Here is a 130,118-nt window from a genome sequence, read left to right as displayed (position 1 = left end):
TTCTGTGATCTACCATTACCGATAACTAACCAATGTATTGTCCCACTTTTTCCCCACGCGGGTTGCATTAAGTTTATGTAATGCTGTAACAAGTAAGATTTTTGCGATGGGATGTTTTTCATAAGCATCTATCCCTCCGACGTGCGAGAAGCAGGGAATAGGCTGGATAAGGTATCCAGACCCTCACCAAGACGAATTTTTCCACGGGCAACCAATTTCGGCGCCGGTATCAATTTTGTTACCCTAGATATATTATCTACATTTATAAAGGGGTGATACCCCTTTCATGGAAATGTCTTATCTCTCCGTCCGTCCGTCTGTATCCACGATAACTTTAGAACGAGTGGTACACTTCACACCATGCAACCATCTTGAGACAGTGTTATTTATAAATTATTAAATTGAGTGACACCAACTTCACAGAAGTTTTTCTTGCACTCTTGTATCTGGCATGACACGTTACTCAATGTCGTTATCAAAATTATTTATGATAAGGACACGCTCTTGTTTGTACACTCTTAGAAACCCGGTATTCAAAAAGTGAGCGGAATTTACATATACGTGTCTCTTCCATAGCTCGCAATGGACCATAATGGTCCATTATGGACCAAAATGGTCCATCTGGACCATGGACCATTTTTCCGATGGACCATCGATGGACCATGGACCATTTTTCCGATGGACCATCGATGGACCATGGACCATATGTTTGATGGACCATCGATGGACCATGGACCATGGACCAATTTATTGCGAGCTATGGTCTCTTCCGCGTTGGTATTAAACGGTTGTACTACCCTGTACTAGATCCCGTATTAAAATAATACCTTGTAGTAATAATTTACAAATGGGCCACGGCATCAAACCACTCTGGGCTTATCCACCACTCACCTCGGGCTACCAAAGATGTAAAGAAGATGAAGCGAATCATCTCTCAAGGTAAGAATGTGACGCGAAATTATATAATTTCTAACTTGGGGTTAACGATGTGAATAGTAATATTTATTTAAGAATAATCTTTATTACATCACGCGAACTGTATGCCGAATGAATTATACATATTTTATTTGTCAACTTTGATTATTTATCCAAAGTTTATCCACACGCTTTAATGACGGAGCATGGAACCTGTCGCGGAGCACGGAATTTCTGGGAGCGTCGGAAACGGGGACTGATCTTCTCGACCGCAACGGGGTCCTCTTCAGCCCCTGTAAAAAAACAAAATAAGTTTAATCTGATAAACTATAAGTTTCTCGGAATCATTTTTAGTTAACACCAGTGTTTCTTTTTGTGCGTACTAAATTATTTTTATGCATGCATACAACTGCACGAAAATGCATAAAAATGCATGAAACTCACATTATGCAGAGAATTTCAAGTTTTCGAGAAATTTGATATTTTCTTGCCATGTCAAACTTTGGGAAGATTCGGTCTTTTTAAATCTTTTTGATTTGCAACCTTATTTATAAAACCATTTTCTAAATATTACATTTTTCGGATATTTTGTTGAAATGGAAATTTATTTGATACTCAAATACATACGAAGATGAAGATGTAAATACCATAAAATAGCACAACGACTTGTTAATGAACCAATTATTCAGAAAAATTGCAATATTCCAATATTATTTACTCTTAAATAATTTTTGTGCATTTTCATGCACTTTTCCAGATTTTTAGTGGGTGTTATTAAACGTTTATAAACATTTTTGTGCACTAATTTCGTGCAAGTAATATTTCACAGTAGAAATACTGCTCCCGTCACTTACCCAATCCGAGTAGGATATCGTTATCCGGAACGGCGCTGATTTCACTAATTGTGATGAACATGACCAGCATCACCACCAAGAAGACTCCGACCGTCGACTTATTCATTTCTGCGTGGGGAAAAATTAAACTTTTGTAACTTTTACAACGAGTGTTTAAGGTGCCATTGTATGCGGGGTTTGAGTTTAAATTTGCGTGTCTCAATTTCCCCTTGTTCCATGTATTGCAATTGCGATATTAATACTTGCCCATCTCAGTTGGTACCCAAAAATCGATAATTTTTAGGCTCACAAAATTAGGACTTGATTTTCTCTCGCATGAGAAATTAGAAATGAAAAAGTCATTAACAAAAAAAAAATATTTTCTCATCTGAGAGAAAAATCAAAATGCTTACTTTGTGAGCCAAAACAATATCGATTTTTGGGCACAATAATCACATATTTGGGCACATTTTGGGCACATTTTAATATTTGGGCACATTTTGTTAAAAACGAACGGACATGAACAAGTCTTAAAATCGCTATTTGAATAAAGGGTGGGCTTAAAGTTTCTGAAAAGAGTGAAATCAGGTGAGCTCGCCTCATAAAAATCAATATTATTCGGAAACCAGCAGAGTCATGTAAACAAAGCTTTTTTCCCCGTGTAGTCCAACAATATGAGGAGTCGAGAAGAGAAAAGGGTGCAGATTCAAACTCTATTGAGCGAGGGATATGGTGCCTCCCAAATTTCGAGGAAACTAGGAGTTGCTTACAATACGGTCAAACTGTGGGAAGGTCGCCGTACCGTGGTGGACAAAAAAAGGTCAGGCCGACCCACAGCACTCTCCCCTACTTCAAAATCGCAAATAACAAGAAATTTGAAGGAGAAAATTGGTGGATCCGTGAGGAAAACACTAAAGAAGCTGAACGAGTCGGCGAGGTATCAAAAGAAGGGGAAGAAAATAAGTCGTGCTGCGGTTCGAAATTACGTAAAAAAGCAAAAATGGGGCAAAACGGCTTACAAAAGACCTAAGAAACAGATTCTGACTCAAAAAAATATTCAGGACCGATTAAAATTCGGCGAAACAGTCAAGAGAACGGGATATTTGGGTGACGACAGACGGGCGCAGCAGAAACGCTCTCACATTCTTTTTACGGATGAAACCTGGCTGGAGGTGTCACCAACTGGTAACAGACAAAATCAAAGATACTATACAGCTGATCCGAAAAAAATCCCGAAAATATTGACCCCAAAACATGGTCTAAAAGTTATGGTAGCTGGTGGCTTCTGTGCTCAAGGAGTTACAAAGCTGCATATGATAAGTGGAGGTACCGTAAACGCTGCATACTACAAAGACAAGATCCTCCCACTTTACATTAAATCCATGAAGGACCCAACTTTATTCCCCCAACAACAGAAGGTCACCTTTCAGCAAGATGGAGCACCAGCACACACTGCAAAAGTGACCACCAAAGTTTTGGAGGCGCTCCCTTTAACAGTGTGGGGGAAAGGGGTGTGGCCCGGAAATTCACCAGATTTGAATCCTCTGGAGAATTTATGGTCCATTGTTAAGGATTCTGCGTACAAACCGCCATATCCAACCACAACCGCTGAGCTATTCAGAAGATTTCAACATGAGTGGGAAAGCATTCCGGTTACCGTTTTGGAAAATTTGGCACAGTCATTCAATTCACGCATTGAACAAATGTTGGAAGCTGGTGGCGGACACTCTAAATATTAGTTAATAATCGTACAAAAAATTATAATATTCTATACACGCAATAAAAAGTTTTGACTACTTATGTTTTGAAGTTAATTTTTTTTCAGAAACTTTAAGCCCACCCTTTACCTGGAAGAAGGGAAAGTTGAGACAAATAAACTTAAACTCAAAACCCGCATACAATCTCGCCTTAACCGAGAAACTTATTTCCACTCACTGAGAAAACGGAGTCAAAGTTGCTAAGAATTTTTATCTGCTTTTTCAAAAAAATGGAATGTCTGCCTTCTAGACTGACTGGAGTATGTACGTTTTATACCTCAGATTATCCGGTGTATCTAGACCGGACGACGTTATGTCGGATTTCCAGTGTTTCGGGTGCAAGTAACCACCTACAAGAAATAACCGCAAGAAAGTGGTTTCTTGCAGTTATTTTGACCCGCAAGAAATGCAAGGTGCAAGAAACTGTTTCCCGTCACTATAGTTCATATGGCGTGTCGCTAAATGGGCGTGCGTTTCTTGAGCTTTTTCCGGTTTTTTTCACCTTGCATTTCTTGCAGTTTCTTGCTTTGCAGTGCAAGAAATGAGGCAAACCCGCAAGAAACGAAACACTGCAGATTTCCTTTTGGTGTGACAGGGTAGAAAACAATGTGGACAATAAACACAGGATCAATTAAATTAGGCGCTATTGCATTGTTTCAATTTTGACGTAATCGAACGACCAGGCACATCCGTAATCAAATTATTAATTTACAGGAAGAATAACCCGAACAGGCTCTCAATCCGTGTCGGTTCCAAATATGCAAGTTTTCAGAAAAACAATTTATTTAACGACACGTAATAGCATCGCTGCCTAGATCTATGAGCAAAGGCAGGCTCTCGCTCTGCGCTTCTCCTGTATGCTACAAAATGAATCCTATAATTATGACCTTGTCATCCTTATTTCGACTTGGAATTTGCACTCATAAATGTGAAATTTGTTGCATTACAACTAGTAGTAGTTGGACAACAACTTGCCACAGCCTTTTAAGGAATTCATATGCTAGTATTATTTTATATTAATCAATTTCCGTGTAGCTTCCATGTCGCACGAGATTCTCTGATTAATATAAATAATACTAGCATATGAATTCCTTAAAAGGCTGTGGCAAGTTGTTGTCCAACTACTACTAGTTGTAATGCAACAAATTTCACATTTATGAGTGCAAATTCCAAGGAGAAAAAAGGCTGACAAGGTCAAAATTTTGCTACTTTCTGAGATTTGTCTCACTTTGTCATAGAGTTTACATGTGGGTCGTTTAAAAATGTAAACAATTCCCTCTGAGATGAGATTGACTTGAAATTTTTTTCCCAACATCGTTCAGCTTTTACCTTTTTTAAAATGATGGGGTGTGGTTTCTAATAGTCGGTGGTGGAAGAGGAATGTGCTACAGTGAGCGTGTGTGAACAGGGAGTTATTTTCATTTGACTTGGGTATTTTTATTTTTGCATATGATATTCTTTTGCATATTTAATTTTCAAATTCCCGCTGACAACCAGTGAACTTTTTGCCCCAAGAAGTTCACCAGTTTCACACTACGAGAGTATGTGAAATTCTGCCCATACATATATACAGCCCCCATGCTGGCCGAGCTACACACTAAAAAATATCGAATAAAATTCACTCAATTTTGAGTGAAATTCCCACCAAGACAACTATTGAGTAAAAGTTACCCCATAAAAGTTAAAATTTATCTAACTTTTAAAGATTTTTGCTCAACCTTGAGGAAATTTTAACTTTGGCGGGGTAAATTGTAATCAATAGTTGTCTTGGTGGCAATTTTACTCAACTTTTTTTACAGTGTAAATAATAGAATACCACGGTTGCTAGGACAACTCTGCATGATAATTTGGTTATTTCACTTGCCTTACTAGTTTAATAATGCTTTAATATTTATATATTTTGATGGAAATGATGACATGGTTTAGAAATAAAATGAATTTTGCATCAATTTTCACTGATTTTTCGGCGGCACTGCGCGGCGTCCCAATGTTGAAGGAATAGTGAACAATTTTTTCGGCGGCGGCGCCTAAAATACTGCCTGCGTTTGGCGATGCGGCGACATGTGATCGACCTCTGACGCAATAGATAAATTGCTCTATAAAAAATATGAACAGCACAGTAATCCGACGATTAACTGATAAACAAGAATTCATTCACCTGAAGTGAAAGTAATAAAGTTCAATGAGCTTAATATTTATCAGGACAATTTCGAAATAAGGTTTTCGCTTAATTTATGTATAAACGTACAAGATATATATTTCAGCTCGTTTTATTTATATGCAATTATAATCTGCATAACACCCCGTATAAAAATCCTGTGGCGACTTATGCATAATACGGCACACTTAGTTGGCATAGTGATTTATGCATAAAAAATTGTGCATAATTCTGCATAAATTTCTGGAGAGTATATTCTGCATAAAAGTTTATAAACTGATATTTTTATGAAGAGACATTTCTTCCTACAAAGCTTGCGGCTAGCAATCTCTCTTTTTGATATAAAAAACCATAGCATAATTATGCATATTCCTGCACAGTTTATGCACAAATCACCCTGCATAAACTTGTTGTGCATAAAATTCAGCCAAATTGTTGCATAAAATCCAGCCAAATTGCTGCATAAAATCCGTTAAAATTTTTATACGGGACGTATAAAGTATTCATATTATCGGTCATCAGTTCTCTTTTACGGCACATTGTTCTCAAGCAACTCAACTCTTCTACACACATTACACGTTTTAATTACAACATATTTCAGAGCCGCTAATTATCATAAAAGTAATCCGTACCTCAAAATTTGGAGGAACAAATATGTAGATAAACTTTTATCCGGGCAAGGTTGAGGAGCTAAACGAAACTAGGCCACGTTCAGTCTCAAATCTCTCCTTCTGTCAACCTTGTACAAAATAATGACTAAGTGGTGGGGCACCACTTACTTGTTGTGCGTGGTAAAACCGCTTGCAAAGGGAAATTTTTTGACATCCTCAGGTCCATGCAAATAACATTCACGAGCAACCTTATTTGCTTTGCCTTTCTTGAAATGGTCTGCATCCAGAAGAAATCCTTTCGATTGATGAAACTCCAATGCCAACAAATTAGCATATGACAGGTCTTCATTGCTATAGAAAACATCATCCCACATTTCCTTCGCAATAATACCTGCAAACATATAAGTTTATTAACAGAGCATTTATAATGTATAGGTGGTGGGGCACCACTTACCTCTCTTGCCTCTCGAGCTCCACCAACTAACCACATCGTGGTTTCCCAAATCCTTGCGATTGAAGGGACTTTCTCAACATTTGTCGCTTCGTAAGGAGCGTCATCAGCCTCTGAAGTTTCGTGGGGTGCATAGTCCATCGCATTGACGCGTGATAAAATTCTCCACAACAAGATCCAGTTTGGATATTATCAGGGACTTTAATGCTAACCACTTTCGTTTAATATCCAGAGCTCGTGCGGTGTTGAGTTCGTCTTTCTGTAAAAACACAAGTGGTGGGGCACCACCAAATATTACACTGATATATAAAGGTAGGTGGTGGGGCACCACCTGTGACGTACCTTTATGGTGAAGCAAATATCGTTGCAACTGCTTATAATCCAGTGGATTATCTGTGTCCTCCTCTTCTTCTTCGTCGTCGTCTTCTTCTTCTCCGTCTTCATCATCGGATCCAACCGAAACATCAGATCCATGTTCAGATCGCGGAGGCATTCGTACAATCCAAGACGATTCAGGTGGTGGGGCACCACCTGCGTCAGATCGCGGAGGCATTCGTACAATCCAAGACGATTCAGGTGGTGGGGCACCACCTGCGTCCTCTTCGGTTGGAGCATGAGAGGTTGGAGCATGAGAGGTTGGAGCATGAGAGGTTGGAGCATGAGAGGTTGGAGCTTGCGAGTCTGTGCAGGTTTTCTTTGACGGTTTTCCGATACCTCGTGGTAGTTTGATTTTGGCAGGTTTCTTCAAAACAACCTTACTTTTCACAGATTTCGCCCCAAGAAAGGATGCATTCGCGGATTTGGTAGCTTTCTTGGCTTCTGCGAATTTTCTTGCAGCTGGAGTTGCCGAATTCTGCGTCTACAATTTCCTCTTCTTCCTCGATGGCCCACAAAAGTAAGTAATTATTAGTGTTAAGGTGGTGGGGCTCCACCTTCCTACTAACTAAACGGTATTCGCTGCATGTGGTGGGGCACCACCTACCCTAGCATATTTAATGTAAATAGTATTGAGTAGCTTATTTGTTATAACAATCATAACTAACTTAAAGTTAGACAGGGAAAGTATTGGAGAGACCTACCCTAACATCCCTAAAATACTAGTGTAAAGGTGGTGGGGCACCACCTACGTTTGATTATCAAATAACTTACCTCTGGTCTTTTGCCAACAAACTTTTCCTTCGCTTTAGGATGGCCTTTCCGAAGATCACCCAATGAGATGTAGCCATTATCCACGGAATATTTCTCCAGCTCTAAAAAGTAACATGAAGGTTAAAAAAACTAAGTGGTGGGGCACCACTTACAAGCATACTTAACTGGTAAAGGGGCACAGGGATAAAAGTTTACTTACTTGTTTGGCCGGGGAATTTAACTAAATAAGTTCCCTCTTTCCTATTTGCTTCCTTAACTTCACACTGATATGCGCCATCGTACGCAGAGGAAAAGCAGAAAACTTTTGTCCCTGTCCGGAACATCCGTGTCGCCATCGTTGGCACTTTTGGAGTTTGTATGGTAAGAACACACACCCACACACTTTTTTCGGAAGAAATTTATCAAATTTCGAGAAGAAAATTAAATGTTTCCAAAAATTAACCGACTTTTGAAATTTATTTTTTCAACAGCCAACCAACTTGTCATTAGCAATTAAAAGTTCCGCCATGGTTCACAACACCAGGTCTCAGCCTGCCCCAAAAGCACAGACAAGTGGTGCCCCACCACAGGCAAGTATTTCATAGCCAATTAAGTGGTGCCCCACCACTTAATCTTATTTGTTTTAATAATACCAATAATTTTACACCAGACACCGAGGCGAAACCCGTCAAGGTTGGCAACACAACCAGACACTGCGTGTGGTACTGCAGCTTATTTTGCCAGTGTAAGTGGTGCCCCACCACTTACCCCCAACAGGAGCACCCCGCAATCAAATACTTCAAATGTTAATAGAAGATTATTTCCCAACTCGGCAGAAACGGAAGTTATTGGTTCAACAAGTTCCTCATCAACCCAGAGTTTGTGGGATGAAGAAATTGATATGGTGTGCTCGCAGTCCACTAGTTCAAGACGTGGATCTTCTGCAAGTGCGGCGTATATGGACAGTGGTCCCCCACCACGTGCTGTATCTATCGATTTGGATGCACTTTCTGTATGTGAACTTGAGAAGTTGTGTAGAAATAGGGTAGAAATCGATCGAATTATAGAAAAGGACAAAATGCTCCCACCAGATGTACCTCGTGTAGGAATAGTGTTACTGGCTATATGTAATTCTTATGGGATGTACCATGAAGCACCAGGATACTTGGGAAATCGCCATGAATCAGAATGGCAATCAACAATCCAGCACGAGTAAGTGGTGCCCCACCACCTACTCATACAAACCTAAAATAAATGTAACGTTATTCATATTATTTATTAGGCCTTATGAAAGTCCTCCTGTTATTAATATTCCAAGCCCGGTGAAAGCAGACCGACCAGGTAAGTGGTGCCCCCCCACCTACCCAATCATTACTAAGTGGACTACTTGTCTCACAGCTTCCGTCAATGCTTCCCGGTTACCTATTAAACAAGCTTTGGAACCACTAAGAAACGAGGTATTCGTCCCATAACGACGTCAAGAAGTGGTCGCTAGACACGCATACAGACAAGGACTGCACACGATGTGGGACTTTGAGATGGAACTCACATCGCTCGCCAAAGTAGTAATCGCTTGGTTGATGTCCAAATCATTTTGGGATTACGTATCTAATAAGACTCTAGGGACACAAGTTAGAATTCTAAGAAATGTTCGGAATATAGACGTCTATTTAGCCAGAGGTAAGTGTTGCCCTACCACCTACTCCAACCATTACTACATGAACTAAGTGGTGTCCCACTACTTACAGGCTGCATTCCCAGGATATCTTGTTATATCCGGCAAAGAGGGTATAGGGAGGGTTAGGCCTGGTGTAGTCGGATTTATTTATGACGAATTCAAAGTGACAAACTGGAGTCCTGAAGAATTATTGTATTTAGTAGACAGGTCTACAACAAGGTAAGTGGTGACCTACCACTTGTAAAACACCTTTAAAGTAATTAATAAGTGGTGCCCTACCACTTACTTTATTTCGCATACTCTTTTCAGGTGTATTCACATCAGGTACGGACACGCAACAGTAGAGCCAGAAACTAATAGATGTGTGACATCCCAGTTATCCTTGGATGACTATTTGGTGCAGTATACAGGGATGACCGAAGCTGATAAAGAAGCAATTAGAAGAAGAGTGTATTTGGTTGAGATAACGGAACATATGTATCCTATCAAACGAAAAAGAGATTATTCTAAAGCTAAAGTGCATCACTTTGACTCCGACACAGATGACTCTGACTCCGAGTCTGACGATTCTGGGGATAAAAGTAAGAAAAGCAGACACAGCAGTGCTGCTTCTGGTGTTCCAGCCCCCGTCTTCAAAAGCCAGAGGTAGTACAGAAGGAAAGAAATAAACATCGGCAATAGCTCCTACATGGAGTGTCAATTAGAACACATGCAGAGAAACACATTTTAGAAAAGTTACTCGAAAAGCTAGGGTAGGTGGTGCCCTACCACATGCACTGAATTCCCTTTAGTAAGTAGGTGGTGCCCCACCACCTTTACACTAGTATTTTAGGGATGTTAGGGTAGGTCTCTCCAATACTTTCCCTGTCTAACTTTAAGTTAGTTATGATTGTTATAACAAATAAGCTACTCAATACTATTTACATTAAATATGCTAGGGTAGGTGGTGCCCCATCACATGCAGCGAATACCGTTTAGTTAGTAGGAAGGTGGAGCCCCACCACGTGTACTGGATTCCCTTTAGTAAGCAGGTGGTGCCCCACCACCTTTACACTATGATTGTTATAAAAAATAAGATACTGAATAAAAACAGATACAAGAATATTCACAGAACGGTTAATTTATTACGGAGCAATCAGATTTCTGGGATAAAAGTAAGAAAAGCAGACACAGCAGTGCTGCTTCTGGTGATAAAACATATTTTTTTGTAAACAATTCATAAAGCTTGGACTACAATTCATAAAGGTTGGACTTTGACGATGGGCGGAATGCGGTCTTGTTTTTCCGAGTATTGATTTCCTAAAGCAAAAATAACATGTTAGTGTTTATGGGTAAGTGGTGCCCCACCACTTGCAACATACCTGATCCGAAGAAGCTACCTTGCCCTTGCCCTTGCCGGTTTTCTTCTTAAGGGCTGCCTTCTTCCGTGTGCCCCACACTTTGGACTTGCGGTGGACGGTTTCATAATGTTGCGATTCTATAACATTTGTAAGATTAACAAGTAATAGGTGGTGGGGCACCACTTACACTATAATTCCCTGGGATGAGTTGTCGTTGCCAAGTGACTCTGGGATCCTCGCCTTCGGTGTACGGTAGTCGAGCCAGAGTTCGGATATCGTTGTCTTGTGCTTCTACTCCTGACGGTTCCAAATCATCGAGCTCCCTAACTTGCGGTGGATTGACAATTGTTGCAGGAGCCACATGTCGGAGTGCTACAGGAGATGATACACCGGCCTGACCAGCTAGACTTTCTGCGACGATGGCTGCACTCCTATTTTCGGATATCAGATTAACATAAAATTGGTTTTAAAACTTTTTTCCAAGTTGAAATAAAGTTATTTTGCTCGCCTTGGAAATGCATGTAAAACAACAATATTTAAATGCTGTTTAACAGGTCAGACGGTCACTTTTTCGAAAAATATGAAAGAACAAAAATGTCTAATTTTTGGATTTTCTATAAGATAAAAGTCACCAATAGGATAATTTCAAAAGTGGCTTTACCACTTTGTATTATCAAGTCCAAAACGCATTAAAGCCAGAAGCCAGCAAAATTCGTTATGGACTTGACTGCATTTCTTTTTGTTGCGTTTTGGACTTGAGTGCATTACTCACTGATCCCAAGCCGACGATATGTAGGCTGTCCAGAGACCCGGAGGAGCCCTGCCTTCACGTAAATACATAAGTGTCTCTTTGATAGTCGGAACGTGTGGAAACTTAAGGTTCTTGTTACCCCATCTACATCGCACATGGTAGCGTGTTGCCCCAAACTCCTCAAAAAATTGGACTGTCCCACCCAAAATTTGAGCGAAGCTCAAAGTACAACGATTGTTGTATATTAGTTTTACGTCATTTCGGACGAGCTGAGTTTTACGTCTTCCCAGGACCCGTCATCATAATAAAAATCGTGAGTTTTACTTCATCACAAGGAAGGGGCAGTTTATTGTGTTGCCCAGGACTCATTGTTGTTTATTTATTCATAGTTTGACGTCATGTCGGACGATGATTACCATAAACATATACGAGTCGGGTAGGGGGAGAGGACGACCACGCAGCCAGCGTCGCCGGCAACGCCAGCAACGTCCAACGAACGTTTCTTGTCCAGGAAGCTGTGAGGTGCTCTATTCCTCTGGGATGGGCACCCACTGTTTTCCAGGCAGAAATTATGGGTGTAAATTCTCATAACTATGGCACCGTTGACTTCTTCATTGATAGTCAGGGTGCCATTAAAGCACTCACTAGCCCATGGCCAGTTTCATCACTAACTGCTGAGGCTATTGACATGCTAAATTATATTGGGGAGACTAAGAAAGTAACACTTCATTGGATCCCCTCTCACCATGGATTTGAAGGGAATGAGGTGGCTGATTTGTTGGCCAAGGAAGGTACTCTTACTGGGTATCTTGGCCCGCAGCCCTCTATTCCTCTATCCAGAAGCACTGTAATCTCCAGCATTGTAAACTGGGCAAGATTGCAGCATACCAAATCGTGGAAAAGCAGCAAGGGTTGTTCAACTTCTAAAGCTTTTCTCTTTGCCCCTTCATCAGGGCTTAGCAGAAAGCTTTTAACCCTAAATCGGAATAATCTGCGATCAGTAATACAAACCTTAACTGGGCACTGCACTTTAAATGGGCACCTTAGGACAATGGGATTAGTTGATGAGGCCACGTGCCTATGCGGCCGTGGCCCTGAGACTGTATTTCATTTTCTTGGATCCTGTGACAAGTACTGTGCCCTTAGGTTACAACTCTTTGGGAGGCACGACGTGCCACCAGAGGAAATAGTTACTATGCCTCTGCCCGATCTGATTCAATTTATAATCAAATCAGGGCGGTTTGTTGATCAAATTAGATCGGTAAATCGTGAGAGTCATAACTCTGCACAGTAAGCGGTGTATACGGGGAGACTGCAATAAGCCCTTGTGCTTGCGCAGCTGACGGTCCAGTCTAACTATGGCAGGATCGTCACCCCACCAATACATACATACATACAACGCCAGCAACGTGGAGGTCAAATCCATGGTCGCGGAGGAGGCGACCACGTTCACCGTGGTCGCGGACGAGGCGACCACGTCCACCGTGGTCGCGGACAAGGGGACCACGTCCACCGAGGTCGCGTACAATGCGACCACGTCCACCGTGGTCGCGGACAAGGGGACCACGTCCACCGAGGTCGCGTACAAGGCGACCACGTCCACCAAATAATTAATTAATCCAAAGTTTTTCCTCCAATATATGATCACAGTGTCTTGGGAAGACGAACAACTCAGCCCGTCCGAAATGATGTAAAACTATGAATAAATAAACAACAATGAGTCCTGGGCAACACAATAAACTGCCCCTTCCTCGTGATGAAGTAAAACTCACGTATTATGACTGATCCGCCGTGGGCTTCGCAGGGTTCAACTTACCCCAATCTCGACAAAAATTAACAAAAATAGTTTCAATTGTCATCATCTCCGGTATTTCTGCATCAAAATTAGTGAGGTTTGTTGCAATATGAGCTTAGTTTATTGATAAACACACAAGTGTAGTTGAAATTTGGTAGAAATGAATTTGAGCTGAGATAAATTAGTTTCTTAGTTCATAAACTAAGAAAAGATTTATCTCAGCTCAAATTCATTTCTACCAAAATTTCAACTACACTTGTTTGTTTTTAAATAAATTAAGCTCATATTGCAACAAACCTCACTAATTTTGCTGCAGAAATAAGGGAGATGATGACAATTGAAACTATACATGCATGCTTATGGGGCAGGACGAGTCCAACTTGAGTAGGGGTGCTAGGAATGTCGTCATCCAATTTCACCTTAATGAAAGTAAAACCTCTCATGGATACGTCTCCGGCTGATTTGCATAATTTTGCTAAGCTGTCAGTATTTCTGAATATTTAAATAGTTTAAGGTCATTGTTTCCCAGCCGCGTTGTAAAGCAAAGCGTTTTAGGGTTTTACTTTTACGATGTCGGTGTCACGAGAATATGTATTCAATTATGTATACAATAGCCTATACGAATTACTTCACGTTTGTGATCATCACAAACGTTTGTCCTCATTGCGAATATTTTAGACACGTTTTTTAGATTGAATGACTACCGAGTTTGCATATATACATGCAAAATTTAGCCTAGATGTATGTGCAAATAAATGGCTAATGTTGACACGTATGATTGCGAAACTTTCATCATCCCAACTGATCCCGTGCCTGACACACGTATGTATAACTGATATTGATACGTGTGCAAAATACAAATAAGCGTTGTGCAGGCCACAACGTTTCAGTATTCATTTGTCTCCCGGTGCAATATTGTAATATTTTGTGTTATCGAAACCATATGTTTAGACGATTGTAGAAACTTGCATCCCAAATAAAATTAATTGTTCCCTGTTCGTTCATCATACGTAAAAAGTGAGGTGGCATTGTCCAATTAATTTGTAGTATCTTACCTCCTAAACTAAAAATACAGTTAAGTAAAATTACTCCTGAATGATGAATACACTCTTACAAATCCGGTGTAAATCGACACCGCGCAGTGTGCATATGTGACTACATACACCGAATAGTGATATTATTCGGTAGTAAATTGGCACCAATAAGTGAAAACTCTTCACCAAAGTTTATCACTAATTGGTGTCATTGTGACGATTTGCGCCGGATTTTTAAAGGTGTAAGATGACAAATTTTAGACAAGGCTGGATAAATTTTCCCAAACTGCTTACAACAATTTGTTGTCCCATCCTCTATTTCAGTAAATTTTACTTATTTTTATTTAGAGTGCAGAAATATGAGTAAGCAAAAGCCGATACGACATCAGACGGTGGGCGCATTGCAAATTGATCTTGTGAGCTTTAAAACTTTACACTTTTTAAACTTCCGTGATAAATCAATTTCATGTATTTATTTATTTAGGTACTGGAAAACATTTTTAAGTATTTGAAAATCAAGGATGTCGCCGTTTGTCGAATGATTAATCGCCACTGGGGCTCCGTCGCGACGCCCCTCTTTAAAGGAATGATTTCCAAAGTTGCAGTCTATTTTTGTAAATATAAAACTACAAATAAACTATAAATATTTTCCATACGTTGAGTACCCAAACAAATTTATGACAAAGTAACTTTCGAGGTGTCCAGCGATAATCCAGTATAGCCACCCATACCAAAATAACGACATTGCTTAATATCGCCTCAGTAGTTTTTCTTTGGGGTTTTTTGTGGGCATTAGGGGTTTTTGTGGGTGTTTGGGGTTTTTGTGGGTGTTTGGGGTTTTTGTAGGTGTTTGGGGTTTTTGTGGGTTATTGGAGTTTGTATAGGCTTTTGTAAAATTTTGGAGTGAATTGAAACAAACTACTTCAAAATACATATTAGACTAAAACTAGTTCAATATTCGGATTCAGAATGAAATTTTATGAATTTTCATATATGTGACATGACGTTTCAAAACAAAAATTTGTCTTTAACATGTAAACCAAATAGAAAACATAATTGATTGCTAATAACACTTGGAAACTCAAGTTGCACATGAAAATTCTCAAAATTTCATGCGAATATTAAATTAGTTTTAATCTAATATGTATTTTGAAGAAGTTTGTTTCAATCAGCCCCAAAATCTTCCTAAAACCCCGCAAAACCCCACAAAAACCCATTAAGCAGTTTTCCGGGTTTTAATACCCCAAAAACCCACAAAAACCCAAAAAAACCAGAAACCCCAACCCACAAAAATTCCAGCACTTTGCTGAATAAGTCATCTTGCGCTCCGTTTTGGGTTAGTGTTCCGCTTGAATCAGACACGCGAATCGAATCCCAACTCCGATCCCAATTTTGGAATTCGAATCCGACCCCAGCCAAAACCGGATTAATGCGGAGCACCATTTTAGGTGTACAATGTACACTGTACATCTTGTCTGGCACTCCTACGGTAGTTTAGCTTGTAGATACAAGAAAACTACTAAATTGCTTCTATTTTCTTAGCGTTATCCCGGGGGCAATCCGACATCGATAAGTATTGCGACTATGTCTCGACCATTGGGCCCGACTGTGTGAAATACTCTAATTTTACATTTTACGAACCAAAAAATGCGAGCCTATTTTTGGCCAAGTGTGGCCAGCACGTCGCAACTTTAACTTTTCAGTGGGTTCTTTCCGACTCTCTGGAATTATTGATGGAAATCTTGACAAGTGATGAAGCGCCAAATTTGAAAACGATTGAAATTGCTGACTTATCCCTGGACCAGAGATCCGAAACTTTTCTCAACAACTACGCCGTCACCAAGGTGGCCACGCAAATTAAAACGATCTCCATTAAGAAGTGTCACACGACTACGGAAATAGGACAAGAACTTTTCTCGCGGTTATTTCGAATGTGTCCAAATCTACGGGAAGCTATCACCTGGTCACAAAGTGAACAAGTTCTTCACGGACTTTTGGGCGCAGATCGGTAAAGTTTTTACAGTTTAAAAATCGACTACGGCGTTAAAATTAGGCACATTTTTAAAGACATTACTTGTGTTCAATTTCAATGCCTCGACTACACTGGAATTTTGGTAGTTCGCCCTAAATAGTCCGGTAAAACCGTCAGTATCGGGAGAGTAGTATACAGGGTTTCCCCGGGTCTCTGGACAACCTATGCTTCACAGTACATGCCAAAGCCACTTTTGAAATTAGCCTCGTGGTGATTTTTTGTCTTATAGAAAATCGAAAAATAGGACATTTTTGTTCTTCGTATTTTTTTGAATAAGTGACCGAGTGACCTGTAAAAAAACATTCGACTTTGCTATTTTACATACATACACAAAATAGCAAAATTTCAATCTTTTTTATCAGGTCACTCGATCACTTTTTCAAAAAAATACGAAGAACAAAAATGTCTTATTTTTCGATTTTCTATAAGACAAAAAATCACCACCAGGCTAATTTCAAAAGTGGCTTTAGCATGAATTGTGAAGCATAGGTTGTCCAGAGACCCGGGGAAACCCTGCTTACTAACACCAGGTCATGTAGCGTTCTATCCTTCTTGTCACTATTTACGTACGTGTTTACAAATCTTCTCTAAAATTGTTTTCGCAGTGCGAGAAACTTGAGTCATTTAAGTCTTGAACGAATGGACCGTGCCATTCTGGAAACTTTATATAGAAACAAGGACCAATTTCATTTGAAATGGCTAAAAATTGGGCATCTTCACTCAATCGGAGGGGAACAACAATTCCTCGGGTTTCTACACGTTCAAGCAAATACACTCGAAAGTTTTATAGTTTGTGCAATTTCGAACAATTTGGCCGGAACGGGTATCACGTTTCCCAAACAGATGCCAAATTTAAAACTACTTCGGCTCGGTCTTCCACGGTGGGAGAGTCGTTACGAAGCAGAGACTTTACTGGTAAAATAAAAAATATCGTCCAACAATGGTTGAATTTTTAGCCCGAACAAGGGCTTATGTACCCGGTCTGTCTGTCGTCTGTGACACGATAACTCAAGAACGGGCTATCCGATCGAGTTGAAATTTTCACCATATGTATATGGGATAAAGTTAGGAATCAAGTTCGAAGATGGGCATGATCGGTCAAGAGGTTGACTGGTGGGGGTCATATAGATGGTGGGGGTAATATGCACCAAAATTCCAAAATTGTCATAGAATGCTGAAATTTGGTAGAGTGGTTGCTGATAGTTTCTAGTGAGGTAATGTGCAGTCAATTAGTGAAAATTTTCCATATGAGGAACCCCATCGGGTGACCCATACCGATTTTCGAAAATGGTTGTATTGAGCTGAAATTTGACATAGTGGTAAATTACCACTTACACATAGTAATTTTGAAGTAAAATTGATAAAATTTTGCAACCATGTGGACCACCGAGATAACGCACACCAATTTATGAAAATGGTGGTAACTATCCAAATTTTTTCATAGTTTGTCCGTTTCAAACCCTTGTTCGGGCTATGCAAATTTGCACTGTAGGTTTTTAAAAGAAGCAACTAATTTTTGGAAAGGGGATTGGGGAAAGTCGTCAACCATCGTCCCTCCTCAGTGACTTTTTTCGGAGTCAGGTGACCGTAAAATTGCGTTCATTTTCTCACCTGATACGTCAGGCTCAATTAATCGTGAATTTTACGTCACACCATCGCCCCCCGAGGTCACTGTGGATCGTTGACAAGTTTTCAAAAATTAGTTTCTTCTTTTAAAAATTCAACCATAATGAGATAAGTGCGCTCGTACCTTAAGTTTGAGAAGGGCTAACTACTTCGTTAATGTTAATGTTAACACACGTTTGTGTGTTAACGTTAATGTGTTAAGTGCTGTCGTTAATTAGAAAAACAGCTAGAACCAGTGATTCTTTTTTCGAGTTTTTTTTATGCATGCAGGGTGCATTTAAATGCATAAAAATGCTTAATAATAAATGAAAATCGCTTCTTGCAGGGAATTTCAGATTTTCAAGAAATTTTACATTTTCTGTCATGTCAAATGGGGGTAAGATTTAGTTGTTTGACACTTTAGTGATTTACGACCTTATCACACCATATTTTAAGATTTTATTTTTAAAGATTTGATTTCTTTATTAGTGAAAGGGGAAATTTATTGGTGCTAAAATACTGAGATGATGATGGAAATATCTGTAGATAGCAGACCGACTCCATAATTAACCAATAATTTAGAAAATTGCATGATTACAATACCATCTGCCCTAAAATTATTTTTGTGCATTTTCAAGCAATTTTCAGGATTATTGGTCGGTGGTCGTATTAAACTTCTAAAAACCCTAATTTTTCCCCTTCTAAAATTAAGGTGGAGACATACTTAGCTCATAGAACTTAAATAGTACAAAGTCCGGAACCTCACAATTTACATAATTACCATCCTCGCCATAATATTTCCAGGATTTCTGGATGTGCGAAATACATCAATCTCTCAACATTCCTACTGGATAATTGGGACCAGCAGTCGCCCTCTGTGTGGGGATTGGAACTTCCCGCGGGGGGATTATGGCCAGAACATGTTCAAAAGTTAGGCCACCTTTTCCCCAATTTAAAAGAATTATCGCTCGGATATCAGTCGGGTCATGCGTTGCGTGAGATTTGGACAAGTTTTCCGGGCATGGAGTCCTGCACGTTGTGCGTCGGTCTGGACAAGACTTGTAACATTGACACCGCAGGATTTCTCAAGTTGGACGAAATCTTGACCGGATTTAGTAAAAAGGAGATGAAAAAAGCCAAAAAAATGTGTGGGGATATTGGAAAACCTCGGTTCGGATCCATCACTAATTTGAAACGTAAGCAACTTAGGAAGACAATTTGCCAACCTGATAATGACAGATCTTCATGCCCTTTGGATATGCGGTAGGAACTGGGTTTCTGGACAGCCTATGCTTCACAAGACATTCTGATGCCACTTTTGCAATTAGCCTCGTGGTGATTTTATTCTTTGAGAAAATAAAAAAATATGACGTTCTTGTTCTTTCATATTTTCCGAAAAAGTGACATGTTAAAAAGATTGAACTTTTGCTATTTTACGTATACATACATGCATGTAAAATAGCAATATGTCATTGCTTTTAACAGATCACACGGTCAGTTTTTCGAAAAATTAAAAAGAACAGAAACGTCTTATTTTTGGATTTTCTATAAGAAAAAAATCACCACGAGGAAAAAAATCACCACGAGGAAAAAAATCACCACGAGGCAAAAGTGGCTTTGGCATTTAGTGTGAAACATGGGCTGTCCAGAGACCCGAGGAAACCCTGGATATGACGTGTCAGAAGACAAAAAATGTGAAGCGGTTTGACATCATGGCTCTATTTCGCCCGAAACAACCCTTTGAAGGGGTGCCCAGATTTTGCTCAGATTTTTATAATCTTTACATAATATTGATCCCAGATAGTTTTTTTATCATATCCGATAACAAAATCAACGTTTGGGAAACTTTCAAAACTTTAAAATATTTTTTTAGCATGGAAATTGACTTGACAAAATCAAAATTTCGGTTGGATAATTTTCAAAAAAAGATGAGGTTGGTGTCGAGTATGATAAAGCAACTATCTACCTATGTAGGATCAGTAATATGAAAAAATTATGAAAATACGAGCAAAATTGGATTTTTGGCGAAAGTTTTAGTGTGTCTAGTTTACCGCATTGGAGTGGCGGGCGCAAATGAATGGTAACATGGCATCAAACCCTTTTGAGGGTCCTACCAACTATCCAAAGCGCATATCAAGATCTGTCATTATCAGGGTGGCGTCGGGTGCAAGTAACCACCTGCACGAAATAACCGCAAGAAAGTGGTTTCTTGCAGTTATTTTTACCCGCAAGAAACGCAAGAAACGCAAATCCGCAAGAAACTCCTTCCCGCCGCTATAGCTCATAGGGCACGTCGCTAGATGGCGTCGCGTTTCTTGCGTTTCTTGCACCTTGCGTTTCTTGCATTTCTTGCTTTGCAGTGCAAGAAATGCTGCAAACCCGCAAGAAACGAAACACTGGGTAGCGTACTCTCAAATCCTTAATTCATGCATGGAACAGTGCACTCTTAGAAATCTTTACTTTTCAGTATTAATTATGCTACCGCTTGTTATCAAAATTTTAATTCGGTCCGTCCATACAAATTTGCTACGGATATGGTAAATTATGCAGCTATAATGTATTACTACACGGTATTACTTACCACACTCGTAGATTCATATTTATTTATGTGAGTATTACTTACCACACTCGTAGATACATATTTATTTATATGAGTATTACTTTAATACCGGACTTCTAAGAGTGTATTGATAAATATAAGTTGGCATATTTTAGAAAATTATTTTTTTCTTAAACTTTGAATTTGCCAGTAATTTTTACACACAAATTTCTTTAAAATCAATTCTTGCAAATTTTAACACTCTTAATAAAATGTGCCAATTATTATTTAATCCCGATCTTCAGATTTGAGGGAACTGACCGTTCATAGCGGTCCGTTCCGGCGAAGGGATCAAGGAGTGAGACTTAACAACGATTGTGTAACAGACATCGGGCTTTCTTACGCCTTGCAAAAATTGGAAGCACTAAAATATCTCGTCATCAAGGGGCACTCGGTACTTTTTAACAACGAGCGTACTCACGTCAGCCTTCGCAAATTTCGCAACATAACCTTTGCCAAATTTGCGAGATTTCGCAAAACTTTTCCTGGAAAACCATGTAATTTTTTTTTCACAAATTTACCCATCAAATGGGCATGTTCCTATTTCGCAAAGCTATTTTGCAAACTTATGTTCAGCATTACTAGTCATAAATCCATGGAAACAACAGCAAAATAGGTGTTTTTAGAAAGATTTGCGAGATTTGCGAAGTCATTTTTTGCGATTCCCCTCACGACAAAGACCTTATTAGCTTCGCAGGTTTGCTGAATGAGTTGCGATGCGAAATAAGATGTTTTCGTGAGTATGCCCAATATAAAATTGATATTAAATTGAAAACAGACGTATTAAAATTACAGTGCAACATTTTTAGGTATCGCAAAAAACAGTTCGAGACTTCTGTCGTGTTCGAGACTTGTATGACGATTCTTCTCGTGGTGTTTTGAAATTGACGAGCCACCCGAGATCCAGATACGACTCGCCACACCCCATGTGCATGGAAGATGAGCTGAATTATGTTACAACCTGAATATTGTCTTTTTTACTCAAATGAAACAATTCCCAACAATCCTATTTGTCCAACTTTCTTGAATTTACACCAACTTTGTCCGTCACGTTTTTCAAATGTATCTAAATTTGGTGTTGCGGAACGCCCCAAGTTATGACATTCATGATGTGAATTGTGTGTGTGAGTTGAAACGAACTGATATGGAAATTTGTGTTGAGTGAGCGCCTGAAATCCTGCAGTTTCACCCAACTTAATTAAATTAATATTTGTTTATTTGTGATAATGATAATTCTTGTCTGTTCAATTCTATCTGATTGGTTATTGTAAAAGTTCTTGAACATTCGATATTTGTGTCTTATTGTGATTGGCTAAACCAAGGCTCAATCAAGGTTAAAATCAAGGTAAACCAGGTAGGCCTTTGAACTTAAATTGTGGGCCGAGTGGCCAAGATTTTGTGAAGAATAATTCTATACATTAAGATTCGATTTGTCCTTTCGTGTGGCAACACACATTTTTGTCTTCTCCTAGATTTGACTGTCAATTTGATATTCGGTGACTATTCTAAATAAAGATCTTTTCATTTGTTAAACCTGCAGCGTCGACACATTCATTGTTGGGAGCCTTTAGCAAACAGGGATCATTATTTGGCAGAGAACGAGTGCATATAAGTGTAGTCGATTGTACGGCTACATTTGGTACATATCGTCGGCTTAGTGAATAATGCAGTCAAGTCCAAAACGCGTCAAAAAGAAATGCAGTCAAGTCCATAACGAATTTTGCTGGCTTTGACGCGTTTTGGACTTGACTGCATTACTCACTAAGCCGACGATATGTAATTGTGAATATTTTTACCCTGGATAACGATGATCAACAAAATATGTTACATTGTTACACCACAAGTCTTACTTTGAAATTTATTAATTAACCAAATAAGGTTAGAACTACGCTTGCAAGATATTCGTATTTATGAAAATTATCAATAATTTTCTTGACATTCTATCTTCCCGGTTTGAAACACGCCGACTTTCAAATCGTCTCACGACTAATAAACCATACCTTAAATGGTTATTCCTGTGATTTTCTAAATTTAGAATAGTGAACTTAAAAAATTATCTGCATAGGTTCACTTTGCTATTTGCATGTATAATTTCCTCCTAAACTTAAACAGACTTTCCCTTTGCAACTTTTAGTTTTTCCTGGAAAGCTCCCACCCAAAATAAGTACTTACAGGCTTACTGTTTCAGCTTTGTTTTGCACAATTTGGGTCAACATCTAACCCAAGTTTACTGATAAATTTCTCAGGTTATGTATGCATTTGTCAGACAAAAAGTATTTATCCATTAGACTAAAACACAGAAAAATAACTTTCAAACTAAAGTAAAACTAATTACAAATAAGTTTTCTTTAAACTTGTTCAACGCAGGAGTGAAACACATAAATTATTCATGAATGGCATGGGACAATTTAATACATAATTTCTGACATTGTCTTCTCCTCGAATTTCTGCACACATTAGTATTTTTTGCTATTTTCCATGCAACAATTCATACCTTACTTTCATTCCGAAACGAAAAGATTTCTAAATTTGAGTAAATTACTACAAATTTATTTCTTAAGCCTAGTATCCACTCAGGAGGGATTTTTCAAGTAAAAAACTTATGCAAAAATACGAGAAAATGAATGAAGTAAAATATGTTATATTTATAAACACTTTAATTTATTTATCTAATTATATTTATACTGGAGTTTCCAGCGAAATCGGACTAATTTTAATGAAGGCGAAAATTTATGCAACGCGAACACCCCATTTCGAGTGAGAAAATGAAAATTCCCACCTGAGTAGTAGGCTTTACTGATGAATACATAACAATTCAATGACAAAATTCAATACTTTATCCAAGGATGTGAAAATCAGGCCTCTATCTACGAAAAAGAAGGGACTCGCCAATTCCAGTTTAATCGGTCGAAGGGATTTACAAATTTTACGGAATGCACCAGCGCTCTTCCCGCTCCTGGAACGGCTCAATTTCTTCGTAAACGATACAGAAACCTCGTACAAATTTCCTACAATTGTACACTCCACGACGAGCAGGATTACCACGGCGATGACGAGGGTTGGACAGACGAGAAAACTGGGGAATGCGATACTCCCGGAGTGCCTATTAAAGAAAAAAAGAGTTGAGTGTGAGACCTTCTTTTCTCAAATTGTTCCACATCTAACTTTAAACCAGGGTCTCTGGATAGCTTATGCTTCATAATACATGCTAAAGCCACTTTTGAAATTGCCCTCGTGATGATTTTTTCTTATAGAAAATCGAAAAATAAGACATTTTTATTCTTTCATATTTTTCTAAAAAGTGACCGATTGACCTGATAAAAAAGATTGAAATTTTGCTATTTTACGTATACAGGCATGTAAAATAGCAAAATCGAGTGTTTTTTTAAAGATCACGGTCACTTTTTCAAAAAAATACGAAAGAACAAAAATGTCCTATTTTTCAATTTTCCACAAGAAAAAAATCACTTCGAGGCCAATTTCAAAAGTGGCTTTTGCATGTATTGCGAAGCATAGGCCGTCAAGAGACCCGCAGAAACCCTGCTTCCAGCGTAAATGATCTTTCCAATACTCAAATTATTTCCTTACCTTATACTTAAATAAAGCGATGACGTCAATATCATAAGAATATAACCGAGGTGACTCCCCATCCAGACGTTTTGCACCATCCCGTTCACCATCGTGTTTAAGACTTGTTGACACCTGTAGTACGAGATCAGCCGTGACCACGGTACCTGGCCGAGCGGGGTGTTTAATTCAAACTCGGTCAAATTAATCCGTCCGTTTCTTATTTTTTGCAAAATTTGTAAATCCCCAAACGTTTCTTTTGCATCCACAATCGTACCGTTACCATTTTTTGCAATTAATTGTCGGTCGGTCGGTGTAATCATGACCAACCAGACGTACGAGGACAACAAATAGATGAAAAGTGTCAAGATTATTGTGCTCAGGGGAGTGAGGACGTTTAACAAAAATAACATAAAAGTTAGCCATAACGGGAGAAATTTTAGCTCTATTTTTGGCTTGATTCCGAACAATGCTTCTAAAAAGCGGTACGTGGGTTCGATCTCTTCAAAAAGGAGGAGCCCGAAACCAGGCAACATTCCGGTAAACATGGACCAATTCCAGGCCACAGGGACGACTATGTGCCAAATTTTGTTGGCTTTTATAAGTTTGTGAGAGGTTGGAATGCAGTGAGCTAGGCGTCCTGCAAAAAAAACAATAAATTATTTACTGACGAGCTTTTTAGCCCGCATATGCGAGCAGCACTTTTATAAGCCCGTCGTCTCAACCTGCCTCGAGGGGTAGAGCGAGAACGAGTCATAGAAATCTCAGTGAGGGAGTCAAAAAAGCAGACACACAGAGTTGAACTGCCTACTCTTTGTATGATATTTACATAATGCACTCTAAAAATTCAAGGATATTACCAGGAGGTGACGATACATATGTGACTCCACTACCATGGTAATTTTTAGGGTAGGTCTATCCTATCCGGGAATATCCGATCCGTCGGATCGGATCGTATAATCATCGGATCGGATCGGAAAATCGTCGGATCGTATCGGAAAATCATAGGATCGGATCAGATAATCATCGGATCGGATCGGATAATCATCGGATCGGATCGGATAATCATCGGATCGGATCGGATAATCATCGGATCGTATTGGATAATCATCGGATCGTCTTGGATAATCATCGGATCGTATCGGAAAATCATAGGATCGGATTGTCCTTGAACAAAAATATCCGAGAACTATCAGATTGTATCGGATAAGACTTTTGATCCGATCGGATCAATCCGACGGATAATTCGGATATCCCATATACAATCGGATATGATATATTTTTTGTAAATTTTTACATACTCTGCAATACTGCGTCCAAATCCAGCATCCCATTGAACCAAGCAATCATCGCGTCCCTCTTAAAGATGAGAAGAAACGAGATAATTGTGCTGATCTGATTAATCCCAGAATGCAATATGTCGACCAGTAGAAACAAAATGTTTCGATTTGATCCCTTTGACGTTCTCAATTTTGGCAGAAGGAGCGAAATCTCGAGCAGAGTGTAAATTGCGAGAACCACGGCCCAAAAGTAGGCCCCAAATAGGCGCAATTTATCTGACCTTTGGAGCCGATTTTTCTTAAAATTCCAACCAATCGGGCTCGAGAAGAAGATTTCAGCGAAACGGATTCGCAACGCGAATAGTTTGATGGCAATGTTTGTGATCATGTTTAAGCAAAATTACGTATCTGTACCAGATTGTGAAACAAGTAAGCAAGATATTTGCGATGTATTTCGCAAAACTAAAAAATATTTGGCGAAGCCCAAACCTTTTTCTAGGTTTTGTCGGGAGATATGGCAGATTAATAAATAAGTTGTTTATAAAAAATAGCTTGACATTTAGTCCCACAAATTCATACGTTTTATGCTTAATATTGATTCTTAATTCTTTGAAGTTTAGGATTAGTCAGTCCACCGAATTTATGACAAATGAAATTAGCAACCTTTCGAAACATGGTTTGACTTTAACCTAAATATTTAAACTTGGTCGTGAACATTTATCGGTGGGACATACACCAATATTTTTTTCTCCAACTAATAATTATTCATATAAATATAAGAATGAATACATAAGTCCTTAGCCACGGATAAGATTACCTTGAAATTTAGTAAGTCAAAGATATCACGATATATTTAGATACCTAATTATTGAGGGTATTTATCAAAATTTACCTGAGGGAGTATCCATCCATTATATCAGTAAAATAGTGGGCGAGTGATTGAGATCCTCGTATGTGACGATCAATATGTAGGATGTGTGGTTCAAAACTCGGCCTTTTTCATGAGATCATAAATACACGGCCCCCAACAAATATTTACCCTAACAGAGGTCGACGCCGCCGATCTAACGCCTCCGCGCCGCCGAACGCTGGTAGTATTAGGCGTAGTAGTATTAGGTAGTATTATTATTAGGTAGGCGCCGCCGCCGCCAAAAAATGTGATCTCCTAGTCCTTCAACATTGCCGCGCCGCCGAAAAATCCCCGAAAATTGGCGCCGCAGCCGCCGAAAATTTGTCGGCGTCGACCTCTGTACCCTAATACCCCGACGCAACCACCCGGACGAGCAAAGTTTGCAATTTTTTCTTGAATTAGTTTTACAAGGTTAGGGATTGTTTGCGAAAAAAATGGCTAATTGCTATTTAGGTTTGAGGAGTTGCCTAATATATCTCCAAATACTTGCCCAAGTCGCTGAAAACGTTATTTAAACCGAACCTGGATATACATACGATTTAGGATTAGTTAGCTTAGGTAATCAGCTCATTATTGGCACGTGGAGGACGTAATAAATTATTTATATATCATAACCTCGATTTTAAATTTTCTTCATACATCTTCATCCATTGGAATTGTCAGCTTATTTGCTGACAAATATTTATCTCCCACTGCTACATAAACTATCCTGATGTCTGCTATACATATTTATTTGTATACCATTTTTTCTATACAACCATTAAAACACTAAGGATAAAGCTAATTATGTCGTAACAAATTCTGAACAGTATGGATTCAGATTTAGCTACTTTACATATGCCATAATTTTCATAGACCAGAAATGGAGCACTCTATAACTTTACCCTGCGGCACTCACTATCACTCTTTTATGATACTTTTACGTCGTTCTAATTCTAAATAGAGCTAAGTGCAGTGAATGCTTAATTTAAAATAAAGCTAAGTGCAGTCAGTTCGTAATTTAAAAAAAAGCTAACTGCACAATAAACACTATAGTTAAAACAAGTGGAGTTATTTTTTTTACTTAAGAACTCACTGCACTTAGCTTTATTTTAAATTAAGCATTCACTGCACTTAGCTCTATTTAGAATTAGAAGGATGTTTAAGACTTTGTACTTCACCGAATACATCACCGTTCATACTTTAATGTTTTGGCTGAAACCGAAGGCATGCAAGGGAACCGCGTCAGTTTTGGGTGGGAAAGTAATAAAATAAGCCTAAAGTCAGGCACCTGTTTCTCAGTTTTAAGCCCTTCTTGACCTTTCCTTTTGTTTGACATGCCGCTAAAATTCGTGACTAGTCGGTTCTTTTTGGCTCGTCGTATAAATATTTTTGACAATTTCCTTCGTGAATTTTTTTTCTGGATGGAAAGTTTCGAGTAAAAGCATTAACTTATTTCTATTCATAAGGCCAAATGATAGTGTTATATTTTTGACCGTCTCACTCAACCAGTGTTGTGTAAAAGTCGGATCTCTTTGTGCTAACAATGCGATGGTGTGAAGTGCAGCTCTCCGATTTGGCTGAAATTTTTGAATTATATAGTCCAAGTCAATAAAACAAACGTTTCTTCAGCCATTTCTTACGATGGTTGGAATTTGTCGAAATATTTGAAGTCAAAGTTGAAAAACGGGCGATTCTTACCAAGCGGAAGAAGCAAATTTCCATTCCTTTCAATGGGAAAAATCGCCCGTTTTTTAACTTTGACCTCAAATATTTTGACAAATCCCAACCATCGTAAAAAATGGCTGAAGAAACGTTTGTTTCATTGACTTGGACTACATAATCCAAAAATTTGAACCAATTCGAAGAGTTGCACTTCACACCATCGCATTGTAAGATAAAACTCGAAGGGTCCATTCCGCAGGGACCTTTGCTCAGAAAGGTCCTTTCCTACTACGAGTTAAGGCATAGAGCACACTGGTTTGCTGCACTGTGCTTACAAGGGACACTATTGACATGGGTGGAGCGTCCAGGGTACCCACTATGTTTTTTAGAATCTACTATGACCCTAGATGAAGGATCCATTCATATTTCCGTGCAAAACTCATATTTGGCGCTGTGGCGTGGCGCCACATTCTCCAAATTTGAATGTTTTGAATTTTATGTTTTCAGCAATCATAACTATGTTATGATTCTAACCAATAAGAGAGGCCTGCCCGCCATTACAATTGAAATAGCCGCTCCTTTTAAAAGTCATTGTCCTTTAAATTTAATTTAAGAATTTACTTTGGAATTATTAAAATTTGTTGAACCCTACGTATGATAGAGGCTTGTAAATAATTTTGATTAAATTAATAAAGGAAAGTTAAAGTTATGATTTAAACAAACAAAGGTCTGGATTTATTTGAAGACTGATAATTACTAATTGATTTACAAGCATGATGCATCTCCTCATGGATTAAGGTGGTAGTTTGTACACTCTTAGCAACTTGGTAACAAAAACCAGAATTTCGTTGACACCAAGCGTCGGTGACAACTTCAATTCTAAAAGTGGTGTCAAATTGCACGATAATTTTTGCAAACTTATTGTTTTGGCTAACCCTTCCAAGTTGGAAGTTCCCAAGATCTAGCAGAATATACAGAAAAAAAGTAATGTTAAAATTACACATGACATTTCCATCAATTTTTTATGGAATTTTATCGTTTTAATCCTGTCAATTTGATACAAGAAAAATATTGATTGCTAAGATAATTTGATTTCGGGAGATACTTTACCTAGATAAATTTCGAAGCCTCAAATTGCATATATTTTTTTGTGGGGTGTAGTTATAAATATGTGCATGGAGTTTCGTATATTTTTTGTACAGAGGGTGGTAGTCAATAATGATGCACTCCCGTTGCACACTTTTTTTTTACCACAGACCAGACCAGATTGTATCAGTTGATTGCATGCAATTATCTTAAATACCGTTTATGTATCTATTTATCTACATATCGTCGCTCTTCATGCAAAATTTGTCGGATCAAAAACAAAACTTGTCGGATAAATTTTGAGGAGAAGTGAGACTTGATAAGTGTAACGTGGTATCACATTTTTCCGGGATTTTCATCCGACAACTTATATTTCCAACTGGTTTTGAAGGCGACAACTTTTGCACGAGCAGCCACAAAATGTAGACTTTGTCGACTATTGTGACCAGGATTAGATATAAGTTTGGTTTCAGTTTCTTTATACTCCTTAACAATCATAACTACTTAACAATCATCTAGTAGGGAATTTATTCCACAGTGGAATTATTTTTGTATGTATAAGCGACGACTTGTGTAAAGGACCTCGTATGTACATATATACATGTACGATGGTTACGGTAATACATGTATTATTACCGTAACTATCGTTAGCTGCAAACTACCGGGAGGTGCGGTAATTCGCTCTCATGAAAACTAAACGGGTAGACAAATGCTACTGCATTTTCTTAGATATATAATCACATATGTACATATCTAGCACAATAGGTACACATGTATAACCAAAACCTGTACATAGAACCCTACACGAACAGTATGAAATTATACATAGATACGCCCGGTAATTGAAAACAACCTACTTTGCTGTGACTTTACTATTCTCCGTAAATATGTATAATCTACATATTTAGATACTTACGTCCCAGTTTGATGTGCCATTTATGTATGTAACCATTCTATTTATTCTGCTATACGGGCCTGGATTTTATAAACTGATAAGAACCCAACCTCCAATTTGACTCACACAGTAGAATATAACAATTTGTCCACTTTTTTTCTCTTCCGCAGGAAGTAAAATTCAAGCTATTATGTTCTCTTATTTAATTCGAATGGGCCGCGCCTACACACAAATTTCAGTGCAGGCACGCATCCTGCAATTTTATTTGCGAAAAATCCTTCATTCTGTAGGGAAAGTAATGCAAAGTTGGCTCGCGGCTTAAACAAATAAAGGGCAAAATGTATTCGGAACATTTTTACAAAATATTTCACCTCGAATTCATCCTCGCTTCGGGGATAGGCGTTTGTAGTTTCCGGTTCAACCGGAAAACCCAACTGTTCTACACGACCCCCGTTTTGAAGAGGAGATGTCTCTTCAGTTTGGGATTTATCGGGTTCCACATTATTTTCCATTCGTGGGCAACGCTACGGATTGTGATGTCCGGAGGGGATTCCGACTCTCACTTTTACATCAGCTATATCTACGCGATCGTGTCATTGTTGGACCGCACATTTGATGATGACATTTTGCACGTGATTAATCAGCTTTTGCGGTATATCGTCGGCTTCTACGGTAATTAGAGAAAATGCTGCACGCTCCTAAAAATAATGTTACCCTTTTGAAAAGTAAAGGCAATCTGAATTCAATATCGGGTAAAGCATACCAAGTCCAGAGTATCCTTTAGTCTTTATTAACTTAAGATTATCCAGGATTTATGACATATGTCACGAAACACTTAAAAATAATCTTGCCATTTGGAGAAGTTAATCGGAACTAAATATGTAAACTACTTAAAATAAACTCAACGCTGGAAAATCTTCCAACATTTCCCAAGTGTTCCGCCCCCAGTTAGCCAAGTGTTCCGCCAATTTTTCTTAGTTTTTTTAATACATCAATTTAAAAAAATAGTTTTTGCCTTTATTAAGTTTCTGAATGTTTTGAATTATTTTGCTTGGTGTATAACAGATAAAACAATTCTAAGCTAAATATATTCAAGACATGGTTGCAATGACGTCCCTGAATATTTAGAGTTTTCTTGGTCAGGTCAATGATTTTTTGTATATTATTGTAAAAAAGTATTAAGTAATAATTGTTAAAGCTACTGCATTCTCCTTAATGGTGTGATGATTTTAGTTAAGCTGTGTACATATCGTGGCTGTTGTCTTCACTGTCACTATCGCTGTTATTTTTCTCTTCATCCTCATCATAAGGAGACAAAGTAGAAGCGTCATAATTGTATGAAAGGTTCTCTTCACTTTCAGAGGAATAGGAGTTTTCTTCGTTTTCTAATTCACTATCCGATTCTGAGAATTCTAACTCATCATTTGATGAAATTATCTCATCCACATGTTCAGCCATACAATTCGAGTCAATCAAATCACGTGCTCCTTCCGTCACACATAATGAGTCTTCCTCACATTCATTAATTTGGGGAGTTTCAGATGATTCCGGGGCAAATGGGTTTTCTTGAATTTGTTCGTTTTCAGTTTCAGCAGGATCTTCAAATGAAACTCGGGGCAGGAAAAATATCTTCGTAATTACGGTCCACCGCTTTTGAAACAAAATAATTTCCAATGTGGGGTATAGGAAATTATCAGTTAGTAACCGGCTAACTTTGGCCCCCAAATTCGGCCAACCATCCAACCAGCCGCTAACCTTCTAAACATGGTGAAGGATAATTTTTTTGGGGGAAAATTTAAATCATGAAACATATGAAATATCGCATAGACAAATTAGTTAATACAAAATTCTAGAAATTTTACCCCGTTTCAAATAAAACCCGTGTTCATAAAGAGGAAATTTTAAATTTTCCTACGTCGCTCTCACTAATTAATGCAGTCATATTCCAAAATGTAAGAAATACTTAAGTCAATAAACCTTTAATGTTTTTGAAATATTTGACAAATCATGTTCACAACTTGTTATGACCCATTCCATAAATTTGACTGTAATTGGAACGTTTATATGCATAATTTTTTGCTAGTCATCGATTAAGTATCCAGTTATGCTCGTTTATTAAGTAGCTTCAGCTACTTTATGTGAAGACTTTGTCTGTCTGTCTGTCTGTCTGTCTGTCTGTCTGTCCGTCTGTCTGTCAGCAGGATATCAGGAGAACGGATCGAGATAATCGAAATCGGTTTTCGCCATCATACATAGGACCCCAGGGGGAGGATCCTATCAACTTTTGGGGGCAACCGGACCACACCCCCTTTGGCGACAGGGGGTGTGGTCGGGGCAAAATGAGATTTTTAGTGCAATTTAATCTATGGGTAAAATTAGGTGAAATTGAGTGAAATTAAATGAAATTAAGTGCTGACAAACATAAAATTGAAAGATCTGATTTAAATATTTATTTAAAGTACACACTTAAAAATGGGGTTACGATTATAACCAAAAAGTAAACGTACGTGACTCTATCGCTGTGGTTATGAATTTGTCACCAACTGGTTATAAATTTATTAGCTCTAGTGACAATTTAATACCAAGTCGGTGAAACTTCATTATTAGTCGGGGACAATTGTAACCACTCGATGACAAATTTATAACCAGGGCGGTAGCGTCATATTCGTTTACTTTTTGGTTACAATCGTAACCCCATTTCTAAGAGTGTAAATGATTAAATTAAATTTTGATTAAATTTTGCCACGGGTGATTTTAGTTTTTCTCTCAGCAATTTCTATTATCGATCTCCACCCCGTCGTTCCCACCCGCGCAGCCGAACAACCCACTCAACTTGCAACGACAGTAACCTAGAGTGTGTCCTTTACATCTTTTCCAACAGCAAGAAGGAAATGGGTTTCGTCTTGCGCAATTTGTTCCCACTCTGACCACAGTGCCTTCACTGGTGGGTTCTGAGCAGTCCTTGTTTGTCGTGCACTGAAATTATTAATTGGGTACTTAATTGTTTACTTACAAGGGACACTCACGACCTGTCGTTTGAGTCCAGGGTACCCACTATGTTTTTTAGAATCTACTAGGATCCCAGATGAAGGATTCATTCATATTTCCGTGACAAATCCCTGGATTTTTTCCCGAAATTCAAATCTTACCATATAACTTGAAATTAGTCAATTTTGGTGGAAAAAAAGGTACATGGCTATAAAAAGTACCTGGCCTGAGCATATTTGAGTAAGAATTATAGGACTCGACAAAGACATATCCAACGAGTATTTCAAAAGTGAAATTAAACTATTTTATTATGTTCACCTTATAAAAAGAAAAAAAATTGCAAAATATTTTAGGCGCCAAAATTTTCCCTGGGGAGTTATGAGACTTTTGGGATTTTAAAGTGATGGCATAGGGAACAACTTATTTCAGGAACGGGTTGATGGAATTGCACAAAATTTTTCTCCTACACTCTTTGGATCAATACCTTGGTGCGTTCTTCGAATTGAGTCGAAATTCCAACTTTAAAGCCAAAAATTTTAATTTCGAAAAATTGGTTTTTAGTTGTGACGCAAAAAGTATGGCGAAATGTTCGTCGATTGGATTTACCCCAATTTTTGATATGTTGCAGATCTTTGGTAGTAGATTAATAGTTCTATTACCCTAAACGTCGAAATCGACATGCGTGACCTTTTTCCGGGGGTCGAAAGGTCGCGATGTCAAAGGTCGCCGACCTCAATAAATGGGATATCGTTGGAAAGGTCTTGACGAGAGGATTCTATATACTTTGTGGGGTCTGGGATGACCCTATGCAAGTCTAGAGGGCAAAGAACGAAAATATGCAGTTGTCCAGAATTTAACATAGCAGTGGATAGGGAGCTAACACGGAAGCCCGAATGGGAAAAACTCAAAAATATTCTCTTGGCTCTAGCTTTGCAGGGGGTGGTCCCAGACCCCACAAAGTATAAAGTTTCGGAATCCTCTCGTCAAACTTACGTTCGTCAGTATTATTTGGCCTAAATTGTGAACCATTATTCACAAACTACAATTGGACATGGGATTTGGCAATTTAAAAATTTCAAGCTCAAATATACGAACTACCTTCAAAAAGCCTTTCATTCAGCCTTAAATTCATCGACTAAAATTCGAAATCACTTCTAACGTGTTAGTATTTTTTGGCATAACTGATTTCAGATTCCATAATTATACCGAAAATAAAGTGTTCTTGTTGCCTCAAGTTAAAATCTGACATCGAAGTTAGAAAATTTTAAGTTCCATCTTGTATTAAAAATTTTGCTTACGAATTAAATACAAAATTTAGATCAATGTGCGAAAAATATGGCTATCAATATTGTTTCAAATTTAAATTTTCGAGTTCAGGATCAATTTCGACTGGTTATGCTCATCGAAACTTTTTCTTACCAATCATATAACCGAAAATTATATAAAACTACTATTAAAATTGTAAATTATAAGCAATTTCACTTCTGATTGACAAATTGAAAAATCCCGAAATCCCGGGATTTCAGTTCTTCAAATCCCGGGATTTCGGGATCCCGTTTCCCGGGAATTCCCGGGAATAAAATCCCGAAAAATCCCGGGACTGGAACCCCTACTAAAAATATTGTGTATTATGTATACATCCTTGTCAATAAGTTACCTGTACTCGTATAATTTTACGACTTACTGATCTTGGGCCTCCTATCTCCACCGAAACGTTTGCCAGAGAAGTGATGGGTGCACAGCTCCACAAGATTGAGCCAAAAGTAAACAAGGCGACATGGAACCAACGCCTACATATATATGTATGTAAATAGATAATTCAAAAATAAATGTATTAATATTAAAAAATCTGGGAAAATTTGTTTCTGATGGGCAACAGACTAATTATTGTTTAAATTAATGAAGAGAATAGGGAGGAATATTCATTTTTGGATACGACCGAAACCAGGAATGTGTCAGATCAGTCTGATTTAACCTTGTAAAACGAAGATGTTCTTGTAAATAAAAAGAATAAATAGTTGCACGGATGGGATAGTAGAATTTAGTGGCTGGTATATAAATTAATATAGCTCACTATGCTGTATCGAGCTACAATAATTTACGAGTTCAAAAATTAAGTTATGTATGCCTGTTTACATTATCAGAAACCGTAAATTTCTTGTTTTTCTTCTCATAATATTTCCCAATTTCTTTGATCTTGTGTATTATAATAAATAGTTCTTACATGATGTTAAGTCTCTAGATTAAATTTTTGCAGGGAAGACAGGACAAATTAGAATATTCGTTCGTTGCTATCTTGTCATCCACTGATTAAATTCAAATTTCGTCACGGAGTATTTATGGAGTGACCTTTTACCCTTCCAAAATAAGCAAAATTTGTCATCCGACCCAGGAATGTTTTGTAATTTTATTCTGAAGTTCAGATTCATGCATCACCTTACACAACTTGTTTACAAATATTTACCAGCAAGCAGCGACAGATGAGGAGTTGGACCCTGCCCTTGTCCACCCATGGTATGGATGGACAACTTGAAAAGTATGTATAGCATAAATATTATTCTGGCAGCTTCTCACGCCATTCATTACATCTGATCTATTTATTCCTTTACTGCAAGATGTTTAATTTGCAGAAGATAAATATGCAAATCAATACTATTTTAGAGCCAAGTATCCTCGGCTAGTAAAACCAGTTGAGTTGTGGGATTATTGCCAAATCGTGAACTTTGAGCACAATAAAGATTATGTTGTCTTAGGCAAACTACAAGATTTGGTAGCTTTTGAGATAACAAATTGCAGGCATGGGCAAAATAAAGTATTATGAAAACACATGTATTTGAAATACGAAATACGTATTTTGTATTTTGCATTTAATACAATCATTTCCAAAAGTATTTTAAAATACAAATGTATGTATTTTGAAGACTTTAATCTATTTTCATTTTGTATTTTGTATCTTCAAGTTCTCGGGAGGTATTTTCGAGTAAAAATACAAAATGCGTTGTTAAAATACTTTTCAATTTTTCTTCAGTGTTTCTTATAGAAAAGTGAATATATTTACTGGGTTAAAAAATATCTACATATGTATATTATAAATAATTCCGAAAAGTCCGTCCCCTTAAATTTTCCCTGACATCCCAGAATTAGCAACATAAATAATTTCCTTAGCAACGTCAACAAAATCCTTAGCAGCATAAAAAAATTCCTTTGCAATGTCAAAAAAATTCGAAGCATTGGCCAAATTGTGTCCTAAAATAATTTTTGAAATAAATTGATGACCTTTTTTTAAATATGTATGTAATTCTCGCCCTAACTTTTGAATTATTTCCAGTGATATTAAACCATACGTATTTAGACGATTTCTAGAAAACAATTTTAAATTTGCAAAAATGTGTACATTCTGGCTCAGATCTCATTGTATGTATATATCTATCTTAATAAATACTGACGTGAATGGTTAAGTATGTAGATACGTGTCTCACTTTTATTTCCATGCACGCTGTGTTGTGGGAACAAAGTAAAAAATACCGGCCACGTTCTATGCATAACTGCAATGCAAAACTTGATTTAAAGGAATATTCACGAATTACAAAAGCCCGTATCGCACATGAAAATTGTATGTCATGTAATTATTTTAACCCACAATTTGTTAACACTTAATAATTTACATACGTGCATGCTCCCCACGCCTCGATACTGGATAAATTAGCATGTTAGGTATTACGACGAGTTCGCACACATGTGTTGTTTTATGTTATTGGACTGTGCAAAAAGCATGTCATTAATTTAAGGTTTGGAAAAGCTTGAGGTATCCTATCTTTCCCACATTAATTACAAAATGGAGAATATACGTTAGAGGAGGGGTCCAAATTCTCGAAAAATCAATCACATCCTTTATGTTCTATACCTTTTATTATTTATCACACGCTATTTTTCCACGTATTTAATAAATTCAAGGTGAGCACACCACGAATACAATTGCTACGATCTCCTCCATTTTAAATTCAGTGCGAATTTGTTTTTTTTCTATTTTAATTTTGTACGGTTAAAGGTCACAATGTAGCTGACCTGGAGAAACGTAGCGTTTTCGCAAGTGCTTAAGGTACATGTAATATTGAGAAAACGAGATAATTCATTCCTTGTAAATTTAACAGTGTTAATTCTGTGTATTTGGTACAGATCTATGATTAGCAGAAGCGGCTCTTGGCAAAGTTGCATTATACATCAAACAAACCGTCTGCGTTTTCACGTGCTGCTTTTGGAGGGAGCGAACGGCGATGATGTGGATATTTTAAGAAAGGCGCCCCATTAAAATCAAATAAATATGTACATATGTACATATATATTGTAATATTAATTTAATCTTCCATATTAACTTATACAATGACGTCATAAAAATGTTAAATGTGTAATGTTTATTACATATCAATAATTTTAAACCAGAAATATTACAGTGTACATAGAATAAAAATTATTTGTACAATGTCTAGATATCCACGTTCTTATTTAGCATATCGCACAACCTTGCCGAACAAGGACGCTTTGTCACGTCCACATTTAACAATTTATCAATAATTTTTACCAAAGTCGTAAATCTCCCTCTGCAACACTTATTCAAATAGTTCCGTCGTTCCACCCCACTCAATCCCCTTAATTTCCCAAAAACCACGAATCTCTCAAAGCTCTTCCTCTCCTCGTGCACCACCTCCACGCCAATTAATCCCAAACTGTAGCAATCCGTGTTAACCTTGTACTCCAATTTGTTCCTCATTTCCGGACTCTGGTATAAATATGTTCCTGCCACCTCAGCATTTCCGGTCTCCTTGGACACCACAGCTAACCCAAAATCACCAATTTTCCACTTTAAACTACCCGTCGGTTCGATCTTGCAAAATATATTTCCCGGCTTAAGGTCCCGATGGATGAAGAATTTTTCATGCACGTAGCGCAACCCGGCCGCGACTTGGCGCAGGATGCTGACCTCATCTCCCGGTTGGGACCATTTTTCCAAATAAGTTTTTAAATTGGTGTGACACAACTCCATTTTTATGAAGATAAGCGGTGAATCCTGCGTCGATGAGGCGGAGGCAGTGGCGATAAGTCGGCGGATAAAGCGCTCTAATCGGGGCTTATTTAAGACTAATTGGGAACTATTTTCGGCCTCCGCCCAACACCCGTAGGACCGAACGACATGGTCACAAGTTAGTTGGTCCATGATTTCTATCTCGTTAAGAAGCGTGGTGACATATTTTTTCAGGTAAATGGACCTCTCACTGGGGAAAGGTGAGGATGATGTGGAGTTGGTATGGCTTTCTGATAATACGAGGGATAGTGTGAAGTGTAACACTCTGATTTGAAAGAAATTTTAGAATTATGTATGTGGTCCAGGTTAATAAAATCAACGTTTCTTGAGGCAGTTTGTTTGAATTTGTAGAAATATTCGAGGTCAAAGTTGAAAAATGGGTGATTTATGAAAAGCGGAGGAAGCACACCCTAACTCCAGTTCAGTTCATACCTGTTCACTTTCATTCATTTGAGTTGAGTATGATGGTGAGTGATAGTGAGTTAAGATGAACTTCCTATTATTTGAATGAAAGATTCCGTCATTACAGATGAATGACTGTGAACGAAAGTATTTTTCACTCCATTCATTTTTTACCCCATGCTTAAAACATGGGGCGGCGTAAGAAATGAAGTAAGATGACGTGAAGTGAAATGAATTTGAATGTGAATGAAAATCTTTCGTCAGGTATTGACTTTTGAATGAAAATTAAATTTTTGAACGGGTTTGGTTAAAATGTAAGTAGGAAAATCACTCGTTTTTCAACTTTGACCTCGAATGTTTGGCCAAATTCCAACCATCGCCCAAACTGCCTCAAGAAACGTTGACTGGACCACATAAGTTTAAAATTTCAACCAAATCGGAGCTTTACACTTCACACCATCGCATTCTGAGAGCGTTTTGATTATATCCACACATTTGATGGCGTATTCCGTATGGGAAATGGCGGCCAGATCTTCGGCTCGATATACGGCCCCGTACGATCCTTTTCCCAGGATGGAGTAACATACCAGTGAAGAATCAGATCTCCAAGGGGATGGCAATGGTAAAATATTTTGTAATGGGGGGAGAAGTACGCTTGCCAAGTCGCTAGGGATGAAGGGACTTAGCTGGATGTCTTCTGTATTTAAATAGAAATTTACTAAATTTGTTTACTATTTATGTACATCTTTTGTAGTTTTATAAAAGGAAAATAAATTTCGCTGAAAGGTTATGGGGTGCAGGGGTGTATGTAAGTTACTTTGTGTTCAATTTTATGGCACGGTTTTAACCGGCGGAAGTACTATGGAATTGTACTGCTTCGGTAATAGTTTATCACAGAAGGGTGACAGAGGCTAAACCCTGCTCCGCTTTAATTTCTCAATGCCCTATTTGTAATAACAAAAAATTTACTCTCGCCCGAGGAAATTTGTTACCGTAAGCCGAAGACTTGTTTCTATGGTGTGGCCACGCGGTAAAATTGAATACATAAAAAGATAGTACCTGCGCCGGTAGAAATGGCGTGCAAAAATAATTGCACACTATCGAAAAGGGACCTTTTGACTTTAAAAATATTTGCAAATCATCGTCTCCTTACCTAATAGTCGAATAGTAGTAGAACGCCGTATATTTTTCATCTTTTTAACCCCAATTGCTCCCAGAATTGTCAACATTATCATGCCAGCGATAAGAATTGGAATATATTTGGTCGGTAGTGACAAGGGCAACTCTTCAGATACGGTTTGATTCCTGACTACCCGGCTGGTGGCACGGGTCATCGCCAAATTCGCACTTTTTGACAAGGGATACTTCACCCTTCCGCAGTACGGGGTAAAATCGTCTTCAGGAGTGGACGTCATCATGACCCCGCTTAATCCCGCATTCATGGCGAAGTCGACGGTAGCCATGACACTTTTCGGGGTTGGCGTGAGTACCCCCACTGTCCCGTTGGTGAGTATGGCCATCCCAGCTTTGGAGTCCCATAATAACTCCATACCGTTATTCTCAACTATTTGGCAAAGCTGGTGAAAATTCGGGAATAAAGTTAGTTCCTAATTTTGCACAACGGATGAAAAGGGCGATGCATAAAAGATGTGACTAATAAATATGTGGAAGTGCACAGATTGTGGTTGGCGTACAATATTTTCAAAAATTTAAAAATGCAGGTCTCTTGGTTCAATAGTTATCGGACCAACGGGCAGACAGACAGACGGACGGGCCGATATAACGATCTTATAAAGGGCTTTCACCCCTTAATATGTAGTCCCTATGAGGTATAATCCTTGATGGTGTGGTGGGCTGAATTCCCTAAAAAAGTCCTTTATGCAAAGCCCTAAGTTTTGCACTAAATACAATGACCACCAACTTCGTTATAATCCCAAAAATCGTTTTCGAATTTCCTTGTCACTCCTCCGTCCAGGGTGGAGAACTCGCCCATAAATCCAAACATGTAAACCTGCAGGACAAAATTGCTCTTGCCACCGGCACGAATCCCCTTCCCGTCTAAGTAATTGGCCGGAGTGAAAAAGAAACTGGTCATGGTGTCATAATTTCGTCCGAAAGGATTGACCATGACGAGGTCGAACATTTCATGGATATCGGATATTTTCCCGTCCTGCATTACTAGATCGCTCGTCAAGATAAGATTCTCCTGAGCGAAGTCTGTTTTCAGAGCCTGTGGAATATTAGGGTTAAAATAAACACAAAAATATGTATCTGTAAATAGAGCAAAATACAGGGTGGTTTAAATGTTACGCTACAATTGCAAATTTTTCAATGGGGACGACCCCTAAATCTCCATTAGTTACACGATGTTTAATTGAGATTTTTTATAATTATTATTAAAACTGATAGAACACTGATGAGATGACAAAATTCTAAAAATGTTGAATTTCAGAGACACAATTTCGGTAGATAATGGAAACTTACAAATTTTTTCCATCGAAAAATTATCCATTGTAGCGTCACATTTTAACCACCCTGTGAATAATATTAAAATTCAATAACAGAATAAAACTGCATAAAAATTAAAATTGTACACTCTTAAAAGTAAGTTCACCCTTTTGAAGAGTAAATGCACTCTAACTTTTGTAGATGTAAAAAATTGAAAGGTAAAAACGTCTTAACCTTCACCAATGCTCGGTATTGAGCTTTGGAAGGGGTGTGATCCTCCCCACTAAAAGCTTGGTTGAGGTGCACCCCTTGAAAGCCGTTGTCTCTAAAAAATATTAGTTAAACGAGAATTAAAGATCTCATAAACATAGTTTGCAATAAATTGGTCCATGGTCCAACAATGGTCCATTTAGGAGGTATGCTCATAAATAAAATACCCTAAATCATAACTTTCTATTAAATTTCATAGCGACAAATATTTAAAATCACAAACTTTGCTAACAAACTAACAATCAGTCGCAAAACCCCGGGTTTTTTCTTACCCTGGACTTACCCTTACCTCAATATGTTTTTAACCCGGTCAACGAAAGACGTCTTGTTTTGGACGTATTGGGCCGGATCTGAGGGCCACACGGTCACGTCGAGGAGAAAGTTGGTGGAGGGATATTTTTCACGGAGGTGCTTCACCATGGGGAGCGCATCTGGGAAATTTATATGAAGATGGTTTAAAAAGCGCGCCCAAAAACGGAAGAGTTAAAATTTTTTAGACGAGAAGATTCAGAAGCAAATTTTTCAAAGTAGGTATTACGATTTTGGATGCTCTATAGTTGCATATTTAGGTAATATATAAATCCTACATATTTACCTAGCGACTGTGCAGAAAGAATGTGATAGATTAACGGTGGGGTAGGGTCGAGGCATCCTATCCTTGCCATGTTAATTATTACATGGGGCATATAGTAAAAATTCGACGGACCGACACATGCATACCATACCTGTTCAAAAAACTTTTTTCATTCAAAGTTCAGTCATCCCGATTTCTGACTGAAGATTTTCATTCACACTCATTCATTTTCTTTCAAGCTCATTTCATTTCACGTCATCTGACTTCATTCCTTACTTAGCCCAATGTATTAAGCGGAGGGTGAAAAATTAAAGAAGCGAGAAATCCGTTCATTCACAGATCACAGTCACTAATCTGAAATGACTGAATCTTTCACTCATTTTCATTCAAATCAGAGGACATTCATTTTCATTCACTATCATTCTCTGTCGTAATCACTAACATGAATGAAAGTGAACAGGTATGATGCATAGATGAAGGGTTCCCACTTTGCGAATAACATGCTGACTTGACTCATATATAAGAAAAATGCTTACGGAACTCGTTGCTTTCATAGATAAGGAGATCGTGAGAAATGTGGATTCTGGTACAGATCACGTGGGTGCACAGACTCCCATCAAAATTTTCGCTCGGAACGAAGGTACTGCCAGACACGCCAGGTCTTGGTGGGCTGTAGCGTGAAACGAGGTGGAATAAACAGACAACAATTCCCGAGTGGTTGGAAATTGCTGTTAAAATTATACAAATTATTGAAAAAACTGTTATAAATCAAATATGCAATTACACTCCAAATAATTTGGAGACAAATCGTCACCCGACAGAAGTACTATAGAGCGTGCTCTATGTTTGGGTAATGAATCATTACTAATGATTAACCAGACGTTTTGTCACCAAAGGGAAATAAGTCAAAAATTCATGCACCAAACACACACTTAAATTATTATCGATCGGAGTACATGTGTGAATCTACCGGCTCTGGTATTGACTTGGTAAGAATTTCCTACCGAAGTGGTGCTAAATTGTTCCTGAGTGGTAAATTTTTCATTACCACAACATTACTGAACGGTAATTCCCGTTAATACCGGTGCCGGTAGAGTCACATACATATGTACGTACTCCGGTCAGTAATGATTTATGTAATACCAGTTTTCTAAGAGTGTATAAACAGAAATATAATATGTACAGGCTCACAAATATTCTCCGCCTCGAGAGGAAGATCGAATATTTCCTTGTCCACCTTTTCAATCCATGCTGGAAGGTCGGCCATCCAACCTTTCGTGTCGCGAAAGGTATTAATTATTAACGCACAGATTAATATTATCTCGGGTTTGGAAATTTTGAAAATCATTTTTTCAACAGGAAATATTTACTTGAGCCAAGTTTACTCAGTACATACGTGAAAAGGCGATTATATTTAGGCTAGGCATGAGGTCATATATACTTTGTAAACCGGATGTATCGTGTGGTTTCCTCGGAGAGATAAATAAGTAAAGTTTCCACAATATTATTAATGTATTATTATAGCTATATCTCTGCTTGTACATACATACACACCTAGAAATATGGTATTGAAATAAGAGCAACCGGTATTCATATATGATTCTACCAAAGTGATAATAAGTAATGGATGGTAAGTAATGGTAATGGTAAAGTAATAAGTTCGATATTAAAGCTTTGCACTATCGGTAATAAATTTTTACATTCGCCAAAATTTCCGAACAGCTACATATGTATACATAGATATGTAGCTGTTCGGAAATTTTTATTTTCATTCATCTCGATTTCTGACTGAAGATTTTCAGTTAAGCATAGGATGAAAGACTAAAGGAGTGGGAGTGAAAAATCGTTTAATTCAGTCATTCGTCTGAAATTACGGAATCTTTCAGTCATTTTCATTGAAATGAAAAGAAATTCATTTTCATTGAAATGAGGGGAAATTCATTTTCATCCACTATCATAGTCAGTCAAATGAATGAGCAACCTTGACCCATATCGCCTCTGCTTTAATACCTACAAATTACTAAATACTGGAGTGAGTTTATCAGATTTCTAACAGTGTTGTCCAGTAAAATCGTACGGTCTATAAAAATTTACTACCGCTGAACAAGGCTTGGAAGTATTTTAATACTGGATTTCTAAGCGTGCATTTCAAAGAGTTACACAACTGTGACGTTTTCAGTTAGAAAGAATTTCGTCATTGCTGAGCCCACGAGGAAATAAATAGGGAACGGATGCAGTGCCAGAGATGACCAAACATCGATGATTTTGACAACAAATTGGTGACACAAGCGTATTTTAGAACCAATGTTGTTGATGACATAACTCTCTCAGTTAAACAATTGGTCATCATCACAAATATAATTGGTAGTTAGTTGTACTAATAAAATGTATGTATATTAATAAGAAAAACTACCTCAACAAATGGGACAACTGGATACAAACGTCAATTAAATCATTAACAAATTCACAAAACATATGCATATGTAAAGCAGATAAGGGGAATTCTGCAGTAATAATGGATAAAGCAGATTACCAACAAAAAATGGAAAATATAATTCAAGAGGGCCCGTATAATGAATTAATAGCTGATCCAACCCAAGATTTTGCAAAGGAAATTGAGACGAGATGCAAAAAATTACTAGAAGAGGAGAAAATCACAAAAATGGAATATGACGAACTAAACATAAAAAATACGAGAGCACCAATCTTATACGGAGCACCAAAGGTTCACAAAGAGAATGTACCTTTACGCCCAATAGTTGACTTCCGACAATTTCCAACATACCAAGTAGCTTCTTATCTATCAAATATTTTGAAGAAATTGAGCAATAATCACGTTTACACCATCAAGAATTCTGCAGAATTTATTTCCGAAATAAAAAACCTGAAAATTCGACCAGGGGACACAAAGGTCTCATTTGATGTGGTGTCACTATTTACAAAGGTACCCATAGAAGAAAGTTTGAATTACATCAAAAAACTTCTAAACGAAAAAAATGATGGATCTTGGACCAAATTGACAAATGAAGATATTATGGACCTACTAGAAATATGCCTCTCATCGACGTATTTCAAATATGACGGAAAATTCTACCACCAAACAGAGGGAACAGCCATGGGTTCACCCATCTCAGCAATTGTAGCAGAACTCTATCTGCAAAGCTTAGAACACAAACTAGTCACCAGGAACAAGTTCATCATCTTTTGGAGGAGATACGTTGACGACATTTTTGCAATTATTAGAAAAAGAAAATTGGAAGCTGTCCTCAATCAAATCAATGGATTTCACCATGCCATAAAATTCACAGTAGAAAAAGAAGAAAATGGCAAAATAGCATTTCTAGACGTGATGCTCTACGAAAAACCAGACCGAAGCTTAGGCCATCACATTTTCAGAAAAGCAACACATACCAATAAATACTTAAATTTCCATTCCTTCCACCCACCTGCACACAAAATTGGAGTAGTTGATACGCTGCTGACAAGAGCGTTCAAACTCTCAGACAAAGATCATCTCAACAACGAAATAGAATACACCATCAAAATACTCACAAGGAATGACTACCCAGAATCTATGATTCGATACCGCTTGAAGAAAGTCAAACGAAAAATTAACGCAGGACAAAACCAAGACACCAAACAACTAGAAAAACGGATTATTTTACCTTGCGCAGGAAACGTCACAACCAAAATTGCACGATATTTACAAAGAAAATTAGAAGTAGAAATTGGCTATTATCCTGGACCTAAGCTATTCACAATGATATGCAATACAAAAGAAAAAATCAAGAAAACTCAATGCGGCGTGTACTCCATCAAATGCAATGACTGTCCTGCCAAATACATAGGGGAAACCGAAAGAGACTTCAAAACAAGAATATCTGAACATGAAAATGCCATTAGAAATGAAGCAACAACAATTTCACCCGTTGCGAAACATATGATTGAACAAAATCATCAACTAGACCCCAATTCCCACAAACTCATACTTAAGGAACCCAGGAAATTTTACAGAAAATTCAAGGAAGGATTATTCATCAGAAACATAAAAAAAGAAGAAAGGATGAATATATCAAAAGGAATGCCCATAAACTCTATCTGGTCCACAACACTAATTAATTTTTTAATGTATCCATGAATATTATGTCATTGAAATTTCCAAAAATTCAAACAACGTTGTAGTATCTCTGTTTTCTTTTTTCAAACTAATTTATGCCTGATGATGATCCGCTGTAAGCGATCGAAAGCTCGCAATAATCAATAAAATCAAGTCAAAATGTCCTCAAATAGTACCGTCCAAACCAATCTAAATAAAATGTATAATTATTGTAGAATATGGTTCGTAGTATACACTCGAAATAAGGTAGTAATGAATCATTACCATGCGGAATCACTATGTGTCTCTGCCACGTCGGTTACGATTTGTCGTAGAAATGGTAATAATAAGTTTAGGGAAATTCAAATTTAACACATAATGGTATTCACTTCCTTAATATTTGGTAATGAATTTGAATTTCCCTGAACTTATTATTACCATTTCTACGACAAATCGTAACCGACGTGGCAGAGACACATAGTGATTCCGCATGGTAATGATTCATTACTACCTTATTTTGAGTGTATATATACATACATAAATACATAGGTACGCTATGTTTCGTGGAAATGATGGGGGAACTTGACAAGGTGGAGTTGAGGAGGTGGGATTGATAGGGTAGAGTCATACGCAAATTTAAAAAGTTTACTCCGAAAATTTTACCGTTTTTAAAATATTTAATTGGAATTTTATCCCCTTAACTATAATTTTGCATTAAGACTTTGTAAATTATAATACTCTAATAGTAATTATTATGTGTAAGTTTTAAGGATTCGAACAGTTACTAAATTATCAGTACATAACATTAGATATTTAATAAACCGGCTTGTATCCCATTTCCTATTTATGCCGGCAACTATGTAAGTATTTAAGACCCAGTAGCAATATTGGTGTAGACCTGGAAACGAAGTTATGAATATATTTACATATAATGAAAATATTTCATTTTAATTTGACAATTTAGGAATAGAACTACATATTTTTCAACAAAATAAATATGTTTTTCTCATACTTGATTTTCATCGGAATCGATAAGATACATAATTTTGGCCTCAATCACAGAAAGACTTGGCCTGTCTTCGGGGGCCAATTGCCAGCATTCCTCCAAAATTTTGAACCTATGAGTGTACAATTTGTATCTTATAAAGATACGCTTTTTCAAAAAAATTTTAAATAAGTGTATTCACGTCACTCAAACTTGTCATCGCGTCGCTACACATCTTCGAAACTTTCTGGTGTTTGCGGTACCAGTATCGTGAACGACTAATGTATTAGTGGTATTCATTACGAGTTCGAATTGTTGTCAAACGTTAGCAAGATACAAAGATCGTAAATTTAGAAAAAAATGGCCAGAAAATTAATTCGCGAACTTGTGAATCTGTATCCAAGGCTAGAATGTACTGTTATTTTGAGTTCGATTTTTTTTCAAAATTATTAATTACAAACATTCCAACTCGTAATGAATATCCTCATTTTAAATAAACCGTCGCAAACGCGCATACGGAAGTAGCTTCAGACTACTTCACTCCAAGCACTCCCACGACATCGCGGGAACACTTGATTTTACTGTATTTCATCTATACATTCAATTTTTTCAAAAATCTCATTTTGCCCCGACCACACCCCCTAGTGACGAGGGGGTGTGGCACAACTCGGGAGCACTTTATTCTACTGTATTTCATCTATGCATTCAATTTTTTCAAAAATCTCATTTTGCCCCGACCACACCCCCTGGCGCCCGGGGGGTGTGGCACAACGGGGGAACTCAAAATTTCACTCCATTTCATCCATAGATTCAATTGCACTAAAAATCTCATTTTGCCCCGACCACACCCCCTGGCGACCGGGGGTGTGGTCCGGTTGCACCCAAAAGTTGATAGGATCCTCCCCCTGGGGTATTATGTATGATGGCGAAAACCGATTTCGATTATCTTTATCCGTTCTCCCGTTATCCTGCTGACAGACAGACGGACAGACAGACAGACAGACAGACAGACAGACAGACAGACAAAGTCTTCACATAAAGTAGCTGAAGCTACTTAATAAAAATACGGAAACTGAAAATGAGCCAGGTGAAATTTACTTTGCGAGTTTACGAAACATTTACATACGTAAATTGAGAGTCCTACATAATCTACCTGTTTCCCCTAGGAGATGGGCAAGTTCGCAAATGATTTTTCAACCATAAATTTCTTTGCGAAATTTCGAACTTTATTTTTTTAAGAGTATAATAAATAAATGAGTTTTCTGTAGGTCCAATATTTCTATAAAAAAGAATCTGATTGGTTGTCGTGAATGTAGCAACTCTTCGCAAACGTCGCAAAGTTTGTACATATGTTCATATGCAGTTGACGTGAATACCCCCAATTTATCATGAATTAAACTTACATTGCGGACGTAATCAGGGCTGGTGGTTGTAGTCGCAAGCCTTTCACGATTCTCTGCGTGAATCCAATATCCCAACCGAGACCAGGATATGGGACTGATCCCATCGAGTAAACCTCCCACATCGTCACACCCAAGGCCCAGACGTCGCTGCGGATGGAAAATTTCAGCTCGGTGAGAACCTCGGGTGCCAGCCATTTCCAAGGAAGTTGAGTCTGCAATACGTACATATGTACTGGCAGGGCCGTAGGAGCACTGGTTTTAGGTGGAGAGCACTCTCCAGGCCGGACGGCCCGAAGGGCCGTACCGGCCGAGTGATGCAGACACTAGATATAATTGACCCTTCGAAGTATAAGTCATGTTATATATACATAACGTTCCCAACCAACTTTTACATACTTATAAACTTTATATTTTTAACTTGATTTAGTATTACTTTTGAAAAGCTTCAATTATCCCATTATGGAATGCAATATTCAAATTTTAGCCTTCTGGGACGATTTCTGCAAATCGGTTAGCAGAATAGGTCCTGTCAGAAAAAAAATTCAAGTTTGACTTAATAACCCGAGCAAACAATTTCTCAGATATATGATTGTAAAGGCCATACATGGCCCTGTCAATCGAGCATTTAGAAGTTCAACAGCCTACCTGTGTGGGTCCGATCATGCTACACAAATTTCAGTCTCCCATGACTGTTTCGAATATTGTGCATTAAACACTTAACCCGTACCACTAATTACATGATCCCTACTTCACCGAATATTGTTTTGTCTAACCAACCTTTTATAGCAATGCCTAGATACACGGTTTTCTCCAATTTCGTAGAAATCTATGAATCTTACATTTCCTCTCGAACAAACTGATGCACATGCGTTCCCAGGTTTCTAGGAGATGTAATGCTTATTCGCATCTATATCGATAAAAAATAGGCACATATGTAGAAATTGAATTCTGATTTCAACGATAACCAAAATGATTTTAATGATGCAACTTATTCGACAATTTCTGGTTCGTTGAATTTTCCAATCAAGTCTCATTTCTATATTTCTATCCAAAATCGGGAGACTTTGAAAAGCCGGTTTGAACTGAATCTGATTTCTGACACATTTTAATAATCCGGTTTTCGATTCTGTGCAGAATGGCTTTAAACCGTTTTTGAAAACTCCGGTATTAGTTTGATGAACTTAAAAAAGGTTTGCAAATATAGTAACACGCTATAATTTAATCAAAAATCAATATTAAATGTTAGGTAACCTAAGAATTTCAGAATTCTAAATTTGTGCATAGCAGAATCTTTGTGGTTAGATATATCTTCAGTTTTGAAAAAAATATGGTCCAAATCTAAGGTCACAAATTGTTGACCCCATCCCTTAAGAACACGTAAACCTGGAAAGCACTATCTCGAAATTTTGATCCATAAGCGAAATGTTATAACTTCTAAATATCTACAGATATTTATACAGATCTTACCTTTAGATCTACAGATACTTTAATCGGTAGATACTGTCTGTGTTCATCTGTATTTGGGTATATATTTGTAATTGCACCGAGATTTCCACAAATCAAAATGCTAATATTGAGTTTAGCCAACCGTACCAAAATAAAACGAACAAGAAATTGTGGGAGTGCTAAGTTTTGGGGTCGGAGGTAAAAAAGTGTCATCTTTGAGAATGACAATATTTTTTTCCAAAATTGGCTGCCTCTAACCTAACAATAAATATTTTTGGCTTTACCTATGTATTCAAAAATTTACGATTCATGTCATAAGTAGTTTCAGGCAGGATACATACGCCAGATCAAAACCTGTATGTGCAATGTGCATACACGAACTAAGCTTCGTGCGGTTATGACCTGTATAAAAGCATGTGGAATAATCAGGAGACTGGGAAATCCATGCCTAATTAATTTTTAGCACACAAATAAATATATGTTTGTAACGATAGCCGTAGATAAAATATAAACGAAAGCAATTTCCTATGTTAATTTTCTTAATTTTGCACATAAAAGGCCGGACAAGAGATTTACTCTCCAGGCCGGACCAAGGAGAGATACGGCACTGTGTACTGGATAAATATTTACAAGTTATTACGTACAGCAAATTTCCGAAAGTATGTACGTAAATTTAATAAATCTACATACCTACGTAGTTTGCAAAACTTGCAACATTTCGCTAAACATTTTTGCTAAAACATTGTGGAACTTCTACCCTCTCAGCAAATCCTAGCGTGAGTTAATTAAGGAATCAAAAACTGGTTAAAAATAGGTTTTAGATTCAGCAGGAGATCGGTTTTACACTTGAAAAAACAGTTATAAATATACAAAGGGGCAACCAAGTTATCCTAAATTTTTTTTTGCCAAGTTAATAAAATTAGAATAAAATTGCCAAGACCAGTTTTTCGAAATTTTCCAATTTTGAATGTCCTAGTACTCATATAAACATTTATGTACATACATATATCAAATTAACCTGCCACTTTTTTGCATGATCCGGCAAATTTTTCAAACATAATTTGTTATTTGAATTTGTATGGAATTTTGATTCACTAATTGGCATGTTTTGTGTTTATTTTGATTACTCATTTGGCACACTATTTGCCAAATTAACTATGACGCCAGTTAAACGGTATCCAAGGTCCTATGCGATTAACTAAAATTTTACAAAACTCTCACCGGTGTAGTTTTCTTATAGATTGCATAATTTTCTTGGAGGCGTTTTGATAATCCAAAATCCGAAATTTTCACATGATGAATGTTCACGAGGAGTACGTTTCTGGCGGAGAGGTCGCCATGAATGATTTTCTTGTGGGCGAGATAACGCAACCCGTGCGTGATTTGGTAGCACCACACGAGCAAAGTGAGGTCATCGAAACAACCCCCATTTTTCGAGGGGTGGAGCACATTACTGTAAATTTGGTCAGAGGGGGTCTCTTGTCGCTGCTGATTCTTAAAATTTGCTGACGCCACGCGAAGAAAATTGAGGAGATTTCCCATCGGGCAGAATTCAAGAAACATGTAAACTTTGCCTAAAAATGTGCGAAATTATTTATTATTTATGATTTTGACTAGCCTTCTTAAAACGTTGTTTTGACCAGAAACTTAATAAAGTGTATTTAGTCAAGTGTTTTTGTGATACATAAGTGTAAAAATTATGAAATCATGTGAAAATGTGGTAATCTGGGTATTTAATGAGGGTATTCATGACTCCATCGCATCCTTAGTATTCTTCGTATAATACGAATCGTACCAAATAGGAAATAGTTACCATGGTAACTCTTGCAAGAGTTGGCACCTTTCAGATTTCTTCACATAGATAAAAATTTTATGTACTTGGTAAAGCTACGAATTTTACCAAGCTTGACCCCTTCTCTGTTCTCCGTAAAGTATCTTACGATAAGATGGATACCAAGACAATCACCCCTCGTTGAAAAGTATATAAGCAAAAATTTATATACCTATGTAATGAAAAATATTCAAAAAATCTATATCGCAATTTAGCAAAAAAAATTAAAGTGCATTCAAATAACAACATGAACGCAGAAAAAAACAATAAAAAATATGCTACAGAACTATCCCGTTTTGCACGAATTAAGAATTAAGTACCTTTTTGCACTCCTTTCGTGTCACAACCCAGCAACTCGACGATGTTGGGATGACTGCCCAAATACATCATAAGCTTGATCTCATTCATCAACGCGAGAAGTGAGGTCCTCGACACTTCGCCCCCTTCGGGTAACGTCTTCACCGCAACTTGCCTCTCATGCAGCGTCCCACTAACGACCAACCCGAATTCGCCGGAGCCCAAGATTTTGGTAAAATCTGTCAACAAAAATTCACAACTATCAGGAAAAATCACAATACGCAGAAATATTTATTTACGTATTACATATATACCTACATTAGTTGCAAAACAAAGCATAATTACAAAATTTGAAATCTTTCACGAAGCCTTGGGTGAAAAAACTGGAAGGAAATTTTGTTTGTAATTTTCCATCCTCATCGCCATTTAAGTAAGAAAGCCCATGTAAATAAATTATTACGGGTGCCCCATAGATTTCCCCCATTGATATGCACTCGCCGCACATATGTATGTAGATATGTAATTCATCTGCTACCCTCTAAGTATTAGAGGAATCTTCTCTGAGGGTTGATGTAAATGAATGGGGGAGTTTACCCCTAAATTGTATAAATGTTTCGTCCGTCATTAATATTTGGGGGAGTATTTTCATCCCTCTTTAGGGGATAATAATTAATTTTAGGATTACATATCTGAAGAAAGTATCAATTGGGGCTCAGTTAACTGACTCCAACGGACAAATCCATCAGTTTAGATGGGTTTTTAATTCAACTCTTAATTTCACAAAGTCCTTTGCAAGGTTATAACTAGAACTTACGTACTTACACTTTACGCATACATAATTTCAACCAATTAACAGAAAAAAATGCACTAACCAATTTCGTAATCGTTCCTGGAAACCATGAGCTCTTCTCTGTACGGTATTCGTGTATAATTGTCTTCCTCTCCATTGTCTTGGGGTATTTTATTTTGCAATGTGGTTGTCCCATCCTCACTTAAAATGGGGCGATCTCCATTTTTGAACCGTTCCAAATCCTGCCTGGTCAGGTAGGGGTACTTATTCCGATGGTAAACAAGAAACAGTGATATTGCCACGGTGACGAGGAGGAGGACAAGAAGGGCAGCAATTGCAATGTATGTCCATGACATGTTTGATGTAGTTGGAAATCCAAACGGGTCAATTCGAGTTCTAAATAGAAAAAGGGTCAAATTTTACTAATAGATGCCTGTTTAAACAAAATTGTTATCATTCACAAGTCAGTCAACACGATTTCTGACTGAAGATTTTCATACACATTCAGTCACTTTTCAAATTAAATTAATTTCACTTCATCGGACTTCATTTCTTACGTATTAAGCATTGGATGAAAAATGAAATCGTTCAGCTGAAATGACGAAATCTTTCAGTCATTTTCATTCAATTGACGGGAAATTCAATTTCATTCAATTGACGGGAAATTCATTTTCATTCACTATTATAACTAGTCAAATGAATGAATGCAAGTGAACAGGTATGCATGATTTTATTTCGGAAAGCATAGGGAATTATGATATTCTTGGGCAAACAATGACCATACTTTTTTGGTAGTCGCATCATCCCCTGGATAAGTCCGAGTAGCGAGACCTGACCCGATTCTTTGGTACATGATGCGTCATAATTGTCTAATCGTAGCCCGGTTAGCATTACTCCGCGTGGAAGGATTGGTCCAAAATGATGGGATATTTTGGCATAAATGCTTCTCAAGGAGTCAAACGATATCCAGGCGGCTCCCCTCTTCAGGAAGGGAACTTGAGCAACATTATCCCAAAACATGTGCCACTCAACCACGTGACCACCTTGCGCAATGGAACATATCTAAATACGTACATACACAATAAGCAAATTGAACACATTCTTAAAAAATGACAGTAAAAAAATTTTAAAAAAAAACACAAAAAATGAAATGAAAAATAAAAATGAATCAAATGAAAAAAATATGAATTCATTCTTCATTCATTCTTCTTCTTTAGAAGAATCATTTCTTCAAAACAAAATTTTGGTATTCAAAAAAATATTTCAAGTTACTTCATCATATCCAATTCGTTCTGGTGGGTTTCCCGTGATTGATTTTCCCAGCCCGAAAAAGTCCTCCCCATCATCCGTGGATGATGAAAGTTGGTACAAAAATCCAGTCGTGGGCAACTCCAGGACAACATTTCGTACCAGATACTTCTCAAAAAGTAGTTTAAGTCTGCCTGTTATGGATTGATCTTCTGGCTGAAATGCGGCCAGAGGTGAATTATGCCCTGTCCGAGGAGATCCCATGTTAAAGTCGTGACCACGAAGAACGATAAAATCAACGTGACGCGCCATTTCTGTGAAACGTTCCCTGCTAATTGACCCGCCCACGGCATCTTTGACGCTAACTGTTAACAATTCCCGCCCTGATTCAAATGATGTTCTAGTCTGAAAAGAGAAACTTCATTGTTCAAATATACATTCAGAAAGCAGATGGACTGAAGTAGCGGAAGTGTGATGGTTATTATATACCTGTTCACTTTCGTTCATTTGACGGATTATGATAATGAATGAAAATGAAATTAAATACGTTCAGTTGAATGAAAATGAGTACAGAATTCCCTCATTTCAGATGAATGACTGTGAATGAAAGCATTTTTCGCTCTATGCTTAATACATGAGGCGAAGTAAGAAATGAAGTAAGATGAATTGAGTTTGAAAGAAAATGACTGAATGACTGAAGTCATAAAGTGGGATGACGACTTTTGAATAAAAACTGAATTTTTGAACAGGTATGCATTGCATGCCGAATTCTCACTACGTCGATTCCGCTACTTCATGTATTATATCCGTTGCTCGAGCTCAAAAAATAATCTATGTACCTTCACATTTTCCACAAAATCTGACAAAGTTCTGAACCTATGATTATTGTGACTTTTCACGTGTAGTCCGTCAAGTTTGAGTCCTCTGTTAAAAAAGAAAAAAAAACTTTCTTGAAATCATTGACTCGGAAAATTTGGAAAATATCACCTGGGAAGTTCAGGTAAGATGGAGTCATTCTTCGAAAGCAGCCATAATTTTGCCGGATAGTTCGAATTAACAAAAGCTCCCATCATCACTTTTAGACTTTTGTAGTTTTCCCTGACGTAAACAATTTGGTCCAATTGTTCTAGGAAATTGGATGAGTTAACATCTATATTATAATCTGGAAATGTTTGTCTGCAACGGAAGTGAAAGTAATTTTCCGTGACGGAAGTGAAAGTGGGGAAAGTTTCACTTCCGTTCTCAAGCGACATTTCCAGTTAATAATATAGATACAGTACAAAAATAATTATGTCGAATTATGAACAATGCCACTTAATTTGCGCGAAAATTATATAAGCCCGTCGCCCGGCGGGAGACGGGCTTATACACTAGTGTCTGATAATCTACAAAGCATCGTCACATCTACAGAGAGTCCAGCTACATAGTTGCTGAAAACGACTTTGACCTTGAATAACCCCGGAACGGTTTGCCGTAGCGGGTCAAAATTTTGAAGGTCAGTGCTTCTTAAATTACATATAACTAATGTGTCGTGAATTGGAAACCAGTTTGTATTAAGGTTCCTATGGATGACGCGTTCGCGCTTAATCTCACTCTGCCCCTATCCAATGTATTCTAATGCAATTTCTAAAAATTTAATCCACTCCATGAGCTTTGAGATAAATGCAACTTTTGATATTTCAATGTAAAGCTAATTTTTGACACTACAAACAAGTCGATTTGGAAAAAAATAGCGAATTAATTTGTGCGGAAAGTTAGTATGAAACATTGCAAACCAATTGTCTAAGTTTTAAATTTAGTACCAAAAATTGGCTTTACATTGAAATATTAAAAGTTGCATTTATGTCAAAGCTCATGGAGTTGATTCAATTTTTTAGAAATTACATTTCAATACATTGGATAGGGACAGAGTGAGATTACGCGCCAATGCGTCATCCATGAGAACCTTAACTGATATTTGTTGACAGTTTAATAATGGATTACTTCACTTGATTTGAACAGAAGAGCATCTTGCTAGGTGAAAATCCAACTCTCTACTTGCAAAAATGCCTCACTCACAACCCCCTGTAAATGAGAGTTAGGGGCCGTTCATAAATTGTATAAAGTGAGGGAGTGGGGCCAAACGGTCGAATAATATTGTGCTCGCATGTTTACATAAAGGGTAGGTCTAGTGAATCATAATTTTTGCCCTACATAATCTATGAACTGCCCCTCTTCAACGTCTATCGGACTACTGATTTGTAAATATAATTTCCCTCAGGTACCATATTGATTTCATGAATATACCTGATGGCAATCAAATAAAATTTTCAACCAGTTTCCGATTTTTCTTGACGAAAAAGACGAAAATCCACTGTTTAACATTGGTCGGTATAGGGAAAATTCCAGAATTTTGGAAGACCAAGATCGAAAAAATTCACTTTTCACCATCGAGTTTTCCACAAAATACGGAAGAAATACTCTTTTTTTAACAAATTTTGCTGTCAAGGATATTTATCCTGTGTAGTTGGTCGTCAACAGAAAACACAATACTACAAAAATATGCACTCTTAGAAATGGGGTTACGATTATAACCAAAAAGTAAACGTATGTGACTCCACCGCCGTGGTTATAAATTTGTCCTCGAGTGGTTACAATTGTCACCGACTAATTATAAAGTTTCACCGACTTGGTATTAAATTGTCACCAGAGCTAATAAATTTATAACCAGTTGGTGACAAAGTCATAACCACGGCAGTGGAGTCATATACGCTTACTTTTTGGTTATAATCGTAACCCCATTTCTAAGAGTGGGTGTACTTTGGCCGTCAATGGGTTATCTACACAAATGTGTGTATGTAGTTTGGTAGCCAAGAGGTTAAGCCATACCTGGAGTAGGATTTGAACACCCCATTTCCCCATCACATGACCAACTCGAATTATTGCTGAGGACGATATGCGTACACGTGCCCAGTCTGGCGCCTGCCAGGGCAAGGAAGTCTTTCAATCCAGCCAGGGTTTCAAACACGTCCAATTCACAAAACAAGACAGCGTCTTCAACTTGATTGGCCCAATCTGACGAGAAACAATGTAATGCAATCTGTTTTTTCTTTAGGAAATTCAATAACGAGATTTCCATCTTTGTTTTTCTTACATGTCTCGCCCTCCGGGAGGACAAAATTCAAGTCGAAATCTACTTCCTCCGCGATTATGGTGTTATTTCGGAGCAGATCTGAGTTTTTGTTTGAGAAATAAGTAAGAATTTGAGTATGTAGTAATTAATTGAGAATATTTATCTACATACATGGTTTGAGCCTAGTGATGACGGTCAAATTGTTTGAATCACTTCCATAAAGATTGGAAACTTTACACTGAAACGTTTCATTTCCTGGGGTGGTCATGGAAAGCTCGATTTTGTGGACTTTGGTAACATTAGAAGGACAATCGGGATCCTTCAATTCTTCGAAGTTTGACTCGCTCAATAATTTGTTGCTTTGCAGGGTAGCATTTATTTCAGCCTGAAACAAAATGTAAGTTTTACTACACTCGAGTGTAGAGTGCACTCTAAGAAATCTTAGCACTGGATTATATACCACCGACCGGTGATTACATGTACCAGATGGTGATCAAACACTACCGCTTGGGGACGAAATAACCCACCCCCAGCTCGGTGACACAAAATCACCAAGGCTAACACCAGCACCACCAGAGGTCGACGCCGCCGATCTCACGCTGCCGCGCCGCCACACGCCGATGCATTTTACGCGCCGCCGCCGCCGAAAAATTTGATTTCCTATTCCTTTAACATTGCGACACCGCGCCGCGCCGCCGACGCCGCCGAAAAATCACCAAAAACTGGCGCCGCCGCCGCCGAAAATTCGTCGGCGTCAACCTCTGAGCACCACCACCATCACAGAAAAAACCGCCAGCATCAAAGGGAACGTTTATATATTACGTCATCAAAAATTTGGCTCATATTCTACTCGTGTTAAGCTTAAGATGAGTAGGACAGCGAAGGGATGGGTGGGTGGGTGGTGTTAAAGTTGACGTTTTTTTCTTGACATAATACATGGACGTTCCAAAAGCCGGTAGAGTCACTGATTTTCTTGTTGAGTGTGCTTACCCAAGCTAAATTTATGTCTGGTTCTCCAATCCCGCTGCAATTTAACTCAATCGTAGAATTCACCAAGGCATACATTATATTACTTGACGTTTTAGTGGGTAAAAGTATGCTCGGATTTTGAAACAAGTTTCGATACTTGTAAAAGCAAAATTTCTTCCCTTTAAGAGCCTCATTTTCAGCCCGGGTCATCGCGAAATTCGCACTTTTTGACAATGGATACTTCACTTTTCCGCAATACGGGGTGAAATCGTCTTCCGGCGTGGATAAGATCATGACACCGCGTAATCCCGCAGTCATGACGAACTCGACGGTGGCCATGACACTTTTCGGGGTGGGGGTGACCACCCCCCTCGTCCCATTGGAGAGTATGGCCACGCCAGCTTTGGAGTCCCATAATAAATCCATCCCGCTGTTCTCAACGATTTGGCAAATCTGGTGGAAATTTGTAAAGAATTTTTTTGATGTTTCACAAAGCATTAAAGGGACTGGATAAAAGACGTGATCAATTTATGGGGCTGAATAGATTACGTAATCTGTGCCATATTTTCTAGTGAGTAATCAGGGATTATCTGATCCGACGTGATTTTCAGACCGTTTACTACTTTGTATGTATTAACTACATATACATAAAGGGATCCAATCGGATATTGTCGGATCGGATCGGATAGGGTCGGATCCGATCGGATGGGAAGGATCGGATACATGTGAACGGCCTAAATAAGATCCGATCCGACTCAAACCGAAGTATTGAATCTACCTCTATTATTTTCTTCAGAAACAAAAATTATCAAAATTCTGCGCATTGCGGGATAAAATTTTTCTCAGAAAATACACAAAAATCAGCAAAATTTTGCCCGTCGATAATAAAATTTCTGGAAAATTAACGATTATTTCAATAATCCAAGGGTTTGCTGCGCTAAATTTTCTAAAAATCGGTCACATCTTTTACGCAAAGCCCCAACTTTTGTAATAAATCGAATAGAAACCCACTTCGTTATAGCCCCACAAATCATTTTGGAAATTCCTTTTCACACTTCCATCCATGGTGGAAAACTGGCCTAGAAATCCGAACATGTAAACCTGCAGGACAAACTTATTTCCGGCACGAATTCCCTTTCCGTCTAAGTAATTAGCCGGCGTGAAAAAGAAATTGGCCAAGTCGTCATAATTTCGTCCGGAAGGATTGACCATGACAAGGTCGAACATGTCGTTGACGTCGGATATTTTCCCGTCCTGCATTATCAGATCGCTCGTCAAGACAAGATTCTCTGGAGCAAAGTCCATCTTGAGAGCCTGTAAAGCATGTAATATTTTTATTAAAACAAGCAAAAGTCCTCATAATAAACCGTTGCCAACGAAATGCAGCAAAGGGGTGAAGCGAAACGGTCTTAAAGACATGGAACGTCAAAACTATGTCGATTTCTGCACCCTAAACTATGTCTAAAACGGAAAAATACAAAATTCGACATCTTCGACCCTTAGCGTCATCACCGTGGCCCCGTGACCTTATGACCTAACACGCCAATCTTAGAACACATCCGCACATCAAAAATTAGAAATTTGTTGGCGAAAACCACATGTCGAAATTCGAATCCGTTCTAAAATTATCGTGCATACGGACGGACAGACCGTAAAACAGACGGACAAGATATTTCCATGAAGGGATTTCACTGCGCTTCACCCCTCAATAAATACATAGATAAAGTAAAAAATATGTACAGGGGTTAAAGAATATTTAGACGATGAAAAATAAACAGTATAAAAATTCAACAATTTACACTCTTACGAATAATGTGACTCTTTTGAAACGAAACGTTCAAAATTATGTATGTATGTTATGTAAACAATGTTAAATCCAGAATAAACTTTGCTTTTTTCCAAGTTACTCTAGAGTTCATGTAGCTTGCTTAAAACTTACAAAGGATTGATGGTGAATTTATGCACTTTTCAAAAATTATATTTTTAGTGCAATCCCTAATTTCAAATAAAATATATATACATATATATAAATGACAAAAACGAAAAAAGCTTTAACCTTAACCACTGCCCGGTATCGTGCTTTGGTACGGCTGCGATCCTCTCCGTTAAAAGCTTGGTTAAGGTGCACACCTTGAAAACCGTGGTCTCTGAAATATTTGGTTCGCAGAAATAGGAGTTAGTTAAATCGTAATTAAAGATTTTATCCGGATAACCAGGTAAAGTAACGTAAACTGTGAGTATTTACTAAGATAATTTCATGGCGAGAGAAATCTGAAATGTGTTTGCCACACTCTTAGCAATCTATACCATCACATTCCGTGATGGTATAGATTTGGTGATAACTTCAATCCGGGTTTGTGTAATACGTAGGTAGTTTGATTCCAAGTGATAAGTTTTCATCACCACAAAGGTACATATGTATGTATGAACATATATGTATATTTTTCACTATATGGTAATACCCGTTATCACCATCATACATACATATTTACACTCCGGTTGGTGATGATTCAATTTGCTAAGAGTATGCAAGAAAAACTTGAAGTGCGACTTACCTCACTGTGTTTTTAACTTTGTCAAGGAAAAACCTCATATTGTGGGCATATGCGTCCGGATTTGTGGGAGTGCCGAACGGGTTCATCTCTTCGTACTGGGGTTCACCGATGTAGTCGTACACGCCGCCGGGCAACACGGTCACGTCGAGGAGAAATTTGGTGGTGGGATATTTTTCATGGAGCTGTTTAACCACGGGGAGCGCACCTGGACAAAAATCAGAGGAGCATGGTTTAAAGTAGGGCACTCAAAATCGATTTTTGGAACATTTTCGAATATTTTAAAGCGAGAAAAACCAAAAACGTTTTAATCGATTTTAGGATCATTTTCAAACATTTTAAAACGAACAAAATCAAAAACCCAGTTTTTCAAAATGTTCCACATTTTGATTTCCGATAACTAAATAAGCATGCAAATCCTATTTATTAAGCGGGACTGGAATGCTGAAAGACAGACACATTGCAGACGGACAGGCAGACGCATATGTATTTACATAAAGTGTTTCACACCGTAACATCGTAACAAGATAAAAACTTACGGAACTCGTTGTTTTCTTGGATTCCGAGATTGTAAGAAAGGCTGAGTCTCGTACAGATCACGTGGGTGCACAGACTCCCGTCGAAATTTTCACCCGGAGTGAAGGTAATATCGGAAAGGCCGGGTTTTGCGGGGCGATACGTCGAAACGAGGTGGAATAAACAGACCACAGTTCCCGAATGGTTGGAAATTGCTATTAAAAAATTAACTATTGCAATAATTCGGCCTATCAGGGACGTTCTTATAATTTGAAAATTTTGCAAATGGAACGTTTTTTAATTTTTTTTAGACAAAGAAATGTTTCCCATTAAATCTACAAATGACATGGATATGTTGTTTTACTCAACCTTGAGTTAATTTTGCTTATTTTATTTACAATTAGAGTGTACATACAACTCTAGCAGATTTTTAAGTGTGCATATATTATGTATTTAATATGTAAGGGCTCACAAATATTCTCTGCCTCTGGAGGAAGATGGAATACTTCCTTGTCCACCTTTTCAATCCGTGGAGGAAGGTCGTCCATCCAACCACCGTTCGCGTCGCTAATTACCACCACACCGAAAAATATGACGATTCGCATCCGGGATTTAAAAATCTTGAAAAGCATCTTTTTAACAAAACAAAAATTGGAACTATTTTCTTCGGTAGGTGAGAAGCCGACTATGTACTTATGTTTGCTTTAAAAGGATATACGCAAAGCATGAGGTCATACTTACTTGGTAAACCGGATGTGTCATGTGGTTTCCTCTGATTTTTTTTAAGTTTACCCAATATTGTGAGTGATTGTTGAATTAGAGCTGTATCTCTATTCACTCTTAGAAATCCAGTATTATATAAAATAATTTCTAGTGGTATTCAAATAAATATGACTCTACTAAATATGTACATAGGTATTGATAAGAAATAGGTAACGGCTCAATATTTAAGCTTTGCAATATCGCTTAAACACATTTTTATGGACGAGTATAATTTTAATACCAAGCGGTAGCGACTTTCATGCAGAGGTGAGATTGAAATAGGGTTCAACCCGACCTATCCGGGTTTGGGCGTGTTAGGTTAAAAAATAAGCAATCGGGCGAGTTGGGTTTGAGCTCATTAAAGTAGGGTTGGGTTTTAGGAAACCATCTCACCTCTGCTTACCTACAAATCAATAAATATCTGCATACATAAGTCTATCAGATTTCTAAGCGTTGGGTAGTAAAATCAAACCCGTTGGTACAAATTTACTACCGTTGAACACCACATGGAAGTATTTACTACACGATTTCTAAGAGTGCATTACATAAATATTTTTATGGAAGGTTCGTCATAGAAAATAATTATTGTCACGAAAACAAAATCCTGACGGGTCAAGCAATCGAAATGTCTGAATATATTTATTTATTAAAGACTAGCGGATAAGCCCGTCTCCCGCCGGGCGAGAGCTTATTTGATTATCATAAAAATTGAGTGGGATTGTTCATAATTCCACGGAATTATTTTTTATTGAATTTACATATATAATTAGCTGGAAATGTTTGTTTCGTGCCATTCGAAACTTAACTTTCTCCACTTTCACTTCCGTTGCAGGCAAACATTTCCAGCTTATAAGATAGATAATGACGTGAACTATATTCCGAGTAAAACTGTGCTGATGCACTTGATCAACCACAATGTCTGTTATCAATGGCCGCGCAAGCGCGTGGGTCCATGGGCATGGGGACAATGTCCCCATGGTTATTCGATGTCTCCATAATCCGCCCATGTTATATGAAGCCCGCCCTCACCTATATACCCCTACAATGTTAATGTCCCCACGGTTTCCGTGACCAATGTTTTGTGGTGACGGATCCTGCTTAAAGTAATCTATCATTTTCAGTTACAAATAGCTGAGCACACTTGGTAATAGATAAGTAGCCTATTCTAGGATGGAGATGACCACATATTGATGACAGTTACCGCGGAAGATAACTTGGACCGTGGGGACACTTATTTTTCAAGCTCAATACATTTTGTCAACAAAATCCAGCTTTTGAAAAAAATACAAAACTTTAATTAAAATTTTAGGTAATTTAGTTTAAAAAAATCAAAATAGCTGATTATTCCAAAATGAATTGTATATTTCGATGACACTAGTCATGAATTTTATCAATTATGTTGAAATGGTTTCCCTTTAAATTACTTATCTGTGTATCACGAAACGGTGGGGACGAATGCATTGCATGTCCCCACAGTAAAAATTCCATGGGGACATTGTCCCTATGTCCCACGCTTCTGCGGCCACTGGTGGATGATCAGGACAATAAATAAGCGTATTTTCGAACCAATGTTACTAATTCTATTGTACAGCTTTCTGTATTGAAAAATTGTTCATCCGCAAAAGCAAAAATATTTAATATTCATAGTTAGTTTTATGTATGCGCATATTCAGAGTATGTACATGCACGCTTCAAAAGGGTAACATCATTTTGAAGAGTGTACATACATAAACTGACCCACTGATATATGTAACGATAATATAAAGAACCTGAAGCTACATATGTATTTAATAACTACTCAAAAATTATGAACAATATACATGTATTTACCATATGTAAAGGAAATTTTAATGAATCATAATCGCGATAATTGTCACATGGCATACATACATACACACACGCCGTGCCGTACTGGACAGATAAACGTGCGGACAAAACGATAACATAAAGTAGCTTATGCGACATAATAAACTATTAAAGCTTATATGTATGTACATATATATTACAAATCCCTAATGTAAAGAAATTTTACGATTCATAACTTTTCATGAAAATTGTGGTCTCACTCTCGCTTTCATTTCCATGCACACGCTACGCTCTGGGAACAAAGAAAATATACGGACCACATTCCAGTACAGTAGTGTAAAAAGTGCATGGAAACATTGATTTTGTGGGACATTCACAACTTGGAAAAATCCTGATCGGAAACGAAAACTAGCTTTTGTTACGTAATCATTTAAAACTCGCGATTTGTCGACACTTCATCATTTACGTGGATGCTCCCCCCTCACGCATTTCCAGGGAAGATGCGTAAGAATACGCGTGCATGCGTACATGGGAACGTCCATAAATCACGTGATCGATTAGAGGGGGGGAGGGGGTCTGAAATTTGTCACCAATTATCACGGGGGGGGTAGATGGTCAGATGTCACGTGACATGAGTAGTATATACAAAAGTTTTTTAAACTTTTGTATATGCCAATAAATGTCATGAGAGAGTTATATATAAACTCTCTTGGCATACCACACGCACGTTATATAAATTTGATTTTCATTTTGCATATTTAGAAACTTGCTTCGACTTAAATACTTATGTCTGACTGGCGTATTAAATAGGTATTTACACATGTGTGTAGTGTAGCTCTAATTTGATTAATGATTTAAAAAATATTGTTGTTCCGGACAACATGATTTAATTTGAGCATCTCCTGTCACGTGACCGGTGGGGGGGGGGTAGCGAAATTATCACCACCGGTCACCTAGGGGGGGGAGGGGGTCAAAATTGGCCAAAAATCGATCACGTGATTTATGGACGCTCCCCATGCACAAAGATGTTTTTATTCCAGTTTCACTTCCAGAAAAAAAAAAACAAGCTTTTTCGGCCTCCATTTCTATTTCGGTGAATAAAGGATAAGATTAAACAATGTAAAGTTAAGAATAAATTGTGCTTGTGCAGGTTCGAGATAATTGGAACAAATTCCAGGTAATTGCGCAAACTTAATTAGTTAACGTTATTATGCAAAATTAGTTAGTAGAGTTTTACTAATGAAATGGTCTTACATTTGTAGGAAATATCCAGCCAGATAATAACTTAACTTGACTGCGGCTTATTTGGGCCATATTATGCAATCGTTGAGCTGATTTCTAATACCAGGTTAACACATATTCGCAAAATACATAAATAAAATTAAGTTATGTAACGAGGCAATTCAAACAAACTTTTACAAATTAAAGAGATCAAAGTAAATTTGCAACAATTTGTGAGCTAATTTTCCTCCCAAATTTTTGTAAAATTTTTGTAAAAAACCTTGTAAGTTTATAGAATTCTAGGATTTTACATAAACTGCGTGAATTCCGCCGTTGTAATCGTGATAAATTTGTAATTATATTTTTATTTAAACTGATAGGACGCTGGTAAATCATGGAATCGGACGTAGATTTGTTACGTTTAACTCGGAATTTGTGGACTATTTTGGCCGGTCTATGTATGTATGTACATACCAGGTAAGTATGTATAAAAGCTGAATTAATTAGCGTGCAGATTGTTATGTTTGGTAGTATTTAATAATGCTTAATTTGGCAGGGAACTTTGGCAGGGAATTTGGCATAAAAAAAACTCTGGACATGAACTGGACAATTTTAATTCGAAAATTTGCCAATCCATCGCCATCCATATTCGCAGGATTACACGCCAACTAAAAGTTTGTAATCGGAGATCATCATTTAGATGAGAATAATTTTTAGGTTATGTAATTTTATACTAAAAATGGCCCCATAAGAAAACGTATTTATGTATTTAAGCATGAGAATTTAAGGTTGGAAGTTTAGCTTTACTACAGTTAGGAATAATTAGTGCACATATTCAATTAGTTAATTACTTCCTTGATACATACGTCACAACCCTGAAAAAAAGTATGTATAATTTCTTGGTAATTGAGAATAGCTAGTTGTTGATTTGAAATATCTTCGATATCATATTTAGAAATTTCAGTAAATATGAAATATATAATCGTTTCTTATCAAACTCTTTAATTACTAGCAATTACTAATTAAAATTCCTGACAAGACTTGACTCAAATTATTTTATTTTGTTTGCCCAAACTTGTCAAATTAAATATTTGACATAATTACGAAAAATTCCATAAGACAAATTCTTTTTTTTTTGGATTTTTAAACATTCCTTTTTATCTACAAAATCCAACCTAGTGGAACAATAATTAACTCTGAAGGTTAATTTTTGTAACTTAAGGTTAAAATTCGGAAAAAAGAAGGTTAAAATTTGTAACTCATTACGGTTACAAATTTTAAATATGAAAACATTCTATATATTGATTCCTCATGTACTACAAATGTATACATGAGGAATGCAACTATTTGATGGACAGTGTATTTTGTATGATTTACAAATTACGCACTTTAAAATAGGTTTTTAATGTTTATATTTTTCATAGTTTTAGAACGCATTTAACTCACTCATACATTTGCGGTAGGCGAATTCACTTCATTTAAAGCCAGATACGAATCAAACATTACTCATTAATGTATTTTTATTATTATTTTGCATTGCTGTAGATTACATATATTAAACTCACGTACATAACGATCGTATAAAGACGAACGAACCAACGTTGCACTGATTCCCTGGGTCTTCCCAATTGCTGTATAATGACCTCCACTGTAATCGATATCATAAGTGAGTAGGTTTGTTGGTCTAAAAATTTGTCAATACTTTCCACCTTTACATGTATTAAATGTGGTTTATATGATCTCCCTATAATAAATAGTCATTTCATTTTGGTTTATAATTTCAATAGTTAGGAATCCTCCCTTAATCCTTTATTAGTTTGTCAATGACTCAATTACGATGGTGTACAATTCGAGATCAAAGTCCTTCCAAAGTACTGAATACCGATGAATATATGCAGGACAACTTATCAATGGATACATTTTTACTCCATCAAGTTCTGCAAAGCAGGTTGGTATTCTGTAGAATACTTTGTACTTTAAGACAAAAATGAAACCTATGTATGCATTTGAAATGTAAAATTTTGAGCCATTAATCTCGTAATGTGTGCATACATATGTTTGGTAAACACTAATTCGTAGAAGTAAAACACGAACCAAGCCACCCCGTAATGCCATGTTCTTAATTTTGGTATTTTTGAAATGTTGAGTGATAAAACTCTAAAATACAGACAATGGTATATTATTTCGGCCAAAACTGAAGTGAGTAGAAACCTCCACCTTCGTTTCCCAAATGGATAGATATTGGTATGAAATATCTTCCCTTGTGTTTTCATCTGCAAAATTTTAGCATGGTTGATACCACGGTTGACATTTTTATAGATGTTAATCACACACCTCAAAGTGGTTAAATGTTATAAATGGTCCACAATATAGCAATGGAAGATATATGTAGCATGTATTGCTCTAATTGTAAGAGACGTGCAACGCTAAGTTTTTCATTCTCAGTTCTGTCTCATATGTCTAGACAAAAGCTTATTTTATTAGCAATTCTGTTAAGCATCTGGATTGCTTTAATTAATTCAAGTACAACGGTACCATGTAAAACACTTTGTATCCTGCTTTTTCAAACTTAAAAACTGGGCTTGTATCCCTGGTTCTTAAAAACCTGTATGGTAATTGCATGGACGTGGGCTACGGCCTGAGGTACTGGGCCTCTGGCGTCTGAAATGCAGATTCGTAATAAATATCGCAGAGACAAAATTTTGAAAATTTAGAAAGTATATAAATACATATGTATATTTAGAATATTCAACTTCGTATACACAGGAAGACCGATTTGCGAACTCCTTAACGGAATCTCATAGATATTTATATCTTCTACATATTTCGTCTCCACTTTTTTAACAAAATAGAAATTAATATTACTTCCGTTGTCGTATAGTGTGATCTTCTCGTGCATACGTGAATGAAATAAATTAGGATTATGTACTCGAAACACCGTCAACTCCTGTACATGCATAAATAAGCCCAAGAGTTTCATTCCACAGATTACCATTCTCTCTTATATCCCGAGTCAGACTCTAATGTGCTGAGATTGGGTTTTTAATTAAACTTGGCAAGAGTTACATATTTGATTTGTAATCTTGCTAAACGTGGTTTTCGTAACGACATGTGGAGACATTTATGGTGTGGAGACATTTATGACCATGGTCATATTTATAGCACGTGTTTCAAACAACGTTTCTTGAGGCAATTTGTGCCATGGTCACAATTTGTCAAAATATTTGAGGCCAAAGTTGAAAAAAGGGCGATTTTTACCAGGGGGAGGAAGCTAACTCAACTTCCATTCTCTTCCCGTCCTAAAAATTGCACATTTTTCAACTTTAACCTCAAATATTTTGCCAAATTCTGACAATGGCACAAACTGCCTCAAGAAACGTTGGTTGTATTGACATGGACCAAGTAAAATCGAAATTGCAACCAAATCGGAGGGTTACACTTCACACCATCGCATTATTAGTTCCAATATAATTAATAACATACATACCGTAAAACCTCTATTTATAGCCCTATTCTAATTATAGCCGGTCTCCAAATATAGCCGGGTCTAGACACCAAGATTTCAAAATTTTAGCCGGGTCTCCAATTATAGCCGGGTCTCTAATTATGGCCTGTCTTATTCTCTTTGTCCCAGTTCAAGGTCAATTTAAGAAAAATGTTGAACATTATGCTAATCAACGAATAAGTTGATCTATTAATTTTTAGCTATCAATTTCAAGTTAGTAGTAGATATAATCATGACAAAATTAAAAAACCCTGCTAAATCTCGTTTGAAGATGTAGGTTTAAAGTGAATAGGTTACTGATGGCATATCTTGCTAAATAAAAGAACGGAAAAACTCAAATTGAGTCAGCATGATTTTGTAAAATCCAAAATTTTGGGCGGAACAAAATTTAGCCGGGTCTCTAATTATAGCCGGTCTCTAATTGTAGCCGGGGCCGGGACCCTCAGTTTTCGATTTTAGCCCCGGCTATAAATAGAGTATTTACGGTATGTATGTATGTGATCATAAATTCTATTTCTTCCCATAATTAAATATAGAGCCCCTAAAACACAAATTATCCCCCTTATCCCCAATGGTATGGGGTCGTTACATGCTAAAATAACCCACCTCGTTGGAATGCTGATTAAAATCCTATTAATTTGATAACCCACGCGGTATTTTAAGCCTTTGGTTACCGCTAGTCCTAGCCCCTACTACGAGGTGTACATATATATCCCATATATGTACATACTGTGAAGATAGCTTCCTTCTATCTCACTCTGTTCAAAAGTTACCACATATTTATGCACTCTAAGAAACCCGGTAACTAAGTTATTACCAGGCGGAGTTTCTAAATGACTCTACCGCATGGTAATTAATTTGTTATTGAGTGGTAGACATTTTGTTACCAAACCGATAATAACCCTGGTCGCCAAATTTGAAAATATTACCAGTTGGTAACTAATTTGCTACCACTCAATAATGAATCTACCGCATGGTAATTTACCATGCGGTAGAGTCACATAGATACTCCGCCTGGTAATAACTTAGGTACCGGGTTTCTTAGAATATAAGTCTGATTCAATGTTAAAGACTTTAAAGTTCGCTGATTAAAGTTCTCAACAAGTTATTTGATTTGCAATCTTGATAAACGACGTTTTGTTTGAATGATTTGAAACAAGACTATGGGAAGAAGCCATTAAACTGGTCATAGAGCACGTGTTTCAGTTATTTTGGAGATTTTTGGAGAGACCGTAATCCACAGTAGATTACGGTCGGATTAATAATGTGCGGAATGCAAAACTTTTTATAACTCATTTAGCAGTGTATGTTCTATATGAATTATTATTACTTTACCATTGAGTACACTCCTGCAGCAAAACTTGAAAACAGGTTCTCAAATGTTTTGACATCAACTGAGGTTTTTCCAACCACGACTTGTGCCAACTGAAGACCGTGATCAGCTAGTGGGACGGAAAAAAATTGAGTAACTATTTGATACATTTTGCCAGGTGAATTTTGGCCACAATGTGTTTGGATCGGGATAATACGACAGTTGCATGTATATGAATCCAATTGGAACTACGTAAACGACAAAAGTAGATTTCGGGGCAGAATATATTTTTTATGAAATCTTGCATATTTGTAAGTGTTTAATCAGCATTCAGCAAGCCACACATGGAGATTAATATATATGCCGTTATGCCACAAATTGCCCATTTATTTAACTCTGATATTTCTAAAGGGTTGAGTGATAAAACTCGAAAATGCAGAAAATTTTATATTAGTTCAATCAAAACTGAAGTGAGTAGCAACCTCCACCTTCGTTTCCCAAATGGATAGATATTGGTATGAAATATCTTCCCTTGTGTTTTCATCTGCAAAATTTTAGCATGGTTGATACCACGGTTGGTATTTTTATAGGTGTTAATTATGTACATACCTCAAAGTGATTAAACGTAATAAACGGAGCACAATATAATAAGAGAAGATATGGAATGTATGGCTTTAATTGTAACAGACGTCCAACGCTAAGTTTTTCTTTCTCAGTTCTGTTCCATACGTCTAGAAAAAAAGCTTACCCCTGGACACAGACCCCACAAAGATGCAACGACAAACACACAACAACTTCGTTATTTTTTAATCTGTAAGATAGTCTTTCAACCCAACTCGGTGCAAGGGAAAGTATGTATGGATAGATCTTGTTATCCATCATATGAAGAAGCTTACACAAGGAGAAGGACTGAAATTTAAAGCTATCAAGGAATTACTATTCAATTTTCACATGAACATTACAATCAGCATGACTGTTATTTTGTTAGCCATCCTGATAAACATGTGGGTTGCTTTAATTAATTTAAGTACAACATTATGTCTCATGTAATAGACTTTGTACCCTTCTTTTGCAAACTTGAAAACTGGACTTGTACATATCCCAGGTTCTTAAAAACCTGTATGGTAATTGCACGGACGTTGGCTACCTTTACCCAATTTGTACTTACAGTAAGCGACATAAACATCGGTGATAAAAGATTCTAAATTTGGGTTGGCTACTTGCATCCGATTGTTCCTGTATCCATGTATCGACCTGGCTTTGAGGAGCGATATATCCTACTATGTAATTTAGGTAGTACGGTCGTCGATCAGTTGATGTGTTTGGGTTTATCTGGGAGAGCCTAGATCTTTGGTAAATTTAGTTAGGTAAATTTTCACATGTTTCAGGTATTAAATGGTAAACCTCAGGTGAATAATGACGTAATTTTTCGTAATTTTTCACACACATCCAAACTGATACGGTACAGATAAATATGAATGTATCATATTTATAAATCCTGACAGAATTTTAATTTTCCAGAAATTATAACTTACATAAACGGGAAATCTCGTGACCGAATATTCGATTCAAATATGTAGTTATTGTTATTTTAAATTCACATTTAAATTGATTATAACAAAATTGTTTCCAAAATTATGTTTGTTATGAATATATTAATATAAATAAATATATGTAAATGAGTATATTTGTAACTTGAGTTAATAATAATTAATATTTCGCGTAATAGAATTAATTATTTGCCAAATACTAAAAATTTGCAAGTGTTAATTTTAGATTAAATATTAAACTTATTAGTTACTGGATTTTTAATATCCTAGATGTTCTTTATTGCTAATTTATATATACTTATAATCGTAATAAACTTTGCAAGTTTTGACTCGAATAGTAAAAATTTGAGTAATAAAAAAATTTAATTAATCGTATTTTTAGTTGTTTAATTGTCATGCGGGATTTTAAAATAAAATTGGATACATACATACACGTGGTTATTTATGTATTTATGTACTATTTATTTCGAGCTATGTACACGAATTTTTTAAGGGTGTGATTAAAAAACGGAGATTAGAGTTCTCTCTTGCATGCGGGTTTTGAATTGGAATTTTTGTCTCAATTTTCTGGGCGATTCTTTTTACAAAATCAAGACTTGAGTTCTGGAAATAAAAAAAAACTAAATCTTTGAAATTAAAATGCCTCAAATATTTTTTTATGGACGTAAAAAATTACAATTCTAACTTTATAAAACTCGAAATTACCGATTTTAAATGCAACAAAATCTTTACATTAATAAAAAACGGAGATGAACAGGTTTCAAAATCGACATGGATGGAAGACGGGAAAGTTAAGACATAAAATTAAAACTCAAAACCCGTATACAATAGAACGTTAACAAAGGGAAGGAATCTTGATGGTTGATGCGAGGGGGTCAAAAGTCGACGAGTTGGTGTGAAGGGTCAAAAGGTCATAAATTGTGGGGTCGAGACAATTACACGTTTTTGTTCACTATTTATTAGGGGATTCAACACCGGTTTTTCAAAACCGGAAAAACCGGAGAAAACCCGGTTTTCGGTGAAACCGAAAACCGGTTTTGGCAATTCTAAAAACCGGATTTTCGTCAAAATTTTAAATTTTTAAACGAAACTATTTTTCGAATTTTGACACTATTTAAACAAAATTGGTAACATTTGCGCTTAAAATTAAGGCCTGCAATTATTTTGAAAAACTATTTGATAATTTTTAACAGAATTTTGCTAGTTCATTGGATTAACACAATTTTCAAAGCTGCAAAAATAATCAACAAAATTAAAAGCAATGAATTTGAAAAGCTACATAAATTATTAGCAGGTGGTTGTGGGTTCGCATTCAACTGCGATAACGGCTTTTTAACCCCTTTAACTTGTCAAGCGATTACATATTTCATTTATAAATCAATTCTCGGAACTTCAAATTTCTATTTGCATAAATTATATTTTCGAATAAACTGCTAACGTGATGCTAACCTACATAGAAACCCGTGCAAAAACCTGAAGTTATAACATTTTAACAGCTTTAATTTATGGCTGAAAATTGTATGAATGTGTCTTTTTAGAAGTCAAACATGTATGTATGTGCGGTCCGACTTGTGCAAAATTCTTACCTTGTCCATGAATGGACACAAATTTCTCCGGTCAAAATCCAGTGCACGTGTTACAGTAAAATTGTTCGTGTGGGCATTCGCCAAAAATGTGTAACCTTGCAAATTAGTAAAATCTTAAAGATGACATGCTGGTCTCTTTTTTGTATCTCATTTCCCATATCTATGTATACGAATGTATTTTCTTCTGGATTACATATAGAGGTAGATAGTGTTTTCCTATATTTTTTTAGAATAAAACTAGGCTTCGGTTACATATTTATAATTACTTTGCATCTTCATATTACGTTAACAGATAATCCATTAAGTTAGCATATTTATTTCCTCAAAGAATTAGAGAAGATATATTTTTTAATTAGTTTAACGTTTTTCGTGCATCTTTCCGTTAGGTCATTGTTCTTAAGGTCTTGGTTCAGAATCGTCCGTGGTAACACTATGCCATTTTTATACAACTTTGTCACAGGTTTGCAGAGGATTGGTTGTGTGTACAAAGTTTGAATCTGGTGTGCACTAATTAGCAAAACTATTCAAGAAATTTATAAAATAAAGCTATTGATCCCATACCACATGTGTTTGTGGAGCAGCACAGCATAGCAACATATAATCCATACTGGATTTTTAAATTTAGATCAAGAGTCCTGACTAACATCGTGCATGCATATAGGATATCTTAATTTTTAAATAAAGCCAAGACCTCAATCTGGACGAGGAGATCATTTGGATAATTTATGCTTTTGACGGAAAGTGTATATATCCCTTTATTTATTGGCGACACTGGTTTTACCGTATATTTTGTTTCTTCAATAATCCCCTGGACCTTCATAAATTAGCAGAAATAGTTAGTGCACTAACCAACATAGTTGTCCAGCTTCTGCCAAAGACCGGAACTAAATTCTCTCACTGGTTTTCTCATAAACGTTGATCTTAGTAAAAATGGACATGTCCTAGTAAAACCAAAATTACACGAGATGGGTAAGGTTTAGGGCCAACAACTTGATTTTATAAATTTCTCGAATAGTTTTGTCAGTTAATAAACCAGAGTCGAAAATTTTGCATGCAACCCATCCCATGCAAAGCTGGGGCAAAGTTACATAAAAGTGACCTAGCGTTACCACGGGGGATTCTGAACCAAGTCCTTAAGGTTAGGGCCTATAAACCTACGATACCCACATAGTTAATTTTTCTACCTGCCTGGTGCCCAAACATTGTATTTTGGCAAAACGGTGAAAACCCGGTTCTTCACCGGTTTTGGTGGGTGGAAAACCGGAAAAACCGAAAACCGGTTTTCAGAAAAGGGTCCGGTTTTGAATTCCCTACTATTTATACTAAAAGTTGTATAATACAACACAATAAAACTTGGAAATCTCAATTTCCCACAACATTGAGCCGGGAAGAGTTCAAATGGAACGAAAACAACAGGTTGAAAATATTGCTTCGTTTTATTTGTCTTGTCGAGTGGGTATTTTTGACAGTTTTTAACTGTTTTTTTTTTTCAAAATGCGGGCATGTCAGACCCCCCCAAAACCCCGGCATGGCGACAGATTCATCCCCACGAGGGCTGGAAACACGTGGGACACGTGCTTCCCCGTGTCACCAGCATCTTCTACAAGCAGCAGTGCAAAGGTGAAATATTTGATGATAAATTATCTTTAAAAACCAAACTGCAATTAATTAATTGTTAATTATTTAAATATGTTCAGGATCTGGCTACCAGGCCGCTTGGATCGTGGAATAAACAACCAACAGCAAATGACACGAATTGTAACAACGGACAAGGAGTTTATTCGAATCTTCTGAAAAATGAGGTCCTTCGCGATCAAATAGAAAATGTCCCCGTGTTATCGCCGTCGCCGACGAGTAGAAAGTTATTTAAGGTAAGTGACTCCAAGCGTGTGACCTCGGATTTTAACTAAATTTAGTGTCAATCCGTCCCAAATTGATTAGTATGAAATTTGTAGAAGAAACGATTTGCGAATTTCATCCTAATCAAATTTGCGATCAATTTGCGACACTAATTAATTTGGGCAAAATCGGAAAGCCTCCAATTTTAGAATTAAAATGAGTATTTTGCAAAAATTAAATTATAAATGATCCCCTTTTTCCAGTTTGATTCCTCCGAACGGAGCAATTTCCTCAACTCGGCGTGGTCACCGTACTCGTTATCTCCGATTAATGCAAATTCTGCTCAGCTTCTGAACCATTCTTATTCCAAGGGTGTCAGTAAGATTTCAAAAGTCCCGCTTAAGGTATTTAATTTAAATACTGCCACAATTATGTATGCTTGGGTTCGATTTAAACGGGAAAGTGGGGGCCAACCCTTTTTTACGGGAAATTTCCAGAATTTCGTCCCCCCGTTTTAAAAAAAAAACAGAAATCGAACCCTTGCAGTTATGTCGCATGCTTGCTAAATTAATTACTTAATTTGCGTAAGTAATATGAATTAATTTGCTTAATTTAGGCTCTTGACGCGCCTCAGTTACGGGAGGACTTTTGCCTCAATTTGGTCGATTGGTCGTCGAAAAATAGCGTCGCGGTGGGTTTAGGAGAAAGTGTGTGGCTCTGGTCTACAAATCAAAATCTGACGACAGATCACCGGCAGTGGACCGGCGTGACGGGTGAGGTCACCCAATTGTGTGATACTGGATCATGGAGAAATCCTGTCAGCTCGATCGCCTGGAATGAAAAGGTGACCCTTTAAGGTTTTTGTGAAATGTGCGATTGGAAATTTAAATTTTTCTCGATGAACGGAAATTTCCAAAATCATAATTTACATAATTTCATGAATTATTGATAAATATACATATATAACTTTTTTTAAGGTTCTTTCTTGTGGACGACGGAGTGTTATTGGAAAGTAGAATTTTATTTCATTTTGTAAATGGAAGTTTCTAAATTACATAATAACTTTATTTTATGTACGATTCTTGACAGTTTTAAGTGAATTGTTAGTCCTATTTAGAAAACTGGGGTTAAAAAAAGTAGTCAATAACACTCCGTTGTCCAGCCAGAAGGACTTTTTTCAATTTTTCAATTTCTAATTAAATTCATTTAAGTAGCAGTAATATGTATTAAGAAATTTAAATAATTGTTTTTATTTTCCTCGAAGGGAACACATCTCGCCGTCGGGACAGAGACCGGCCTCGTCCAAGTCTGGGACGCTGCGAGGGAAACGTTAGTCAACACGATTTGGGGTCACACCGCCCGCGTCGGAACAATGGCGTGGTCGCAGGGGGATACCATGCTCTCCACGGGTTCACGAGACTGCTGCATAAATCAATCCGACCTCCGGACGAATCCGGTCATCATAGAAAATCAGCTGGCCGCCCACACCGGAGAAATTTGTGGGCTTGCCTGGTCACCCGATAAGGAGCTCTTGGCCTCTGGAGGAAACGACAATGTGCTCAACGTTTGGAGTGTGAGACATTCAGAAAGAACGATTCTCACTTATCGGGAACATACCGCCGCGGTCAGAGCGATTGCCTGGTCACCGCATCAATATGGTGAGCAAATGAGCTGTTCGAATTCATTCAATGAATAATTCATTTCAAGTTTGTATCCAATAAAAAACACGTGCAAGAAATTACTGCAAGAAATTGTAGAATATTTTAATTGAATGAATGAATGAATTATTCCAACATCAATAAGTTTTGAATTAACCTTCAAAATCAATTTTACATGAATTAACTCAATGAATTTTAAATGATTTATTAAAACATTAATGAATTTTAGTGAGTTTTTCGACAATTGTAAATAAAAAAATTAATGAATTTTTATGTATGGGTTTTTCAACAATTAATTATTGAATGAATTAATTATCCAAAACTCAATGAATTTCGACTGAATTATTATAACCTCGTTGAATTTTAAATGAATTTTTCCCAAATATTTTTTTTTTCAACAGGATTTGTTAAACGGATTAGTAAAAACTTAATGAATTCTGAATGAGTTACTCAAAAATTAATGAATGTTAAATGAATTATTCAAAACTTAATGAAGTCTGAACGAATATTTTTTTTCCAACAGGCCTGCTCGCCAGCGGTGGAGGATTCGCTGATGAGACGATTCGATTTTGGAACACCATCACCGGTCAAGCGAAATCCATCCGAAGTATTACGACGGACTCACAAGTCTGCAATTTGGCCTGGTCGCCGCATTCCGCCGAATTCGTGTCGACGCATGGCTACTCGACGCACCTGATTAAAGTTTGGAAGTATCCGTCGCTCGAAAAAATTGGGGAGTTAGACAATGGACGTTACGACAGAGCGATGTACTTATCAATGTCGCCACGTGGCGAGAATATTGTAACCGGTGGGTACGAGACGCTCAGATTTTGGAATGTTTTCAAAAAGCGGAAAGATAAGCGTAGGTCGGAACTGGATCTTTATAAGATTAGGTGAACAAGAGAAGGCTTGTGATGAATCTTTATTGGTGATGCGATGTGACTATTTTTTGATAAGAGACTATCTGACAGATGTTAAGGATAGATATATATATTTATTAATTACTTAATAGCAGTAGTGTTGGACTAATTGTAGGTCGGAATGTGATATTTATAAGATTAGGTGATTGGGAACTTTATCTTTATAGGAGAGAGAATACTTGTGATCATTGATCACTGATCAATAGGTATTTATTATATAGTAACGATGTGACTATTTTTTGATAAGCGATTATCTGACATATATAGATGTTAAGTATAAATATTTATTAATTAATAAGAGGACGGAGTAATTGACGAATAAAGCTGGATTTTTACACTATAATATTTTTTTAATGTCGACTTGTCGTTAGATACTTTTTGGCAGTGAAAAATTATCTGCTCGTGATAATTCCATAAATACAGCCACAAATTGCAGTGCAATTATTGCCAGGGCCCGGGCTGCCTATATTTGCGCCCCAGGCAAAATTTTTCTTGCGCCCCAACTTTTCGTCATTAGAAAAATTCAGTCGAAAATCTGCTATTATATACTATACATTTCAGCAGCACTTTACATATGTATAGTCCAAAAATTAATAAGCTCAACAATTATTTTACTGTTAAAACCTAAATATATTCGTAGTGAAAGTGCAAATGATAGATCTCGCGGAACATTAATTGGTATGTAAATGGTGCAACATTTGAAAGAACTAAGAGTTTCGCTTACAATGCGACGGTTTGAAATGTAACACTCGTAACACTCCGATTTTGTAAAAATTTGGTAATTCTCGAGTTCAAGTCAACCAACTAACCTAACTAATGTAACTAGCCATATTCTTCAGAGGTGGATGTTAACGTAGAGTTATTTACCCGGGGGGAACATGACCAAATCAGAAAGAAGAAATATGAATAATCGATAAGGAGTTAGAGCTTTTCCGAGGTTGAAGGTTTAAATTTCAAAGTTTAATATTAATAAAAATTTTTACATTGTTTAAAAAAACAATTTTCTCTAAAAAGTACAAATAAAAAAATACGAAGAACCTAGCTGAATTTCGAATTATTGTTTTCAAGTTGAAGTTGGCATAGTTTTTTTAAATTTCTTGCAGGGTTTATTAAAACTGAGGGTTAACAACCTAGTTACTTTAATTGTTTTTTTGGGTTTTCATTCGCTTTTAAAGGAATTTAGATAATAAACTTAACGAAGTAATGCTCACATGAAAGATCATATTTGAGAAAATTAATTTTATTTTTGACACCTTTGCTTTCGACGAAAGAGATTTATTTTCGTATCACGGTTAAACACAAAGGCATTGTCCATAAAACCCGAGTTCTCTGGGAAAAGCGACGTCTAGGACTTTCTGTGAGACGTTTATGTGTTTTTGCAATATTTTTTGGCTCGGGAAAGCAGTCAACAAACTTTTTGAAAATATCATGTTCATGCTATTAAAAATGTTGGTACCAAGTTCCACTACGAAATTTTCAAAACTTAACTTGTAGGGACAAAAATTAGGAAACTCATGCAGAAAACCGTTTTCAAAAATATTGACCTGCCTTTGAGCTAAAAATAGCACACGGACGCGATTTCCCCGCTTTCAGCTCCTCCCACTCCTTGACGGGGCCGTTGGAGTCAGAAATTTGTGAGGTTTGAAGTGATTCCGGTTTTCATAATTGTTACATACTCATGACACTAATTTTATTTTGTTTATGCAAAAAATAAGCATACCTGCATTACTCGTGGATCAGACTGCAAATATAAGCGCAAGTCCCGAATTTTATCTGTATCCTGCTAAGCTCGGGTCCTTTTCAAATTTTAGTCTGAATTAAGGATTTTAGCATACATGTTCCTTCAGAAAATTAAGGAGTCTACATGAGCGTGTACTAATTTCAGAAACTGATCAAAAATCCTAGAATTGAAATTTTGCGACAGTTTAATTTGTAATAAATCAGGTGTCTTTCATATACCGCACCCGATCCTACCTAGATGTTTGCTGGGGCATGGTCGCGATGGCGCCAATCTGATGCATAAATACTTGGAATGCCTTCCTGGCGAGCATTTTTGCAAGAGAAATTTAGATCAGTAAGGTTTTCTGGACAAATGCAGATTATTTTACTATCCATGCGAAAATTGAAATTTTTTAAGTATTGAAATAGCCAGGTTTCCATTCTGTGAAAAACGGAAACCGTCTTTAACATAACAGTCTAATTTTGGAATTTTCTTAAAATTTCGAATTTTGTTGGCGTTTGAAGTCCAAGATGTTTAAAATCATAGGGAAACGGCAAAAGTCATGGAGATTTGAAATTAGCATAAGATCAACATTTTTAAGCTTGGCGCCCCTCCAAGGCCCCGAACATGAGCCTTGCACGGAAATATGAATGATTCCTTATACCTATTTGTTTTAATCCCGCCGCACCTTACTCTAACTTTTACCCATTACGCAACAATGTACGGTTCGGGTACAGTTCGGTTCAGTACTGATTGAACCTCAAATTTTTGACAAATACCAAATTTGAGTCAGAACTATGGACATCTAAAATATTTTCTGCGTTAGTCATTATTTTTGTTAGTTCAGGTCGTCTGAGAGTTTTAAGGTCTGTCTAGAATGATGTTTAAATAAAAATCTATTTTTTTAAACGCTATAACCATTAAATTATTACCTGATTTCAAAAATGAAAATAATTATTTTCTAGCAGTTAAAAAATACGTTTCCAAACATTATTCAAACTTCATGCTAGATAGTTGCAAAATTTTAAAATAAAAAAACCTTAAATAAAAAGTCTTTTAAAAATCAAAAGTTTTGTAAAAGTTGGGTTTTGTATATTACAAATACTCAATGACATTATCAGCAAACATGTTTTTTTGAAATCGGAATAAAACTGGATAGTTTACAGCGTTTTGAAAAATTTTCACTTGGCTGAAAAATTCGAGGCGCCATCAGATTTTGGAGCCCTGTGCAATTGTTCTGGTTGCCCTCCCAAATTTTGGAGCCTGTTCATAGCATCATATTTTCGCATTTTTGAACTTACGCTAAGGTTCGAAAAGTTTACGTTTATGAGAAATCAAGGTTTTGCCCGGAAAGCAGTTTAAAATTCGCACCTCACGCTCATATTTTCAGCGGCGCCTTAGCGCCCTCAACTGTCCGGCCTTCTTATCCCCTTCACGGGCCAAGTAAGAACTCGATGAGTTAATAATTATGTGTGTTGCGAATTGTTTTGGGGATACGAGAAGCATATCTGTGAACTTTTAAAACTGCTTTTACAGTTTTTAAATTTGGACCAGTTTGGTTAATATAAATTAACCTGTTTTTGACTGCAAGAATTCTTTGTGCGCCTTCGTATACACAATTACCTTTGAGCGCGCGGCGCCTCAAATTCTGGGAATAATTTGGAGTTTTCAACAATTTGCTTCTACCAAATTTAGGAGCTTGCCTGTAGACGACAATACTTGTTTGTCAAGTTTATCAAATAGTCCTCAGACCGTTTCACAACATTTTTTATAAGTTTTCTACTGACCATTCTATCTTTACGAATATAAGAAAATCATTTATCAATTTTCGCAAATGTCGTTTTTATCTAGTGTACAGCTGGGCGCCTCATGGCGCCCTTTAGGATTTGGCGCCCTAGGCAGTTGCCTAGGTTGCCTGACCCCTAAACGGGCCCTGATTATTGCACTGCCCGTTGCTTAACGTAGGATTCGAAAACTTCTCGCAAAAATCAGCAAGCTTTTAATCATTTCTCGGCTCTATTTTAAAATTCTAGACTGGAAAGCAAACTTGTAGAGCAAATCATTGCCAGTTGTGTTTGAAAAATAAGCACTCAGGATTTTGAAACTTGTTAAATCACATAATTTCATGGACTTTTTCATAAAATAACAAGTTCAGATTATTTTTATACGAGGCAAAAAGGGACAAAAAGAGAAAAAGTGAAGGAGGGAACGTCAAACTCATTCGTCCAAATCATCCTTCAGTCGAGCAGTTGACGAGCGAGCAGCAACATCAAAGAAATATTTCCTCCACCTTCCCCATACTTCCCCCCACTGGAAATAATACCCCTCAAAAAACTAACCATGGGTCCTAAAAGAATGTCCCCTCCTCAGCTCCCTCGTAAATTGGGGAAGATCAAGGCCAAGAAGCTGCAAATCTTTGAAGAAAACTTGATCCGTGACCACTCCACGAGGGAAAAGGTCATCTCCGTCATGAATCGAGTTCATCGTGAGGTCATCGACCCCGTAAAGTTCATCCGACTCTCGCCCCACATCAAATCGCTGGACATTCTGCTTATCCCATGTCCGGAGAACCATTCCCCCTACGACGAGGGGATGGAGGTCGAATTGAAGATGGAAAATTATGTGGGGCTCGAAACTCTGGTGAAGAATGTGGGAAAGGTGAGCAGTTTTTTGAAACTTGAGGGGAAATTTGTATTAAAATTTAATTGGGATTTGTTTAGTTTTGTGGAAATGCAGTATTTTGAAGGGTTTAGATTTCCAGGGGGGCTATAAAAACTCGAGAATCTTGAGAAGAATTCAAAAACCACTTGAAACCATAGGTTTTATGAAGAAATTTACTTTTTATCGCTGTAGAAATACTTTATTTGTCAAAAACAATGTATTTTGGGTCCAAAAAAGAACTGTTTTCGCGACTATTGAAAAATACAGTATTTCAACATCGATAACAAGTTAATTTATTCAAGAAACTTGTAAATTTTTGTATTGTCGACGTTTTTCGTACCCCTGGAAATCGAAAGTTTTTGAAACAAAACAGGGCTCAAAATATGTACTGGATTTTATGTTATTCTAATTTTGACCCGTTTTTTACGAAGGTCATGACCGGAAAGTTTCTACTTTGTCGAACGATCACCCCGTCGAGCAAGATGGTCGGAGTGGACACAGCTGTGGAGGATGTCGAAGGAGAGATGGCCGTACGCCTGGCCCTCTTCAATTATTCGATGGAGGCGAAAATGGGGAAACACGATTTTGAAGGGGTCCTCCCCCTGGGGACGGTGCTGATCGTGAAGAATCCCGTTTTTAAAAAGGCCTTACTCGCCACCCTCGTGTACGGGGTGATCGCGGAGAATCCGGCGGATGTGGAAATTCTCAGTCCGAAAAGGATGGCGGCACTATTTCCAGGTAAATATTTAATTAATTGGATTGGATAACTTCTAGATTTTGCGAAAACTTTTTGCACAGTTTGCAAATTTATTACTTTACTTAGGAAATTTATTTTGAGGCAATTCATGCAGTCATTAACTCATAAAATACGCAAGTTTAGTAAAATGATTTCGCAAACTTTTACAAAATTACTACCCTTGATCTGAGCAAATTTCTAAGCCAAACTTTCTGGGAAAAATTTGTAAATTTTTGCAAAACTTTGTAAGTTTATGAAATTTACGGATTTTAATGCTATCAAAGCCTGTGTGAATTGCTTCTTGTTTTATTTAACAAGATTATTAGTTAAATTAAATAGTTTACTCAATTCATTAAATACAATTACAATTCCTAATTAATTAACTACATGATTAATCTACAATTTGTTTTTTGTGTCGTTACAGATGTTAAATGGAAGTCAGATCTCCCCCAGGAATCACGAGCCTTGTTAAAATCTCCACCATTTTGGGAATTCCCCCTTAATCAAACCGACCTTGAGATCGCGACCAGATTGAAGAACGTGGGAAACAAGGCCTTCATCGAGAACAGGGCGACGGACGCGATTCGATTTTACAACGTTGGCCTGGAATACTTACCTGAGGGGGAAGGGGACCAAGATGCGGCGAGGACCACACTTTTGGTCGACATTTTGACCAACAAGGCGGCCGCACTGATCAAATTGGAATGTTTCAATGCTGCTCTAATCTGCACGGAGAAAGTTTTGGCGATTAATGAAGGCCACGTGAAGGCGATCTATCGTCACGCCAAGGCTCTCATCGGACTTGGACGGTATTCCGAAGGTGGCGAATTTCTGGATGATAAGCTCGTCAAATTTCAAGAGGCTGCGAGTAAAGATATTGTCAAGTTGGGGTGAGTTGAAAAAAATGTGGAGAGAAAATTTGAGTATTTGTGAAAGAACTATTTTAATTGTTTAAGGTTTAACAGTTTAAGTATGATTTCGATATTTGAATTGGTAACCATTTAACATTGTTTGTTGCAAATTTAAGCTTCTATATTTGCATATATTTGTAGTCGAGCATGATTTCAAGATTTAAATTGTCGGCACTTTAACTCACTTTCAAATTTAAGTAACTTGCATATGTTGATTATTTAAAACAATGAGAAAATTCACACAGTTCTTTGATAACTTTGTACAATCCTTAAATTTTGTAAACTACAAGATCAAGGGCGTGTCTTTATTTTGTAAAAAAATTGTAAAATTCTTTTGCAAAACGCATGAATTTTACGAGTTGTCGATGAATTCCCTCAATAATTATTTATAAGTTAAGTATGATTTAAATATTTTAATTGTTCCAAATTTGTCAAGATTACTCATCTCCGAACTGCAAAAACCTACACCCAGCAAAGAAATCCTGCTCGCTTTACGATCTCCGCGACCAAGGAACTCGAACGAAGCTCAAACCCCCCTCCCAGTGGGGATGGTGGATCTCATTTCCGAATTTCGGGGACCAATTCAACTCGGCCCGAGCCCCATTTCGAACCAAGGACTCTTCGCCACGGAGGACCTCGAGCCTGACACGCTTCTCATGGTGTGCAAACCCTTCGCCGGGCTTTACGTCGATTCGGCAAGAAAAACCGAATTTTCCTTCAACTGTACCTGCCATGAGTATCTCGTCGGCGTTATCACAAACAAAATCTGGCTTGATCCCGACCTCGCCCGTGACCTGTACACCTTGTGGGCCGGACCTGACCTAAAGTAAGTGTTCACATTCATTCATTTAATAGAGAATGAATGAATTATTCACTAAATTCGTGAATAAGGACTAATAAGGAGTGAATAATAATAATAATCTTCATAATAATCTTCATGCATGTGTGGATGCATGAAGATTCCATAAATATTTATTCATTTCGTGGGTGCGATTTCCTGTTTCATCCCGGCAAACGGGGGAATAAAATCCCGGAAATTTTAACATGGGCCTTATGGAAAAAGGTCCTGCCCCCCGTCTGTCCCGGCGAACGCGTTCGCGCGTTTGCAGGGTTTTTCGCACCCACGATTCATTTCATATTCAGTAATTCATGAAGTGAAGAATGAATGAATAATTTTGTTCATTTTTCACGGTATGGTTGATACCTGGGGTATCTTGAGAAATCCGTCTATAAGGCGAGTTTGATGGAAAACAAATAATAGATGAATATTTGTTTTCAATTTTTAAAGAAGTGAATTATGAGTGAATAATTTTGTCGAGATTTTTGAATGAATGAATACTGAATAAATATTTCTTCATTTCATATTAGTGAAGAATGTACGAATAATTTTTTCCAATTTTCAAATTGAATGATGTTTGAATGAAGAAATATTCTTTCTGAACAGGTATGACGAATCAAAAACACCGACCAAAGTTGACATGGCCCGAATCCACCAAATTTGCAAGTTTAACTTCACCGGAACTCGTTGCTTTGACGAGAAGGACGACACTTTCATCTCGTGTGGGGTTTGGGTCGGCTCCTCGAAAATTAACAACAGCTGTATTGACGCCAACGTGACGTGTGTCCACCACGATTCTGGACTCGTCATGATGGTCACGACGTTCAAAGCGGTGAAGAAAGGGGAGGAAATTCTGACGAGCTATGTCGACCCGATGCTTTCCTTGACGAAGGAGAGGAATTTTGAGTTATCCGGTAGGTTTTGGGTGAATTTAAGGTTTGACGACCACACGTGGTGTGAGATTTGTAGAATTTTTGTGCATTCCTTAAAAATGGAGTTATGTTTGTTTTTTAATCTTTATGTTTCCAGGTTTTCTTAAATATCGATTTCAGCTAGTCTTTGGAAGAGTAGTGTTTTTTAATGGAAAGATTTTAACAATGAGGCAACACACGAAGTTATTGATACCTTTGTAAAAACCGTAGGTTTTTGAAAAATTTTGCAAACTTTTTTAACAACTTAGAATTTGAAAACATTAGAATCTGAGTAAGATTACAAAAACTTATAAGCTAATTTTCGTTCCGAAGTATTTGGAAAATTTGGAAACATTTTGCAAGTTTACAGAATTTGATAATTTACAATGTTTCCAGTGATTCTTTCAACATTTATTTCCGTGTTGTGGACATTTAAATACTTCGTTCCATATTTTAATTCCTAAATGTATAAATTTTATCAATATTTCTGCCATTTTAAGAGTGCAAAAAGCAATTCGTTCAAAATTTGCAAAGTATGCCCTAGAGAAAATTGGTTTCGCTGCTAACCATAATCATTTTCGAGTCACCAGCTTTCAAAAATATTACGGAAAAATTAGGACAGACTTTTGCCACACCCTTTATAAATTTAACTGATACCTTTCTGACTATTTTTTTCCGCCTGGGACCCCCTTTTGGACTCTATTTTTTAATTTGAATGAAACCTCGAAAATCGTGTTCAGCATAATTGAATTAGTGGGTTTAGACCAATTTTGGGTCTCAAAAAATTTTCATTTGGCGCAAATGGACGATAGCAAGTCAGTAAAGGGGGTTGACATCTCCCTGTTTTCTGAGATAACCACTGGACCGATTTGGTCAAACTGGGGCTTAAAATGATCACACATACTTCCTCTTGGGTGAACCGGGAGATGGTACTGATCCGTGACCTTTATGACCTTGATTTTGACCTTTTTCGAATTTGTTGCAAATCACCTTAAAATCATATATAATTATGAATACCAGCCTCAAACAATTTGTTTGATGCAAATTATATCTAAATATGACCTTTGTAATGCGAACAGCAGCATGTCGAAGGTAAACAAAAACTTGAAGTTTTTATGCATGAATATCACAATACTTGTGCACAGCATCATAACTTGAGCTTAGTGTGACGAACTGTTGCCGCGCTATGTATTTTACTTTTTTTATAAGAAAACTGAACACCTCAAACGAACATTCGATGGTTTTAAAGATTTTTCAATATTTTAAAAAATTGCCGGGAAAAGGATCAGTGTAACGGTTCTTTTTGTATTCATACCAAGACTGTGAAGAAAACATCTTCTAAGCTACTAATAAGCGAATATCGTCAAAAGGATTATGCTGGTGCGAAAGCGCATGTTTATGTGCTGCTTAATTTTAAAACCGTCGAAACGACGCCCAATGCACACTTTCGAACCTTGCTCCGAAACTTCTAGACTAATCCTGCTCCAATACTCACTATTGCTTTATCCAGCTCAATGATGTAAATCGGACTTACAATATCAATATCACTGTTCTAACTACGGTTGGTTGAATTTCGTAGCACACACGATTTGTTATGGCCAGGCTTTACTTGGGTAGGGTTTGGGCGGGCCGAGCTTTTGATCCTATGAATCGGGTCGGGCCTGGGCGGGCTTTATTTTAGTCGGGCTCGGGTTTTACTATCGATCAGCAAAAAGCCGGACTGATTTCTTCTCTGGAGTCAATGATATGAGAGTCATAAAGTTTGGTCAAAAGCGCACCATTGTAGTTTATACAAATATTTGAAATTCATATTGAATATGTCCTCTGGCGCGGTTTCACAAACAAATAATAACAATTCGTGTGTGCTACGAAATTCAACCAACCGTAGTTAGAACAGTGATATTGATATTGTAAGTCCGATTTACATCATTGAGCTGGATAAAGAAATAGTGAGTATTGGAGCAGGATTAGTCTAGAAGTTTCGGAGCAAGGTTCGAAAGTGTGCATTGGGCGTCGTTTCGACGGTTTTAAAATTAAGCAGCACATAAACATGCGCTTTCGCACCAGCATAATCCTTTTGACGATATTCGCTTATTAGTAGCTTAGAAGATGTTTTCTTCACAGTCTTGGTATGAATACAAAAAGAACCGTTACACTGATCCTTTTCCCGGCAATTTTTTAAAATATTGAAAAATCTTTAAAACCATCGAATGTTCGTTTGAGGTGTTCAGTTTTCTTATAAAAAAAGTAAAATACATAGCGCAGCAACATTTCGTCACACTAAGCTCAAGTTATGATGCTGTGCACAAGTATTGTGATATTCATGCATAAAAACTTTTTGTTTACCTTCGACATGCTGCTGTTCGCATTACAAAGGTCATATTTAGATATAATTTGCATCAAACAAATTGTTTGAGGCTGGTATTCATAATTATATATGATTTTAAGGTGATTTGCAACAAATTCGAAAAAGGTCAAAATCAAGGTCATAAAGGTCACGGATCAGTACCATCTCCCGGTTCACCCAAGAGGAAGTATGTGTGATCATTTTAAGCCCCAGTTTGACCAAATCGGTCCAGTGGTTATCTCAGAAAACAGGGAGATGTCAACCCCCTTTACTGACTTGCTATCGTCCATTTGCGCCAAATGAAAATTTTTTGAGACCCAAAATTGGTCTAAACCCACTAATTCAATTATGCTGAACACGATTTTCGAGGTTTCATTCAAATTAAAAAATAGAGTCCAAAAGGGGGTCCCAGGCGGAAAAAAATAGTCTTCTACATAAAAACTAATTAAAAATATCCAACTTTTATCCCCCTCCAGGTTTCACGTGCAACTGCCGTCTCTGCGAACTGGACCGATCCGAAAGCCCCACCGTTATCGCGAAAAGGCAGAAACTCCTCGCCAGCCTGGCGTACGACCCGGTCAGGAAATTCTATCCGTTTCATCCCACCCGTCTCGCCGGCGACTTGGAAAGCATCGCCGAACTCGACCGTCTCCGCGGCGCGACGCCCGACTTGAACTTGGCGCTCGTGGACGGGGGAATTTTCACTATCGCGGCCATCGTGCTCCTCGGGCTGCGCAGATACGAGGAGTGTTTCGCCATCATGGAGAAAATCTACCGGGTCGTGCAGAACATCCCGACCAACTTCTTGTACCGGGCACATGCCGAAGTCCTGCTCGTCTGCTGTATGAAAATGGGCAAGAAAAAGGTCGTCTTGCAAAAATGGGTGGAAGAAGTAAGGAAATATTGTCGGCGATATGGAGGAAGTTTGGAGCATGTGAGGAAAGGTGAGGGAATTTTTGAAAATTGAGTAGAATTTCAAAATTTTGATGTTAGAATTCAGAGCGCATTTAGTTTTCAAAATGGTAACACTATTTTTAAGAGTGATTCGTATTTTTGAAAATTCTTGTGAAATTTTAAATTTTTATGTGACATTTTTTTAAGAGTGTAATGTATTTTTTAATGCAGGGGATCATCCTTCGCTTCCAGAAGACTTGAAAAAATTTGGGATTGAATTCTTCAACGAGGAAGAGACCACCGATTAATTAATTGATGATGAAACGAAATATGTACCAGTTTTGTATGACTTTTTTTGTATGACATTTTTTGATATTTCTTAGATTTCTGTTGATCTTTTTTGGTGTTTTTTTTTATTGATAGATATTTACATAAATTGTTGAATTCGATGATTAAATTTGATATGCAAATGAATATGTACTTAAAATGGAATGGAGCACGTGTCTTGACAATTTTGAATAAAATTTGTACCTGCTAATTTAATAAAGTCATCCATGATTTATTTTATTTTGAAATTTTCAAATTGAAAAGTTTTGGTTTTTGCATTTTCGGCGAAAATTTTCCTCCGTTTGCTACATAATTTTGCGTAATGAGTGTTCATGCTTGACTAATTAGTGGAGAAAAACCAAGTAATTATTTGTAATTAATTTAATTAGGTTAATAATCCTATTAAATTGAATCTTTTTAAATGCTGGAATGAAAAAGTCATTTTCATTGGATTAAAGATGAGACGATGATTTGAATTCCCGGTGTGTTTTTTGGGGTGAAAAGATTCACACGGTTGGCACGGTAGCGAGTTTAGAGGGGTAGCAATAGACGTGGGTTAAGCGGAAGCGTGGCAGCGTGTCAAGTATCTCGTCCCATTTTCCTTTCTTCTCGTCCACCCGCCTGAAATTTCGTCACTCAAGAAAACGTTCTCCTGCCTCAGCCTGCCTGCAGCATCAGACTTTGCTTGTCGGTTAACTTTGAAATTTAAAGTTAATTTTTCTCGTCGGAAATTACTGTTCATCTGGCTCTTCTTCCAATCATCAACTAAGAACGTAAGTAACTCCAAGCCGGAGAGGAATTTTAAGCAATTTTCCATTCATTATTCATTCCTCGATGAGTTCAAAGTTTGATGGAAAGAATAGGTTTTAATTGCTAAATTAATTACGAGGTTGATTGTTGAATTGAAATCAAAAGTATAATTAGGGGGATAATTTTGCTCTAATGGTGAGGATGGATTGGAGATTTGAGTAATTAATTATCTAGTTGCAAATTGATTTCTCGGCAGAATTTATTTTTGAATCGAATCGTATTTTTATTTAATTATTCGTTTTATTAATTAAATAGGTAAGAAGATTTTAAAATGGCTGGTGAACCATCCAATGAGAAATCTGCCTTGGCGAAGGAAAGCGCGGATGAAACCTTGGAGGCAAAGCGCAGCGAGGAAGGGCAAAAAGCACCGATGAAGCGACCACGTGACGACAAGAATTGCGTTGTTGAAAAGATTGTAGATAAACGCGCCGTCCCCCGCGGCAGTACGGAATATTATGTCCAGTGGAGAGATCATGGAGAGTAAGTTATTAATTCGGGGTATTCATTATTTCTTCGTAAAATCAATATGTAGTTTACCAAGAAAAACAAGCGTCGTAACCTTGGTAACGCATTTTTTCTGACAAAATCTTACCAAATCTTTAACTTATTTTAATAAGATTCCGACAATAAGAATCAAATTAATTAATTAATTTACCATTTAATTATTTAATGTTGTAGGGAGGACAACACTTGGGAATTGGACGAGGATCTTGACTGCATTGAGCTGATTGAAGCCTTTGAAGCTGAATTGGAGGCCAAGAAAGAGGCATTCGAAGAGGCCAGCGACGAAGCTGAGGGGGACTCGGACGTGGAGGAGGCGACGGACAACAGCAGCAGCAGTAACAGCAGCGACGATGACTCTCCCGAAGAACGGGAGCAGTATGTTTTAGAAACTATTCTCGATAAGCGCATCGACTCCCGGGGAAAGGCCGAGTATCTTTGCAAATGGAAGGATTATGGGGAGTGAGTAAACTAAATATACACTTATTATTGATGATATTCGTTATTTCTTCGTTTAGTTTTATAAACATAGGGAAAACCAGCTTAGTGACGTTACTTATAATGCGATGGTGTGAAGTGTAACTCTCCGATTTAGTCAAAATTTTCAAGTTCAAGTCAATATTTCTGGAAGCAGTTTGTCCGATGGTCAAAATATTTTAGTTAGGTCAAAGTTGAACAAATTGTCAGAATTTACCAGGCGGAGGAAGAAAATTGGCAAATTTGAGCTTTGTTTTGGTAAAAACCGATCATTCGTTCAACTTTGACATGGAAAATTTTGAACATCTTGACCAAAATTTTCACAGAAACTGCCTAAATGAATTTATTGCCTTTTATGTATTAACTCGAACTTGATAATTCCAAAACAAAATCGGAGCTTTGCACTTGGCACCATAGCATTATTGGCAACGTGACTTTTGATGATGAAATAGTACAAAATCTTGTAACCGTCGTAACTCATGAATACCCTCATTGTTTATTTTGTATTAAATTCAGTGGGTGAGAATTAAACGAGTTTTTAAATTATGTAACGCGAGAAGGGGGCGGCGGTCTAGAAAATCGCGATGTTTTGCGTTCCATAATTTATGAACGGCCCCCTTAATTAAATTGTTTTTTAATGTCGTAGGGAACACAACACTTGGGAATTTGGGAGGAAGTTGAATCGCCCTGAATTGATTGCTGCGTTTGAGGCTGCAGGAATGGCGAAGGAGGATGCGGAGAACAGCGGACCATAAATTTTAGAATTTGTTTCCCTTATTATTTTATGTATCTGCTGAATTTTTTTATTTATTCCATATTTTCTATTCTTTACAATGTTAAAGAAATAAATTTCTTGAAATAACTTTGTGATTTATAGATAGCCCACTTTATTTATTTTAGTGCACCAGCTTTATTTACTACTTTAAAATTTATTTCGACGTTTATAAGAAAAATGTCGGATTTTCTTTTTTGGGGGAAATTTATTTTATTTTTTTTTCATTTTTTGATATTGCTCGTAGATGTATTTGTTGATCTTTTTGTATTGATGGATATTTATATAAATTGTTGAATTTGATGATCTGATATGCAAATGAACATGTATGTATTTCAAATGGACCACGTGACTGACAATTTTGAATAAAGTTGTACCTGCTGGTTTAATGCAGTCGAGAAGTAATCGTTATTTTTTTGCATATTTTTTTTAATTTGTCCTTAATTATTAATTGTAAAGTTGCAAATTTGAAATCGTTCAGATTAAGTATACGTACAGAAGAAATAATTAGGATTTGTAATTGTAATTATGCACGCACGCAATACTGAAATTCAACTTTTGGGTTTAAACCTTTTCCAAAAGTCGTGAAAATTCTGACATTATTTAATTCATTTGAATTGTTTACTTCAGTTTGACCAACTTTTCACTAATCTCCCAAAGTCTGGCTGCATCCTCCTCGCTCAACTTGGGTCGCTTGCTGTAATCCCAAAATTCGCAATTTCTATACATTTCGCCACTGTGGTGGGTCAAATACTTGCTCAGAGAGCAGTACATCGTCGTCTCTGCGCCCTGTGAACAGAAATTTACATATTTATTTACATATCGCCCCTGCAGAACCCCAAAAAAAAACGCTGGAACTGATTTATATAAATATTACACTGTAAATATAAATGAGTAAAATTTACTCAAGGTTTGGTAAATTTTACACAGCTTTGGACAAATTTTACCTTTTGGTTGTGTCATCCTCTTTCTTACCCAACATTGAGTAAATTTTACTCATTTTTATTTAAGGATATTCATCACGAGCTCACAGCATTTAATTAGCAAAAAATTAAGTTCGCAAAAAATGGTTGCTTAAAAATTAATTTGCGACGTTGTGCATCTGCAAGTATGCATCTGTATTTACTTAGTTCGAAATTTTTTTCAAAATTTCATTGCGATACGAACATGCCAACTCGTAATGAATACCCCCATTATTTCTGTGCAAAAATGCTCTTCCTGTTCCATTTAAAAAATTAAGACACATTTTTCTAAGTAAGTGGACTTTGTTGTACATAAACACACGCTGCCAGTTAACCTCTCAAATTTTTTTCGTCTTAATTTTTTTGAACGAAGAGTCAGTTCTGTAGCTGAAAAACAAAAATGACCACTAACCTCTTTAGCGGTCTTGCCCGACAGGGTGATAAAAAGCAGGCCCACCACGTGGAACACGAGCCAGTAAAGGTCACGTGGCATTTCGTTACGGAACTCGGTCAAAATATTCGTCACCACAGTTCCAGGACATAACGCGTAGGAATTTACGTTAACCTTTTTTGCCCTCAATCTCTTCGCTAGCTCCAAATTGAACAGATTATTTGCCAATTTTGAGTTTGCATAAAATTTTGAAAACAGTCTGAAGTCGACGAAGGGTGTTTTGTGAAACATTAAGTCGTCAAAGTTGAGTTGGCCGGAGGCGTGAGCGAGTGACGAGAGGGTGACGATCCGGCCCGGGTTGGACGTAGTGGAGCCGGCTTTTTCAATCTCGGGGAGGAGGAGGTTCGTGAGGAGGAAGTGGGCGAGGTGGTTGACCCCGAAGGTTTCCTCGAATCCGTCTTCGGTCACTTTCCTGACCCCGTACGGGTTAAAGATCCCGGCATTGTTGACGAGAATAGAAAGCCCGGCGGGGTTCGAGGCGCCACCGTATTTTAGGAGAAATTCGGACGCAAATTTTCGCACGGAGGATAATTTTGAGAGGTCTAATTCCATAACGATCTAGGATTACAGATAAGATGATTGTCTAGTTAATAATAAAAATTTGCTTATTGGGGGTTCTCAAATCGTACAAATTTGTTGGCATGATTTAAGTATTTAGGTTTGCAAAAAATTCTAAACAGCAAATTCTTGGATTTAAAGAATTAATAAATGTGCTGGGAGTACGCATGACAATTTAGTTCATACATAAATCAACACACTTAATGCCGTGATTTGAATAGGTGTACAAAGATTTTTAAAAAACTTATCGGGGTACTCATGATGAAAACCTTTCAAAATCTATGAAACTTAGGATTAGCATGTACATAAGTATATGGATTGAAAATTTCAATTTGAAATACATGAAAATTAACATAGGAAATGTACGATTTTGCGGACTTGTTTTTGGGGGAGGGAGCAATATTCATGTCTCTGCAGCCAGTATCTATGTATAAGGAAAACTCTAGAGTTTTGCTATTGAAAACCCAAACCCATGGGTTTTACCTGGGTTGTAGGGGTATTCGGGGTAATGGGGGCAAATTGAGTCAGTACTGCATGAATTAAGTTGTGAAAAAATCTGCTTTTCCAGTAATTTAGCAACAAACCTGTTTATTTATCCAATTTGAATAACTAAATGATTAATTTGTAAAATTGTTGGATATTCCCTGTTATTATACTTTCTTAAATTTGAAAACCCCAACTACCCGTGGGTACTGGCTCATACATATTTGCTACACCGAAACCCACCAAAATCCGCAAAACTGGAAAACCCGGGATAGCATACCCTGTCCGCAGCTAACATATTTATTCGTACCCCTATTAATTTTCCTCCTCTATTTTTGTCAAAAATATTCACCTACCAATTCTCCATTTGAAGTCCTCTGCCGAATTTCTTGCACACATTTTTCCGCCTTTTGCAAATTCCTGCACGCCATGATAACTCGCGCGCCACGAAGCGCAAACTCCTCCGCGGTCGCTTTCCCCACGCCGTCCGAGGCTCCCGTCACGATCACGGTTTTTCCCTGGATATCGACCTCATTCGTGAGATCAAGCTTTCCCCTCCGTTTTTTAATTAACACTCTGACCCCGAAAAGAACCAGGGCGGGGAGAAGGATCAAGTAAATCAGGGTTGACCACAACCAAGACAACATTTTTTTGGCACGTAGTTATATTTATTTATTAAAAAATGCTATAGTTCCGTTGACCACAACAAGTAAAATATTTCATTTAATAAAAACTACAACATTTCTGCCCAGCGAATACAACAGAATTGAATTGTGGGACATCAAGTGGGTCAGTTTTGCAGATAAATGTATGTGCATACATTTTTTATTAAGTTCAGCTGTGTTCTGACCATGAGTTTTTTAGCAATCACGATGTTACATATGTATGCATGATGATAGGTACATACATAAGTACACTCTTAGAAAACTGGTATTAAACCATTAGTAATGGTCCATTACCGGTCGGAGTACGCATGTGACTCTACCGGCACTGGTATTAACGGGAATTACCGTTCAGTAATCTTGTGGCAATGAAAAATCGACCACTCAGGAACAATTTACCACCAGTCCGGTAGGAAATTATTACCAAATCAATACCAGTACGGAGTATCAATGTGACTCTACCAGATTTTTAACGGTGTATTTTTTTCATGAGTTTTTATCCCAGTGACCATTCCTAAGTTAAATAGGTTTGGCCTTGCACATATGTAAGTAAATGAGTGTTATACGATGTATCCATGCATGTAATGTACTGAATGGGTTTGTTCGTATGTATATGCATGCATGAGCATATTAAATATCACATCATTTGTACATATGCGCCATGACTCATCCTTACTTTGCATACTGTCGTTCGGACACATCTTCTCTGCTAAAATTAATTGGCACTGTGTCAAACCGCAATGCAGGACAGGATTTGGAGATGATGTGTGAATCGCTCAACAAGGATATTGAAGTAAGAACTGAGCTTAGTGTTAATTTTGCACACAAAAAGCGGTGGTCAACTACATTGTATTACACACGTGTACAGTGCACTGCCATGAAATGCGTGGGCTATACATTTGTACATATAAGTACAAGTAGATAAACCAATTAATGCACTTATGTATGTATGTATTTATGCATATATATATACATATTCAAATGTATGTAAATATGTATTAATCGTAAGCTATCGGTAAGATGATGGTGTAATTATAAAATCGAAAATATTTTTTTAATCGGTCAACATGTGTGCTAGACACACATGGATAAAGACCACGGATAAGTATTGATTTTGTTTCCATTCCAGGACGGATGTGATTATGTAGATAAATACATAGTTTCGTATTTTCGCAAAACGGATGAGAGCCATGCAGTCAACATGCATACATAATTTGGCACATGTGTTGCAGAGCAGATCATGTTATGTAAATTTTACATACCCTTACACATTTGCATATGTATGAACATATGCAGATCCTACAATGTACTGAGAATGCGGTCTATGTAAATTGTGTGATTTGATTTGAACGCAAAACAAGTCCGCCTTTAAAAATTAAAATACAATTTTTGTAAGGATTTCAAATTTTATTTTTGCTGATTTTTGTTCAAGGTGGGACAAGACTCGCAAAAATGGAGGGTCTTTCTTGGCCTGAAGGACACGAAGAAATCAATGAGAAAGGAGGAGGAAGAAGAAGACTTATATTTCTATGTGTGTGTAAGGGACACGGTTAGAATCACATTTGTGTGAAATGGAGCATGCAGAAGAGAATTTAAGAGATCGATGAAAGCTTAAAGATACAAGTTTCCAGTGTAAAATGAATCCTGGGAGCCAAGCAGTCTGACTGACTTTCTCCGACTTTCTCCCCAGGCATCCCCGCTCGCAGGGAGCACAGACATATGAATGTATGTATGCACATACCAAGAGAGAGATACGGCCCGACCGGGAAAACAGGGTTTACCCGTAAAAAAAGGGTCATTTCTCCCGATTTTTACTACCCGTATTCGGGTAGTAACATAAATTTTCCGTATGTATACAATACGGTAAATTGATGTGACAGTGATGCATGAAAAAATTAATGTGTCCCTTAAATTAAGGGTAAAATTAATGATTGCCAAAATTTTTGAAATATTTGTTCATAAATTTACACCTTTTAGAAATTGTCATTCTCAAGTTTTTCAGTTTATTTATGGAGGAACAAGTTGTAGCAGGTGAAAAATTAAAATTTAAATTAAATTCAAAATTTAAATTTAATCAAATTTAATATTTGATTCACAAGTTTTTTAACTTGAAAACTTTTCATTGAAAAGTAGTCCATGAATTCAAAAATTTATAAAATTCTTATAATTAATGTCTTTAACTGAAAAAGTTGAACAATATAATAAATTATGATGATTATGCATGTCGGACATCATCGAAACATTAAGGGCATACAAACAATATATAGGTACCGCTATGTAAAAATATATCTGGACTTATTAAACTTGCAGGGTAAATTTGAAATTTACTTAGAATTCAGCTCAATTAAATATTTACATAATTCTGAAAACTGTGCAGATTTAGTAAACCAATATCTAGACGTTTTCTGCAATTTGGACACCCTGGTCGCCTCCTTTTTCTGTAGTTCCCATACACCCACCCATACGGCTACATGAGTGTGAGAGTGTCACAGTTTTTCCATTGTGGAAAAAGTTACATAATAAACAACGACTACGCAGTAGTGGCTTTCTCCACTTTCTCCACCACCTCCGTGACGACACCCCTCTCCGTCCCTGGGCCGTTTCGTCTCATTCATTCGCACTTTCCCTTCCCGAGAGGATTATCAGATTTGCGGAGTCCAAGAAGACAAACAAATTTTTGGAAATCTTTGGAGTGAATCAAACAAAATGGCCCAAATTGGAGCTTTCGTGACCATGGTGGTCCTCCTAGTGGGGCTGGTTTCGTTGGGAATAGCCCAGGACGAGGCAGGTTCCGTGGGGGTGGGCGGTGGCACTTGGGTGGTAAGTGTAGTTTTTTTTTAAATTTTGCATGCTCGTAAAATTGCAAAATTCGTAATAAAACATTATATAACCGGGACCGTTATGCATACATATTTCTGGATTGCTTCAACCAACGCTGAACAGTTGGTGGCGGGAATTAAAAAAAACGTGCAAAAAGATTGCGATTTTAGAAATTGTTTCTATCACGAATTCTATACATTTTGATACTTGCGGATTTCCTTTATGAAGGTTTGCTAAATAAAATGCAAAGATTTTTGGCAAGCTTAAATATGTATTTATATGAAGAGAATGGGACTAAAATCTCGCAAATTTTCATAAAAACTTGACCTTGCGAAATTCGCGAATTCCTCTTACTCTCTTGCTTGCTCGAATACGATTGGATTTGTTTTACCATATCTATGTAGATATGTATAAAATATGAAAAAAATGGTTTTGAATTTCGTCGCGTTAAAACCTATTTGTTTGTGCAAAAATATTTATAACGTTGACGTGAGTAGGCCCATACTATCCCATTTACAGATTTTTTGCGCAAATATTAATTCACTAAATAAATCTGTGCTCAAATAAATTTGCAATATTTTTAAAAATTGCAAAAATTATTCGCTTTTTTAAGGACGGGCCTACCTCCGAGGATGAATACGTTGACGAACTTCTGGCTGCCCAGGCCGCCCTCGAGTACGGAAAACGGGGCGATTTCCCGCTCTACTACCGTGGTGGGAGGGGAAACGTTTTTCCTCCCAGAATTTCCCGCGGGAATATCTACCCGGCCCGTGTCGGACGTGCGAGAGGTGGTTCAACTTCCCGCCAGAACGTAATTATGTCAAGCTTATTAAAGGTAATTGGCTTTCTTGTAGATACCTGGGGCTAACTGAGAGTCTAATTTTTATTTCACAGTCGCGAGGAAAATCCGTTCTCCGCGTGCTCGGGAAGAAATGAAGAGGCAATCAATTTCAGTTTCGTGATCTTCCAAAATGATAATAAACAAAGTTTCAAAATTTTGACAATATTAGAATAGTTATAAAAATATTTATGGCTTATTAGTAGGTAAAGGATGGGAGAAAGTGGATGTGGATTTGACCAGGGTGCTTGATGTTTTGTTTTTTTATGAAAAGTTTCTCTGGTTTTTTAATGCACTCTTAAAAATGATGGTACTATTTTGAAAAGTAAGGATTAATAGTCTAATTTCTTTTCAAAAGGGCAACATTAATTTTAAGTGTGCTTTTGAGTTTGTCTTACAATGTGTCATGTATTTAATTGGTATTTTTGAAAGTTTTTGTCAAATTTCATCCCCAAATGTGATCCAAAAATGTATCAAATTATTATTTTATTCGTAGGATACTTTTCGTTTACACATATTGTGAGCGTGATTTAATAATTTCTCTTTGTACAAAAGTTCACTGTAAAATTTAGCAATTTAACAAAAATGATTTTTTTTGGAACCCTGACGATTGATGAATTTTTGCCAGCGTGGAAATATCTAATTGTGTAGTTTAGCAGTTTTGAGATTTTTCAAAATACATACATTTGTTCCAAATTTGAGCTTGTAGAGGAAAAGGAGGTAGCCGTATTTCTCAATGATGTGAGGTTAATATGCAATCAAATCTTTCAAATAAATTGTGCAATTATAACGAATATGTGATTCAAGACAATAAAGATTAAGATAAATGTTGACCATAAATACATTTGACGATGAGAACAATGTGCTTTATTTAAGCGACACGAAATTGCATAGAGTATTTGCGAATTTTTGTTTTGCATACACTTACAAATCTCTAGAGTCACATACAAAGTACATATACGAAATAGGGGTAATACGTAACATCTACTTTTTGCACGTTCCTTTTGGGTCTTTCATTTTTTCTGAGAAAAATGAGATTTTCGTTACGTTACACAGGGGGAGGGGGGGCGTAGTGGTCTTGCGTTACGCTAGTGTGACAGAGGGGGGGGGGGAGGGGTCTGAAAAAAGTCAATTTTTGCGTTACATAATTTATGAACGGCCCCTAATGGGTTTCCCGAATTTCTTACAAAATTCTTAGGGCGTTGGTTCTGACTTGAACGTAGGAGTAAGACTTACGTCTGTATCCCAGTTTCATGTAATAACTTGCCTAATTCAATGGAAAGGAATTAAATTTTAGAGTTAAGATGTTAATACGTTGTGAAAAGTTGTTAAAGCTGTGTATACACGAACAGCGTTTAAATAAATAAGTAGTATTAAGTATTTATGTAGTATTACAAGTTTCACATGCATAATTGGACACCCTTGCTATGATTAGTACATGTATGTACATATGTAAATGTACATATAAATATGTAAATAGGTCTGTATGTATATAAGTATGTATGCACCATGTTCGTCTGTTACCCTTGCTTTTTTGAGTTGCTTAAGGTTTTGAGAATCAAAACTCTTTATTTCACAATAGGTAAAACCATAATTATAATCAGCATTCACAGCACGACCAGAAATTGTAATCCAGAATTACATATTATGGATATATTTATTAATACTAGTTATTAAGTGTTACACTACAAATGTATATCATACTAACTTCGTCAAGGATAGGTCTGCATTTTGCATGGTTTACATACTTAATTTAGTGCTCAATGACTGTACAAGAGGGGTAAAATATTTACAAGAATCTATGGGTAGTGATAATTACTATTTCTTATTATTTTAATTCTTACTATGCCCATATGTAAATTGTACAAACACTTTCTTATATGTATGTATATATTTACATAAGTTTCGATATATGTATGCATATATATACTCTGTATATTATACTACAAATCTATGCCACATATCTAGGAGAGTAAATAAGGATTTATGATTGTGTACTTTATATAAATTGTTCATGTAATTAATTTTCAAAGGGGGAGGGGCATTATTTTTCAGAGTGTACTTCAATAATAGTACCTTATTAATAGTGGAATGAAAGTTAGTTTCCATTTTTTCAGTAACTTGTTTATCTAAGAACGGGTTAATTTGCCTTTTTCAAGATATTTCCACCGATTGACCATACAATCTCCAAAATTTGTCCAAAACATGCGATTGCTAACCCAATCCCTAAAAGTGAAAATTGCATCATTAGCTGTATAAAAGTAAGGGGTTTATCCTTCGGTGACAAATGAACTGTCGTACGACCACCATTATATTCCTTGTTTTTATGCCGTACAGTACGTAATCCTGCTGAATCCAAGTATTTATGCCACCTTCTTAACCAAAATGAGTAAATCCCTGATTCGTGTAGGCCCTTCAAAAATGTTCCAAATACTTGGCCAACTCTATATCTTGTCGAAATCCATACAGATCTGAAATTTATTAGGTGATGGTCATTATTTTTGACCATCACAAACCTACCAGTTTCCAATAGTAGTTTCGTGAAGGTCTTCAAATTTCCAAAACTCTGTAAGCCTATAAATTTCGGGGAGATACGTTTAGCACCGACAAACCCATGATATGCAAGTGAAAGTACGGTATTCTCGAAAAGATTTTTATCATCAACGGTTTCAACAGTCTCAACACTTTTATTCCGTCCACCTGCAAACTCTACCACCCTATCTATTAAATCATCCACTCTTGTCGTTATTATCGCGTACTGAGGATGTTGAAATGTGTAAACCTTGATCTCCTCAAGTTTCAGAAGTTCATGCAAACTGTTCGGCAAGTTAGGTTTAATCGGAGACATTACAACGGAATAAATCAAATTCATATATGTATACGCTAAGACTATCATCATTCCTGACCACGTTGCAATAATAAATGACCCAATTTTAAGCTTACGTCTCAACATATTTTCAAATACCTCATTGGTTTGTAACAAAGAAATAGAAAACATGAAAAAAACAATTGAACCTATATACGTCCATCTTTTGTCGAGTAGGACGCACAATCCCACCGAAAGAAGTACCCCAGAGGAGATGAACGTTATCCAGACGTAACCGTTAAATGGTTTTATTAGATTCAAATTTGTCCCAAGCTCGGATTTGTTGATAAAAACGGAGTAGAATAGACCATCATGAGTTTCCGCATGTGGGTGAATATCAATCATATTTGTGTGCAGCCCTCTGCGCGATATATCAGGGAATTTCAATTTCTGAATGAAATTTAGCTTATCCCTTCTCGCCAAGTCAGTCTCTTGCACAGTAACGTTCGTCTCCAGAATGAAATGAAACAGTAAGCACCACTCAGTGGGGATAGCTAAAAACTGACGAACTTCGTGGTGATACCATTTATTTGAATCGCTGCAAAATCGTTCGAGGAACTGTTTTGTCGATTCGAATTCACCCCAAAAATTGACCTCCTTGTTAAGATATTGAGGCAGGGAAACGTATTGGTTACTCAAATCACGACCTGTTGGTTTCCACATTACTTGCAATTGGTGTGATATGGAAGTATTGCATGTAGCCAGGGAGCATAATTGTACAAATCTTGATGCTCTTAAAGTGCTTACACGATGTATATAAAGTACTGGATTATTTTTAATTTCAACGAAAATATTCTCTGCAGTTGAAATTCTTGTTATGCTATTGGGCAGGGTATTAATTGAAGTCGGATCGTCACGTGAATACACAAAAATACGAAAACTTGGATGAGTTTTCGTCATTGAAGAAGTGATGACATCAAAAAAGTTGGGGACGTTTAGTAGAATATCGTCTAAATTGAATAATTCAGCTGTGCAGGTATTACAAATTTTGTTCTTGAGATTTACAACCCCAGAAAAAGATTGGTTTCGGGTCAGGTTGAAAATATACGTGTTTAACATAGGTACCGTGATGTACCGGTTGTCTAGAGGAATATCGTTAAAATTGAAAAATTCAAAGCAACAATGGGCAAAGATGTGTAGAAAGCCCCTGAAGGCCATCATTTTTGGTGCTGTTTGTTCACATATTCTCCGACTGCTAGGTATGTGTGATGCATCAGCCCGCCAATTTTACTAAATTGGACAAAAATTTAAGTACTTTGTTACTTCGCGGATTATGAAACTTTTCGTATAAGCATTTCTAATACTCGCCGGATGCTTAAAATTTAAGTAATTTATCGACTAGTTTCAGTTTTGTGTGGATGGAAATTCAGTACGAACGAAGTAATTTAAACCAACCAAACATTATACGTAACAAATTGAGCCTATATTACACGTGTATCCAATTGGTATTGACCTATTGATATTCCTCGGAATTTACTTGACCGTAGGAGTAAGACTTATGTAAATATGATCAAATAGTTGCATGCAATACCGCTCATGTAAGATTTTGCTTAATTAGGGGTACTTTATGGGATTAAAGCATTTTGTGTGTATCTCGGCGCATTGTTACAAATTTCTCTTTCGAAGAATGAAACATCTAAAGACAACAGGTGAAAACTAGGTTTTACAAATTTGAATTCAAATCGTGGAAATTTCTTAACATGGTCTGAATCTATTATGCTTCAAAGGTGAATTGCGAGTTATAATTTTTTATCAAGACTTTGTTTAAACTTCATAGCACAACATGAATACCTAGTTTCAACTAGTACAGAATACTTAGATTGGTTTAAATTCTAGAATAATGAGAAGTTCCATGTTGGTGTCAATACTTGAGTATACATATATGTACATAGATACACCTACATCTGAACGTACATATGTGCGAAATTAGCGAAATTTTAAAACAGATTTAATTTGCTTACCGGAATAAAATATAAACTTTGAAAATATGTGAAGTCCTTAATGCGATTGGATTTTAACCACACACTTTAAGAAATGTATACAATTTTTTCATATTTACACAAGTATGAACACTGTTAAAAATTTGGTAGAGTCAGATATAAGTATGCTCCGTACTGGTATTGATGTGATAATAACTTATTTTTCTGTGCGATAAATTTTTCGTTACCTCAACAGTAATACCCTTTGTTACCCGTACCAGTCATAGGTATAAGTAAATATATACTCCTGTTGGTAACGATTTAATACATGTTTCTAAGAGTATATGACCGAGCACGGTACATACATATGTATGTATATATATATGTGTGTGTATGCAGTGTATGTACATACACTTTAAGTAAACGCATTTTACGTATGTATATGCATACGTACATATGTATCTATGTACATATGCCGCATTACGATTTTAGTCATTACAACAACATTGCGATTTTAATTAGATTTAAACAAGCATATAAAGTATTTTAACAAATTGTAACTCACGTATACTTAACCTTCATTGGATGAAAGAGTGTTAATACTTCATTCATGGTGAATAACCCTGGGTTGTAAAATGCATTGAAAATATTTATCCCATGCATAAGGGGCCGTACATAAAGCATGTTATCAGTTTTAAGGAAATTTTGACCCCAGCCCCCGGTATGACCTATACGCCCCATGTTATTGGAAGGATAGGATGCCCTAACCCCTAGCACCCCGCGAATCCATCACATTCTTTCTGCACAGTCCCTACTCAGGATTGGGTAAAAGCATGTCATACATTGTTTGGAGAGACAGCTTTGTCTCGCTAATAAGCAACATGAGCAGTGCACTTTGCGAAGTTTACGTTACGATATATTTTATGATGCATGCAGCCATGCCAAAACTGTGGGTACATAAATGCTGATCCACTCTACTAATCCAATCCACCACCACTTCCATTTCTTGCGTACTACACTGTAATCCGGCTCCTCAATTGTGTTGTTTATTCAAATCGGGGGACGTGCATTAACGCTGTGGAAAATAATCCGGATTTCATGCGCAACCGTTAATTAGCGTTTCCAACATTATGTAACATGAGTTGGTACATATATAATTGAAGATTTTAGATTAAGGTATTTCCTTTAATCGAGTACTACATAATTTATGAGCAGTCCCATGTACATGTTTGCCATAAGAATCATCTGTTCCCTGGGCTACTTTTAACCATGAACATAGAAAGTGACTCACATTTTTGGATACATAAAAGTGTGCAATTTCTGCTGCAAATTTTTTAAAAGCATGACACATTTCTTGGAAAAATATGTAAAAGTATTTTCCAAATATCGCTTTCCATTACGTTAAGATAACTAGTTATGTACATAAATCTGTAAGCAACCGGAAATTTGCGGGGTTTTCTACGCTTTAGTAAAGTTCTGTGGGTTTTGTGCCATCGAGTTTTAATTGATATGCAAATTAATTCATGTACTTACATAGACGGGATTTATTGTACGACGGAGGAGGAAATAATTTAAACAGTGGTATAATATTTATCGTACCGTTTCCATGGATAAAAGAGACAACAAAGTTACGAACTGGAAACTTTAGCCCATTTAATTTCCAAAATTAACTCAAAAATTTTCGACAAAGTACATCACAGATATTTAAAATTGTGAAATATACTTTAAGAATTGTATACCTGGTTATTTTTTTAGGAAAAAGTTGGCAGAATATCATCATCGAATATGTGAAATATACTGTAAAAAACGGGTTTATTTATGTGAGGATAAAGTCGACAGAGACAGAACATAATTGTTGCCATGGCGACGAGTAATGGGGTCGATGCAAGTGGCGACGTGGATTCGGAGGAGGATCCGGATCCCGCGCCGAGGAAGATGGCGTCGAAATTTATCCTCCCCGTCCATCAGGACATCGGCGACGAATGGGCGGAGGCCTGGGACGAATTGGGGGCACCGATTCTCATCCCCTTCATAAAATTCCTGATCGCAGTGTCCATTTATTTTATAGATTCGTATTTTTTAGTGAAAAATACTTATAGTGCGATTAAACATAAGAATGACTCGAATTCGTTTGGTGATCCGTAAGTTTTATGCAAAAACTTTGTGCGAATTATGGATGAATACTCTCTTAGAAAGCTGGTACTAAAATGACATCAAGCGGTATTGATGTAGGACTTTATCCAAATGGTATTGAAAAGTAATACCGTGGAGCAACATCTCGATATTAAAGTTTTAAAATATCGATACCACATTTTTACGTACCGGTAAAACATTAATATGAAGCGGTAGCAGGTTTAATATAATCGAGAAATTAATACCTATGTAACCATACCAGATTTCTAAGAGTGTGATTCGCAATATGTAATGAATTGTTTTCTAGAGTTTGTTAAAATTTTTAATAAATTTTGAAAATAATGTGTAAATTGGAGGGTTTTGAATGCAATTTGCGTTTGCTTTTTTTGTAGGAGAGTGATAGCAGCGTTTCTGGTCGGATTCCACATTTTTTCGAGTTTATTAATCTCAGTAATTGATTCGCTCAAGTGAGTATAATAAGTATTTATGTACAATTCCGTAAAACTCATTCCCATTTTTCGCACGTGTGTGAAATGCATGCAGATATTAAGTTTTTTTTGTATTTTAGCAAAGACGCGATAACGGGGAGGAGGGGAAAATACTTAAGTAGGAAATATAAAGGGTTCATATTTCTGAGGTGGCTGGCCCATCTCACGCTCACAATGAGATTATTTAGGTATTTTTTTGCAATATTTGTTTGGAGTTTCTTTCTCTTTTTTCCGTGGCAAAAACTGAATAATGTAATTACAGGTTGTTCACAGCGTACCTGGAAAATCGAAGGAGGAATAAGCAAATTCAGATTTTAAGGATGAGAAGGACCAAACTATCGGCGTGAGTTTGACAAAGTTGCAAAAACCTGTAACAACTATGTCTGCAAAAATTAGCATACTTAATTCGGTTACGAATTATTAAAATATCTGTAGAAATTTTTATTGTCAAAGTCTTCATAAGTAGTTCCAATTTCTGCAGGGATTTCTTTGCAGATTTTTTTGTTACGAATTGTGCGAAATTTAGAAATTTCAAGCTTGCATATCTGTATGAATTTCAATTTTCCATGACCAAATTTGGTCAATTTTTTCACGCGAATTTCTTTGCAGAATTGTATAATTTTATCGAAGCTGAAATATTATGAAAATTTCAGACGGGAAATTCGCTACGTGGTTGACCAGAAGAGGAACCAGCTCGTGGAAAGTCATTATGATTTGGTGGACTCTTTCTTTAAAACCGTTCCAACCGCGTTGGTCCAAGTTTTTCTAATGTCCCAGTCACATCCTGGCGCCACACTTAAACTTTACTCGACCGTGGACCGTAAATAAAATTTATATAGTTATTTAAATAAATATTGCATGAAATAATGACGCAATTTACGCAGTCCTTGGGAACTTTGTAAAGTCCGTGGGGTTTATAAAATCATTTTGCACAATTTAAAAAATAAGAGACGCTCTTAATCTGAGTATGTACGTTGTCAAAAATTTGCTGGCATAATTTTCCTCAGAAATATTTGTAAACGTTTATGAAATTTACAGATTTTACAAATTTACCAATGACTACATGAATTGCTTTATTTATGAAAAAATTATTTATGCATTTTTTGTGCTTTCAGAGGACAGACTGGCCACAATTTTCTTCACGATAATTTCTGCCTCAATCTCTGCGACGAATTACCAAGCAGATTACTTAGCGTATAAGAAAGTGTTACGGTTTGAAGACTGCTTTAAATCCGGGTTTAAACTGGGGATGAATCTCGTAATTCCAGCCGAGGGGTATTTGGTGACCAACTTTGTCAACCTAGTGTTCTCAATTGGTAAGTATGCAGTTAGACAAGATTATGACAAACTCGTTGTGTTAAATCACGATGAAAATTGTGCAAATTTATGATTTTCCTATATTAAATTGGCTAATTTCTGGACGCTTTTACCTTACAGGAATTAGGATTTGCTTCTATTCCGCGATAATTTTTTGGTCTCCGTTCCAATTCATTGTCTCAACGTTGTGCATTCTGACAGTGAACTATGTCCTCATCTATGTCTGGAATAAGTCGTCGTGGCGTTTCCGACCCGTCCTGGACAATCCATTGTATGCTAGTTTAATTTTTTGTCTTTAAACGTTTCATGTTGGGTAAATGTATAATGTGATAACAACGTTCCAATTTTTCGCATATTTTTCTGCGGAATTTTGGGTATTTTATGTAGACGATTTACAAATTACGAAAGTTAATTTTGATAACCATTGTTACAAATATTTCCTAGAAACACTACTAAAAATGTGATATATTTAAATGGTCCGACACGTATTGACTTCTCGGAATTAAAGTTGCTACGGCTCGGTATTATAATTAGATATACCGCTTCTTAGAAGTTTTCCTATGATTAAATGATGCTTTAATACCGAGCAATTTATTACTGTACGGCATAAGTTATGAGTGCCACTACCGCTGGGTATTATTCTTATGCTGGATTCACAGTAACGTATTTCGAAAACTGGAGACACTAAATTTTAAAAAATTCAAATTTTTTTCAGGCATGGCATCCCCTGGCCCGGTTTTGACTTGATCGACCTCTGGATTAACCTGTTCGTTCCCGGCGTTCACTACCCAAAACCTTTGGACCACCTCCTCAACTTTTACACGACCGTGTTCTGCGGCCTCATCGTGTTCGGCACGTGGGATTTCCTTTTTCCCACGAAAACGGCCGAAACACCCGGGACGACCAATGCGACGCTCCCGATCTACCAAGAACTGCTCAACAAGACGAAGACGATCAGCGGGGAGAAAGAGACCACCGACATTTCACGGGGTTTGGAGGATCCCGCGTACATCGTATGGACCGTGGTGCAGTACCTCCTCACGATTCATGAATATCTGACCAGACATGAAATCTCGTACCAAGGATTTTTCTTTAACGTGATAAAGTTCATGAATATCGTGAACTTCTTTTGCCTTGGGTACACTTGTGTTCTAAACTGGATGAAGATTTACGATCTGGATTTTCCCATTCAGATTGTGAACACGTTTTATAGGACGATCTATCGTCATTTAGGTACCATGACCACACTCTAAATAATTTGGAAATAAATCGGTACCGGTGGGGGTAGTGCTCAATTGTTGAATCATGATTACAGAGATGTTTTGTAACCCATGGAAAAGCGTGCACCAAACACACGTGGTGTCGTTAATTTAAAATGTGTATTTTTCTTATCTTAATAAGTATAATTTTCTTACATGAAAGTATTGAATTTAAAAAAAACAACGACCTTACTTTTGTTTGTTAGACGAGTTTTTGAATAATTATCCGTTGGTGACAAAGTTACTCCGAATCATTACCAAAAAAACAGTACCTCCGTGGGTGACGATTTATCTCCAAATTATCTAGAGGGTAGTGATCACATGAATTATTGTATGGAACTACTTCTTCTATGTATGAATGATTTTAATTTTTTTAGAGGCAGCTGGGGATTTCGTCGTGATTACGGGCCAAGTGGAAGGTGTGTCAGCGGGGGTGCGAAGGTATACGAAATGTGAGGTATTTCTGGTCTACTCGCTATTATCGAATTCACTATTTTTCGATAATGTGAGAACTCTGAGGACGGATAAGAATTGGGATGCTATAAAACCGCAGAAGTTGGATTCACTCGTGTCTGATTATATGTTCAGGGTAAGAGAGTTGGAAAGTTTGAGGCATTTCACGCAGTATCTAGTAACTTTGTAAAATTTGGTAAATTTTGTAAACTAATTTTACAAACTGTTACAAAATTACGAGACGCTCTTTATCCGAGCAAGCTTATAAAAATTTAAGCGATGAATGAGAATAATACGATAGTTAATTTTGCTCATAGTTTCAATAGTTACAAAATTTTGTTGAGGTTTATGAGTTAACAAGTTTAAGAATTTTACCAAATTACTAAGGACTGCGTGAATGTCCTCAGTGTTTCTTAATTGAAAATGTATTTAATCCCATTTTAATTTTCTACAGGACGAAGGCCAAAAGTCCGCCTGTTACACATTCTGGAAGCTCGTATTCGACCTATTATCTCCCATCTTTTACCCGGGAACTTTACGCGTCGCTAAACTACCAGGTAGCGAACGAAGGAAAGAGTTATCCCTGGAAAAAGCCAGTATTATTGCGTCAGTTGCAAAGTGGCATCCCCTGCGGGAAGAAATGGTCAAATTTGTAGACCAAGTTTACGACAAGTTGGGCCCCGATGGGAAGCTCCTCTTGCGAATTTGGGTCTCCACGTATGACGACATTGTCTCCAACTATACGTCCCTCCGAATTCGGAGAACCTTCCAGTTTCTCGATATTTATCCCATTGAGAAAACGCCCGATGAAAATGAAGTAATCGACCGACGGACAGCGTCAGGCAGTCGGATGAAACAAGACTACGAAATGGGATACATTAGAAGAATTATTAATGAGGCGAGAGGTTTAGTCGAACTGATACAGGTGGAAACTGGACAGATCTGAGAAAGTGATATGGAAAAAGGGCGTTTTAGGTGGAAATTGTTTCCAAAGATGCACACAAACGTGGGCAATGTTTTTCAATAATGTGTGAAACTTGTCGATACGACATTCAAAAAGTATTTTTATGTATAATAAAGTTAGAGTTTAAGATATGAAATAACATTTGTATATGCATGATTCCTAATGCAAGTGAGACTACACAGATCTGAAAAGAGCGATAAATAAGCATAGAAGTGATATGATTAACGGTGCTTTAATTCTGCGAAAATAACGACCCAAATAGACATTTGCAAATTGTTGACGATGAAAGTGTAAAATTGTCTTATACAATTACATAAGTATTTTTTAAGATAAAACTGGAATTGATAATATGAAATAACATGTGATGCCTAATACACAATAATTGTTTATACCCAAAATGCACAATAATATTTATATATGTAGCTACATACTACTTAACTTCGTGTAATTCTAAAACCTGTAATAAATATAAATAAATAGATTTATATAAATAGATAGATTTAGTAAATAATTCGTGTTGACAATGCATACATGGCTTGTATGTATTTTGTGAAAATTAGTACACATATTTAATCCATATTTTGTGTAAATTAATGTGTAGGGAATTTTAATAATAAACTTGACTTGAATTTTATCACAATATATTAAATTTCCATGTATGTAATTTTGCATAAACTAGCATATCATTTTCTTACTACAACCAACCAGTAAGGCTTCCAGCATCTCGAATGATGGACGCTCACAAGGATTCATATTCCAACAGGGAAGCATCACCTCTGTAAATTTGGAATAAGAAAATCTCATCTTAAAACACGTATCGAAACCATCGGAACTTCCCAATTTCGCAATCAAATCCATAGTTTTTGAAACTCTACAGTATAAATAATATGCAAATATTATATCTGTACACACCTGTATAAATGTGACCCTCAAAATCCGGCTGTCTCAACGCGTATCCATCCATCAACAATTTTACAAAGCCCCCGTTCCATTCAATCCCCGCCCATGGAGTTTCACCAAAGGTGTAAAATTCCCACAAAAGCACCCCGAACGACCAGACGTCTGATTTTACAGAGAATTTCAAATCACGTATGGCTTCTATGGACATGTGTCGCCATGGGAAAACCTGGAAATATTTACGTATTTAGATGACATCAGAATTAAAAAAAAGAATATCCACATTCTTAAAAATAACGGTACCATTTTGAGGAGCAAATGTACCCTAAATTCTGTATTATCTAAATAAGTGAACTGTACTAAATCCAGAATAAACTTGTGTCTTTATCAAGTTAATGTTTCTCTGGATTTATAATAGTTTACTTAATATGTGTGCATAGAATTGAAAGTGCATTTACTTTTAAAATGGTAACATGACTTTTAAGAGTGTATATTATCACATATTTTGGAGTCAATGGTTCTCATACTGATTGTCCGGGATGAGCATATTCTTCGTACTGGTATAATTTCAGTGACATTCCAAAATCGGAAACTTTTGCATTTCTTTGTTCATCCAAAAGTACATTTCTTGCGGAAAGATCGCCATGAATTACCTGCTCAAAAATTAAATAGTCGCGCATAAAAATGCATATCATAATTTATTTGAGCCTTTACATTTTTTGATTCCAAAAACTTCATCGCATTCACAACTTGAAGACCCCAGGTTTCCAGAGATTCCAAAATTTCCGATGTCACATTTCTCGGAAAACTGTAATCTAGTCGAATTCCATCCAAATAATTTTTGACCGTTCCTCCTTCACAATATTGCAATACAATTGCGACTTGATATGTAAAATCGGAAAAATGCCACGCAATCCCCTTAAACCTGACAAGATTGGTGCTTTCGTCTGACGTCGAAGTTAGCAAAGTTAAAACTTTTAGCTCCTGTTGCAAAGCGGTGGCATCTTTTAGGACGGATTTGAAATCTGTGATGAATTTCACTGCGACAATTTCTTCCTTTGGATGGACCATTTCAGCTTTGTACACTTTTCCAAAAAATCCTTCGCCCAAGCAGTTTTGGTCAGATTGATCTATGTAAATTAAAATTTACAAAATACTTAAAATTTTATCTGTCTCAAGATATGCAAATATGTAACCCTATATACGTACTACTTAATATTTATTAAAAAATAAATAGGTTAACAAATATTACAGGTAATCGGGTAGAGCTTGTTCGCATGGGACAACAAAAAACTATAATTTCGAATTTTTTGTTAGGATTTTGTCTCAATTTTTTGTCCAATTATGACCAAAAACGCCTTAATTTTTCTAGATACATAATGTCCTAGAAAATTGTTACAATTTTCTGGTACTTTGGATAAAGCAAGAATTTGAAGAACTTTTTTACATAATTTTTTAGACGTATAATTTTTGGGTAATTTTGATTTCATTTCTTTTTCATATGTGAAAATAAATATGTTGCAAAATCCCTTACCACATTTAACCTTAACCACTCCAATTTTTTCTTCGCCCACAAACTTTTCGAAATTCTGGTGAAACAGGACAATTTCTTTCGATTCGTTTCGTCGTTTAAAGTAGTTGATGTAAATGAACCAAAGTCGATAACAGTACATGAACATGAAGAGTTGGATGGGAAACGAGACACCTGACTTGTCCCAAAGTGAGGCCGGTTTGGCCAGAACGATTAGTCTTTTGTAGTCGGTAATAAATTGAAAAGCTTTTCCCACCAAGTCATTTGCATATGTTATGCAGACGAACCGAGTCATCAATTTCGGGCTTTTCTGATATAAAAAATCATCATGCTTGATTGAAATATATACACTTTTCCGGCCAACTTTGATAAAAAAGATGTGAATAAATATGTACATATGAATAAATATTTACCAATTTATACGCTCTAGGAAATACGAATGCCAAAAACATGCGAAATATTTCGCTTGCGAAAATCGGAAGTGTTAGTGGAAGGAAATCTGCAAAAATATTGAATTATACGAAATAACGATGCACTTTTTTCATTACAGCAATTCACGCAGTAATTGGTAACTTAAAAATTCATAAGTTCTGTAATTTTACAAAAGTTGTGAATTTTTAAAATTTGTAATTTGTAATTTTAATAATTTTACAACCTTCGCATAACAACCTTCGAAAAAGTCGCCACTGATCAGAGTAAGTTTACAATAATTTGTACTTCCCAGCCGGCACAATCCCGCTATATCGCCGCGATATCGACTACGGATTTCGCTCAGCGAATCCAGGCAAATCGCTACGTATTAGTCGCGAAATTGGCGCTAGATGGCCGGCGATTTATTGCTATATCGCAGCGATTTAACGACGAAAATCTCTCCGATTTCGCAGTGATTTCGCTCATGGTAGCTTACTTTATTCAATGATACATCGCCTTGAAAATCAATACAAAATTCAAATGATTCAAATTCAAAGTGACAATTTATTTGAAATTGACACATACGTTGAAAAGTATAACAACAAATATCAAGCAATAGAATTAGAACTTGCTGCCTGTTCACCATCCACTGGGTTTATTGTAGGAATAATAGGTCCATTGGCTGCTCTCCTGTTGATTTTATGACATTTTATAGATCTCATTAAGAAAAACAAATATTTTATTGTTGTCTTACTTCCGAGTTCTTAATCTGTCTGCAGCTTTCTTCAGAGTTTTGGGAATCGCCAAATGTAGAGCTTCCAATGTTGCATTTGCCTTGATCTTAGTGTTGCATTGAAGTCCAACTGAACAAAATAAATTAAAATGCAGCAAAAGTAATACCAGACCTATTTTAAAGAATAATATTTACTTTTCTTACGTAATAAAGCATCATTCAATTCCACGTATGATAAGAATGCAGTTTTTTTACTCTTTCCTTTGAAGCTATGTAATTCGGCGACCTCTTCGGTCATCAGTTTGTTAAACATGAGATCAACTGCGTCCTCAATAGTGCCTCCACCACATCCTCGCAAAATTTCAACCTAAAATATTAATTGGGAAACGATTTAAGAAGAGTTTATACTTTTACAGGCAATTACATAATTTCGATAAAAACGATAATAGGACACATGTACTAACCATTTTTTTACGAGCCCATGCATCACGTGTAAGAAGTAATTCAAGATTTCTCAGGCTTTCTATATTTTTGCACGGAAAGGTTCCAACTTCAAATTCATAAGTCAAGGGAACACGGACTGACGATAATTGTGCAGCAATTTGTTCCGTAATTGCAGCAAGACTACGGCCATGCTCCTGCAGGGTCAGCGACATGGATTCCAATCTTCTCAAAACTTCAGCTTGGAAATCTAATGAAAGCATAGGAGAGCATACATTATGATTTAGTTTCGGACTTATTTAATACTTTCGTCTTACTGTTGTCGTCCACGGGTTGGTAATAAATAATTTCGGGATTTTGATTCGTATCAGATAGAGGAACGGCGACTTCTTGTTCCACATTATTATCAAGGGGCGTGTTAACTGCATTGCTAGATGCCAATATTTCAGAGTCCATGACCAGGGCAGGATGAGTAGGAAAAGAAGGCAGAGAAGTTGGGATAGATCTTCTTTTACCAATTTCTGCTCCAGAGAGGTCAGACGTTAAAGTCGCATCGTTCAGTTTTGTGTGAGCTGCCTCATAAGTTTCTACAAATAAAGAGATATTATTGATTGAAATAAAAGAGTCGAGATATGTGAGAGGATTTGAAACCTACCAAACCATTTAAGAATCTTGACTTTGTATTTTGGCCAAGAATCACCAGGTGCGAGGTTTTTCTTAACCAATTTTTTGATACTCTTCGTGCCACTTGGAGGGTAGTATATTTCGAGATTATTCTCACACATCCAAGCTTTGGAGATAACAGCGACTGAGTTATCGTCCTCAAAACTCGCAATGCCGAACACCTTCGCCATCCTGGAACTTAGAATGAAGAATGGGAAAAAGTCCAATGGAGTCACTTAATTTAGTTATTGCTACTAATTTATATTTAATGTCAAGCAAATTAAAACTAAAGATTTCCTCCGTTAAATTATTAAACTTCACTTTATAAATATCAAGAAGTTTTGAATCACAAGGGTAACTAAATAAGTTCTTTGACTCTTTGAATCTTCTCCCAACGAGTTCGGTTTCACCACATTTATTTATGTTTGTAACACTAATTATGTATCCATTATTTAGTAGCACAAAATTATTTGGAGTATTAGTTCTAACAATTAATTTGCTCGTAAGCTCCACCTGCTGGACTGCATCTGCCTCGTGCTCATTTGTTTTAAACTTTCCACATTCTCTCTCGGCCAATCTGCGATGTAGTTGGGGTAAAGGTTGAGCAGATGATCTAATCAATCGTTTTAATTGATATAAATAATTTTCAAATTTGAACGCACTAAATTTATCCAGATTACCATGCAATCGAACATCGTTGGCTATGTGAATGAGCCCATGTATATTATAGGAAACATTTTCCTTGCCATAAATTTCCATGAAATTATGAACAAAATATTCTAAAAGCTGTTCGGCATAATTTATATTCTCCTTTGATTGGCATGGCTCTGCAAGTAATCTGGTAGCAACACTAAGGAGCATAAAATTTCTGTAATATTTGTCACTTATGTTATTTTTTAGCACTATGGGGCCCGTGTAGAGGAGAAAGGTCCTAAGTTCTGTGGCCTTCCAGCGATCCAGCTCTCCCAATGTCCTTGGCTTTCTAGCAAAGTCATTCGTCACAAATTTTTTTGTATATTCTAAATGATCTGAAATTCTAATAATTTCTTTGGAGCGTAGTCTGTGGCGGGAAAGTTTCTTATCTGTCCATAACTTCAATATTTTTTTAGTCGCTCCGAGACAAATCAGGTGCATGTATTCAAATGGAAAGTCGTTCACCATGTCAATATTAAGTGATTCAAGTGGTGAATTGCCATGATGATGTTGCCTTTGTGTTGGTTTCTAAAACTTAAATTCGTCCTAAGGATAATATCAGTCTTTAAAAATACGGTTCGATTTTGTACACGTTGGCCTTTGACCTCGCATTTTCCACACGAGAAATAACCCGAGTGGCCCTTTATGCAGCAAATAAAGGCACGAGCTGGCGCGTCGCAAATAAATGAACTAGCCTCTATTTGGAAAACAAATTGGTTGTAAAGTAATCCATTTAATTGTAAATCTGTTAACTCCTCGATGAATTCTTGAAAATATAGATTTAAATCACCAGGTTTCTCAGTTCCGCAATATATAGCAACGGCATACACGTAATCTGTATTCATGACATGAGCCAAAATTGGCCACAACTGTTTGCTGTTGCTCTTATGAAGTGGAAGTCCATCTATGTTGAATTGAAGAGATATTTTATTTTGGCGTTCACTTATTAAATCAGATAATATTGGTCATAATCCTTTTGATATGCCAAGATAGCAAAATTCACCATTTCCCACCACCGAACTTTGTGTGGACCTTGGCGTACGTAAAAGCGTCCGGGCATCAGCAGGAAAATTAGTAAAACACGGATGGGTTTTTAACACCAGAAGAAGCTGCGATAAAGCTTCTCTTGTAATGTTATATTTTAAACTCCAATTTTTAATTCGATTTATAATGTTCACATTGGTAACACTTTCTATATCACAACTTTCTGAAATTTCACAAATGACTGTCGCTGGTAGTGTCGTTATATTTGGTGTATCTAGTGAAGCTTGTGCGGCCTGACACGTTCTTTCTAGGCGGTGGACAACTTCATTTTCGCAAAAATTTGTTTCTTGATTTTGGAAGTAATAAAGCTCTTCGGTTTCCAAAGAATTTGATCGGGGAGTACTACTTTTTCTCGTTTCGTATTGTAGTTTACGAGACTTTTTCAAAAGTGTTTGAACTGTCTTACTCAAATGTCTACGCCTTGACCTTTGACTCAAAGCATAATAAGGGCGAGAAGGCATGTCACCGCCCGTCACATCAGCTGTCTAGTAATCACGGAGCATGCTTCTCTCTAACTGCAGTCAAACCAATAAATCGCTACGAAATCGCTGTTAATGAGCTTAGAAATATTTGCAGAGTATAAAGCGATTTTAAGCGATTTTAAACGTACCGATTTCTCCGCTATTTCGCAACTACTCGCGCACTGAAAATGATATCCAGCTATATCTCTTAGATTTCGCAGTTACTACTGCAGCGATTATTGAGCGATTTTGGGCGCTAGAAAAGGTAGCTCAATAATCGCTCTCATCGCAGAGATATCGTTCAGCGATGTGCCGGTTGGGTTGTCGTTACAAATATTTGTAAAATTTTATAAACGTTTAAAAGTTTGCAGAATTTACATATTTTTCAATGTTACCAAAGACTTCATAAATTGTGCCGCATTATTTGTGGAATTGTGCCTTGGTATACCGTAAAATGAACCCCCGACCTGCGTAAACTGCGATATGAAGATGTGTGCCAACGACACGAGTGCATAACCCTAAAATGAAAATGAATTTAAAATATTAAAATAATCTATCCATTTAGGAGGTGATATAGATTTTAAACATTCCATGTATATCGAGGGTATTCTGGATTCCTTACTACTATTAGTCGCAAAATATTATGAAAGGTTATCTGGCAGGTAAAATAAATTTTTGTGAATAGAAATTTATTCATAATCCTCGTCTTTTTATTTATTTTACAACAAATTCGCTATTGTCGCCAGTAACGAAATTATCTGACTAATATATGGCCAAATAACTTTTCAGAAAAATCACCAGACTTTTGTGACCAATAGTATTGTTCGATCATAAAATAAGTTACGAAGGTGACGAGATTTGGCAAACATTTTGCAAGATTTTGCCATCAAAAATCGCTTTACTATGTTTGTATAGGGATAACAATTTTTAAGAAGGTTGACAAATTATTTTTCTTCTCAAACGATTTTACGATACTCGATTTTACGAAATCGTGAATACCCTCATTGTGTAATTAATTGCAAAAAAATAAAAAATACATGATTTTTTCTCTCACAAAATTCGCCATGAAATGCAACGTGATTAACTTGGTGACATGAACTCCAATGCTTCTCGAAGCTGGTGGGTACCCAATAGTGATGCGCATCAAGTCTTGGTAAATTACAATTAGGACGCCCGAGTTAAAAAACGAGACGCAAAAACCAAACGTTAATCCCGGATTTAATCCCAGCTTGATCGGGATACGTTCCTCCCACCAAATTTTGTATTGCAGCAGCGCCCAAAAAATTGGAGGGATGGTGAACACAAATACTTGATAAGAGAAGGCGAAACGTTCCGATCGCTAGAAAAATTGAAAGTTCAATTTTTCTTCACAGTTCTGTTATTCAATTATTCACAGTTCTGTGAATTACGTAATTATTCGTGACTATGTTAAATTATTTTACAAAATTGTATAAAATGCATAATAAATAGACGCCCATGTCCGGAACATGTTAAAAAAATATAAGCAAATTTCATCAGAAATATGTATGTATAAACTTTTTAAAAAGTTGGTAAATTTAGAGACTTTAAGGATTTTACAATGTTACCAAGAATTACGTGAAATGAGTAATCATGAAAATAATTGTGCTAACAATTATATAAATAAACTTACCCGCCAAATCAGTAAACTTATAATATTTCCGAACCCCATAATGCACGAGATTACGATTAAGGCAAACTTTAGCCCGACACTTGTTCCTTGTTCGGTGCTCTGGAAAGCCTCATTTTCCACGGAGCACATGAAACAGATAGCCTGTAAAATTTTGAAGTGATTGTTGAAAAAGTTAATAAATATTTTTTTACAAAATAATATTTTGCAAGTAATTAAAATGTAAATAATCTTACTGGTACTAGGATCATGTGAATGTATAATAGCCATTCTACTACTCTGATATTTGAGAACATAATATTCGAGAACAGGATGATTTAATGTAACTACAAGTTTTAGAGTGAATAAACTGAAAATTGGGGACGTGATTTACATATATAATTTACATACACGGAAAATACAGAATGAGGATGAGGAAGAGAAATCCCGTGGTGATGACATTTTACATGTGCCATTCTTCATATGTAAATATGTATGAGTGCATGAAAATTGAAACCGCAAATGTCCAGGAAACCCTAAAACCCGCAGTTTTTCGTAGTTACATATGTACATAAATATGTAAATATGTATGTGCTATGCTTCGTATGGAAACACTGTACCGCACATATTTGTTAATAAACCACTTCATCAGGGTTTCGTTTTTCCCGTCAAAAACGATTTTTTACCACGGCAGGTGGGAAAAAGTGGTAAAAACCGGGAAAAACGGTTTTTACCGTCCAAAATGGGAAATATGGCTGCCCATGTATTTAGTTATGGGGAAAGCTAACTTCTTTGATAATCAATATTTCCAGAATTGGACTTCATATTCGTGAGCTCCACGAATTTCTGAAAATTTTGATATGTAATACGGGCACTTTTGATCAGTTTTGATTATTTTTCCAATTTTCCCATATGAATACATTTTAATTTTAGAGATTGTTCGAATTGAACCGTATTACCGACTAATTTTCTCAGAATTTGATGGAGAATACGAATATGAAGCCAAATTTTGAAAATCTTAAGTTTTAAAGAAGTTGTTTCGGATTGCCCCAAAACCAGAGTTTTTCCCATTTCTTCCATTTTTCCCGTTTCCCACCCATTTTGGCTTGGTGGTAAAAATGCCTTTTTCCCACTTTTTACCGCTGCCCTGGTCAATTTGGTTTTTACCAATCGAAACCCTGCACTTCATTTTCTTCATCCTACGTACATAAACTCATTTATTATTACGAGCACTCTTAACAATAATGTTACCCCTTTGAAGTGCAAATGCAGTCTATATTCTGTAACAAGGAAACTGTAAATACTATAAGTTATAGTCTATAACCCAGAGTACATATTTCTTGATTATTTTTAGGAGTGTAAATACATACATGTATATATCACAAAAATATGAATTTTATCCATTAGGAACTAAATTGATAGTTAACGATCGAGGAAATTGTTGGTTTATTTCTACATAAATTGAATGTTACATATTTCTAAAATTGTGGAACTTCTAGACAACTTGAATTATCGGGGGAGAGGATGAATTGAGCTAAGGGCAGCTCTCCACTTCCGGAGTTGTACATGTCTGCACAGTCGCAAATAGTTCTCTCCGTGCAGAGCATGTTATCTCCAAGTATTCCGCACTTGGCGTCATCGAGGGTAGTATTGTTCGCGAATGTGCACACGTTTCCGTAAAGTAGATGCAAAACTGTGTCAGACGGTGCGCCTTGAATTGATATTGTGAAAAGAAGAGATACGACGAAAAATTCAAATTTGGTTCGAAACATCGTTCTGTATTTGTCCTGAAAAAATACACCAATTTAAATATATGGATACAACAGGGATATTCATTACAAGTTAGAATGCTTGCATCATAAAATAATTTTGAGAACAAGTTTTGCCAAGTAAATTTTAGTCTTGAAGATTGGCAAATGAATTTTATATTTTTTTTTGCAAACTTTGTTTTATTTCGGCAGCTGTACGAACTCGGGATGAATACCCCCAAATATTTTTTATTATTTCAATTTCTTCAATTCTTTTTTCTTTACCTGGATTTGAGGTAAATTTAATAGTGGGTAAAAAATTGTTCAAGAACAATGTTGCTCAAATTTCGGAAAATACTGAATCACCATGGTGACCATCTGAACTATAAATACGGCTCCGGTGGATGGTAATTATTTGGTGCAAATTTTCCATGTAGAATAGATAAGTAGGTTCATGCATACGTTACTAACAAAGTAACGTATTGCAAGTTGGGGATTTGTATGCATGCATATTCCAGTATTTGCAGATATTCGAATATTAGTTACGAAACTAGTTAAGACGAGTTGCCACATCGTTCCGAGTTTTAATTTGAATGTTTCGGTAATTATCTTCTGGTAAAATATTTATGAGTAGGCGAATATGTGTACATACAGACACATGTATGCGAATATGTATCTGAGAAAGTCGCGAAATACAGAGTTGTTTTCGCAAAGAATTTCAGATCAAAATATACATATTTATTATTTATAAAACTACAAAAGTACGGCACCGTATACATGGAAATTTCAAAGCATTTGTGAACTGGGTAAATAATGTTTTTTGTCAATTTTAACACGTTTTTTGTAAGATTCACAAATTATTCGTATCCCGACAAAAAATTTAGCAAGATGAGGATGAAATATCTTTCATATTCATACATTGATTATTTAAATTAATGATTTTTTTACCAATTTTGAAGAGCATGTGAGTAACTATTTGAATAGTTTGCACAGCAAATCATAAGTTAAGTACGTCCAAAAAATTGTATTACTCAATTGGCTTGTTTGGAAATATTGGCTTAACAAATTTTGTCACATTAAACGGATCCGACAAACTGGTCAATGCGTACATCAAAGAAATTAGTATGAAGCGACTAAATTTGGATATGTGTCCATCCTCTTGTTCGGCTTATCGATTTTGGTCACATATTTCTGTAAATTAGACGAAGTCATGAGATAACTTGCGATTGACGCATTAATTACTTACTATACTCGGAATTACCAACTCACTTCAAACCTCGGCTCGGTAATTCAGAGAAAATTAAAATTTATTAATCTCCCCATTTCCGCGAACATGGTTTTATTATCAGGTGTCAATCAAACTGACAAATTGCATAGTCATGTTGTCCAATTATATGATATGATACTAATGAGCTTATCTTGTCCTCCTATTTCCGCTGTCTGTCTAAGCCCTGTATTCAATACATAAGGGCGTCGCGACCAAGTATTTATTTTCTACATACGTGGCTTGAACACGATTAGTTTTAAGGGACACACTTAAAAATAATGCTGCCCTATTCTACATTAAGTAACATATACTACATCCTGAGCAACGTTTATTAAATAAATTTTGCAATACGGACAAAAATTGCAAACCTGGCTGTGCACAAATCTGTCTGTCCGTTACTCATAAAAAAATTTGAAAATATGTTTTCAAATTAAAAGTCGAATGAGCACATTCGACTCACCCATGCGGTGATGCTGTCCCTCACCTAATGGTGATAAAATTAACACCAGCCAGTGATAATTGGTCACCATGCGGTGAAAAAATATTATCACCATTTGATGATGGATGTATAACATACGAACACTGTTCGGTGACAATTAACATCGGGTTTTTAAGGGTGTACCTATTTACCTCATCGCCCAGCAATGCACAGAGTCACACAGATTTGACAATTCATTCATACACAAATAATCTTTCAATCTCTACGCGAACAAGGAATTTATAAAGTTATCAGAATTTAATTTACTCACCTGTCAATCAATCTAATAAATTAGGCTGGCCCAGTTTGTCATACATGCATGCATTACTTGGTCCCAATGAGCTTATCTTGGTCTTTTGTTTTATCGGCGTCCACCCATGCTTGGTATGGGTGGGTGGTGCATATTTATGACTTGAAACTGTCCTGCCGGTAGCATTACAGATGTTAATTATAGAGGTTTAACTTAATTATGGAGGTTTAACTTACTAATGACAAGAATAAACATGCATGTATATTTATTCAACATTTTGTACAACATTTAATATTGATTAATTGAAAAGATAAGTTATGCATTATATAATTTAAACCCACATATCTTTACATAAGTACAACAAATTACTTAGTAAAGATTCATACTACACATTTTTGAAAATACGATCACACTTAAATCGGAAGTTGGTAAAAAATTATTTAGAACAAACATGATTTTACGTGTTACTCATACCTCAGATTTATGTCTTCACTCTTAAAAACATTCTTACAAAATTGTGTCCTGCGTACAAAATGCTTTTTTAAGTCAACGCTACTCTGGATTTTACACAGTTTACATGATACATTTTTATTTTTCAAAAGGTTAACACTCTTTTTTAGAGTGTTAAGTCAAACAATGCTTTTATACGTATAAAATTCCTTTCGCTGGCCTAGACCTGGTACAAGTTAAAACAATCAGTCATCATATCACTGACGACATATTTTGTTTTCCAAAACTTGACAACGTGACCAACACATTGCACAATGCACACCTTTACACCGTGTAAAATAAAATAAATGCATACGTACAGCAATAAATATGTGTTAATTATGTCACCCTTGTAAATAAGTACATTACATATCATTCTTCAGTCGCATGATTTTCTGACATGTTCAGATTTGATTATCTTTGTAAAAATGCCACACGAAAGGAAAACCGGGTAATGTATAAATTATGTATGTAGGGCAGGAGTGGATGATTAATGGGTTATCTGTGTCACATCATCACTAAAATGAGCTGGGTCGCGTAATAAAGTACAAGGTTTGACTTAATTTCGGTCCAGTTCTTCCTCCCACTCCAAATAAGTAAGAACGAGTTAATTTTGACCGATAGAAAAAATGCAGTCCTCATTTTTTGTCGCGTTGTTAACCGTCTCGATAAGCTTGCTCTTATCCGTTCAACCCGGGTCGTGTAAAAATGAGCAATCGCTAAGGTTCTGGAACGCATCGGGATGTACGGGGGACCCCTTCGCGAGTACGGCAGTGTCCACAAATGATATCCAAATTCCTGCCGGAATAGTCGTGTTCTACTACCAAGTTAATGGGCTGTAAGTTGAAGCCCCTTTATACATTGATACTGTCTGCCTGTCTGTCCCGGTGTTCTAAGTTTGGAACGAATTAACGTTTTTGCGTTTAAGATTTAGAAGTTCAGAACTCATGTCAAATTTTGTTGTAAGGGAGCGTTTAAGATGAAACGGTCACAGTTTCAGGTCTTAATTAACACTACCCGTAGTGACAAATATGTATGTATGCAGGTCAAATTGGAGGTCAAACTGATTAAGTATTTTGCTCGCCATACCTAACTGAATATAAATATTGTTTTAAAAATAATTTCACCATGTCTCTGCAATTAGGGATAAAACGTCTAAACTAATATTTTGTACTATTTTGTATTGTTTCACGCTTTTGTTACATCCGTTTACAATTAATAAAATTATAATACCATTTTCTTAATTTATTAATTGCAGATGGAAAATTCAACATTGTTACAACGTGACCACCTGCCCTTCAGCACCAGTAATTGCACATGGGTCAGGTGGCGACTGTGCGCAAAGATTTATCGGGGCAGCTGACAAGGAAGTACACGTGATCCGCTACGGAGATGCGAACCAGGTTGAAGAAAGGATCACATTTTTTGAGGAACCGCGTTTTGAAGGGCCAAGTTTCTCGGTTACACCGGACACGCCCTTAACTGATGCAGCCAGACGAGTACAATCTTATTTTTTCACGGGACCCAGCTCCTGGCAGCACAAAAGCTCGGAAGCTGCCGAGGAAGGGGTGTGTGTCAACGCGACGGCGGCGGTGGACCAGAATGGGTATGGATTCACGTATGAATTAACGGTAGATCTTCAAGTGGGTTGGGTTCGACATGAATGTAATGTGACGGGAGAACCAACTACGACGGTAACGACGCCCCCTCCAACTACGACGGTGACGACGCCCCCTCCAACTACAACGGTTACGACGCCCCCTCCAACTACAACGGTGACGACGCCCCCTCCAACTACAACGGTGACGACGCCCCCTCCAACTACAACAGTGACGACGCCCCCTCCAACTACAACGGTGACGACGCCCCCTCCAACTACAACAGTGACGACGCCCCCTCCAACTACAACGGTGACGACGCCCCCACCAACTACAACAGTGACGACGCCCCCTCCAACTACAAATGCGTCAACTACAACTCCACCGACAACAACAGTGACGACGCCCCCTCCAACTACAACGGTGACGACGCCCCCTCCAACTACAACGGTGACGACGCCCCCTCCAACTACAACGGTGACGACGCCCCCTCCAACTACAACAGTGACGACGCCCCCTCCAACTACAACGGTGACGACGCCCCCTCCAACTACAACAGTGACGACGCCCCCTCCAACTACAACGGTGACGACGCCCCCACCAACTACAACAGTGACGACGCCCCCTCCAACTACAAATGCGTCAACTACAACTCCACCGACAACAACAGTGACGACGCCCCCTCCAACTACAACGGTGACGACGCCCCCTCCAACTACAACGGTGACGACGCCACCACCAACTACAACAGTGACGACGCCCCCTCCAACTACAAATGCATCAACTACAACTCCACCGACAACAACAGTGACGACGCCCCCTCCAACTACAACAGTGACGACGCCCCCTCCAACTACAACAGTGACGACGCCCCCTCCAACTACAACGGTGACGACGCCCCCTCCAACTACAACAGTGACGACGCCCCCTCCAACTACAACGGTGACGACGCCCCCTCCAACTACAACGGTGACGACGCCCCCTCCAACTACAACGGTGACGACGCCCCCTCCAACTACAACAGTGACGACGCCCCCTCCAACTACAACGGTGACGACGTCCCCTCCAACCACAAATGCATCAACTACAACTCCACTAACTACAACCACACCAACTACAACTACACCAACGACAACTACAACTACACCAACAACAACTACACCAACAACTACAACAAATTCAACAACACCAACTACGACTAGATTAACTACTACTACTACGGTGAGAACTACTACTCAAAATACTACCACCGAGGCGTCAACAGAACCAACGACGGAATCCAGCGGTTACACCCACGCGTTGGGAATTTTACCAGTTTTCCTTACAATTCTAGCTACAATTTGCTTCCAATTTTGATTACCAAACTGAAATACATTCACTGATAAAATACGATTAAATTAATATGCCATAATTTTTAAAATGAACTATTTTCATATTCGTGCAATTCTTGATAATGAGATGAATAATAAAAGATTTAATAATGAGGTCTAGAATTGTGTAAAAATACATGTGTAATGGTTTGAAATATAGCTATATACATACATATCTAGAAAACATGAGAAATACGTACATAATTAATGCATGAAAATGGTCATAAAGTCTAGACTTGGTAGAACATAAATCACGCTTTTCTAAATTACAAAAGACGCTTATAGGTAGTATATACAAATTCGCAGCTTCATATCTCTAGCAGGGAGTTGATTTTTAAACTGATTTTTGGTATGTTACAAGATATTACTATCAAACATATATCTCCAAAGTTTAATGACGACAGCTTGGACAGATGCCCCTTCAAGTGTCCCCACAGTTAGGAGAAGGGTGGCATTAAAATACTCTCAAAACCCCACACTCTTAATACATAATCCGGTAAAGTCACGCAGGTAATGATTTCTCGGTAATAAATTTCGTAAGAATATTTTACCAGGTAGCAAAAATTCGTTACTATGATGGTAAAACTTTATTACCAAACCATTACCACACGGTACAGCTTATCATTACCATAAATTACAATGAGCTATTAACTAAATGTGAGCTTCTGTCGGTTATGGAGAGACGAGAAATGTATCTATTTAAGTATGCTTTTTGTAATCTTAAACATCTACAAAGCTCAACTTCCGGTCAGCGATCTTGGCCACTTCTTATTGTTCCTAGGGTTCGCACGGCGTTGGCTCTTAATAATATTACTTATAGACAGTTAGGGGGGGGCTAGGGGGGCTTGAGCCCCCCCCCCCCCCCCCCAGAGCCCGAGAAAATAAAAAAAAAATAGTTAAAAAATTGCAAAAAATTGCAAAAAATTAAAAAGTAAGTTACGTGTGAAGTTATATCATATACCAAATAATTCACCTAATGTGTAACATAGATAATAATATAACTTATATGTTACACATTAGGGGAATTTGTTATTACTTCGAACCCTTAGTATTTTTGTATCGAAAAATAAGTTACGACACCTAAAAGATTTTGTAAGCGTCGTAAAACTGTACTAAAAAAAATCACGCTACTAACAATGTGCATGTAAATATGCATGCAAGCACCAAAGGGGTTTCTTCAATTTGAATTGGATGAATTTTAAATTGGACGAACGAAAATTAAAATATTATCAGTACTGCAATTTTGTGGATGCACGTATTTGCTCTTGTACCGGAATTTTTAAACAAAATCAGAATCATTCAAAATTCCATAACTTTTTCAATTGTAAACTGATTAAAGAACATTAATAAGAAAAACTTGTAACGTTAAAAAGTTTGATATTTTCTGAATTTTTCAAACATCCAAAGTAGCATGCAAATTTCAAATTTTAAAATTTTCTAGTAAAGAATTTTTTGTGTTCTTTAATATTTGTTATCGAGTTATACACAATTGGAAAAGTTACAACGTTTTGAAAAATCCTGATTTTGTTAAAAATTCGGCCAGGGCCCGCTTATTTCTGCATGCACGAACTGCTTAAAATTTGCTTGGTTAAAATGGGAAAAAACCAGCTCAGGTCTCCCTATTATAAGCTTAAGGTTTTTATGAAGCTTGACGCTTTGTTTTTTGTTTCTATGATATTTGACGATACTAAGATGCGAAGATAAATCTCGATACCGGTTTTGAATGTGAGGCGTGTGTATTTAATTAGTCGTTAATTTTTCAATCAAATGCTCGAGACTTTTTAATAAAAAATATTGTAAACTTCGTCGCCAAGGTTTCTATTGGACATATGCAAAGGGGGCAAATTTAATCAGGGAACCTTTCTCCCTGCCAAGAAAATGTTTCTTTTTCGAAACTGCAGGTGTTACAAAACTATTTTTTTAAAAAAGGTCACGTCGTTCTTTACGTTATGAAATTCTCACTACCTGAAATATAAGTGTAAGTATCTATATCGTTATCTGAAAGTGAAGTAAGTTTAGTTATCTGAAATTTGTGAATAGTCATCTTTTTCTCGTAGGTGAGACTGTTTTGGATTAGAGGTGAGCCAAATACTCTGTTGATCCGAGCTTGCTCAAGTTCGGCTCGGTTCAACTTAGGATTAGCGTAATGAGCTTTTATCGAGTTTTTCCTGTGTCGAGCTTTTTTCGAACTGTGCTTTGGCTAGCCGTTTTTTGTCAACCGCTGCTCGACTCATCTCTACTTTGAATTATTTAGGTCATTTTATATCCTTGGAAAAATTGTTATTCAAGCATTGCTACGAACTTTTTCCGGCACGTCTGAATTTTAGAGGATTTTTATTTTTAATTAGAATCCACTGCTTCTAAGACCTCTTCTTAAAGCTATGTTGCTTTTAATTAGCATACAGAAGGGTTTGGCACTTTGGTGGATACGAATTTGACCTTGAATAACCCCGGAACAGTTTGTCGTAGCGGGTCAAAATTTTGAACAGACGAGCACGTTATCCCCAAATAGTTGTGTGCAAAAATTCAACTCTCTACTTTCAAAAATGCCTCCCCCACGGCCCCCAGAAGTTGAGAGAGTCATTTTAACTTTTTCCAAACTCCGTCTAAAAAATTTGGTCTCCATAGAAAAAAATTTATTTTCAAGTCTTCGAACCCAAAAAAGTCTATTTGACTTATGTCAGGGCATTTTACAGGTATTTCACTATTCGAAGTGATTTTTATCCCGAATCTAGGTTCAAGGTCATTTACATACATAATCTTGGGTCAACTTTGCCGTTTATGAAGACGCTGCGTCATGATGAAAAATCACATGCTTTATTTTTTTACCGTGCTATTTAGGAAAATATTATTCTAAAAGTGGTTTTAATACACGGTCCACATAGTGCTTTGCAGATACGCTCATTTTTTGGGAAACTTTGATAAGTGGGTGGACACCGCGATCGGACATTGCACCCACGACCATAAACTGTTTAAAAAGTTCTCCTCCCTGAAAAGCACCAAATTTCTTGCATTTTTTTTCGGCATTTGTCGTGTAGTAAGCTCTTCGGACCCAATTAGTATTTTATAGGGAAAATAGTGCTTCGTCAATTGTTACCAATAACGCACTCTTATTCCTGAACAGAAAATTTAAATAACATTTTTTGCAAACACGGGCGAGATTTTTTCTGGAACAAGTTGAAATGACTGTCTCAGCTTCTGGGGGCTGTGGGGGAGGCATTTTTGAAAGTAGAGAGTTGAATTTTTGCACACAACTATTTGAGGATAACATGCTCGTCTGTTCAAAATTTTGAACCGTTACGACAAACCGTTCCGGGGTTATTCAAGGTCAAATTCGTATCCACCAAAGTGCCAAACCCTGTATATCTGCATTCCGCCCACGGTAAAAATTTCAACGAAAAACATTGACGGGATCAGTAGTTATAGCTCTAGCGGGGGCCAGAAAATGAATGTTAATGGAATAAATTTACATCCTTTATTATTAATACTACATAATAGCCTTTAATATTTGGACCAATTATTCTGATCATGCCCTATAAGCACTTTGTTGATGACTTTTGGCTAATTTTGATGAAATAGAAAGTTGTTTGATCGTTGCGCAATCTTTAAATTTTTTTATTAAACCCTTCATGTTGCCCGGATTTTGTCGTACAATTGTCCTTGGAATGCACAACCAGGGTTCGCCACCCCGGGTTTTTGTGGGTTGAAGTTTTTGGGGTTTATGTGGGTTTTTGGAGTATAAAATCTCCGGAAAAACCCTAATACTTAATGGGGTTTTTGTGGGGTTTTTCCGTGGTTTTTGTAGGTTTTTGACGCAGATTGAAACACAATTCCTTAAACTACAACTTAGATCAATGCTAATTAAATTTTCTGCTTCATCGTGAAATTTTGAGAATTTTCATTTACGACGTGAATTTCCAAATATCATTGCATATTTCCAGGTGTACATTTTAAACAGGAATTTTCGATATAACAGTCCAAGTCAATGATAACGGTTAAAATTGCATGATGAATTCGTATATTAAATGAGTTTTTGTCTAATATATAATTTTAATTCTGGTTCAACCTGCCCCAAAATCTACAAAAACCCACAAAAACCCAAAAACCCCGGAAAAACCCCTGGGGTTGGGTTTTTCTACAAAAACCCCGGGGTTTTCCGAACCCTGTGCACAACAGGCTATCTAGGGAACACAAAGTTGATTTTTAAACTGACAACTACCATTTGAGGTGTCGCACTTTGCGCCAAAGCCACTTGGTACCACCAAACTGTAATCCGAGTTTGCAGACCCTCGTTAATGTATGATCAAATTTTTTGTGTCATCCAAAAAATCACTGTGATGAATTAACACACGATTTACTAGAAATATAACAAATGTTTGAGGCGTTACTAGATCAAGCATTGAATATATAGTGTGTTGTTTTTTACGCTTAAATCTAAGCTACATATGTGTACCTATGTAACTATGCCATGTGTGGAAGCGGTGTTTGTGAGTGAGCGTTGAAATTTTAAGCCTAAAAAGGGTAATTTAGAATTTTTTTTTGGCTGAGCCCCACCCAAGACCCAATCCTGGCTACGCCGCTGCTTATAGAGCTACAAAAGGAACACTCTGCCACGGTCCTGGGATTTTAATAGTCTCCTATACCCAATTTGTTAATTTATGTCGCGACTTTATTATGTATAAATCAAAGGACAAATGCATGAAATATATATGATTTTCGTGATTTAATTCATTGCCCGATTTAATTAAATAGACTAGTTTAAATGCTCATAAAAATTTATATGCTACTTGTGTCATGGTGAGTAAACCAATTTGTAATGATCTCTGTTGACACGTGAATAAAGGATTAACAATAAACAATAACAACAACAACAACATTACCACTTTGGTAGAGTCATATACTTGTGCTTTTTAATAATGTTTATTACCAGATTATTTACAGGGTATACATATGCATTACGGTGATGATTAAATCCTATTTTTCTAAGAGTGTACTTCATGTGTCACTTACTTTTTTTAAATATGTACTAACCTCATACATTCACACAACAGCATAACCGTGTCACACCAAATTGATCAATTAATTAATAATGCTGCAATCTCAG

At 36.9% G+C, this 130,118-nt stretch overlaps 13 protein-coding genes and 3 long non-coding RNA genes across 22 annotated transcripts; 10 read left to right on the top strand and 6 right to left on the bottom strand.

Annotated features, from left to right (window-relative positions):
- Positions 1–14,300: 14,300 nt before the first annotated feature.
- Positions 14,301–22,245, top strand: LOC110855464. Of its 2 annotated transcripts, XM_022103871.2 has the most exons (7): positions 14,301–14,491; positions 14,800–14,867; positions 14,936–15,065; positions 15,994–16,459; positions 18,893–19,284; positions 20,933–21,081; positions 21,497–22,245. In XM_022103871.2, exons 2-7 carry the CDS (start codon positions 14,811–14,813, stop codon positions 21,650–21,652), a joined length of 1,350 nt encoding a protein of 449 aa, XP_021959563.2. In that variant the 5' UTR covers positions 14,301–14,491; positions 14,800–14,810; the 3' UTR covers positions 21,653–22,245. The 2 variants fall into 2 exon arrangements, with proteins under 2 accessions (XP_021959563.2, XP_035712105.1); XM_035856212.1 differs by lacking the exon at positions 20,933–21,081 and having other exon boundaries at positions 21,497–21,611.
- A 286-nt stretch (positions 22,246–22,531) lies between these two features.
- Positions 22,532–27,397, bottom strand: LOC118437114. Its single transcript, XM_035855909.1, has 3 exons — positions 25,556–27,397; positions 24,276–24,894; positions 22,532–23,790 (listed from the first exon to the last, which is right to left on the bottom strand). Exons 1-3 carry the CDS (start codon positions 25,920–25,922, stop codon positions 23,481–23,483), a joined length of 1,296 nt encoding a protein of 431 aa, XP_035711802.1. The 5' UTR covers positions 25,923–27,397; the 3' UTR covers positions 22,532–23,480.
- Positions 27,398–32,689: 5,292 nt separating this feature from the next.
- LOC110855395 lies at positions 32,690–35,461 on the bottom strand. Its single transcript, XR_002548456.2, has 3 exons — positions 35,282–35,461; positions 34,742–34,847; positions 32,690–33,045 (listed from the first exon to the last, which is right to left on the bottom strand). It is a non-coding gene; the product is annotated as an uncharacterized LOC110855395 (long non-coding RNA).
- A 1,549-nt stretch (positions 35,462–37,010) lies between these two features.
- On the top strand, positions 37,011–37,540 carry LOC118437213. Its single transcript, XR_004835945.1, has 2 exons — positions 37,011–37,156; positions 37,234–37,540. It is a non-coding gene; the product is annotated as an uncharacterized LOC118437213 (long non-coding RNA).
- LOC110855496 lies at positions 37,473–43,539 on the bottom strand. Its single transcript, XM_022103902.2, has 8 exons — positions 43,023–43,539; positions 42,368–42,559; positions 41,547–41,688; positions 41,222–41,312; positions 40,461–40,769; positions 39,693–40,116; positions 38,997–39,236; positions 37,473–38,367 (listed from the first exon to the last, which is right to left on the bottom strand). Exons 1-8 carry the CDS (start codon positions 43,177–43,179, stop codon positions 37,541–37,543), a joined length of 2,382 nt encoding a protein of 793 aa, XP_021959594.2. The 5' UTR covers positions 43,180–43,539; the 3' UTR covers positions 37,473–37,540.
- An 807-nt stretch (positions 43,540–44,346) lies between these two features.
- LOC110855495 lies at positions 44,347–45,969 on the top strand. Its single transcript, XM_022103901.1, has one exon. The coding sequence runs from the start codon at positions 44,347–44,349 to the stop codon at positions 45,967–45,969; it is 1,623 nt and encodes a 540-aa protein (XP_021959593.1).
- Positions 45,970–46,592: 623 nt separating this feature from the next.
- LOC110855493 lies at positions 46,593–61,746 on the bottom strand. Its single transcript, XM_022103900.2, has 19 exons — positions 61,549–61,746; positions 61,100–61,291; positions 60,564–60,768; positions 60,065–60,155; positions 59,020–59,322; positions 58,030–58,461; positions 57,211–57,424; positions 57,061–57,138; positions 56,796–56,981; positions 54,915–55,053; positions 54,767–54,851; positions 53,952–54,332; positions 53,464–53,741; positions 52,762–53,075; positions 51,913–52,128; positions 50,983–51,335; positions 48,316–48,527; positions 46,940–47,045; positions 46,593–46,825 (listed from the first exon to the last, which is right to left on the bottom strand). Exons 1-19 carry the CDS (start codon positions 61,706–61,708, stop codon positions 46,796–46,798), a joined length of 3,975 nt encoding a protein of 1,324 aa, XP_021959592.2. The 5' UTR covers positions 61,709–61,746; the 3' UTR covers positions 46,593–46,795.
- Positions 61,747–64,746: 3,000 nt separating this feature from the next.
- LOC118437269 lies at positions 64,747–65,346 on the top strand. Its single transcript, XR_004835988.1, has 3 exons — positions 64,747–64,821; positions 64,907–64,992; positions 65,246–65,346. It is a non-coding gene; the product is annotated as an uncharacterized LOC118437269 (long non-coding RNA).
- Positions 65,347–74,171: 8,825 nt separating this feature from the next.
- Positions 74,172–77,596, top strand: LOC110855492 (fizzy-related protein homolog). The gene is made up of 7 exons (XM_022103899.2): positions 74,172–74,234; positions 74,328–74,438; positions 74,516–74,689; positions 74,921–75,061; positions 75,274–75,501; positions 75,922–76,315; positions 76,839–77,596. The coding sequence occupies exons 1-7, from the start codon at positions 74,217–74,219 to the stop codon at positions 77,210–77,212; spliced, it is 1,440 nt and encodes a 479-aa protein (XP_021959591.2). The 5' UTR covers positions 74,172–74,216; the 3' UTR covers positions 77,213–77,596.
- Positions 77,597–81,186: 3,590 nt separating this feature from the next.
- Positions 81,187–88,717, top strand: LOC110855436. The gene is made up of 7 exons (XM_022103847.2): positions 81,187–81,613; positions 82,048–82,354; positions 82,777–83,242; positions 83,700–84,089; positions 84,708–85,015; positions 87,836–88,303; positions 88,485–88,717. Exons 1-7 carry the CDS (start codon positions 81,296–81,298, stop codon positions 88,559–88,561), a joined length of 2,334 nt encoding a protein of 777 aa, XP_021959539.2. The 5' UTR covers positions 81,187–81,295; the 3' UTR covers positions 88,562–88,717.
- Positions 88,718–89,198: 481 nt separating this feature from the next.
- On the top strand, positions 89,199–91,230 carry LOC110855264 (chromobox protein homolog 5). The gene is made up of 4 exons (XM_022103679.2): positions 89,199–89,353; positions 89,646–89,870; positions 90,069–90,353; positions 91,015–91,230. Exons 2-4 carry the CDS (start codon positions 89,662–89,664, stop codon positions 91,121–91,123), a joined length of 603 nt encoding a protein of 200 aa, XP_021959371.1. The 5' UTR covers positions 89,199–89,353; positions 89,646–89,661; the 3' UTR covers positions 91,124–91,230.
- A 318-nt stretch (positions 91,231–91,548) lies between these two features.
- Positions 91,549–95,398, bottom strand: LOC110855263 (retinol dehydrogenase 12). Its single transcript, XM_022103678.2, has 3 exons — positions 93,951–95,398; positions 92,515–93,111; positions 91,549–91,929 (listed from the first exon to the last, which is right to left on the bottom strand). The coding sequence occupies exons 1-3, from the start codon at positions 94,239–94,241 to the stop codon at positions 91,762–91,764; spliced, it is 1,056 nt and encodes a 351-aa protein (XP_021959370.1). The 5' UTR covers positions 94,242–95,398; the 3' UTR covers positions 91,549–91,761.
- Positions 95,399–96,764: 1,366 nt separating this feature from the next.
- LOC110855339 lies at positions 96,765–98,756 on the top strand. 2 transcript variants are annotated; one of them, XM_022103768.2, is made up of 3 exons: positions 96,765–97,076; positions 97,690–97,911; positions 97,971–98,756. In XM_022103768.2, exons 1-3 carry the CDS (start codon positions 96,963–96,965, stop codon positions 98,010–98,012), a joined length of 378 nt encoding a protein of 125 aa, XP_021959460.1. In that variant the 5' UTR covers positions 96,765–96,962; the 3' UTR covers positions 98,013–98,756. The 2 variants fall into 2 exon arrangements, with proteins under 2 accessions (XP_021959460.1, XP_021959461.1); XM_022103769.2 differs by having other exon boundaries at positions 96,788–97,076; positions 97,690–97,887.
- Positions 98,757–103,950: 5,194 nt separating this feature from the next.
- LOC110855267 lies at positions 103,951–109,643 on the top strand. 2 transcript variants are annotated; one of them, XM_035855942.1, is made up of 11 exons: positions 103,951–104,388; positions 104,455–104,840; positions 105,225–105,299; positions 105,401–105,508; positions 105,583–105,663; positions 105,974–106,140; positions 106,436–106,636; positions 106,758–106,908; positions 107,353–107,870; positions 108,274–108,485; positions 108,804–109,643. In XM_035855942.1, exons 2-11 carry the CDS (start codon positions 104,560–104,562, stop codon positions 109,293–109,295), a joined length of 2,286 nt encoding a protein of 761 aa, XP_035711835.1. In that variant the 5' UTR covers positions 103,951–104,388; positions 104,455–104,559; the 3' UTR covers positions 109,296–109,643. The 2 variants fall into 2 exon arrangements, with proteins under 2 accessions (XP_035711835.1, XP_021959375.1); XM_022103683.2 differs by having other exon boundaries at positions 103,951–104,840.
- Positions 109,644–109,804: 161 nt separating this feature from the next.
- On the bottom strand, positions 109,805–120,003 carry LOC110855417 (probable LRR receptor-like serine/threonine-protein kinase At1g07650). 3 transcript variants are annotated; one of them, XM_035855943.1, is made up of 11 exons: positions 119,848–120,003; positions 118,072–119,601; positions 117,839–117,979; positions 117,242–117,526; positions 116,636–116,705; positions 112,155–112,240; positions 111,745–112,051; positions 110,925–111,340; positions 110,738–110,863; positions 110,226–110,439; positions 109,805–110,089 (listed from the first exon to the last, which is right to left on the bottom strand). In XM_035855943.1, the coding sequence occupies exons 2-11, from the start codon at positions 118,129–118,131 to the stop codon at positions 109,989–109,991; spliced, it is 1,806 nt and encodes a 601-aa protein (XP_035711836.1). In that variant the 5' UTR covers positions 118,132–119,601; positions 119,848–120,003; the 3' UTR covers positions 109,805–109,988. The 3 variants fall into 3 exon arrangements, with proteins under 3 accessions (XP_035711836.1, XP_035711838.1, XP_035711837.1); XM_035855945.1 differs by lacking the exons at positions 109,805–110,089; positions 110,226–110,439; positions 110,738–110,863; ... (4 more) ...; positions 118,072–119,601; positions 119,848–120,003 and adding exons at positions 112,432–112,668; positions 112,738–112,842; positions 112,907–113,015; ... (2 more) ...; positions 113,644–113,913; positions 113,982–114,602 and having other exon boundaries at positions 114,670–116,705; positions 117,242–117,310; XM_035855944.1 differs by lacking the exons at positions 109,805–110,089; positions 110,226–110,439; positions 110,738–110,863; ... (4 more) ...; positions 118,072–119,601; positions 119,848–120,003 and adding exons at positions 112,697–112,842; positions 112,907–113,015; positions 113,090–113,252; positions 113,350–113,576; positions 113,644–113,913 and having other exon boundaries at positions 113,982–116,705; positions 117,242–117,310.
- Positions 120,004–122,606: 2,603 nt separating this feature from the next.
- On the top strand, positions 122,607–125,150 carry LOC110855383 (mucin-2). Of its 2 annotated transcripts, XM_035855971.1 has the most exons (3): positions 122,607–122,884; positions 123,305–124,008; positions 124,066–125,150. In XM_035855971.1, exons 1-3 carry the CDS (start codon positions 122,676–122,678, stop codon positions 124,998–125,000), a joined length of 1,848 nt encoding a protein of 615 aa, XP_035711864.1. In that variant the 5' UTR covers positions 122,607–122,675; the 3' UTR covers positions 125,001–125,150. The 2 variants fall into 2 exon arrangements, with proteins under 2 accessions (XP_035711864.1, XP_021959503.1); XM_022103811.2 differs by having other exon boundaries at positions 123,305–125,150.
- The last annotated feature ends 4,968 nt before the right edge of the window (positions 125,151–130,118 follow it).

Source organism: Folsomia candida, unplaced genomic scaffold (genome assembly GCF_002217175.1).
Source record: "Folsomia candida strain VU population unplaced genomic scaffold, ASM221717v1 Fcan01_Sc012, whole genome shotgun sequence".
In the NCBI taxonomy this organism is placed as follows: domain Eukaryota; kingdom Metazoa; phylum Arthropoda; class Collembola; order Entomobryomorpha; family Isotomidae; genus Folsomia; species Folsomia candida.
This window is presented reverse-complemented; position numbering and strand designations above follow the sequence as displayed.

Coding starts and splice junctions, on each gene's coding strand:
- LOC110855464 (XM_022103871.2), top strand. CDS start 14,811: ATGAGTAAGCAAAAGCCGATACGACATCAGACGGTGGGCGCATTGCAA. Junction 15,066..15,993: donor CAAAGTTGCAGTCTATTTTT/GTAAATATAAAA, acceptor CTATTTTCTTAG/CGTTATCCCGGGGGCAATCC. Junction 21,082..21,496: donor TCGTCATCAAGGGGCACTCG/GTACTTTTTAAC, acceptor CAACATTTTTAG/GTATCGCAAAAAACAGTTCG.
- LOC118437114 (XM_035855909.1), bottom strand. CDS start 25,922: ATGATCACAAACATTGCCATCAAACTATTCGCGTTGCGAATCCGTTTC. Junction 24,895..25,555: donor TTTGGACGCAGTATTGCAGA/GTATGTAAAAAT, acceptor TTTTTTTTGCAG/GACGCCTAGCTCACTGCATT. Junction 23,791..24,275: donor TCGCTTTATTTAAGTATAAG/GTAAGGAAATAA, acceptor TTTCTTTAATAG/GCACTCCGGGAGTATCGCAT.
- LOC110855496 (XM_022103902.2), bottom strand. CDS start 43,179: ATGATTTTCAAAATTTCCAAACCCGAGATAATATTAATCTGTGCGTTA. Junction 40,117..40,460: donor ATTTTTGGGATTATAACGAA/GTTGGTGGTCAT, acceptor AATTTTCACCAG/CTTTGCCAAATAGTTGAGAA. Junction 38,368..38,996: donor AACGCTCTCAGAATGCGATG/GTGTGAAGTGTA, acceptor TCGTATTATCAG/AAAGCCATACCAACTCCACA.
- LOC110855495 (XM_022103901.1), top strand. CDS start 44,347: ATGGATAAAGCAGATTACCAACAAAAAATGGAAAATATAATTCAAGAG.
- LOC110855493 (XM_022103900.2), bottom strand. CDS start 61,708: ATGCTTTTCAAGATTTTTAAATCCCGGATGCGAATCGTCATATTTTTC. Junction 60,769..61,099: donor CCAAGAAAACAACGAGTTCC/GTAAGTTTTTAT, acceptor ATTTTTGTCCAG/GTGCGCTCCCCGTGGTTAAA. Junction 47,046..48,315: donor GCCCTGATTACGTCCGCAAT/GTAAGTTTAATT, acceptor GTACACTCATAG/GTTCAAAATTTTGGAGGAAT.
- LOC110855492 (XM_022103899.2), top strand. Junction 74,690..74,920: donor CGAGTAGAAAGTTATTTAAG/GTAAGTGACTCC, acceptor CCCTTTTTCCAG/TTTGATTCCTCCGAACGGAG. Junction 75,062..75,273: donor TTTCAAAAGTCCCGCTTAAG/GTATTTAATTTA, acceptor TGCTTAATTTAG/GCTCTTGACGCGCCTCAGTT.
- LOC110855436 (XM_022103847.2), top strand. CDS start 81,296: ATGGGTCCTAAAAGAATGTCCCCTCCTCAGCTCCCTCGTAAATTGGGG. Junction 83,243..83,699: donor AAAGATATTGTCAAGTTGGG/GTGAGTTGAAAA, acceptor AAATTTGTCAAG/ATTACTCATCTCCGAACTGC. Junction 84,090..84,707: donor TGGGCCGGACCTGACCTAAA/GTAAGTGTTCAC, acceptor CTTTCTGAACAG/GTATGACGAATCAAAAACAC.
- LOC110855264 (XM_022103679.2), top strand. CDS start 89,662: ATGGCTGGTGAACCATCCAATGAGAAATCTGCCTTGGCGAAGGAAAGC. Junction 89,871..90,068: donor CAGTGGAGAGATCATGGAGA/GTAAGTTATTAA, acceptor TTAATGTTGTAG/GGAGGACAACACTTGGGAAT. Junction 90,354..91,014: donor AAATGGAAGGATTATGGGGA/GTGAGTAAACTA, acceptor TTAATGTCGTAG/GGAACACAACACTTGGGAAT.
- LOC110855263 (XM_022103678.2), bottom strand. CDS start 94,241: ATGTTGTCTTGGTTGTGGTCAACCCTGATTTACTTGATCCTTCTCCCC. Junction 93,112..93,950: donor GGACTTCAAATGGAGAATTG/GTAGGTGAATAT, acceptor CTGTAATCCTAG/ATCGTTATGGAATTAGACCT. Junction 91,930..92,514: donor CGGGCAAGACCGCTAAAGAG/GTTAGTGGTCAT, acceptor TTCTGTTCACAG/GGCGCAGAGACGACGATGTA.
- LOC110855339 (XM_022103768.2), top strand. CDS start 96,963: ATGGCCCAAATTGGAGCTTTCGTGACCATGGTGGTCCTCCTAGTGGGG. Junction 97,077..97,689: donor TGGGCGGTGGCACTTGGGTG/GTAAGTGTAGTT, acceptor CGCTTTTTTAAG/GACGGGCCTACCTCCGAGGA. Junction 97,912..97,970: donor TTATGTCAAGCTTATTAAAG/GTAATTGGCTTT, acceptor TTTATTTCACAG/TCGCGAGGAAAATCCGTTCT.
- LOC110855267 (XM_035855942.1), top strand. CDS start 104,560: ATGGCGACGAGTAATGGGGTCGATGCAAGTGGCGACGTGGATTCGGAG. Junction 104,841..105,224: donor TCGAATTCGTTTGGTGATCC/GTAAGTTTTATG, acceptor CTTTTTTTGTAG/GAGAGTGATAGCAGCGTTTC. Junction 108,486..108,803: donor TGTCTGATTATATGTTCAGG/GTAAGAGAGTTG, acceptor AATTTTCTACAG/GACGAAGGCCAAAAGTCCGC.
- LOC110855417 (XM_035855943.1), bottom strand. CDS start 118,131: ATGTTCTCAAATATCAGAGTAGTAGAATGGCTATTATACATTCACATG. Junction 117,980..118,071: donor TTCACATGATCCTAGTACCA/GTAAGATTATTT, acceptor AAAATTTTACAG/GCTATCTGTTTCATGTGCTC. Junction 112,241..116,635: donor GGTCGGGGGTTCATTTTACG/GTATACCAAGGC, acceptor ATATTTTTGCAG/ATTTCCTTCCACTAACACTT.
- LOC110855383 (XM_022103811.2), top strand. CDS start 122,676: ATGCAGTCCTCATTTTTTGTCGCGTTGTTAACCGTCTCGATAAGCTTG. Junction 122,885..123,304: donor TACTACCAAGTTAATGGGCT/GTAAGTTGAAGC, acceptor TATTAATTGCAG/ATGGAAAATTCAACATTGTT.